General features: G+C 45.2%; 3 protein-coding genes across 3 annotated transcripts; 1 reads left to right on the top strand and 2 right to left on the bottom strand.

Moving 5' to 3' along the window:
* Positions 1 to 20,668: 20,668 nt before the first annotated feature.
* On the bottom strand, positions 20,669 to 21,628 carry LOC142302811 (vomeronasal type-2 receptor 26-like). Its single transcript, XM_075343922.1, has one exon. The coding sequence runs from the start codon at positions 21,626 to 21,628 to the stop codon at positions 20,669 to 20,671; it is 960 nt and encodes a 319-aa protein (XP_075200037.1).
* A 34,859-nt stretch (positions 21,629 to 56,487) lies between these two features.
* Positions 56,488 to 123,954, bottom strand: LOC142302810 (extracellular calcium-sensing receptor-like). The gene is given in 10 exon segments (XM_075343921.1): positions 56,488 to 56,630; positions 60,050 to 60,092; positions 60,198 to 60,942; positions 60,944 to 61,088; positions 64,023 to 64,146; positions 66,820 to 67,032; positions 72,936 to 73,757; positions 76,626 to 76,890; positions 76,999 to 77,220; positions 123,806 to 123,954. Coding segments are annotated over 10 exon segments (2,871 nt in total).
* A 385-nt stretch (positions 123,955 to 124,339) lies between these two features.
* LOC142302809 (uncharacterized) lies at positions 124,340 to 135,599 on the top strand. Its single transcript, XM_075343920.1, has 5 exons — positions 124,340 to 124,400; positions 127,853 to 128,245; positions 132,779 to 133,111; positions 135,025 to 135,411; positions 135,499 to 135,599. Exons 1-5 carry the CDS (start codon positions 124,340 to 124,342, stop codon positions 135,597 to 135,599), a joined length of 1,275 nt encoding a protein of 424 aa, XP_075200035.1.
* The last annotated feature ends 3,781 nt before the right edge of the window (positions 135,600 to 139,380 follow it).

Below are 139,380 nucleotides of genomic sequence, written 5' to 3'. Positions count from 1 at the left end.
ACACAAGGGGGCGCCGTCCAACGGGCGACCCCAAACAAATAATAGGTAACACATAAATAATAACTGTACACGTAACCCCATGTAGGCCCGGTCCAGAAACCACTTCCTCCACCAATATCCCTGGCCGCAACACTCCGACCCAGAGATGAGGTATTAATCACCCCGTGGATTAATACCCCCCAAACCTTGCAGAACCCCGTGCCTGCAATTTACCGGAACCCGGAGACACCATACCAAGACAGTGCCTCTCAGTCCAGCCACCAATCCCTTACAACCGCCTCTGGACCAGACCTACCCCCGCTGCTGCGACAGAACATACGACTCTTTGAAACCTGTATTCCTCCTTTTTTTTTTTTTTTTTTTTTTTTTAACTGCATCATTCCATTTTCTCATTTTGTTTTCATTTTTTTTTTTTTTTTTTAAAAAACAAAACATAGCCAAAACGAACTCGCAAAACACAAGGGCGGGTGGGCGGGAATCCATTTCTGTCCGGAGTCACAAGGAAGGTAAGACCCCTCCCCTATAGTTTATATACTAGCACCCTCCCCACCCTACAGTGACCCTATTCCACCAATCCCCTATAAGGGCCCATAATGCCCTTTTAATTCACTTTATTAACCCCCTCACTCCCTCCCTTCCCTCTGGTCATGTCGCCCCTCCCCCCTATGGGGTCCATGGCTTTCTATAAGAAGATAGAAAAGTGTTTTCAAGTTTCCCATTCCTGAGTTCAAAAGAAAGAAAGAACAGCACAGCCAATGGAAAGAGACAGATTGGTGTACGATATTGTGGTCGGATGAATCCAAGTTCAATCTGTTTGGGCAGCACTATAATACCATCCAATTGGAAAACATAATGCTGTAAGAAACCAAACACTTAGGGATACTTTGCATGTTGCGACATCGCACCTGTGATATTGTCGGATTCAAATCGAAAGTGACGCACATCCGGCACCGGTAACGATGTCGCAACATGTAAAGCCTAGATGCACCGATAATCAATCGCAAAAGAATTGTAAATTGGTGATCTGTGTAATGTCGGTCATTTTCATAATATCGCACCAATAGGTGATACGATGTTGTTCCTCATTCTTGCGGCAGCACACATCGCTGTGTGTGAAGCTGCAGGAGCAAGGAACATCTCCTTACCTGCCTCCACCGGCTATGCGAAAGAAAAGAGGTGGGCGGCATGTTTATGTCCCGCTCATCTCCGCCCCTCCGCTTCTATTGGACGCCTGCCGTGTGACGTCGCTGTGATGCTGTATGACCCGCCCCCTTAGGAAGGAGGCGGTTTGCCGGCCACAGCGATGTCGCAGGGCAGGTAAGTGCATGTGAAGCTGCCGTAGTGATAATCACAAGATATCGCATCTGCGACAAGGGCGGGTACTATCGCGCTCGGCATCACTAGCATCGGCTAGCGATGTCGCAGGTTTGGGGCTGCTTTTCTGCATCAGCCATTGAACCTTTGCATAGAATTGCTGGAAATATGAATGCTACCATGTACAAGGATATACAGGAGAATATAATGCTGCCACATGGTAAAATCAAAGTAGGCCGGGGCTAGAAATTCCAGACAGACAATGAACCTAAGTGCACATGCAATTTAGTAGAAAAATTGGTTAGCAAAGAAAAATATTCCCAGTTGTAATGGCCGAGCTGATCCCCTGATTTACACCCTATAGAGCATCTTTAGGATGAGTTAGGGCGAAGACTTTGGGCCTGTACCCAAAGCAAGAAAAAGGAATTGATGGCAGATTTGTAAATGGAATGAAGCAAGATCCTCAAGATGTCTTGAATACATGAGTAGCTTTAATGCCCCGATGGTGTGGTGCAGGAATCAAAGAAAGAGATTGTGCTACAAATACTAAAGCGCACTTTACACGCTGCGACATCGCTAGCAATTGCTAGCGATGTTGAACGCGATAGCACCTGCCCCTATCGTACGGCCGATATGTGGGGATCGCTGCCGTAGCGAACATTATCGCTACGGCAGCGTCACACGCACATACCTGCCCTGCAACGTCGCTGTGACCGGCAAACCGCCTCCTTTCTAAGGGGGCTGTTCGTTCAGCATCACAGCGACGTCACAGCAGCGTCACTGAACCACCGCCCAATAGAAAAGGAGGGGAGGAGATGGGTGGCCAAAACATGCCGCCCACCTCCTAAGTTCATCACCAGAAAAATGGCCTCACAATGACCAGACAAAAGAAATCACACGTTTAAAAAAATAGAAAATGCAAAAATTGTGGTTGTTACTGTGTATATATGTGTATATATATATATATATATATATATATATATGTACATGTATGTGTGTATATATGTATATATATATATATATATATATCTATATATATATATATATATATATGTACATGTATGTGTATATATGTGTGTGTGTGTGTGTGTGTATATATGTATCTATATATATATATATATATATATATATGTACATGTATGTGTATATGTGTATATATGTGTGTGTGTGTGTGTGTGTGTATATATGTATATATATATATATATATATATATATATATATCTATCTATATATATATATATATATCTATATATATATATATATATATATATATATATATATATGTACATGTATGTGTATATATGTGTATATATGTGTGTGTGTGTAGGGAAAACTTTGTTCCAGCACATACAGAGTATAAACTTCTTTTAGTAGAAAAATATAGTATAAAACACACATGGATGGTAGATGAAAAAGCAGCAATTAAGAAATAACGTCAAGAAATAACGTCTGGAACACCATTCTGACTCTGAACTGGGTGCAAAGCCCTAAAAAAACTTCACTATGTAGAGAGAAGGTATGCACACCAGTGACAGTGCAAGGGGAATATATGTAAGGCCTCTGCCACACTCACGTGAATTTCACGCACGTGCCGAGAGACACGTATTTTCCCTGCGTGTTGCGTGCAGGTAAGTACGTGTCTCTGGTACGTGCGTGACACGTGTGTTCTACGTGTGCTATCCGCGATAGCACACGTAGAATCAGTAATTATTATACTCACCTGGTCCTTCCTGATGTCCGCGCTGCTGTCCGTGGTGCTGATCCTCGGTCTCCAGCCCTCCCGTCTCCCCGCTGCTGCTGCTGCCAGGCAGTGAAGTGAATATTCTATGAGATTAATGAGCGGCGGTCGGCAGCAAGAGGCAGCAGCGGCAGAGACAGGAGGGCTGGAGAAGGTGAGTTAATGTTTTTTATTTTTTTCCCTGACATGTGTGTTTTCTCCGGCGCGTGTCACACGGGACCGCATCCACACTACACCCGTGTGGTACGGGTGCGGGCCGTGTAACACCCGTGCTGCGGGAGAAAACACTGACATGTCAGCGCTTTGAAAATCGCACACACGTACAAACGCACACGGACACACGTTCCGTGTGGTTTTACGTGTGTGTGCCTGCTACCATAGGGTAGCATTGCTGTACATTTCTCCGTGCCGCCGGTACGTGTAAAAAATGACAAACACGTGCCGGAGGCACGGATGTGTGGCGCAGGCCTAAAGCAGTGTGTGAACACTGGCCTGAAAAATACAATAGCTTTATGTGAAAATGTGACAATGGAATCTGCATTACTGCCATGAACATACAAATAAAGAGAAATTTAGCTACTGAATTGATCAAATTGATCTATTATATATATATATATATATATATATATATATATATATATATATATATATATATATATATATATATATATATTTATACAGGAAAACTTTGTTGCAGCACATATGGAGTATAGACTTCATTTATTGGAAAAATATAGTAAAAAACACACACGGATGGTAGCTGAAAAAACAGCAAACTGGCCCCAGAAAAACTTTGCTTTTTTTTCACCTGTTTTTTTTTAATACATTTTTCCAATAAAAAAAGCATATACTCTGTATGAGCTGGAACAAAGTTTGTCTTGCATTGTCTTGGACAGATGCCGTGCACTTGGAGGAAGCGGTGAGCATTATATATATGTGTGTGTATATATGGCGGGGTGGCTCAAGAAATTGCAATTTTTTTGCAAAAAAATCTCTAATTTATAATAGTACAGTTTGGACTTTTTACTGCTGCAGTGCACATCTTATAATACATGCCATTTTGAGTTTAGCTGGCTTTCTTGTTTTTATATATATATATATATATCTATATATATATATATATATATATATATATATATATATATATATGCACGGTGTGTATATATATATATATATATATATATATATAGTGAAATTGAATATATGCACGGTGTGTGTATATATATATATATATATATATCTAGTGAAATTGAAACTAATTAAAATTTCAACATACTTAAAAAATGACTGATAACTAATAACTAATAATAACAAAAGAAGACCACTTCCCTTTGTGAGAGCTGCAGATCTTTCCCTCTCCATATGGAATTCTGCAGTGATTTGTGCTCAGTGCATCTGAACTACAGGGACTCGTCACTATAATAATTCAGACACTGGATTTGTGTAGGTGACTCTATTGCTTTTAACAAAAATTGTATAATCCTTATTTTTAAAGTAAAAATATTACAGTAGATTCTAAAAAAATTAACAGTAAAAATACTTTTTCCTAATCGAAAATATTTCTGGGTTTGGAAAAAATTGTAAAAAAAAGTGAACGTTATACCAAAAATAATAAAGCATAAAAAAAGTATGAAAATTGTATTTTATTTATATATATACATATATATATATATATACATATATATATATATATATATATATATATATATATATACATATATATATATACATATATATATATATACATATATATATATGTATATATATATATATATATATATATATGTATATATAAATATATGTATATATATATACACATATATTTTGGAAAAATATTAAAAGACCAATGATATTGAAATAATAGTAATGTGCAATGCTCTGTACTCACGGTCTTAGAATTTTGTTCTCCTCTGGATAACGTGTGAGATTTCCTTTTTATATAGATGCCGCCGTGTAACACACACAATCAATTAACCCTCTATGTTCTGACCTCTTTGTCACAAACACCTTGTGGATGTCTTGATTTTTGTTTTTTTTAAAGGGTTAATGTAGAGATTCTCCAAAGACTAATTTCACGTGTGACCTGTGTTCCTTTATTTCCTGGGAGAGCCAGAGGTGCAGATGTTGAGTCCCACGTGCGGTACTGACATTCAATAATTACGTAGAAAGGAATATTCTAGTTGCCTATATCTCACGCTATAGAATGGTGTATATGGTTTTTTATATTTTTTTGCATTGTGTGTTATTATTGTAATTTCAGTGGCATACGGCCCAAAGCGTCCCACCTTAGTACAATGTACAACCCACATAAAACTATGTAGTCCATAATATACCCTCATAATGCCTTTTCCATTTTTGTTTTTTCCTCTCCTTCTTCCAAGAGCCATAACTTTTTTACTTTCAGTCCACACAGCCGTATGAGGTCTTGTTTTTTGAGACATGAGTTATAATATTGAATTAAGTCATTAGTTTTATCAACTGATCTGCTAATAAACAGGAAAACAATTTCAAGTTTGGTAAAATTACAAGAAAACTGCAATTACATAATTGCTTTTTGTTTTTTTTTACATGCCATGTAACTTTATAGTTAAAGTGACCTGGCAGTTTGATTCCCCAGGTCAGTACAAGTACGTAGATACCAAACATGTATTTATTTTTGTAGTCATCTTGATATGGCTACAAGGAGCGCCAATCCATGTCACAGTTTTGCAAGGATATGCACCAACAACATATGCCAAGAGGAGGACTGTGATCTATTCTACTTTCAAGTTCAACAAGATATCGAAAAGACACCAAAACAAGACTAATGCCGGCATCACACGTTACGATATATCGTGCAATATGTCGTCGGGGTCATTGAATTCATGACGCACATCCGGCATCGTTAGTGACGTCGTTGCGTGTAACAGATACGAGTGACTGTCAACGATCAAAAATACTCACCTTATCATTGCTCGTTAATAATAATAATAATAATAATAATAATAATAATAAGTTTTATTTCTATAGCGCCAACATATTCCGCAGCGCTTTACAATTAAGAGGGGACATGTCCAGACAATATGAGACAATACAAAATAACAAAATTAAGATACCCGGAGGAGTGAGGGCCCTGCTCGTAAGCTACAGTCTATGAGGGAATACGGGAGGCACAAAAGATGAATGGGGGGGGGGAAGCTTGTCATATATGGTCCAGCCATCTATTTAATAGGGGATTCAAAAGCAGCTGCATGAACCCGTCGGTGAGAATTTATAGAGGTACAGGGGACGAGAACTGGAAGTACATTTTTTGAAGGGCAGAATTGGACTAGATTAGATCAGGGCAGTGAGGTGATAGGCTAGTCTAAAGAAATGCGTTTTTAGGGCCCGCTTAAAGGTGTGGATGTTGGCAATTAATCGGATTGCTCTTGGTTGTGTGTTCCAGAGCATAGGCGCAGCTCGTGAGAAATCTTGAAGACAGGAGTGGGAGGTTCGAATTGTTGAGGATGTCAGTCTTAAGTCATTAGCAGAGCGTAAGGCACAGGTGGGGTGATAAACAGAGCTGAAGGAGGAGATGTAGGGTAGTGCAGAGCAGAGGGCACGGGTGGGGTGATAGACAGAGATGAGGGAGGAGATGTAGGGTGGTGCAGAGCAGAGGGCACGGGTGGGGTGATAGACAGAGATGAGGGAGGAGATGTAGGGTGGTGCAGAACTGTGGAGAGCTTTGTAAGTGATAGTGATAAGTTTATATTGGATTCTGTAATGGATAGGCAACCAGTGTAATGACTGGCAAAGAACAGAGGCATCAGTGAAGCGGTTGCAGAAGAAAATGATCCTGGCTGCGGAATTCAGAATGGATTGGAGAGGGGAGAGTTTAGTAATATGGAGACCAATTAGTAAAGAGTTACAATAATCCAGACGAGAATGAATGAGAGCGACAGTAAGAGTTGTTGCAGAGTCAACGGTAAGAAAAGGTCAAATTCTTGAGATGTTTTTGAGGTGGAAGTGACAAGAACGAGCAAGTGAACGAATGTGGGGAGTGAAGGAAAGATCGGAGTCAAATATAATCCCAAGACAGCGGGCATGCTGCTGGGGCGTAATGGTAGAGCCACACACAGAAATGGTAATATTGGGTTTCGGAAGGTTAGGAGAGGGAGGAAACAGGAGAAGTTCAGTTTTTGACAGGTTCAGTTTTAGCTAGAGGGAGGACATGATGTTGGAGACAGCGGACAGACAATCGGTAGTATTTTGTAATAGTGCAGGGGTGATGTCAGGAGAACATGTGTACAGTTGGGTGTCATCAGCATAGAGATGGTACTGGAAGCCAAATCTGCTGATTGTTTGTCCAATAGGGGCTGTGTATAGAGAGAACAGGAGGGGGCCTAGGACTGAAGCCTGAGGAACCCCGACCGTAAGGGGAAGAGGAGAAGAAGAGGAGCCGGCAAAGGATACAGTGAATGAGCGGTCAGAAAGGTAAAAGGAGAACCAGGAACGAACAGTGTCCTTGAGCCCGATAGAGCAGAGCATAGTGAGGAGGAGCTGATGATCCACAGTAACGAATGCAGCAGAGAGATCCAGGAGGATCAGCAGGGAGTAGTGACCATTAGATTTAGCTGTTAGTAGATCATTAGAGACTTTAGTAAGAGCAGTTTCAGTAAAATGTAAGGAGCGGAAACCAGATTGTAGAGGGTCGAGGAGAGAATTATCTGACAGATAGCGGATTAAACGGGAGTGGACCAGACGTTCCAGGAGTTTGGAGATGAAGGGGAGATTAGAGACAGATCTGTAGTTAGCGGCACAATTTTGGTCCAGGGATGGTTTTTTAAGTAATGGGTGTATGCTGGCATGTTTGAAGGAGGAGGGAAAGAGACCAGAGGGGAGAGAGAGATTGAATATTTTAGTTAGGCGAGTGGTGACAGCTGGGGTGACAGATTTAAGGAGATGTGGGGGAATAGGGTCACTGGTGCAGGTAGTAGGGCGAGAAGATGCGAGGAGCCTGGTAACTTCTTCTTCTGTGACTGGATCAAAGAGTGAAAGTGAGCTAGATGAAGTGTAGGAGGGCAAACAATGTGTGGTGTTATGAGGCTGGGAGGAAATTTCCTGGCGTATATGGTCAATTTTTTCTTTAAAATAATTGGCCAGGTCATCTGCACTGAGGTTGGTGGTTGGGGCCAGAACTCTTGGTCCGAGGAGGGAATGGAAAGTATCAAAGAGTCGTTTAGGATTGTTGGCTAGAGAGGTGATGAGGGTGTTAAAGTATGCTTGTTTGGAGAGATGAAGGGCAGCATTGTATGTTTTGAGCATACACTTATAATGGATGAAATCTTCGGCTAGATTGGATTTTCTACACAGACGTTCAGCGCACCTGGAACACCGCTGGAGAAAGCGTGTTTGCAACGTGTGCCAGGGCTGCTGCCATCTGCGCCAAGTTGTTCTGCGTGTAGCAGGTGCAGCTTCATCTAGGGCGCTCTTTAGGGTGTCATTATAATGTTTTACAGCAGAGTCAGGACATGAGAGGGAGGATATTGGGGCCAGTGATGACTGTAACTTCTTCAGAAATTCCTGGTTGTTAATGGCATGTATATTCCTATATGGGAGTTAAATGGGGGTGTCCTGAGTGGGTTGACAGCTCTTGACCAAGAATGAAAGAAGGTTGTGGTCAGAGAGTGGGAGAGGGGAGTTAGTGAAATCATGCGCTGAGCAGAGACGGGAGAAGACCAGGTCCAGCATATTCCCACCTTCATGTGTAGGAGAGTTAGTTAGTTGTGAAAGGCCAAGAGAGGAGGTTAGAGATAAAATATGAGTGGCAGCTGGAGAGAGAGGATCATCAATAGGGATGTTAAAGTCCCCCATGACAAGAGTGGGGAGGTCACAGGCTAGGAAATGTGGAAGCCAGGTGGCGAAATCCAAGAACTGACTGGTTGGGCCTGGAGGGTGATACACAACTGCTACTTGCAGGGAGAAGGGTCTGTAAAGCCTGACAGTGTGGACCTCAAAAGAAGGGAAGATAAGTGAGGGAACAGAAGGGATGACCTGAAAAGTACAGTTTGGGGAAAGCAACAGACCAACACCTCCACCTGATCTGTTGTCAAGTCTAGGCGTGTGTGAAAATTGTAGGTCACCATATGAGAGAGCAGCAGCTGCGGTGGTGTCTGACTGCTGAATACAGGTCTCAGTAAGAGCCAGGAGGTTGAGGGAATTGGAAAGGAAGAAGTCATGGATGAAGGAGAGTTTGTTACATGCTGAGCGTGAGTTCCAAAGGGCACAGTTAAAAGAGACAGAAGGTATGCAAGGAATATTAATGAGATTTAGGGGGTTTCTGAGAATGCCAGGGAAGGAATTGAGCTTACTATTATAAGAAGGTCCTGGATTAGGTGCAATATCTCCTGCTAAAAGGAGAAGGAGAATTGAGAGAGTGAGCATGTGACTGAGGGATTTATGAGAGTGTCTATTACGTTGCATGGTGGAAGCGAATGGATCCGGATGGTTTATAATTTTGAAAAGAGCATGAGAGCAGTACATAGGAAAGGAGAGGAGAGAAGGACTGATATAGATAGAGTGCACTGGGCGTGTGAAAGAGCGGTAGAAATGAGGGATTGAAGCAGCTAGCATATAAATTGTACAAATACATAGGGTGGAAATATGTTGCAATACACAAAAATTTGGAGCAAGTTTCTTTGTTAGTCTTACATGCCTTACCTGTCTTCTGCCCTGTACAACTGCCATGAATAACTGCAGTGCACTTATCAAAAATCAGCACTTATAAAATCTGCACAAATGCCCCCTACATAAATGCTTCCCCTTAGCTAGGCTTGCAAACAGGCTTGCATACTAACCAGATCATAAAACTCATGAGCAAATGAGATAAATTTTCAACATCTAAGAACAAGCTCAGTTAGAACTAATGATATATACCATGTTCATTTTCAAAATGTCGTTCCTCCGTCTGTGCTCCGGTTGTTCATCATTCCAGAGGCAGCACACATCGCTACGTGTGACACCCCGGGAACGATGAACATCAGCTTACCTGCGTCCCGCCGGCAATGCGGAAGGAAGGAGGTATGCGGGATGTTACATCCCGCTCATCGCCGCCCCTCCGCTTCTATTGGCCGGCGGCTGTGTTACGTTGCTGTGACGGTGAACGTCCCTCCCCCTTCAGGAAGATGATGTTCGCCACCCACAGCGTTGTTGTCCGGGAGGTAAGTACGTGTGACAGGGGGTTAACGACTTTGTGCGCCACGGGCAACTAATTGCCTGTGACGCACAAACGACGGGGGCGGGTACGATCGCTCGTGCGATCGCACGATAGATCGTACCGTGTGACGTCGGCACTACTCTTTATCATGGGAGATTTGAATGCCAAAGTAAGCTAATGCAAGCATGGAATCATTGTTGGAATGTCGCAAGGAGGCTTTTGGTACCCAGCCATGATAAAGCCTGACAGCTGTGGGCTGGTATTCTCAGGCTAAGGAGACCCAAACTTGTTGACCCTGCTAGCCTAAAAATAACAGCCTGTAGCCGCTCAGCATTGCCACATCAATTAGATGTAAAAATCTTGGAACCTAACTCAACTCTTCACAATTGCCCTGGTGCAGTGGCAATTGGGGTAATAAGGGGTTAATGACTCAGACATTCTCTGCCTGAAGTTACAGCATGCGGTCATGTCCTAAGGCAGCTTACTGTCACTTTAGATGTAGCAGAACCAGGATTGTCGTAGGACCTCCTATGACTTACATTTGAACCTACAAAATTTATTATTATTATTATTTTTCTCATTTTTTATCTCCCTAAGAATAAGTTGTACTATTAAATGGTTGGTTATAAAGTACTGTTTCTCTGTGCATATTAGAACACAAATATGTGTATTTTGCTAATAGATTATTTAAATTACGTTATCTGCATGAGCCATATCATATGCATGTGGGTAAATGTGGTTGTCCTGTTATGAACGTAATACATTACAATGCAAACATTAATGTCCCACTGAGGTACTATTTACCTTTGTCATTCACTAACAGGCTGAGTCACAGCCATTTCTGTGGAATGCCATACTTCTGGATATAGCGTTCTAGAGTGTAACGCACACATCCCTGGGATTCCTTCCTCCTACTAATTTTCAACTCTACGCATGCGTCATTACACACAATCATTCAGGCACACAGAGACCACCTATACTGATGCTGCTTCCTGTCCAGAGGCCGAACACATACACAGCGCGGTTTCGCGGCCGGAAGTAGCGTCAGACGCTGCACGGTCGTGCACAGTGCAATCTTTCGGCGCCAAATTCAAAATAAAACAGAACAACACACCACATACCACCATGTTTCCCTTGAGAAAGATGGCGAAACGCACGTCGGGGAGCTTTCCTAGACCTAATATGTTTAGTGTACTGCACCTTCACTGCTTTATTTTGTGTAACATATATATTATGGTATACAATTAGCAAACTAACTATAAGCCCAGTGCACTCTAAGTTTGCATTTATTATATATTTATTATCAAATTTTAGGATTTACACTAAACATATTACCTACCTCTTGACCATTTTAGTACCATTTAGTAAACAACTGTGTATGGAAATATTGTGTATGGAATTGTTTATGATTATTATCATATCTAATTTTTTTTTAGTATTTATTTATTTAATTAGCACTTGACACTTAACATACAGTACAGACCAAAAGTTTGGACACACCCCCTCATTCAAGAAGTTTTCTTTATTTTCATGACTCTAAAAATTGTAGATTCACATTGAAAGCATCAAAACTATGAATTAAAATATGTGGAATGAAATACTTAACAAAAAAGTGTGAAACAACTGAAAATATGTCTTATATTCTAGGTTCTTCAAAGTAGACACCTTTTGCTTTGATTACTGCTTTGCACACTCTTGGTATTCTCTTGATGAGCTTCAAGAGGTAGTCACCGGAAATGGTTTTCCAACAGTCTTGAAGGAGTTCCCAGAGATGCTTAGCACTTGTTGGCCCTTTTGCCATCACTCTGCGGTCCAGCTCACCCCAAACCATCTCGATTGCGTTCAGGTCTGGTGACTGTGGAGGCCAGGTCATCTGGCATAGTACCCCATCACTCTCCTTCTTAGTCAAATAGCCCTTATGTGATGCCCTGACAAAACCAGGTAGTCCCAGGGTTAATCCTCCTTGGTAATCTGATCCCACACTGGTACAGTTCTGCAGACAAACCCCTCCCCCCAGTGTAGGAGCTAAACTAAGCTGCAGTGGAGGGGCTGGAGTAGTGAATGAGAGGAGAGTGAACAGAGCAGATCGGGGGTGTGAAAGCTCCCAGCTGCTGTGGAGGAGGGAAGCGTGAGGAAGGGGCCTGAGGTGACCGGGGCAGGGTAGCGGCCCGCCGGTACCAAGAGAGGTTCCAGATCACTGCAGGAGAGTGGGCTCCCCGTTCCTGACTGAGGAGGATGAAAGAGAGTGGAGAACAGGGAAAGAGAAAGAGGTTTCTAGCTGCAGAGCAAGAAAAGGGGCCTGCTGTACCGTGTGTGGGATCCGAACACCCTCCGTACCAAAGGCTACAGACACCGGCAATTCCTGGTTAATTCCTGCCTCTGTGTGAGTTCCTTGCAAGGTGAACTGTGAGTAACAACATCCCCCGGTCCAACCCGCACGGCTCTCAGGCGGTCGCCATCTCCTCCCTGCACCAACCAACAACACCTCACCGGGGTCCCGGAACACCAGCACCCTACCCGTGGAGGGAAATCACCACCTGGCTGCCCACCACCATCCCCGGGATCCTTTAACCGGCAGTGGCGGTGTTCTGTTACCTCACCGCAAACTACGGGTGGCGTCACGGACAATCAGAACTTTATCTTTATCCAAAATCCAATCCCCATTTTCACTCGTGGATGAGGAGCCCTGGGTCCAGCCCCACTCGAGCCACCAAGGAGAAGGTACCAGACCCGAGCGTGATCCCCCGAGCAGTCCCCCGTGACGGAGGACTGGCCCCCGCCCGCGACGCTTACACATCCTGGAAGTGTGTTTGGGGTCATTGTCCTGTTGAAAAATAAATAATGGTCCAACTAAATCCAAACCGGTTGGAATAGCATGTCGCTGCAAGATGCTGTGGTAGCTATGCTGGTTCTGTATTTCTTCAATTTTGAATAATTTTCCAACAGTGTCACCAGCAAAGCACCCCCCCACCATCACAGCTCCTCCTCCATGCTTCACGATGGGAGCCAGACATGTAGAGTCCATCCGTTGACCTTTTCTACAAAGACACGGTGGTTGGATCCAAAGCTCGCAAATTTGGACTCATCAGACCAAAGCACAGATTTTCACTGGTCTAATGTCCATTCCTTTTGTTTTATAGCCCAAACAAGTCTCTTCTGCTTGTTGCCTGTCCTTAGCAGTGGTTTCCTAGCAGCTATTTTACATGAAGGCCTGCCGCACAAAGTCTCTCTTTAACAGTTGTTCTAGAGATGCGTCTGCTGCTAGAACTCTGTGTGGCATTGACCTGGTCTCTAATCTGAGCTGTTGTTAACCTGCGATTTCTGAGGCTGGTGACTCGGATAAACTTATCGTCTGCAGCAGAGGTGACTCTTGGTCTTCCTTTCCTGGGGCGGTCCTCATGTGAGCCAGTTTCTTTGTAGCGTTTGATGGTTTTTGCCACTGCACTTGGGGACACTTTCAAAGTTTTTCCAATTTTTCGGACTGACTGACCTTCATTTCTTAAAGTAATGATGGCCTCTTTTTTTTCTTTACTTAGCTGCTTTTTTCTTGCCATAATACAAATTCTAACAGTCTATTCAGTAGGACTATCAGCTGTGTATCCACCAGACTTCTTTACAACACAACTGATGGTCCCAACCCCATTTATAAGCCAAGAAATCCCACTTATTAAACCTGACAGGGCACACCTGTGAAGTGTAAACTATTTTCGGTGACTACCTCTTGAAGCTCATCAACAGAATGCCAAGAGTGTGCAAAGCAGTAATCAAAGCAAAAGGTGGCTACTTTGAAGAACTTAGAATATAAGATATATTTTCAGTTGTTTCACAATTTTTTGTTAAGTATTTCATTCCACATGTGTTAATTCATAGTTTTGATGCTTTCAATGTGAATCTACAATTTTCAGAGTCATTAAAATAAAAAAACTCTTTGAATGAGAAGGTGTGTCCAAACTTTTGGTCTGTACTATATGGGACATGCACTTTTAGGCTATGTGCGCACGTTGCGTAAAAACATGCAGTTACGCTGCGCTTTGTAGCGCAGCGTAACTGCATGCGTCCTGCGGCCCCTGCACAGTCTATGGAGATTGTGCAGGGGCCGTGCGCACGTGGCGTCTAAGAGCGCAGCGCTTCGGCTACTGCCGAAGCGCTGCGCAAAAAGAAGTGACATGTCACTTCTTTCCTGCGCTTTGCCGGCAGCTCCTGCTCTGTCTATGGCAGGAGCTGCAGGCAGAGCGCATGGAATCGGCGCTCACTACGGACATTTCTGCAGCGATCTAAAGCGCACATGTGCTCTTCAGATCGCTGCAGAAATATCTGCAGGGCTAGTACGCAACGTGCGCACATAGCCTCAATGTGTATGTGCAGCAGATTCTCTCTTCCTGTACATTCGCTGCTAAGTGAAACAAAAGTGAACAGTAGAAAAAAAAATAGCATGCTCACCTCTCTGCAGATTCCCGGGACATGTCCGATCGGCTCCAGGACCTCCCGGTAATCAGCTGATGCTGCCACCTGACAGTATCATCTGATCGTTTAAGTCCAGCGGTGAAATTCCGGCCAGCTTTTTACCACCCAGCTGGTTGAAATGATCAGATTATGCTGTCAGGTGACAGCATCAGCAGATTACCGACGGGTCCTGGAGCCAATCGGACATGTCCCGGGACTCTGCAGAGAGGTGAGTATAGTTTTTTTTTCTTCTACTGATGCATCAGATGATTGTTTAAATTGCTTTTAAACAATCAGCTGATGTGTCATCTGATTCAGGTCCTTGAACCTGACACATTATCTGATCAGTTTCCTTCCAGCAAACCGATCAGATGATATTGGATCCAGATTGGACATGGCGGGACCCTTGACCCAGAACTACGGTGGAGGGGGGGTTCTTTTGTAGAGATGAGCCACCACCCTAGTGTTCGAGTTCGGTTCGGTTTGTCGAACAGCGGGTGTGTTCGTCGAACGTTCGTTGAACACTTTCGAACACCTTCGAACACCATTGAAAACAATGGCAAGCAAACACAAACACATACAAACATGCACAAACCCGGACGCACACACACATATTATGCTGACGTCTGGTTACCTGATACACATCCTGTAGCGGCGAACTACGTGTATCGGGTAACCATCACGACAAGGGAAGAACTTCCTCTGTTAGATGCTACTCAAAGACAGCGCACTGGCCAATCAGAGGCAAGCAGCTCCTGCCTTTGACGTCAGCGCTCTGTCAGCGGACGTTTCGGCATCGGTCACAATGGTTACCCGATACACATCTTGTACTGGCGAACTGCAAGTCCCAGGAGGCCGGCGATGGAACGGAAGGTAAGGTGAGCATACTATGTGTGTGTGCGTGTATGTTTGTGTATGTTTGTGTGTGTTTGTGTGTGTGTTTGTGTGTGTTTCTGTGGGTGTGGCATGGCACAATAGGGGACCAGGATGGGACATTTAACAAGTGGAAGAAATTGTCTGCATTGCAATGATTTTCTATGGGAAATTTTGCTTTGCTGAACGAGTAACTTGGTTAACAAGCACACTCCCAGAATGGATTGTTCTCGTTAACCAAGGTACCCCTGTATTAACATTGAATGACAGTATTACTGTGAAAAGCCAGTTACGCTTTTGGTGATCGAACTGTTATCGAACATAACCTCAAACTGTTGAACTTGAAGCTAATTGTCCGCGTCCGTCGATTGACTCGAACATCGCCTAAAACAGGTCAAATTTGAGATTGGGGAACAGTTCGATTCGAAAACCGCTCATCTCTATTCTTTAGTTCAATAAAGATGGAGTCACTAGTTGTGTTGTTTTATTTCTAATAAAAATATTTGCTTGTGTTTTTTTTACCTTTACTAGAAATTCATGGTGACGATGGCGTAATATTGGCGTAATACCCAGTGAGCCACCCGGCATCAGGGCCGCTGAAAGAGTTGATACAGCGCAAAGATATTCCTCTTCTATAAACGTGCTTATTTCTGGGGCAGATGCAGACTGCAATTCGCAGTGGGGGGGGGGCAGAAAGCTTGGGCCACCCTGTACTGCGGATTCCAGTCCCCAGATACCTAGTTGTACCTGGTTGGACACAAAAGTTGGGCTTAGCCCATGTAGTTTTTTTTAATTATTTTATAAGATTCATGAAAGAATAAAAAAAAGGGTTTTCCTATATTTTTGGTTCCCAGTTGGGTACAAATAGCAGCTGGGGTTGGGGCAGCCCATACCTGCCTGCTGTACCTAGATGGCATACAAATATATGGCAAAGCCAATGTTGATTTTTTTTTTAAAAAATTCATTAAAATAAAAAAAATAAATAAAACCCCCAAACACATAACCCTAACGTTAGGATTAGGGGTAATAAAAAGCTTGGGCTCCTGCTGCATTTTCTATTGCTAGCTAAGGGTAACCCAAGCAGCTGCTGGCTGCTAACCCCCACTGCTTGGTGTTACTTTCACTGGCAATGGAAATTCCGGGGAAGCCCTTTTTTAAGTGTTTTCTAAAAAAAATGAAGTGAGCTTCGCCATATTTTTATGCTAGCCAAGTACAGCAGGCAGGTATGGTGTTGTGAATGCGTTTTCCAGTTTGGGGCTCCCTCTTGTGGTCAGTGCTGGTGGTGGAGTTGATGTGTGGAATGAAAGCCACACACCTGTGGAGGACTGGCAATCAGGGTCAGATTGGGCTATTTAACTGAGTAGTTTTCTCTGGTTACTTGCCGGTGGTCAATGTCTCCTGTGTGTGGAAAAGTTGTGTGACCTCGAGATTTTTCCATATCAGAAGTGCTGGTATAAATTAGGGTTTTTACAGCTGCAGACAGTTGCTCTTTCCTATCCTACCCTATAAAGATAGTTTGGTCCTCATCTTTGCAGAGTCTGTCTTTTTTGGCTTTGTATTGTGTTTGTCTATATCACCGTAGTCTTTATATGTGGGGGGCTATCTGTCTATCTTTGGGGACTGCTCTGAAGCAGATTAGACTTCTTATATTTCTATCTGTGAGATTATTTAGTTCTCCAGCTTTGTTGAGGCGCCCAGGTCATCGTAGGCACGTCCCACGGCTACTTTTAGTTATGTGTCAGGATTAGGTCTGCAGTCCATTAAGTTTCCAGCCACTCTGTTACCTTTTTGGGATTCTGTATTTTTTTTATCCTCCTCGGTCCCTGAATCATAACAGTACAGGCTGCCCCCAACTCTCAGCTGCCTATTTGTACCCAGCTGGGAACCAAAAATATAGGGAAGCCTTTTTTTAATTATTCCATTAAATTCATGAAATAATTTTAAAAAAATGACGTGGGCTTCGCCCAATTTTTGTGTCCAGCCAGGTACAACTTGGCAGTTGGGGACTGGAATCCACAGCACAGGGTGGCCCAAGCTTTTTTGCCGCCCCGCTGCGAAATGCAGTCCTCATCTGCACCAAAAATGGCGCTTTCATAGTAGCGCCTTCCTCTGGTGCTGTAACCAACTCTTCCAGCGGCCCTGGTGCCGGGTGTCATGCTGGGTAATAAGGGATTAGTACCAGCTTTGTTTTACTAGCTGGTATTAAGCCTGAGATTCTTACCGTCAGGCTAAGTTTGACCCAGCCATTAAGAATCTCCAATTAAGGGTTGACAGCACATGTGTTTCTCTAATTAAACTCACTCCTCCCATTGGTGAAGGTGAGTTTAAAAGCTTATGGATAATGTTTACTCACTTGACAAAGAACACAGGGAGAGTTTGAAATGCGTTGCCGCACCTGTGCTCTCTATCCTGTCCAATTTTGTTATGAAAAAAACTTTTTACAATTTTTCACAATAAAGTTTGCATGAGATTTTATTATATTCCGGAAGCTGGATTTTTTTCTTCTTCAATTGCATTCCTGCACCTTCAGAGTGTATCCTTGCATGCCGGATTTTGCCACAGCTGAGCTGGATCAACTTTCTACTCTTAACAAAAGACACTACGCAGAGAAAAAATACTTTATTAGAAATAAATATACAGACACTTAGGGATTCCATCTTTATCTCCCTCCACGATCGTGGTCTTCTGTCTTCTTCTTCGGCTCCTACATGAGCCGATGAATAGCGGTGTCGGTAAACAGGTGATCGGAGATCACTGTTGCTATAGTAACCGGCTCATTGGGCTACTGTGGCAACGGTGGCAGCGGTGACGTCTCCGCTTACCAACCCGCAGTCTCTGCTCACTCATTGAGTGATTAGACAGCAATGGGAGCAGAAGAGTTCTTCCTCCCCCTGTGCTTTCTGGCACACTAAATCTGTCTCTAGCTCAGCAGCACCTCTCCCTACACTAGCTGACTGTGGATCAGAGTGACGAGCACAGTGCCATCAGGTCTTATATAGACTTGATGACGCTGTGTGGCCAGCTAATCAGTGTAATTCCACAATTAACAGTACTGAGATGCTCAGGCGAGCACCGAGTACAGTGAGCATGCTCGTCCATCCCTAAAAATCATGGTTATTCCACAAAATAGTTGAAGCACCCACGGGGTCTCTGGGGTTACTCGTCACCGGGTTCGTCTTGGGGGTTTGGGATGTCACAGTGGCCTGGCCCGGTTTCGTGACCCCGGCAGTGTCAATAGAGATGAAGGGATGGGGTGGATGGGAGTTGTTATTGGTGACACCACCTGTGATATGCAGCCAATGGGGAAGCCGCCTCTACGGGAAGTCTCTCTTCTGGGGCAGATGGTAACGCAGCTCAAATGTTGCAGCTCTCCACAGGTAAAGCTGGGCCCGAGAGAGGATGATGGGCATTGTAGTAGCTAGAAGAGTCGGGAGCATGGGATGATGGCGCAGGAAGAAAGGGAGCAACACAGAGGCTGCATCACAGGTCTTTACTCACTGTAAGGTCATCACCCGTGGAGTGCAGGTCTCCGCTGTAATAGGCTCCAGCCGATCCTGGATAGATCAGAGGCCAAAACCGGTGTTGTGGACTGTGAGCCCTTCCTCCTTGCACTGTGTTTGGTGAGTCCCTGCTGCCTAAAGCTATGCAGGGGCACGTGTCTTTTAGCTTTCCCATGCCGTATAGCAGAAAGCGTGAGTCCATTGATGGGCCATCCTTTGGACATGACTCCTGGCTCAATGTGCTGCTGTACCCTGGGAGCTTTTGGTGGTTGAGGAGACTTGCAATCTCCCGTCCGATGGATTCTACTGGCGGGACATAAAGTTCCCACCAGCCTAGGGCTCCACACCCCATCTGTTGCACCGGTCCTGAGGGAGCTACCTCAGCGACCATGTGAACTCATGTGTCTCACATGTTTCACCGGTTGTCTCCAATTCTCTGTGTCTGAGTCTGTCACCTACTTCCCCCTAGGTGTTGCTCCTCCCTCTGGGGTCCCTGGACTATTGGGTGGGAGGCTCCATATGTTCTGGTGGCCATCCTAATGACTCTACCCTAACCCAGTCTCCAGTCTCCAGTGAAAAGGCAACTAACTGTGTGTTGTGGTGAATGGTGTGGTTACCAGCAATGACCTCCTTTGTACCCGGGATGAGTGCTGCACCTCTATTGAGGAGCAGTACCCTGAGTGCCTAAAGCCGCAGGAGCACCACATATTGATTTCTGAACTCTACCTGAGATAAAACATTATTCATATTGTTGTTTCTAAATGATTAGGAACTTGTTTTCTTTGCATTACTTGAGGTGTCTGAAAGCGCTGTGCATTCTGTGCATTCTGTGCAGTCTGTGCATTGTTCTGTTATTCTGACCATTTCTCAGTTTCAGAAAATAAATACAATATTTATTGCTTGGAAATTCTGAGACTGTGTCGGTAGTTTATAGAATAAAAGAACAATTTATATTTTACTCCAAAATATAAAGAGAAAATCAGAAAAACTGACAATTTTGCAGTGGCCTCTTAATTTTTGCCAGAGCTGTATATTCTCAGTGACTGTAATGTATGTACACAGTGACTGCACCAGCAGAATAGTGAGTGCAGCTCTGGAGTATAATACAGGAGGTAACTCAGGATCAGTAATGTAATGTATATACACAGTGACTGCACCAGCAGAATAGTGAGTGCAGCTCTGGAGTATAATACAGGAGGTAACTCAGGATCAGTGACTGTAATGTATGTACACAGTGACTGCACCAGCAGAATAGTGAGTGCAGCTCTGGAGTATAATACAGGAGGTAACTCAGGATCAGTAATGTAATGTATATACACAGTGACTGCACCAGCAGCATAGTGAGTGCAGCTCTTAAGTATAATCAATTATTATTACACTATTATTATTACAGATATTTATGAAATACATTTTTAAGCACATTTATTTAGCATACAATCTGAAATATAATGCATGCAGATGAACTATCGGGTAACTGGTATACATATGTACTCTCTCTATATATTATGTATATATAATTATATTTTGGATGATTTTGAATAAAGATATTCTATTGCTTTGATGCGTACAATACATTTTTACACTGCACATAACTCTATACCCACGGTTATCCAATAGGTTTTCAGTTCACATTCTGCTGTCCTTGACCACAGGATATCGGTGTCTGCTCATGACATAGTCTTTAGAGTTCCTATTAGGTCTGAACACTATAATAAAACATTTTGGGGCAAACATGCATATTATGATAGCCCAGCTAGAGGCAAGAATTGCAAATATTTCCATTGCTACAGTGTATTTTCCTTGGGCACTGAGGAAGGCAGGAATGAAGGACACCCACACGCAAAGAAAGGCCAACATGCTGAATGTAATAAACCGGGCCTCATTGAAGCTGTCGGGAAGTCTTCGAACCAGGAAGGCCACCAAGAAGCTTGTAGTAGCCAAGAGAAACAAATAGCCCAACATGATCCAGAAAGCGATGAGTGATTCTTCGTTACACTCAACAATAATGACTCCAGGGCTAATATGAAGGTTGTACTCCATGAAGGGTGGTCTAAGAGAAAGCCAACAAATGCACAACAGTGCCTGAAATATGGAGCCAGCTGCTATTATGACATAAGACACTCTTGTGTTGGTCCATTTCTTCTTGTTACTTCTTGGCTTTATGGCCATGAATGCAAATAATACCAATATAGTTTTGGCCAGAATGCAAGCTACACAGAAAACAAAGACCATGCCAAATGCGGCCTGTCTCAGGAGACATTTCTCAGGCTTGGGGTACCCAATGAAAAGCAGGGAGCAAAGGAAACACAACGACAGTGATACCAGAAGAAGACAACTTATAGAGTAGTTACTGGCCTTTACGAGGGCACTAGACTTATTCAATGTTAAAATCCATAAAATGATGTAAGGAACCAGTGAGGACACCACATTAATAATAGCCAAGGTAGCCCCTAAGGGATCTTCATAGGAAAGGTAATCTTCAGCTTTAGGGATGCATTTTGTTCTTTGATGATTCGGCCACTTGTCCCATGGACATTCAACACACTCAACAGCATCTGAAATGCAAAATACAATTGTACATAACATAATGGGCAGAACTCATTGAATCATACCCCACCTATGTCCATGACAAACCCAACAATTAATGGAAATTAATCTTGAAGTCATTGTCCTCTTTGGACAAACCCTACTTTTTTAAATGATCCGTGGACTATATGATTGGAAAATGTCTCTTTGTTGGAAGACCCAATTAAAACTTGTTATATAAGTTTGTGAAATGCATCTATTTTATATATCTATATATCTATGAGTGTATGTATGTGTGTATGACTGTATGTATGTGTGTGTGTGTGTCCACTAAAGGAATCCGCACCCTCACATTTAAAATCACAAAATTTTGCACAGATACCCCATGTGACTCAGGGAACGTCATAGACTTTGTTTGGATGGGGAAATTTAACCCTGCGCTTTACAGTTACTCTCCAAAAACCCTGCCTTCATTAAAGGCAATGGAGCTGTGAGCTATAGGTTATAAATAGCAGCTGTGAGTGGTTGCTATAGGAACAAAGGACATTCATAGTATAAGAAGCTTATGTGTGAGGTAATAAGATGTCAGTGGAAAGATGGATAGCGAGAGACAGAAAGAGACAGACAGAGATAGAGTAAGAGGCAGACAGGAAAAGGGGCACAGAGACAGACAGACAGAGACAGATAGGGAAAGAGACAGAGAGAGAGAGACAGTCAAAGAGACAGACAGAGGCAGACAGACAGAGGCAGACAGACAGGGAAAGAGGCAAAGAGACAGACAGACAGAGACAGACAGGGATAGAGACATACAGATAGAGAAAGAAAGAAACAGACAGACATGGAAAAACAAAACAATCACTGATCTCGGGGAGATCAGCGAGAGAAATCGCAGCCGGCAGCCAGCAAAGGCACTCAACACAGTGAAATCCTAGGTGCATTACACCCTGGGAAGTATGCACACTGATGAGGGGCATAAGTCCAAAACAGCTGTCTGTGCATGGATACCTGGCCTTGATATTTCCCTTATCATATCTTTAAACTCATCAGAGAGTTGGATATTGACTAAAAGGGCCACTTAATATGGTGGTTATGGTGGTTATGATGGTCCTTCCCGGAGGGATATCTGGCTATTTTCTGTATCGAGACTTCTAACAGAGGCTCCACGGACCTTTTTTGATTTGCTTACTTCCCAGGGGGCAATGCACCTAGGATTTCACTGTGTTGAGCGCCTTTGCTGGCTGCTAGTGTTTTCTCTGGCTGGTCTCCCCGAGCTAGTGATTGCTTTGTCTTCTTGGTCTACTAGGCAGAATCCTACTCCACACTGATGAGGGGCAATACCCCGAAACAGCTGTGTGTGGATGGACACCTGGCCTTGGTATTTCCCTTCTCATATCTTTAAACTCGTCAACGAGTTGGATATTGACTAAAAGGGCCACTTAATATGGTGGTCTCCTTAAAAAGAGCCACTCTTTAGCTAGGTCCTTCTCTCTCTCTCCTGGCATTTGGCAAATAGAAATAATTTTGGTTCCTAATTGACCTAAAATGGAAAAGCGCTGTGTAGAACATAAAAAACACTTTATAATACCCACCTAAACCGGTTGCTGCGGTGGGTGTGGCTCACAATGGCGTCTTCGTCCTCTAGTGTCGGCGCCTCCTCTTTTGGCCATCTTTGTACTCCATCTTCTGAAGACGCAGTGTATGACGCGTTCTTCGTCATACACACTCGCCGGCATTCAGGTCCTGAGCAGGGCAGATCAAAATATTGTAGTGTGCATGCGTGGGACCAGCGAGTGAGTATGATGTAGATGCATCATTCACACAAGCTTCAGGAGGACGAAGATGGCCGAAAGAGGAGGCGCCAACATCGGAAGTCAAAGACGCCCATTTGAGCCACATCCACAGAAGCGACTGGTTTAGTTGAGTATTATAAAGTGTTTTTACGTTCTACACAGCAATCTGGCTTTTATATACAGCATGTTAGAATGCTGGTGGTGGCCACAGCTTATAGGGCAAAAAACTGGTGACCGGTTCCCTTTAATTTAAACTCCTCTACTAGGACACATACAATTGGCAGACATCAGTTCCTAAGTTTTTTTTTTATTTTGGAGAACTCCTTTTAAATTGAAAAAGAAATGGGTAAATATTTTGGCCATAGTGAAGACGACCCAGGATTTTTAACTGGACCTCTCTATGGCCTGACTATAAAGATCTTCCCAGGAATTGCAGAATGGAAAACCTCTGTATGTAATGTGACGCCCTGGCAAAACCAGGTAGTCACAAATAGGCCCCCTGCACAACACCTTCCCCCATTAGGCAACATTTAGCCAACCTTTAAACCCTAGTCACCCCCTTAGGGACAGATAGACACACCAGTGGGTATGGCCAGACGGTTGGTGCACGCCCACCCAGGGCTTTAGACAGCCCAGGGCGGGGAAAGCAGTTCAGTTGAGAGTTGAGTTTTAGAGTTCAAGGAGAGCCGAGGTCAGGCCTGTGTGTCAGGCCTGAAGTAAACTGACAGGTACCAGGGTAGGAGCCCTGGTGCCACTGGCTAGGAGACAGACGGTGGTCTCCGTCAGCAGGAGACGGGAAGTCGGCTCGGGGGAGCCGAGGTGGACTGGGACAGGGTTGTGGCCCGCCAGTGTCAACGTGGGGAACAGACCCAGAAGCCGGAGTACAGAGGGGGGTAATCGGACCCTGAAGCCAGAAGCCAGAACCTACTGGAGCTGGTTAATTAGCCGATTGAGGCCAGGACTAGAGGTCCTGTCCCACCCAAAGTCCCTCATAGAAGACAGCAGCCCACAGATACGGGATAGGAGGTCACCGCCGGGGCCCATAGATTCCACGGGCCAGCGTCTGCGGGCACGGCTCCTTAGTCCACATTTAGCCGGGAGCGGACTCCTGAGTTGCATACATGGATAGTCCATCTACTGAAACAGTGCAGGAACAGGATAGAGACCACCAACCGAGTGGGAGACCCGAACACACCCGGCCGCAGCACCAGCCACCACCACCTTGGTTTACTAATAGTGATTTACTAATAGTGAGTACACCAGCACCCTGCGGTCGTCATCCCCTGCACTTCATCACCGGGTCCCGGGGCCACCATCCCTGCTCACAGAGGGGTTAACAACTTGCTGCACAACATCTCCCCCGGGAGCCCCGCAAAAGCAGGGGTGGTGTTCCACCTCACCACACACCGTGGGTGGCGTCACAAACTCATTACGGCCTAGCCCGTACACCTACGTCCATCCCATAATTACCAACCCCCCTTTTTATTCGGCGTATCCGCGAGACCCCTGGTTCTGGAGACCCTCGAGCCACCACCCCTGAAGGACCGGACCTGAGCAGCGCCGGCTGCTGGCACAGGGGCGGCACAGTAACTCTTTATGTTACATAATATTTCAATGTTTTCCGAACTTCTGAGACGGGTACATAGTGGTCCTCTAAGACCATTCTTATTGAGCCGTTGCCAGTGATTGATTTTTTTGTGTACATAGCTTAAAATAATAGAGTTATAAGAAGTCTATTATATGTTTCAGAATGCTTCTAAAAGCCGCTTTACACGCTGCGATATCATTACCGATATTGCTAGCGTGCGTACCCGCCCCCATCGGTTTTGCGACACGGGCAAATTGCTGCCCGTGGCGCACAACATCGCCCGGACCCGTCACACTACTTACCTGCCTAGCGACGTTGCTGTGACCGGCGATCCGCCTCCCTTCTAAGGAGGCGGTCCGTTCGTTGTCACCGCAACGTCACTAAGCGGGCGCTCAATAGAAGCGGAGGGGTGGAGATGAGCGGGACATAACATCCCGCCCACCTCCTTCATTCCGCAATGCGGGCGGCAGCAGGTAAGGAGATGTTCCTCGTTCCTGTGGTGTCACACGGAGTGATGTGTGCTGCCGCAGGAACCACAAACTACATCGTACACCGAGCAGCAACGATAATGGAGAATGGACCCCCATGTCTCCGATTAGTGATTTTGCATGTTTTTGCGATGATGCAAAATTGCTCATTGGTGTCACACACAACGGCATCGCTAAAGCGACCGGATGTGCGTCACAAATTCCGTGACCCCAACGAGATCGCTGTAGCGATGTCGTAGCGTGTAAAGCGGCCTTAAGTGTAGAACTGACGATTGAATGACATTTTATTCAGACATTTTTGCAGTTTTTTGTAGATTTCAGGATTAAGATGATTGTGATATGTTGTCAGTAATGATACTGTGGTCAAAATATGAGGATCCTTGAAATGGAAAGATTGTGGAGCGTAGATTGATGACTGACGTATTATAAAATAATGTTGATGGATCAGAATCGGTGTCTTGAGTGCCTGTCTTCTGTTTTATGTGAACTCAACAGAGGAAAACTTATAATAGTAAAAGTATTTTGTATTTTGGGTGTGTGCCCCTTTTGTTGCAACCACTATTTTTCCTTTGCCTGTTATTAGCAAAATACATTGTTTATTATCTCTTATTGGTGTTTACTTGGGACCAGTTTTCTTGTTTTTTTGCTCTTTGGTGTTTAGCAGTGTTAACTAGAGTTGTGCGCGGTTCACGGTTCTCCAGTTCGCGGTTCGAGTGATTTTGTGGGGTGTTCTAGATCGAACTAGAACTCGAGCTTTTTACTAAACTTCGATAGTTCTAGTTACGTTCGAGAACGGTTCTAGCAGCAAAAAGCAGGGCTTTTTACAGCTACAGTGAGCAGGAGCCATCGCTGGCAGCCTGCCAGAAGCTGGTAACCAAGATAAACATCGGGTATCCAAGCAAAGCGCTTTGGTTAGTAACCCGATATTTACCCTGGTTACGTGTGCAGGGAGCCGACACTTCCCCGCTCAGCTCACTCCGCCCCCTCCTGCACGCGGCATGTACACATACATACACACACACACACACACTTACACTCACCTGTCCCCAGCCATGCAGTGGACAACACTGACGTCCTCAGCGCCACATGACCCCGCTAGCTCCACCCACATTGCACTCCGCCGCCAGCACACATGGCCCCGCTAGGCTCCGCCCACCTGGCACTCTGCACACATTACCCACTAGGCTCCGCTCACCTGGCACTCTGCGCACATGGTCCCGCTAAGCTCCGCCCACCTGGCACTCCGCACACATTAACCCACTAGGCTCCACCCACCTGGCACTCTGCACACATTACCCCACTAGGCTCCACCCACCTGGCACTCTGCACACATTACCCCGCTAGGCTCCGCCCACCTGGCACTCTGCACACATTACCCCGCTAGGCTCCGCCCTCCTGGCACTCTGCACACATGGTCCCGCTAGGCTCCGCCCACTTGCCACTGTGCACACATGGTCCTGCTAGGCTCCGGCCACTTGGGACTCTGCACACATTACCCCGCTATGCTCTGCCCACCTGGCACTCTGCACACATTACCCCGCTAGGCTCCGCCCACCTGGCACTCTGCACACATGGTCCCGCTAGGCTCCGCCCACCTGGCACTCTGCACACATTACCCCGCTAGGCTCTGCCCACCTGCACTCTGCACACATGGTCCCGCTAGGCTCCGCCCACATGGCACTCTGCACACATGGTCCCGCTAGGCTCCGCCCACTTGGAACTCTGCACACATTACCCCGCTAGGCTCCGCCCACCTGGCACTCTGCACACATTACCCCGCTAGGCTTCACCCACCTGGCACTCTGCACACATGGTCCCGCTAGGCTCCGCCCACCTGGCACTCTGCACACATAGTCCCGCTAGGCTCCGCCCATCTGGCACTCTGCACACATTACCCCGCTAGGCTCCGCCCACTTGGCACTCTGCACACATGGTCACGCTCGGCTTACCTACGGTGATGAAGTCCCGCCATCCCGACCTCAGTGCTGTCACTGTCCTCCATGGCCGCCGCTTGTCACATCACCTTCTCCCGCTTCCGACCCGAGATTGACTAGCGGTGATGTCACGGGCCGCTCGCGATACTTGGCTGTGAAGGCGGAAGTCATTGAACTCAGTGACAGGTGCTGTCAGCAGTGCAGGAGATCAGCGCAGGTAATGTACCTCGCTGACAGCAGCACTTGTCATCTCCTGCAGTGACCTGGGCTGACCCATTGATGTTAGCTCAGGTCACTGCACTGCTCTCCCAGCCAATGGGGAACATCCTGCTCTTCATTGACTGGGACAGTGTGGATCGTCATGGGAACCCCTTGGATTACACCAGACCTGGATTTGTTTTTCTTTCTAATAAATTGGTTAAAGAGGGAATGTATTGGGGAGTGTTTTTTCAAATAAAAATGTGTTTGTCGTCTATTTTTTTTTATTACTGACTGGGTTGGTGATGTCGGGTATCTGATAGACGCCTGACCTCACCAACCCCCGGGGTTGGTGCCAGGTGACATTACACATCTGGTATTACCCCATATATTACCCCGTTTGCCACTGCACCAGGGCACGGGATGAGCTGGGTCGAAGCACCAGGATTGGCGCATCTAATGGATGCGCCACTTCTGGGGCGGCTGCGGCCTGCTATTTTTAGGCTTGTTTTTTTTTTAATTAGTTATTTAATTTAAAATAACAGCGTGGGGTGCCCTCAGTTTTGGATTACCAGCCAAGATGAGGCTGCCAGCTGTGGTCTGCAGGCTGCAGCCGTCTGCTTTACCCTAGCTGGCTACAAAAATAGGGGACCCCACGTCATTTTTTTTTTCATTTTTTTGGCTAAATACAAAGCTAAACACTAGTGATGAGCGAGTACTAAAAAGCTCGGGTGCTCGAGGCTCGGGCCCAGCATCCCAAGATACTCGTGTACTCGGCCCGAGCACCGAGTCCAATGTTATCCTATGGGAGACCCGAGTATTTTTATGAAATGACCCCCGACAGCATGTAGAAACCCTAAAAATGTCACAAAAGTCTCAGAAGAGTGCTCAAATGACATGGCAACAGCATGGGGAAGACCCCTTGAAGCATTTATCATTCAAAAGTCACAGCTGTGAACAATTTTGTCCGCGTTTTACGCCATTTTTACGGACTCACCAGAAAACCTACCAAAATGACACCAAAATGAATTTTCATGGCGGAAATGTTAAGGGCACATACCCAATAGTGAGATAGAGCTAATGTATGTTACTTTTTGAGATCAATACATGAAAGATTTTACGTAAAACATTGTGTGCCACTCCGATGTCCCTGAGAAGAGACGTACATAAAGGCCTCTGAGTCTAATGTGCCCATTTTGAGGAAGTGAGTCTTTGTAGTATTTTCCTTTGCCAGGGTAGTCCAAAATTGTGAGGTTCACCAATGCCCCTGCATACAGACGTGCATGATGGCCTGTAAACCTGAAGCGCCCATTGTAAGGAAGTGGGTCTATTGTAGTATAGCCCTTAGGCAGGGCAGCCAAAAATTGGGAGGCTCCACGTTGTCCCTGGATAGAGACGTGCATGAGGGCCTCAAAACATTAAGTGTCCATTGTCAGGAAGTGGGTGTATTATAGTATAGCCCTTTGGCAGGGCAGCCAAAAATTGGGAGGCTCCACGTTGTCCCTGGATAGAGACGTGCCTGAGGGCCTCAAAACATTAAGTGTCCATTGTCAGGAAGTGGGTGTATTATAGTATAGCCCTTTGGCAGGGCAGCCAAAAATTGGGAGGCTCCACGTTGTCCCTGGATAGAGACGTGCATGAGGGCCTCAAAACATTAAGTGTCCATTGTCAGGAAGTGGGTGTATTATAGTATAGCCCTTTGGCAGGGCAGCCAAAAATTGGGAGGCTCCACGTTGTCCCTGGATAGAGACGTGCATGAGGGCCTCAAAACATTGTTCCCATTGCAAAGGAGCGGGTCTCCTGTCGTTGTAATGTCCATTCTGCAAAGAATGGGCGAAAAAATTTACCACTGGGGGTATACCTGAAACAAAGGCCTAACTATTGTAACGGTCATCATGGTGGCGCATGAGGAGAAGGAGGAGCAGTCCAGCGATTATCCAAAGTCCAGAAGTGTCTACCCATGGGTGACTGGAGGTACATGGCAAATTCCCGTTACAAACTTTAAATTCCGCTCTCATTTGCTGGTGGTGTGGTGAAGTCTGGCCCAATCCAACCCTTGTTCATCTTGATCAGAGTCAGCCTGTCAGCATTTTCAGTTGACAGGCGGGTGCGTTTATCTGTAATGATTCCACCTGCGGCACTAAAAACACGCTCTGACAAAACGCTAGCGGCAGGGCAGGCCAGGACTTCCAAGGCGTAGAGAGCCAATTCATGCCACGTGTCCACCTTGGATACCCAATAATTGTAAGGCATAGAGGAATGTCGGAGTACAGTTGTTCGATCTGCAAGGTACTCCTTGAGCATCTGGGCAAACTTAGGATTTCTTGTGGCACTACCCTGCACCTCAGGGGCTGTGGTATGTGAGGGGCTGAGAAAACTGTCCCACATCTTAAAGACTGTTCCCCTACCTCTGGAGGAATGGACTTGTGCCTCTCTCGGCTGTACGCCTTGGTTGTCCACTGATTCCTGACCTATGCCGCTAGCGTTTTGTGAGGGGAATGCTTTGCCTACTTCCGTGACTATGGCCTTCCGGAACTGCTGCATTTTGGTTGACCTCTCCGCCTCGGGAATAAGAGACATAAAGTTCTCCTTGTAGCGTGGGTCTAACAGTGTTACCAACCAGTAATGATTGTCGGCCAAGATGTTCTTAACGCGAGGGTCACGAGACAGGCAGCTTACCATAAAGTCAGCCATGTGCGCCAGACTCTTAACAGCCAGGACTTCAGTAGCCTGACAAACACGATGACTGAACATGCTGTCCTCCTCCTCCTCCTCATCTACCATGTCCTCTGGCCAGCCACGCTGAACCGAGGATATGACTGGTGTGCATGTCATATCCTCAATTTGGCCGGAGAGTTGCTCCATGTCTTCATCCTCCTCCTCGTCATAGTCCTCCACTGCACGTTGTGATGAGACGAGGCTGGGCTGTGTGTTATCACCCACACCCACTACTGTTTCTTGCTGCAACTCATCGCGCTCCGCCTGCAATGCATCATGTTTGTTTTTGAGCAGAGACCGTTTTAGAAGGCAGAGTAGCGGTATGGTGACGCTAATAATGGCGTCATCACCACTCACCATCTTGGTGGAGTCCTCAAAGTTTTGGAGGATGGTACATAGGTCGGACATCCATCTCCACTCCTCAGGTGTTATGTGTGGAGTTTGACCCATTTCCCAACGGCTTAGGTGATGCAGGTACTCAACAACTGCCCTCTTCTGCTCACATATCCTGACCAACATATGCAGAGTTGAATTCCAACGCGTGGGGACATCAAACACCAGTCTGTGAGCCGGAAGATGCAAACGGCGCTGAAAGCCGGCAAGGCCGGCTGAAGCAGTAGGTGACTTTCGAAAATGTGCAGACAGGCGGCGAACTTTTACCAGCAGATCAGACAGCTCTGGGTATGACTTTAGAAACCGCTGAACCACGAGGTTGAGCACATGGGCCACGCATGAAACATGTGTCAGCTGGCCTCGCCTCAAAGCCGCCACCAGGTTCCGGCCATTGTCACACACGACCTTTTCTGGCTTTAGGTTCAGAGGTGTGAGCCAGTGATCTGCCTGCTGTTTCAGAGCTGTCCACACCTCTTCTGCATTGTGGGGTTTGTCACCTATGCAGATTAGCTTCAGCACAGCCTGTTGCCGCTTCGCCGAGGCAGTGCTGCAGTGCTTCCAGCTTGGGACTGGTGTGGAGGGTAAAGTGGATGAGGATGCGCAGGAGGAGGAGGAGGCTGAAGAGCATGACATTCCGGAGCTGTAGATTGTGGGTGAAACCCTGACTGAGTTAGGGCCTGCAAACCTTGGTGTGGGAAGGACGTGTTCCGTCCCTCGCTCAGACTGGGTCCCAGCTTCCACAATATTAACCCAGTGTGCCGTCAACGAGATGTAGCGGCCTTGCCCACAAGCACTTGTCCACGTGTCTGTGGTTAGTTGGACTTTGGGTGAAACAGCGTTGTTCAGGGCACGTGTGATGTTTTGTGACACGTGGTTATGCAACGCGGGGACGGCACACCGGGAGATATAGTGGTGGCTGGGGACCGAGTAACGTGGGACAGCTGCCGCCATCAGGTCGCGGAATGCTTTTTTCTCCACCAGCCTAAAAGGCAACATTTCCAGTGCAAGCAGTCGCGAAATGTTAGCATTTAGAACTGTGGCATGTGGGGCGTTGGCAGTATATTTGCGCCTGCGTTCAAAGGTTTGCTGAATGGATAACTGAACGCTGCGCTGGGACAAGGACGTGCTTGATGATGGTGTTATTTCTGCGTAGGCAACTGCAGGTGCAGGGCCGGAGGAGGCTTGTTCGCAGGCAGCATGGACAGGGGATTGGCTCGCATGCACAACAAGCGAAGACGTAGCAGTGACATCAGCAAGCACTGCTCCTCGACTCTGTTGTACTTCCCACAAAGTCGGGTGCTTGGCTGACATGTGCCTGATCATGCTGGTGGTGGTCAGGCTGCTAGTTTTGGTACCCCTGCTGATGCTGGCACGGCAGGTGTTGCAAATGGCCTTTTTAGAATCATCTGGAGCCAACTTAAAAAACTGCCAGACTCGGGAAGACCTAACATTTGTACAGGCACCTTGTGTCGTGTTGTTGTTCCGGGGAACGGTTGCCTGACGTCTGCCTGGAGCCACCACCCTGCTTCTTACTGCCTGTTGGGATGCTACGCCTCCCTCCCCCTGTGCACTGCTGTCCTCACTCTGCATATCCTCCTGCCAGGTTGGGTCAGTTACTGGATCATCCACCATGTCGTCTTCCTCTTCCGCACCCTGCTCCTCCTCCTGACTTCCTGACAATTGTGTCTCATCATCGTCCACCCCTTGTTGAGACACGTTGCCAACTTCGTGATAACGTGGCTGCTCAAATATTTGGGCATCTGTACATACGATCTCCTCATGACCCACTTCAACATGAGCTGGCGAGAGGCCAGAATGTGCGAATGGAAACGTGAACAGCTCTTCCGAGTGTCCAAGTGTGGGATCAGTAATGTCCGAGGACGTGTACTCAGCCTTGTGGTAGGAAGGAGGATCAGGTTCTGAAATGTGCGGTGCAGTATCACGGCTACTGACACTTGACCGTGTGGAAGACAGAGTGTTTGTGGTGGTGCCAATCTGACTGGAAGCATTATCCGCTATCCAACTAACAACCTGTTGACACTGGTCTTGGTTCAAGAGCGGTGTACTGCTGCGGTCCCCAAGAATTTGGGACAGGACCTGCGAGCGACTAGATGTGGCCCTTTGTTGTGGCGAAATTAGAGCTTGCCCACGACCTCGGCCTCTGCCTGCACCACCATCACGTCCACTTCCTTGTTGCTTGCCAACGCCCTTGCACATTTTGCAATGCTGTGCTGACGTGTATTCACTAGACTTGTGCGTTATATAATAGTTTGTGCAAATCGTGCACCTGTACGCTGCCACCGACAGGCACACACGTGCGGTTTTTAAATGCAAGCACGGACGCACTAAGAACCTAACAGGTTTTTAGGAGCGACAATTACTGAGAAGTCTGACACTATCAGGACTGTTTTAGACTGTGTACACCAACCCCAGATATGATGAAGGCTGGTATACGGTCACCACTAGGAATGGCTATATACCCTGCCTGCCTGCCTGCCTGTATACTGCTACAATAGTCCTGACAAGGACTCTTCTGGTCACTAGCCTGTATTCCGACCTGGCTATACCCTGCCTGTATATAGCAACAATAGTCCTGAGAAGGACTCTGCTACTGTACTCCGACCTGGCTATACCCTGCCTGCCTGTATACAACTATAATAGTCCTGAGAAGGACTTCTGGTCACACTGTTTGCAGCCCTGATACGGAAATAGCTATAAAGGGCCGCAAACCTTTCCCTGAAGCAGCAACACTCTCCCTGCACTCACTGTCTGGATGGCTGTGTGCAGAGCACAGCGCGCCCGCCGGTATAAAGGCTCGGTCACGCTGTGCGGGCCGGCCAATCACTGCAATTCCACAACTAACAGGGCTGTGGCATTGCAGTGGTCTGCCAGCCAATCCCTGCATGAGGGCTGGCTCTCAAAAGAGCGCCAACATGCAGGGATGAAGACCACGAGTACAGCACGAGTATCGCGAGATTACTCGGTCCCCGCCGAGTAGCCCGAGTACAGTGATACTCGTGCGAGTACCGAGTAGTAACAAGCATACTCGCTCATCACTACTAATTAACATAAGAGTAAGGTGCACTAACAACTGCTAAGTATTTCAGTTTTGGATTGAAGACTAATTACATCTTCAAGGGCATCTTTTTGTGTATTCCTTTAATTATTGCTAAAAATAATTTTTTGCAATTTTTTTTTTTATTTTAAATTTTCCATTCCTTGATTTCTGCAGTCTGTACCCATTCTCATACCCTGCAAGCGGCTCAATTTCTAAAATCCATGAGATGAGCTTTTAGTCAATTTGGTCTGTAATTCCTGTCTGTTCTCTCCTGAATACAGATTTACAGCACCTAGATGCAGTTACAGACAATTAAAGCAATGAAAATGAAAAGGTGTTTCAGCTCCATGACGTTCCAGAAGAACTGAAAGTGGGGCTACAAACCAAGTTGTTCCACTGAACAGGATTCAGCAGCCTGCAATGTATGAACATATGTGCAGGCTGCAGAAAATGACCCTTTGAAATTTTTAAATAAACCAATTAGATGTATTATGCATATACATATATATATATATATATATATATATATATATATATATATATATATACTGTATGTAGCCAAGATTACATGTATTTTAGAAAAAGAAGGACCCATGCATAGTGTTTGATGATAAATAGCAAATTTTAGAGGTGTTTCAATATTGTGCTATATATATATAGTGCCTTGCAAAAGTATTCACCCCTTCTGGCTTTTTGATTATTTTGCTACATTACAACCTGTGTTTAAATATTGTCATCCGGTTTGTGTGTTATGCATCAGCACCAAGTAGTCCTAAGTTGGGGAAAGGAAGTGAGAACATTATAGGCAAAAATTAGGTTTATGGAATAAACAAATACAAATTGCTAAGTGCATATGTATTCACATATGAAGATCCTATGCAATTACCTTTATAAGTCCCATGCTTAGTGAAATGAAGTCAACCTGTATGCAATCTAAGTGTCCGTGTTCTGTCATTATATACACACCTTTTTCGAAAGTCAACAGAGGCTGCAACTTATTTAAGCAAGAGGCTCCATTAATCAAACAACACCATGAAGATCAAGGAGATCTTTAAACATTACCATGTAGACCAAGAATATCTCCAAACTACACCATGAAGACCAAGGAGATCTCCAGACAACATCATAAAGACCAAGCTGTTCTCCAAACAACATCTTGAAGACCAAAGATACCTCCTCTTAAGAAAACCATGAAGACAAGGACAACGCCAGAGACATTTTTGAGACGTACAACTCAGTTTTTGATTCTAAAAAAAATCCTAATCTCTGATGATCCCCAGGTACACCATCAAAACCATCATCATCAAATAGAAAGAACATGGTACCATAACACACCTGCTAAGAGACGGCGGACCACCAAAATTCTCAACTTGGGGAAAGATTGCAGCACATAGACCAAAGGTATCCCTGAAGGGTCTGCAAAGTTCCCAAGCAGCTGCTGGAGTATCTGCCTATACAACCACAATAAGCTGTACACTCCATAGAGATGGTCTTAATAGAAAAGTGGAAGAAAAAAAGCCTTTACATACAGCCAGAAATTGGAAGGTTCATTTTGAGTTTCCCGAAAGACATGTGTGAGACTTCACTAATGTACGGAGGAAGGTGATGGGATCTGATCAGATAAAAATTTTAATTTTTGGCCACCAAGGTAAACACTATGTTTTGTGCCAAGCCAACACAGCTCATCACCCCAAGAACACTATTCCCTCAGTGAAGCATGGTGGGGTCAGCATCATTCTGGGGGGAGATTTTTGGCAGCAGGGAGCGGGAAATCAGTCCGGGTTGAGTGGAAGAGGAATCATGGAAAATAGAGAGATAATCTTGAGCAAAACCTTTTTCAGTCTTTGAGTTATTTGAGACTGCAAAGGAGGTTCACCTTCTAACAAGACAATGACCCAAAGTTAAAGCAACATTACAGTGGATTAAGTGGAATCATGTAAATGCTTTGAAGTGGCCTAGTCAAAACCCAGACCTTAATCCAACTGAGACTCTGTGATCAGACTTGAATAATTCTGGTTACCAGACGAAACCATCTAACTTGTAGAAGCCGGAGCAGTGTTGACTTGAGGAATGGGCAAAGATTCAACTGGCAAGATGTGGAAAACTCAAAGACTTATCCAAAGAGACGTACAGCTGTAATTGCTGCAAAAGGAGGAGGCTCCACAAAGTATTGACTTTACGAGGGTGAATAGTTTTGCACACTAAAGTTTACAATTATTTTGAACTATTTGTTGTTTATTCACAATAAAAAGAAAACCAAATGTGCACAGATGTAGACATGTTCTCTACATGACATGATGAAAACCCTCAATTCCAAGTTTTGAGGTAGCAAAACATGAAAAAATGCCAAGTGGGGTGAAAACTTTCTCAGGGCATTGTGATAACTAAATTGTATATCTGTTTTATATATTTTGCCTTTTTTAATTGTAAATTTAATTTTTTATGTGTTTTTATACGTTTATACTGTTTTTTATACATTTAATGCATAATGTATTTAATAATTAAGTTGTTTTTATACTTATGTATTAAAAGACAATAAAAAGATATAATGACATAACAGCAGTGTAAAATTAAAACATAATAATAATAATAATAATAATAATAATAATCATAAATTCAATACCTCATTGTACCGAGACTCACACCTGTGATTTCAGTGTGTCGGACAGCTACCATCTCATGTATAGAAGTATACTTATATATACATATTAAAAGGATTTACTCTATCCCAGGTGAACATAAAATCCGTTAATAAATTCCCCCTATAGGGACATGTTAATTATTCTTCTTTTAATAGAACACACAATGTACTATATGTTTTTTGTCTGGACATCTCTGTATTTATCTCCTGGGTCTCTTGGGTTGGATTGTAGGTCCTTCGAGAGGAAGATCTGAGATAAGATAATTTTTAAGGCAAATGATTAACATACTATATACATTAGATACAGTCATATGAAAAAGTTTTGTTTGGGCACCCCTATTAATGTTAACCTTTTTTCTTTATAACAATTTGGGTTTTTGCTATTTCAGTTTCCTATATCTAATAACTGATGGACTGAGTAATATTTCTGGATTGAAATGAGGTTTATTGTACTAACAGAAAATGTGCAATCCGCATTTAAACTAAATTTGACCGGTGCAAAAGTATGGGCACCCTTATCAATTTCTTGATTTGAACACTCCTAACTACTTTTACCTGACTTACTAAAGCACTAAATTGGTTTTGTAACCTCATTGAGCTTTGAACTTCATAGGCAGGTGTATCCAATCATGAGAAAAGGTATTTAAGGTGGCCACTTGCAAGTTGTTCTCCTATTTGAATCTCCTATGAAGAGGGGCATCATGGGCTCCTCAAAACAACTCTCAAATGATCTGAAAACAAAGATTATTCAACATAGTTGTTCAGGGGAAGGATACAAAAAATTGTCTCACAGATTTAAACTGTCAGTTTCCACTGTGACGAACATAGGAAGGAAATGGAAGAACACAGGTACAGGTCTTGTTAAGCCCAGACGTGGCAGGCCAAGAAAAATATCAGAAAGGCCGAGAAGGAGAATGGTGAGAACAGTCAAGGACAATCCACAGACCACCTCCAAAGACCTGCATGATCATCTTGCTGCAGATGGTGTCAATGTGAATCGGTCAACAATACAGCGCACATTGCACAAGAAGAAGCTGTATGGGAGAGTGATGCGAACGGAGCCGTTTCTGCAAGCACGCCACAAACAGAGTCGCCTGAGGTATGCAAAAGCACATTTCGACAAGCCAGTTACATTTTGGAAGAAGGTTCTGTGGACTGATGAAACAAAGATTGAGTTGTTTGGTCATACAAAAAGGCGTTATGCATGGAGGCAAAAAAAGATGGCATTCCAAGAAAAGCACTTGCTACCCAAAGTAAAATTTGGTGGAGGTTCCATCATGCTTTGGGGCTGTGTGGCCAATGCCAGCACCGGGATTCTTGTTAAAGTTGAGGGTCGCATGGATTCAACTCAGTATCAGCAGATTCTTGACAATAATGTGCAAGAATCAATGACGAACCTGAAGTTACGCAGGGGATGGATATTTCAGCAAGACAATGATCCAAAACACCGCTCCAAATCTACTCAGGCATTCATGCAGAGGAACAATTGCAATGTTCTGGAATGGTCATCCCAGTCCCCAGACCTGAATATCATTGAAAATCTGTGGGATGATTTGAAGCGGCTGTCCATGCTCGGCGACCATCAAACTTAACTGAACTGGAATTGTTTTGTAAACAGGAATGGTCAAATCTATCATAGAGGATCCAGGAACTCATTAAAAGATACAGGAAGCGACTAGAGGCTGTTATTTTTGCAAAAGGAGGATCTACAAAATATTAATGTCACTTTTATGTTGAGGTGCCCATACTTTTGCACCGGTCAAATTTTGTTTAAATGCAGATTGCACATTTTCTGTTAGTACAATAAACCTCATTTCAATCCAGAAATATTACTCAGTCCATCAGTTATTAGATATATGAAACTGAAATAGCTGCTGCAAAAACCCAAATTGTTATAAAGAAAAAAGGTTAACATTAATAGTGGTGCCCAAACTTTTTCATATGACTGTATAATGTATTGTGCAGATGAAAGCAGTATATATTTCTCCAATCTCTAAAAGCTGGGTTAAAGTGGCTGAGGCATTTTGATGATGCTTATCAGTTACATTTGATGCTGTTGCTATGCCGTGGGTTCATAGGGTTCTTCGATACTTTTGAATGGTCAGGCCAAAGAGTTAACACTTCATCTTGTACCCCATGATCATACCATCATGAAATTCCTATATGCTCTACAGTCAGAATATTTTCTTATTCACTCTTGAGATCTTTAACTTTTGAACCATCGTGTTTGATGTCCCCTTGCTATAGACGCCTTAGCCTCCTAAGTAACTCCACAAATTCCTTTGCTGGTAATCACCCATCCTTGGGTGGGTTATGAGGTATAAATAATAAGGCCAATCACCACGAACAAACAGTTGCTTTTGTACCCATTCATTCAACTAATAATAGTGGATATTGCTCTCTTTGCTACTAGCTTGCTCTTCAGCCTCAGGCTCTAATGCACTGGTTCTCCATGTCATGCAAGCCAAAAGTGTGGTGAAAGTGGTATGTATTGTTTTTGAGGCTTGGTCTGAGGTCAGAGTGACTTTAAAAATCTAATCTGGGTAGTGATGAGCGAGCATGCTTGTTACTACTCGGTACTCGCACGAGTATCACTGTACTCAGGCTACTCGGCGGGGACCGAGTAATCTCGCGATACTCGTGCTGTACTCGTCGTCTTCATCCCTGCATGTTGGCGCTCTTTTGAGAGCCAGCCCTCATGCAGGGATTGGCTGGCAGACCACTGCAATGCCACAGCCCTGTTAGTTCTGGAATTGCAGTGATTGGCCGGCCCGCACAGCGTGACCGAGCCTTTATACCGGCGGGCGCGCTGTGCTCTGCTCACAGCCATCCAGACAGTCAGTGCAGGGAGAGGGTTGCTGCTTCAGGGAAAGGTTTGCGGCCTTTATAGTTAGTTCCGGAGCAGGGCTGCAAACAGTGTGACCAGAAGTCCTTCTCAGGACATACAATAAGTTGTATACAGGCAGGAAGGGAATAGCCAGGTCGGAGTACAGTAGCAGAGTCCTCCTCAGGACTATTGTTGCTATATACAGGCAGGGTATAGCCAGGTCGGAATACAGGCTAGTGACCAGAAGAGTCCTTGTCAGGACTATTGTAGCAGTATACAGGCAGGCAGGCAGGCAGGGTAGTGGTGACCGTATACCAGCCTTCATCATATCTGGGGCTGGTGTACACAGTCTAAAACAGTCCAGATAGAGTCAGACATCTCAGTAATTGTCGCTCCTAAAAACCTGTTAGGTTCTTAGTGCGTCCGTGCTTGCATTTAAAAACCGCACGTGTGTGCCTGTCGGTGGCAGCGTACAGGTGCACGTTTTGCACAAACTATTATATAACGCACAAGTCTAGTGAATAATACACGTCAGTCAGCAGTGGCTGATAGTGTCAGACTTCTCAGTAATTGTCGCTCCTAAAAACCTGTTAGGTTCTTATTGCGTCCGTGCTTGCATTTAAAAACCGCACGTGTGTGCCTGTCGGTGGCAGCGTACAGGAGCACTTGTGTGCGTTTTTCACAAACTATTATATAACGCACAAGTCTAGTGAATAATACACGTCAGTCAGCAGTGTCTGATAGTGTCAGACTTCTCAGTAATTGTCGCTCCTAAAAACCTGTTAGGTTCTTATTGCGTCCGTGCTTGCATTTAAAAACCGCACGTGTGTGCCTGACGGTGGCAGCGTCAGGCTCCATATTGTCCCTGGATAGAGATGTGCATGTGGGCCTCAAAACATTGTTCCCATTGCAAAGGAGCGGGTCTCCTGTCGTTGTAATGCCCATTCTGAAAGAATGGGCGGAAAAATTTATCACTGGGGGTATACCTGAAACAACGGCCTAACTATTGTAACGGTCATCATGATGGCGCATGAGGAGAAGGAGGAGCAGTCCAGCGATTAGCCAAAGTCCAGAAGTGTGTTACCATGGGTGAGTGGAGGTACATGGCAAATTCCCGTTACAAACTTTAAATTCCGCTCTCATTTGCTGGTGGTGTGGTGAAGTCTGGCCCAATCCAACCCTTGTTCATCTTGATCAGAGTCAGCCTGTCAGCATTTACAGTTGACAGGCGGGTGCGTTTATCTGTAATGATTCCACCTGAGGCACTAAAAACACTCTCTGACAAAACGTTAGCGGCAGGGCAGTCCAGGACTTCCAAGGCGTAGAGAGCCAATTCATGCCACGTGTCCAGCTTGGATACCCATTAATTGTAAGGCACAGAGGAATGTCGGAGAACAGTTGTTTGATCTGCAAGGTACTCCTTGAGCATCTGGGCAAACTTAGGATTTCTTGTGGCACTACCCCGCACCTCAGGGGCTGTGGTATGTGAGGGGCTGAGAAAACTGTCCCACATCTTAAAGACTGGTCCCCTACCTCTGGCGGATTGGACTTGTGCCCCTCTCGGCTGTACGCCTTGGTTGTCCACTGATTCCTGACCTATGTCGCTAGCGTTTTGTGAATGGGAATTTTGGGAATGCTTTGCCTACTTCCGTGACTATGGCCTTCTGGAACTGCTGCATTTTGCCTGACCTCTCCGCCTCAGGAAAAAGAGACATAAAGTTCTCCTTTTAGCGTGGGTCTAACAGTGTTACCAACCAGTAATGATTGTCGGCCAAGATGTTCTTAACGCGAGGGTCACGAGACAGGCAGCTTACCATAAAGTCAGCCATGTGTGCCAGACTCTTAACAGCCATCACTTCAGTATCCTGACCAACACGATGACTGAACATGCTGTCCTCCTCCTCCTCCTCCTCCTCCTCCTCATCATCATCTACCCTGTCCTCTGGCCAGCCACGCTGAACCGAGGATATGACTGCATGTCATATCCTCAATTTGGCCAGAGAGTTGCTCCATGTCTTCATCCTCCTCCTCGTCATAGTCCTTAACTGCACGTTGTGATGAGACGAGGCTGGGCTGTGTGTTATCACCCACACACACTACTGTTTCTTGCTCAAACTCATCGCGCTCCGCCTGCAATGCATCATGGTTGTTTTTTGAGCAGAGACCATTTTAGAAGGCAGAGAAGCGGTATGGTGATGCTAATAATGTCGTCATCGCCGCTCACCATCTTGGTGGAGTCCTCAAAGTTTTGGCGGATGGTACATAGGTCGGACATCCATCTCCACTCCTCAGGTGTTATGTGTGGAGTTTGACCCATTTCCCGACGGTTTAGGTGATGCAGGTACTCAACAACTGCCCTCTTCTGCTCACATATCCTGACCAACATGTGCAGAGTTGAATTCCAACGCGTGGGGACATCACACACCAGTCTGTGAGCCGGAAGATGCAAATGGCGCTGAAAGCCGGCAAGGCCAGCTGAAGCAGTAGGTGACTTTCGAAAATGTGCAGACAGGCGGCGAACGTTTACCAGCAGATCAGACAGCTCTGGGTATGACTTTAGAATCCGCTGAACCACGAGGTTGAGCACATGGGCCACGCATGGAACATGTGTCAGCTGGCCTCGCCTCAAAGCCGCCACCAGGTTCCGGCCATTGTCACACACAACCTTTCCTGGCTTTAGGTTCAGAGGTGTGAGCCAGTGATCTGCCTGCTGTTTCAGAGCTGTCCACACCTCTTCTGCATTGTGGGGTTTGTCACCTATGCAGATTAGCTTCAGCACAGCCTGTTGCCGCTTCGCCGAGGCAGTGCTGCAGTGCTTCTGTGTCGCCCTGGACAAGCCAGGGGCCACAGAGCACAACACTTACACACCCCACACTCCCTGCAGGCATATCATAGTCAAAACACAAAATCCTTGTTGCCTTCCCCAGGCGCTGTTGTCCACACCAGGGGGTGGAGCCAGGCGGTTGGTCTCCACCCACCAAGGAGGAGGGAAAACACAGGCAGTGAGAGTTAAGCTAAGGAAGTGGAAGGAGGAAAGTAGTAGAGAGGAGAAAAGTGACAGCAAAGAGCCTGAAGTTGGTCCGGGTGTGTGGCCCGGACAGGACAGCAAGGTTGGCAGGATGTGGTGACCGTCTGCAGTGGAGGCCGATTGGAGTCTGCCGTAAGGACCGTGGACGGGTGGTGACCCGACCGTACCGGACCGGTATACAAAGAGAAGCCAGCACCATTGGCAGGGGCCTTTCGGATCCCGGCAAGGCTTGGTGTCGCCGTGAATTTGCCAAATCCGTTAGTGAAGGGGACCTCAGGGTTTCCAAACAGCCAAGTCCCAATAGAAGGCAACCGTCCAACCGTGAAGGGGAGACACCGCCACCGCCAAGGGCAACCGTCTCCCAGGGCCAGCGCCTGTGGGCAAAAGGGGCTCCTCCGGCCCATATCCAGGTCGGGGAGTGGGTTACCGGTGGGAAACCATCACTACCAACACTGAACTTAGGTGCAGGGAGAGACAGTCATCACTAACCTGCAGGGAGGAACAACCGCAGCCGTCCGAGGGACCCGTCCATCCAGCCACTTGTTTTACCGTGAACTGTGTCATCATCATTGGGCTGAGTGAGTACCTCCATGCCGTGCGGCACAGCGCTGCCCCTGCGACCCTGCACCTCATCAGGCCCCGCAACCCGCCTGTCATCCATCTCTACCCCATCACCGGGCCCCAGGACAACCAACCCCCCTACCCACGGAGGGGAGTAATAACAACAAAGCTGCTCCCTGTCACAGGCTCCCGGGATCCCCGTCCAGAGCAGCGGTGGTGTCCACACAATCACCACAACCGTGGGTGGCGTCACGGACAATATCCCCAAAACCCAAACCACCCCTTTTCACTCACGGGCGATGAGCGCCGCTCGAGTCCCCGGGATCCGGCCATCGCTCGAGCCACCGAGTAGCAGCAGCCGTAGAGCAGCGGCAGCCGGACCCGAGCAGTGGGAGAGCGCAGCGTCCCCTCCTCCGCCCGCGACACTTCCAGCTTGGGACTGGTGTGGAGGGTAAAGTGGATGAGGATGCGCAGGAGGAGGAGGAGGCTGAGGAGCATGACATTCCGGAGCTGTAGAGTGTGGGTGAAACCCTGACTGAGGCAGGGCCTGCAAAACTTGGTGTGTGAAGGACGTGTTCCGTCCTTCGCTCAGACTGGGTCCCAACTTCCACAATATTAACCCAGTGTGACGTCAACGAGATGTAGCGGCCTTGCCCACATGCACTTGTCCACGTGTCTGTGGTTAGGTGGACTTTGGCTGAAACAGCGTTGTTCAGGGCACGTGTGATGTTTTGTGACACGTGGTTATGCAATGCGGGGACGGCACACCGGGAGAAATAGTGGCGGCTGGGGACCGAGTAACGTGGGACAGCTGCCACCATCAGGTCGCGGAATGCTTCTCTCAACCAGCCTAAAAGGCAACATTTCCAGCACAAGCAGTCGTGAAATGTTAGCATTTAGAAGTGTGGCATGTGGGGCGTTGGCAGTGTATTTGCGCCTGCGTTCAAAGGTTTGCTGAATGGATAACTGAACGCTGCGCTGGGACAAGGACGTGCTTGATGATGGTGTTATTTCTGTGTGGGCAACTGCAGGTGCAGGGCCGGAGGAGGCTTGTTCGCGGGCAGCATGGACAGGGGATTGGCTCGCATGCACAACAAGCGAAGACGTAGCAGTGACATCAGCAAGCACTGCTCCTCGACTCTGTTGTACAGCCCACAAAGTCGGGTGCTTGGCTGACATGTGCCTGATCATGCTGGTGGTGGTCAGGCTGCTAGTTTTGGTACCCCTGCTGATGCTGGCACGGCAGGTGTTGCAAATGGCCTTTTTAGAATCATCTGGAGCCAACTTAAAAAACTGCCAGACTCGGGAAGACCTAACATTTGTACAGGCACCTTGTGTCGTGTTGTTCCGGGGAACAGTTGCCTGACGTCTGCCTGGGGCCACCACCCTGCTTCTTACTGCCTGTTGGGATGCTACGCCTCCCTCCCCCTGTGCACTGCTGTCCTCGCTCTGCATATCCTCCTGCCAGGTTGGGTCAGTTACTGGATCATCCACCACGTCGTCTTCCTCTTCCGCACCCTGCTCCTCCTGACTTCCTGACAATTGTGTCTCATCATCGTCCACCCCTTGTTGAGACACGTTGCCAACTTCGTGAGAACGTGGCTGCTCAAATATTTGGGCATCTGTACATACAATCTCGTCATGGCCCACTTCAACATGAGCTGGCGAGAGGCCAGAATGTGTGAATGGAAACGTGAACAGCTCTTCCGAGTGTCCAAGTGTGGGATCGGTAATGTCCGTGGACGTGTACTCGGCCTGGTGGTAGGAAGGAGGATCAGGTTCTGAAATGTGCGGTGCAGTATCACGGCTACTGACACTTGACCGTGTGGAAGACAGAGTGTTTGTGGTGGTGCCAATCTGACTGGAAGCATTATCCGCTATCCAACTAACAACCTGTTGACACTGGTCTTGGTTCAAGAGCGGTGTACTGCTGCGGTCCCCAAGAATTTGGGACAGGACGTGCGAGCGAGTAGATGTGGCCCTTTGTTGTGGCGAAATTAGAGCTTGCACACGACCTCGGTCTCTGCCTGCACCACCATCACGTCCACTTCCTTGTTCGTTGACAACGCTCTTGCGCATTTTGCAATGCTGTGCTGATGTGTATTCACTAGACTTGTGCGTTATATCCAAGTTTTTGCAAAACGCACACAAGTGCAGCGGAAAGCTGCCACCAACAGGCACACACGTGCGGTTTTTAAATGCAAGCACGGAGGCACTAAGAACCTAACAGGTCTCTATCCAGGGACAACATGGAGCCTCCCAATTTTTGGCTGCCCTGCCTAAGGGCTATACTACAATAGACCCACTTCCTTACAATGGGCACTTCAGGTTTACAGGCCCTCATGCACGTCTCTATCCAGGGACAACGTGGAGCCTCCCAATTTTTGGCTGCCCTGCCAAAGGGCTATACTACAATAGACCCACTTCCTTACAATGGGCACTTCAGGTTTACAGGCCCTCATGCACGTCTGTATACAGGGGCATTGGTGAACCTCACAATTTTGGACTGCCCTGGCAAAGGAAAATACTACAAAGACTCACTTCCTCAAAATGGGCACATTAGACTCAGAGGCCTTCATGTACGTCTCTTCTCAGGGACATCGGAGTGCCACACAATGTTTTACGTAAAATGTTTCATGTATTAATCTCAAAAAGTAACATACATTTGCTCTATCTCACTATTGGGTATGTGCCCTTAACATTTCCGCCATGAAAATTCATTTTGGTGTCATTTTTGAAGGTTTTCTGGTGAGTAATGGTGTAAAACGCGGACAAAATTGTTCACAGCTGTGACTTTTGAGTGATAAATGCTTCAAGGGGTCTTCCCCATGCTGTTGCCATGTCATTTGAGCACTCTTCTGAGACTTTTGTGACATTTTTAGGGTTTCTACATGCTGCCGGGGGTCATTTCATAAAAATACTCGGGTCTCCCATAGGATAACATTGGGCTCGGTGCTCGGGCCGAGTACACGAGTATCTTGGGATGCTCGGCCCGAGCCTCGAGCACCTGAGCTTTTTAGTACTCGCTCATCACTAAATCTGGGGTATAAAGTTATTTTGGGGTTTGATCCAAAGCCTCATTTATTTTCAGATTTAGCTAAATTTATTTTTTAGGGTCTGGTTTGAGATTTTGATTTACTATGAAGTCTGTTCCAGAGCTTGAATATATTAAAGGGAACCAATCACCAGGATTTTCCTATATAACCTAAAGCCAGTGCTATACTGGCACTATCAGGCTGATCCTCTACATACCTGTAGTGCTCAGCTCGGATGTTTAGGTTTTGAAAGCCAAGAAAGTAAAGTTTATAAAATCGTCAGCTTCTTTAATGACAGCAGCTGAGGATCAGATAATATCTGGGGGTATTCAGAGTTATCCCCTCCCCCTGTTAGAATTAGCATAAGTATTATACAAGCGATTCACTTTGTCTCTTGCAGGACCTGTGTGAGGTCAAACCCATGTGACCAGAAGGGGCGGGGCCTCAGCCAAAAGAAAAATGTTGCTTTGTAGTATCAGCTTTGTTGGCTGAGGCTTTTCCCCTTCTGATCACATGGGTATGACCTCACAAAGGTCCTGCAAGAGACAAAGTGAATCGTTCATATAATACTTATGCTAATTCTAACAGAGGGAGGGGATATCCATGAATACCCCCACCGATATTATCTGATTATCAGCTGCTGTCACTCAAAAAGCTGCCGGTTTTATAAACTTTACTTTCTTGGGTTTCAAAACCTAAACATCCGAGCTGATCACTACATGTCTGTATAGACTCAGCCTGATAGTGTCAGTATAGCACTGGCTTTAGGTTATATACGAAAATCCTGGTGATTGGTTCCCTTTAAAGGGCCTGATATGGTGTCTGAACTTATTTATTGTTCTGAGTCAGAATTTGAATTAATTTGTCAGGTCTGTAATCTAGATTATTTTTTTTTATTTGGTTTGTGTTTTTTATTTTACCTATGGATGTGCTCTGGAATCTGAAATATTATGTGAATTTGGATTAAGATTAGTGATGGGTGGACCCAGACTGTAAAATTCCAGATCTATGTGGTTTCAAAGGTACCCAGGAGCCAGACTTGGGTCTGGGATTCCGAGTATTGATCCAGATCTAGCACTGGGAAAAATTTTTAAAAAAAGGAAAAATAAAACAAATAAGAATGAAACAAGGCCTTCATACTTACCAAGGCTACAATGCAGCTGTATACTGCTCCAGCGGCCTCTCCTTCACATCCTGGGCTGCTAATTATTGCTTATCCATATTCACTGCTTACACCGACCACTGGCCATCCTGACTTCTGTGATTGATTGCAGTCAGATGTGCCACAGTCTGTGTGATAGCATCTGACTGCAACCAATCACAGGCGCATCTTTGGGTCAGTATTGTGGTATAAAAATAAGTAAATAGAACTTTTGGCATAAAGTTCCCCGTATTATGATACCCAGGCTACAGGTTGCAGCCTCCAGCCGTGCGCTTATCTTGGCTGTGTATCAAAATAATGGTAACCGCTTTGTTCATTAAAATATTTAATTAAATTAATTAATGGCGTGCGGTTCCAGCCCCAATTTTTATACCCAGTCAAGATAAAGCCCGACAGCTATGGGCTAGTATTCTAAGGTTGGGGAGGTCCAGCCTAAAAAATAGCAGCCTGCAGCCACCCGGGATTGTTGCATCCATTGGATGTGACAAGCCCGGTGCTTTACCCAGAACTTCCCGATTGCCCTAGCGTGGTTGCAATCGGGGTAATATAAGGGGTTACTAACAGCCGACAGCTGTCACTAAGTCCTAGATTAGTAATGGCAGTGTCTATGAGACCCCCATCACTAATCTGTAAGTGAAAGTAAACACAAACACCAAAAAAATCCTTTATTTGGAATAAAAGACAAAAAACATCCTCTTTCACCCATTTATTAGCCCCCAAAACACCCCTGCAGGTCCGACCTCAATAATCAATTGACCTTGTGTGGATTACGTTGGACTTGGAGGGGTGTTTTAGGGTTAATTAAGTGGTGAAAGAGGGTGCTTTTTGTCTTTTACTACAAATAAAGAATTTTTTTGGTATTTGTGTTTATTTACTTTCACTTACAGATTAGTAATGGGGGGGTCTCATAGACGCCGGCCATTACTAATCTTGATCTGAGTCTCAGCTATGGGCTGCCATTAACCTGTAATAGCACCCCAATTGCCACCGCATCAGGGAAATTGGGAAGAGCCAGATAAAGCACTGGGATTGTCGCAGCTAATAGATGCAACAATCCCAGGCAGCTGCAGGCTGCTATTTTTAGGCTGGGTCAACCAGCCTGAGAATACCAGCCCCCAGCTATTGGGCTTTATTTTGGCTGGGTATAGAAATTTGGAGGGGAACGCACACCATGTATTATTTTTTTAATTAACTAAAAAAAAAAATGACGCATGCAGTTCATCTTATTTTAATGCACAAGCAAGAAATGTGCAGAGCTGAAGGCTGCAGCTTGTAGCTGTATGCTTTATCTGTGCTGGTATCATATTATGGGGGACCCTACACCAAGTGTTTTATTTATCTTTATTCTACGATAGATGCACACAGCATCCGTGATTAGAAGCATCAGACACGTGGGGGAGTGTTTGACTGCAACCAATCACAAACGCCTGTGGGTGGGAAAAGCCATGCATATTCAATGAGCCTAATTCACAGTGGCAGAAGTAAATGGGCAGCCTTTGAGGAATGTACAGCCATGCTGCAGCCTTGGTAAGTACAGCGCCTGCTCCAACCCCCTTATCCCTTCTACCACCATTTTTAATCTTCAGATTCTGGTCCCCGTAGATTTATATGTGGACCAGAATCCTGCCCAGAACTGGATTTTAAAAACCGGATCAACCGGTCCCGGTTATTTGCAAGTCCGATCATCACTAGATATAACATATGAACATGTTAATGCTTTGCAGTGATCTAACAGTAGTCTAAATTAATCACTGCTTTTTTTTGGGCCCCATCAACTTATGAGTCTGATTCTTTGTCCAGACAACCTAGTCAGAAACAACTAAGTATATTATGGCCACAGGTCAAAGTGAATATATCAAGATTAATATGACATATTTCTGTGCCACCAGTCAAGAAATATGTAATAAGCCTGGTGTATGAGCTTCTGTATCACTGGTCAAACAACTAGTAAGATTTAAAGGAACATATCAAGAAATACCCCTGTTGAACCTCCAACTGCCAGAGAGTAAAGCCTGCTTTACACCTTTCAATTTTGCATACGGTATCGTATGCGATGTGACCCGCCCCCATCGTATGTGCGGCACGTTCAGTTTTTTGACCGTGCCACACAATCGATTAAAAGCTGTCACACGTACATACCCGTCCATACGACCTCGCTGTGGGCGGCGAACATCCACTTCCTGGAGTGGGAGGGATGTTCAGCGTCACAGCGACGTCACACGGCAGCCGGCCAATTGAAGCAGAGGGACGGAGATGAGCGGGACGTAAATGTCCCGCCCACCTCCTTCCTTCCGCATTGTCGACAGGAGCCGCGGATGAAGGTAAGCTGTCGTTCAATGTTCCCGGGGTGTCACACACTGCGATGTGTGCTGCCTCGGGAACATTGCAGAACCGCACGTTCAATCTTTGAGAAATGAACGACGTGTATGCGATGAACGGATTTTCGTTCAATCGCAATTGCATGGAAGTTTTACGCGCTACAATCATACTTACGATGCCGGATGTGCGTCACTTACGACGTGACCCCGCCGACACATCGTAAGATTTATTGTAGCGTGTAAAGTGCCCTTTAACGAGTCGGGTTGGCACATTCTCCCTAAACTGGAATACATGAGTAAGCTGAGTTTGTCTTGTATCCTTCTCTTTCCGTGTTGAAATACATCACAAAGACAACTGTGACAACCAGCATGGGCTGAACTGACTAAAACTGTGTAGAAAATATTACAAGAACAAATATGATAATTAGCACGGACAGAGCAGACTAAATGTACTATAGGACTCTAATTACAAGAGACAGCTTGACATCATAATCACCTAATAGTCACAGCTTTCGAGTAGGGGTTAATTTGACTTTATTTTATGATTGAGCAGTTTTGACAACTTTTTCCGCTAGGATATCACAGGAAGGTAATGCATTGTTACAACTAAAGGCCCCGTCACACTCAACGACGTATCTAACGATATATCGCTGGGGTCACGGATTCCGTGACGCAGATCCGGCATCGTTAGCAACGTCATTTCGTGTGACACCAACGAGCGACCGTTAATGATGGAAAATACTCACCAAATCGTCCATCGTTGACACGTCGTTCATTTTCAAAAAATCGTTGATTGTTGAGATCGCAGGTTGTACGTCGTTCCCGAGGCAGCACACATCGCTACGTGTGACACCCCAGGAACGACGAACTGCAGCTTACCTGCGACTGCCGGCAATGAGGAAGGAAAGAGGTGGGTGGGATGTTACGGCCGTTCATCTCAACCCCTCCGCTTCTATTGGGCGGCCGCTTAGTGACGCTGCTGTGACGCCGCACAAACCGCCCCCCTTAGACAGGAAGCAATTCGCCGGCCACAGGGACGTTGCTAGGCAGGTAAGTCCGTGTGACGGCTCCTAACGATATTGTGCGCCACGGGCAGCGATTTGCCCGTGACGCACAAACGATGGGGGCGGATACGCTCGCTAGCGATATCGCTAGCGATATCGCTGCATGTAAAGCCTCTTAAGGGTGAAGGGCCTTTTTAGTAAGCCTCACCACTGCATATTAGACTTTCCTAGTGTTCTGTAATGCACCTCTATAGTGCATGTTTTAAATCTATAGCAATAAAAATCAATTTTAAGAGTTTTTATGATTTCTTTCTGTGAATTGACATTTAAGCCAAATTAAGTCCATATCTATACACGGTGAATATTCTTAAGTGATAATAGCAGAGGTGATTGTCACTATACCCTAATAACCTAGGGTGAACTAGCACAGATGGAGTTGGCCACAGTAGAAGGAAGCCAAGCCTGGATTTGAAAACAAAAAAGGACAGTTATAACTTGATGAATGAGTATTTCTAGAATTCACTTAAATTGAATCTTCTGGGGAAATCTGAAAACTCAGCTTTTGGTTATTAGTAGAGTTGAGCAAGTAGGTAACTATTCGTATCCTCTATGCTGTTAGCGAGTACTGTCCACTACTCGCATATTCGTTACGAGTAGCGGGTGCAATGTGAGTCATGGGGAAATACTCGCTAAGTAGTGAGTAACCCAAAAGTCGTACTATTCACTACTCGCATAAAAAGTACGGCTTTTGGGTTACTCGTTAGTGAGTATTTCCCATTGACTTACATTGCGCCTGCTACTCGTAGTGAATATGCGAGCAGTGAACTGTACTCGCTAACAGCATAGCGAGAACGAATAGTCAACTACACGATCAACATTAGTTATTGGATTAAAATCAAGATCTCCTAAAGAGTTGGACTTTGAATGACACCATTAGACTGCAGTCACAGAAACTATAGATTCTCTCATGCAAGAGTATGGCAGTATGGGCTAGTTGGTAGGCAGTATAAGAAATAATCCAACAGACATCTGCAGTGGTTGTGGTTTACTGCTGTTTAAGAAACTTGCCAGTTTGCCAAGGTCAATTCAGGCTTCAGCTGCAAAGTAGTGAAAGAAAGCAGTAGATCTCTGAATGGTGCTGGTAAGATAAGTAACACTTTTTCGAGCTGTATTTGAAGCTAAAAATCATATTTGTAATTCAGTTTCATTAACCCCTAACCGCTGAAGCCTTTTTTTTCCCCATCTTGACCTCTACAAATTATTTTTTGTTGACAATTTTCACTTTATGGTAATAACTCTCGAGTGCTTCAATATATCCCAGTGATTGAGTAATCAACTCACGCGGGACAGATGGGTAAAACACTAAAAACTGCTACTGGCCCAGCTCGTTCCTTTACAGACTAGAGATTCAAAATTATCTGTGTTTATTTATGAAAATAAAAAAAAAATACAAACATTTTGCATTTTTAAGAAGGAAATTATAAAGGAAATGATATACCCGGACCTTCGTTAGTTTCACCCTGTGCCTCATAGTCTAGGATTACCTGTTCCTTATGAAGATTCAGAACATCAGGAGCAGGATTCTGACAAAGACCTTAATGTTATTTCCAACAAGAAACAGCTTTTTCACCACTCAAAATAAATGATTTAGCCAGGCACTTGGACCTTCCTAATCATTCTATAGAACTTTTAGACTCTAGATTAAAGGAGAAGAACCTGCTCAGTCCTACTACGTTTATTTCATTGTACAGAAGCAGAGAAAAGGAATTATTTCCATGCTTTTCTCAAGACAATGCTCTAGTATATTTCAATGATATTCCTGGACCGATGGAAAAATTTAACATGGAGTATAGTGTGAGCGAGTGGAGACTCTTAAGTGATTCATCCAATAAAAGTCTGAATGCTGCTACTGCCCAATGGTACAATATGAACCAAAATGAGGATCAAGGATGGTCAATATGTGGTGATCTGAAAGTTCTCTCTTAGGTCCTTGGAAAGCAAGGGCGGATATATAAAGTACACAATTTTTTGGGGGGAATAGGACAGCTGAGATAGTACTCATTACTGCAGCCAAAAAGTTGGCCAACGAGAATATCTTTAAAACCTTGACTTAAGAACATATTTGCTGAAAGTTGAGTTGATCCCACTTAAGCTCTCCTGCCACCACTCCACATTAAGCCTGGACTGATGAAGCAGTTTCTTAAAGATATAACAAAAAGAGGAGAGACTTTCAAGAACCTGTGAACCAAGTTTCAGGGACTTTCCAAAGCAAAACTGAAGGAAGACATATTTGTTTTTCGAAATATTCAGAAACTCATAAAGGACTATGTGTTTGAAGCAAAAATGAAAGCTTATAACAATAAGGTCTTGTGATTCTTTTAAAAAAGTGATGAACAAATTTCTAGGTAGCAATAAATTACTAAAATGTAAGTTTGTCGTGGAGAACATGCTGAAACGTTTTGAAGCCTTGGGTCGTCTGGTGAATTTGAAGTTATATGTTTTACATTCCCATTTAGACAACTTTCCTGAAAACCTTGGTGCTATTAACAAAGAGCAAGGAGAAAGATTTCATCAGGAAAATAACGAGATGTAACGACGATACCAAGGTAGATGGAACGTGAACAGGAAGTGGGATGACTGCTGGAGGCTTCACAGAGAAGATTCGCAGCCCTTCCGAAAGAGGAATGCGATCAAAAGAAAACTAAAAGGTGCAAGAATTGTCAATAAAATTGCAGATTGAATGTTCAGTGAATTGTTATTGTATATATCATTGTCTATATTTTTAGCTACAATAAAGATTTTTCTTGTTCATCTCGCTTTCATGTAATTTTATTCCCGTTGTGTTCAAACTCCATACATAATTAAAAATAGAAGTATGTTTTGAAATCGTACATAAGAAAACATAAGAATCAGTCATTGGGTTTAAAAAAAATTCATAAACCCGATTTTTTCAGACCTGTAATTCCCACTAAATTTCTGAATGTACCAATTATAAAGAGAGAAACAAGAGAAAGAACCAGCTCTTCTAAGAAGCCCAGCGAGGCATCGTGATTAGCAGAGAAAAGGAAAAGTGTCCAGCACTCCGATAGATGTGAAAAAGTATAAAACTATCATCTTTATTTTCTAGAACAGATTAAAAAATATATCCTATATTTGACTATGAGCTCACAACATGCTCGAAACGCGTACAATTATTCCTATATTCCATGTGTTGAACATAATTTCAAATCTGTTCTAGAAATTAAAGAAGGTATTTTTATTTTATTTCACATATACAGGAATGCTGTACTTTTTTCTTTTTTTATATCAATTACAATGTACAATGCGAATGTCAGTAAATACACTTACTGAGCGCCCGCAACGAACTGACACTGATGCTGTAGTATCAGTTAATAACTACAGTATATTTTTACTATATTTACTCAGATTCCGCTGTCCCTATAAATAACTTAATTAGCTAAATATTATTCTTTTTTACACTAAAAAACCTGACAAAAATTTAGCGCAGATACCGGTTACCGTATTTTTCAGACCATAAGACGCACTTTTTTTCCCCCAAATGTTGGGGGAAAGTGGGGGGTGCGTCTTATAGTCTGACTATAGGGCTGCGGCCGGGAATGAGGGTGCTGCGGTGGAGCGGGCCATCGGGGGCACGAGCAGGCTGCAGCAGCGCCTGCCATGACCACGTGGACCCGCTCATTACATATGCATGCCCATCCTCCCGCCCATCATCTCTCAGCGAAACCGGCGCTGACAGGTGGGCGGGATGATGGGCGGGAGGGTGCGCGCATAATTAACAGCCGGCCGTGATCACCCCTGGCAACTACAGCCTGGAGTGATCATGTGCGGCTGTATTCACTGCCCCCCGTGCATCATTATCAGTGCGGGGAGCAGTGAATCAGTACACTCACCCGTCACAGTGTGTGGAGCCGTCCCCCTGCAGCATCGCGCGATGTCTTCCTGTCTGTGCCGGTCAGCTGATCTGGACACTTGCGGCGCGCACAGCGATAACGTCATCGCTGTGCGCGCCGCTAGTGTCCACCAAATCAGCTGACCGGTCTCAGACAGGAAGACATCCATTTGAGATGCTGCAGACAACGGTGACGGCTCCACACACGGTGACGGCTCCACACAGCGGCGCTGCAACGGAGACAGAGATCGATGCTTCAGGAAGTGAGGAGAGGTAAGTATAAAAGTTAATTTTTTTTTCTGTGCCACAGGATATAGGCCATATACCAGGATAGATGTATATCATGAGCAGGATGGATGGGGGTATATTATGAGCAGGATGGATGGGGGGTATATTATGAGCAGGATCATATACAAGGCAGGATGATCCTTACCAGAATGGGGTACCTTAGTAGAGAATTTGGGGACATTACCCCCATAATAGTGTCAGCAGCAGATCCTCGCCCCATAACAGTGTGTCCTGACCATATTTTTTGGTTAAAATTTTATTTTTCTATTTTTCTCCTCTAAAACCAGGGTGCGTCTTATGGTCAGGTGCGTCTTATAGTCAGAAAAATACGGTAGTCATGTGCATCACTGATCAGCGCTCGGCGGTTGAAGGATGTACACACAGAAGTGTGGAAGAGTAAAAAGTAACAGAAAAATTAGACTTTCTGTCCAGAAATTCAACACGGGCATCGATCATCGAGGTATGTGACTGATTACTACTCAGCAGCACAAATGTACACACAGACGTGGTACAAGAGTAAGAGAAAAAAGTAACAGAAAAAAAATCTGTCCAAAAATTGAGCACAGGTGAAATATGTCTCTGATTGGTGCTCAGCGAAACAAAGCAGACACACAGAAGTGGGGCCAAATAAAAAAATACCCTTGCCCTGCCCTTTTGCTCAAAATTGGTGCTTAAATGCAGCAGGGGGTGGGAGCGTCAGGATTAGGAGAAGGGGAGGTGGACTTTGAGGGTTTAGGAAAAAATACTGGGGTGATCAAAAATGTGAATCTTACACAGCAGCAGCAGAACGCACTGAAGGAGCAGCAGAGGCGTTGGAGCACTACAAATCCCAGTGGGCAGATGAACAGATTTTCACAATTGTGCAAAGCGGTATCAATATTTTAAATGAACCATTTGGCTGTGAATGGACAGTATATGAAGATTGATCAATTGCATAAATTGCGATGGGTGGAACCACAGCCACATCACTAGTGGTCCTCATAGTGATTGGTGCTGTCACAGACATCACCAGTCACCACTTTCCCCACTAACCACCAATATTAGATGCATTTTAATTTGTTAATTATGAATGGCCAATCACATATTACCTCCCAATCGCAATGATTTTGGCAGGTGAACCATGTCCACGCCACTCGCGGTACTTATAATGGTTGGTGCTGTTCCTGACGGCACAAATCACCACCGGCCAACAATATTCGAATGCTAAACTGCTGCTATTGCTTGGTCAAATTAGATTAGGCAATTGAAGTGATTGCGACAGGTAGGACCACCACTACATATCTTAAGGTGGTGTCACACAGAGCGACAACGACAACGACGTCGCTGCTACTTCACCATTTTCTGTGATGTTGCAGCGACGTCCCGTCGCTGTGTGTGACATCCAGCAATGACCTGGCCCCTGCTGTGAGGTCGCCGCTCGTTGCTGAATGTCCAGCTTCATTTTTTGGTCGTCGTTCTACCGCTGTGACGCACAGATCGCTGTGTGTGACAGCGAGAGAGCGATGAAATGAAGCGAGCAGGGAGCAGGAGCTGGCATCTGGCAGCTGCGGTAAGCTGTAACCAAGGTAAACATCGGGTAACCAAGGTGGTTACCCGATATTTACCTTCGTTACCAGCCTCCGCTGCTCTCACGCTGCTCCTGCTCTCTGCACGTGTAGCTGCAGTACACATCGTGTAATTAACCCGATGTGTACTGTAGCTAGGAGAGCAAAGAGCCAGCACTAAGCAGTGTGCGCGGCTACCTGCTCTCTGCACATGTAGCACAGCGACGCGTGTCGTTATGATCGCTGCTGCGTCGCTGTGTTTGACAGCTAAGCAGCAATCATAACAGCGACTTACAAGGTCGCTGCTACGTCACAGAAAATGGTGACGTAACAGCGACGTCGTTGTCGCTGTCATTTAGTGTGACCCCAGCTTTAGGGTCCCCAAAGTGATTGGCTTTGTGACAGAAAGCACCAATGACCAATTACCACCAATGTTAAAAACATTCTAATCTGTTTAAAAAGCTTAATTGCTGTGATTGTTCTGTTGGATATTTTGCATCTCTTATCTGCATTTTTTGAGTTCCTCTCATCTGACTTATGACCACATCAAAGTTGAATGAGAAGGAAAGCAAATAACCTGTAAAGGCAAAATGGGGAAACATTTTAAATGAAACTCAATTGTAAAAATAATTTTTAGCCTCAAATACTGGCCCTTATCTAATAAAAAAGGACACCAGAGGTAGGGGTTGCTTGCATTACCAGATGCAATAACTTGAAAAGAGTGTGTCATGGTAACTTCAGGCTCTGTTCACATTGCAGAGTCTAGCAGGCAAACTGATGCTTCTTAGTTGCTCAGTCAGAGTTGGGCATCAACTATTTTGTGTTTTTTGGTCTTCGGTTTAGCAGAACTTAATTCCTGCTGGCTGGGATCACAGATTGCTACCGCCTCCATCATTTATAAGATGGTGGAACCTAGCCTCACATGCTGAAGATAGCTCTAGCTCTTTTTCTAATTGTATGAACGTATATCTTACCATCATATCAAAATAAACACCAGACAATAGACAATGATTGGAAAATATCAAAAGGATAAAAATCAAAGTCGAATATCAAGTTTTTCTATATATGCAATATCTGTTACGGTTGCTGGGGCACTGGAGACTATGTTCGGATTTCTTGCTACTGCACATGTGCGAGCACTGGAGACTATGTTGGAGCCATTGCACATGTGCGGGTGACATCATCGCTGACACAAGGTCACATGTCTCTGACACCTTCTAAGCTGATTGGCCGCTGGTCATGTGCTTATGACACGTGGTCACATGTCTCCGACACGTTCTATGCCGATTGGTCGCTGGTCATGTGCTTGTGATGCTTTGCTCGGTGATAGGCCAGCGTGATATCATTGCTGTCATTCTGGCAGCGGATTGGCTCTGGTGTCCTCCATCTTGGATGAGGCACAGAGTCTATATAAGACCCTGGCGCACGCCGCCCGGCGCTCAGTCCTCTTGGTTCATGCATGAGAGTAGACGCTCTCTGCACGTCCCTCTAGGCATCTCTCTGTCTATGCTAGGTGAGCGCTACCGGCAGGGTAGCGTTCTTGTACCTTACAGCTTTGGCTGCGGTCCGTATACTTACATCTTAGTGGAGCGGACATAGGCAGGTGCCTGAGGCACATGTTCCGGCTGGGCCTTGTGATTCTACTCATAGGTGGATGTTGCCGCTAGGGTAACGTTCCTTATACTGCGTCTGGCAGTTGTTCGTATCCTCGCACACTAGAGGAGCGAACATAGGTAGGATCTTTGTGCGGCTTGTGCTGCTGTCCGTCTCTTTTGCACCACTAGTGGAGCGGGGACTTAGGCAGGTGCCATATCTAGTGGTTTGTGTCCTCGCACACTAGTGGAGCGAACGCAGGTAGGAGCTTTGTGCGGCTTACGCTGCTGTCCATCTCCTGGCCCTACTAGAGGAACGGACATAGGTAGGTGCCATTTCACACTCACTGCTTTTGTCTCTGTGACCATTAACAGAGACCATACCACACACCCTCCGAGTAAGGGAGGAATTGCTTTATTTCCTAACTATATTCCTCTGTGAGTTTAACAGAGGTATTGCACTCTGCACTTGTGCTACTACTATTTACTGCGGCACACTTATATACTCTTCCTCACTCATTAACCTATCCCTTTTACGCTAATGCTAAATACGGTAGTCGCTGTGACTTTAACAGTACACGCCGTGATTGGCTCTAGTGTCACTGAGACGTATCAGTGTCAGTACTGCTTCCGTAGTACAAGATACCCCTTATCCTCTGCCATAGTCTGCAGCAGAGACTTTGCACGGTGGACCCTGACTGTCTGATATTTCTTTGGTTTTTATAATCAGACAGCCCCAACACACACAATAGCATTATCATTTCTAGTATAGAAATCATTCTTGTCACCATGGTAGGATCTCAAGGGTCACTCCTCAACAATGTGCTTGAGAGTTTGACGATCTGATCCACAGTCACAGGTCGGAGAGTCAAATTTTCCCCACTTATACATAGGATCTGCACAGATACCATTGTTTGTTCTTATACGATTTAGAGTAACCTGTGTTTTCCTTGGTAAATTGAAGCCTGGTGGAGGATTTTGTAAGTTAGGGAACGTTTGGAGCTCACCTTGCATGAACAAGACTTCAATTTAGAGGAAAAATGGCGAGAACTTTGGGTCAGTGTAGTAACACTGACCCAAAGTTCTCGCCATTTCTTCTCTAATTTGAAGTCTTGTTCATGCAAGGTTATTGCAGTTCGGATGGATGGGTGTCTTGATTTCAATCGTTGTATTGTAACATCTCTGATATTTTGATGTATTGGAAGTTTTTCATTATTCACTACTTTAGTTTATTCTTTAAATACAAGCTTTTGTCTAATCAGGTTTGCAGGTGCGATATGACTCAGGACAGGTAACCAGTGAAGAGGTGTAAGTCTAATAGCACCAGATAGTATACGCATAGAGTTGTTCAGCTGAGTGTCAATTAGGTTTACATGACAGCTATTTAACCATACTGGAGCACAGTATTCTGCAGCAGAGTACACCAGGGCAAGAGTAGATGTTCTCAAAACAGATGTTCCCGAGCCCCAGGAGGATCCACAGAGTTTCTGAATAATATTGTTACGTGCTTTCAGTTTCTGCACCACCTTATCCAAATGGGATTTAAAAGTTAGACTTCTATCGATTACACCTAAGTACTTAGGATAGAAATTGTATAGGATTGAAAGTTAATTAGAATAAGATAATAGGTTAGGTTAGATAATAGGTTAGATTAGGATAAGATAATAGGATTGACATTTTTTGGGGTGTAATGTTAGTCCGCCTCCACGTTGTGCACCCTGGGTAATGCCAAAGGACTAACAATCTTGATGACCAAACAATCAAATTATATCTAGATTTCCTGGTCAGTATATCTTACATCATATTTACATCATACTTGATAACCAACAGAGGAAGAAAGGAACCAATTTGATAATATCTACAAAATATAATGGTACTGTCACAAATGTCAATACTTAAATGAAAGATCTTGGACCCACTGTGAAAATCTGTTAAATTAATATTGAAGGTATCAGCTCTAGGCTCTAGTTCTGATCTAGCGTTATCAGTCTTTGTGCATGGTGACCCAGTTGTTGATGAACGGTTGTATGCTATTTTGTGTGCTGTGGAAATATATTTGTTTGTGTATTTCCTCCCTGTACTTTATTTCTCTCTGAGCACATATTGTCTTTTCCCCTGTTTGTGCTTGCAGTGAGTTTGAGTTTTGGTTTTCCCCTGTCTGTCAGTATTTATGAGATTCTTTACTCCTGCCCAGCCCTCCCCAAGGGAAAGAAGGGGTGTTAGACCAGGGCTGCTCAAAGGTTAGGGCCACGCTGGGGGTCCAGACCTGGCTACCATCAAGCTTACCTCTGGAATAAGGGACAGTTTAGGGCCCTTAGCCTTTAGGGCCAGTCAAGGTGCCCTTACTCTTGATTACCATGTTATACCCATGACAAATCGGCTCTATTTCTGAAAAAAAACTTACAAGAGTGGCTTGTCAAACTTTTTTCTGTTGAAAAATAAAATTTCTAAAATATACAAAAGATAAATGAAACCGTTTACAAATCGTGATTATTTTTTTATTAACACTGATGTATTGACAAAATTAGAGAAACTTTTTTTTTCATTTTAACTCTTCCAAAGGAGGTATTTTTTGAGTTCATATTAGGTTGAAACAAAATAACATAACATTTTGGCGCAAACATGCAGCATAGCATGGCCCAATTTGAGGAAAGGATTGCAAATATTTCCATGGCTACTGTATATTTTCCACTGGTGCTGAGGGAGGCCGGAATATAAGACACCCAGACACTTAGAAAAGCCAGCATGCTGAAGGTGATGAACCTAGATTCATTGTAGTTACCAGGAAGATGTCTAGTTAAGAAAGCCAGGAGAAAGCTAGCCAAGGCTAGTAAGCCTAAATAGCCTGTTGTACACCAATAGGCCGTAAGGGACCCTTCATTGCATTCAGCTATGATAACCCCAAATTTTGCATTCAAGTTATATTGTGAGAAAGGTGGGGCCATTAATAACCATGTGGCACTTATTAATAATTCTAGAAATGTTCCCAGGCCAATCACCAGATATGACATTTGAGGTCTGGCCCATTTCGTCAAACTACTATTTGGTTTTGTGGCTCTGAACGCAATCATGACCATAACAGTCTTGGCTAAAATACATGAGACACAAAGAGCAAAGGCCATCCCGAAAGTCACTTGGCGTAGAAGACACTTGACATGGTTTGGATATCCAATAAATGCCAGAGATGAGAGAAAACAGAGAGACATGGAAACCAAGAGAAGACAACTAACGGTATAATTGTTGGCTTTTACTATAGGAGTGGTCTTGTAATGGATCAAAAGGCCGAGGACACAAAGGAATTAATGAAGATGTGACGCTGGTGGACATCAAAATGACACCTAAGGTTTCGTCATAGGAGAGGTAATCTGTAAGTTTTGGTAAACATTTGTTTTTTTCTTGGTTTGGCCATTGGTCCCATGGACACTTAAGGCATTCATTCACATCTGAAAAAAAAAGATTGAGAAAAGAACATATCTTACATCTACAGAATGGTTCCCCAAACAATTTATCATGAAAGGGATTGTTTACTGTTATATTGGTGAACTATCCTTAACTCAAGTGAACAATATAGATCAGTGGTTATCTGACACCTTGCACCATGGCTATCAGCTGTTTTATTTTTTGAGTGCACAATTATTCTTACATGGATTTGGTCTATTCCATCCAATTCTGAAAAGAGCCCCAAACAATAATTTACTGTCCTTCTAGACCAGAATGCCACGGCAAAGGACATGGATAGGTAGTTTCCATGTGTAGAAACTAAAGCTGGTGTCACACATAACGACGACGACAACGACGTCGCTGCTACGTCACCATTTTCTGTGACGTTGCAGCGACGTCCCGTCGCTGTCGCTGTGTGTGACATCCAGCAACGACCTGGCCCCTGCTGTGAGGTCGCCGGTCGTTGCTGAATGTCCAGCTTCATTTTTTGGTCGTCACTCTCCCGCTGTGACACACACATCGCTGTGTGTGACAGCGAGAGAGCGACGAAATGAAGCGATCAGGAGCCGGCACTGGCAGCTGCGGTAAGCTGTAACCAGCGTAAACATCGGGTAACCAAGGGAAGACCTTTCCCTGGTTACCCGATGTTTACGCTGGTTACCAGCCTCCGCTCTTGCTGCCAGTGCCGGCTCCTGCACTGTGACATGTGGCTGCAGCACACATCGGGTTAATTAACCCGATGTGTGCTGCAGGAGAGCAAGGAGCCAGCGCTAAGCGCGGCTCCCTGCTCTCTGAACTGTGACATGTAGCTGCAGCACACATCGGGTTAATTAACCCGATGTGTGCTGCAGGAGAGCAAGGAGCCAGCGCTAAGCGCGGCTCCCTGCTCTCTGAACTGTGACATGTAGCTGCAGCACACATCGGGTTAATTAACCCGATGTGTGCTGCAGGAGAGCAAGGAGCCAGCGCTAAGCGCGGCTCCCTGCTCTCTGCACATGTAGCGACGTTATGATCGCTGCTTCTGCTGTGTTTGACAGCTAAGCAGCGATCATAACAGCGACTTACAAGGTCGCTGTTACGTCACCGAAAATGGTGACGTAACAGCGACGTCGTTGTCGCTGTCGTTTAGTGTGACACCAGCTTTAGGGAGAGCCTTCAACCTTGACTGCTCAGTTGAGGTCAACCCTCAAGCCACAGAAAGATAGCCAGGTACTTGAAGGGTGATCAGAACTTGATAACAACACAAAATATCAGGGATTGCCTGTCCGCTGTCTCTAACATCATGTTATCCCTGAATCTGAAATTGGATCTCCCCAAAACTGGACTTCTGGTGTTCCCCCCTCTACTAACCTACCTATACTGTGTACAGCAACTTCTTTAAGTTTTTCACTGATACATTCACAGCAGCATGCCCCTTGTTTTGAGGTCATATTTGACATAGAATTTTCCTTTGCTCCCTATATCCAATCATTCACTTGTTCATGTCACCTGTGTCTAAAAAACATTTCCAGAATCTGACCTTTACTCACCTTGAAACTGCAAATACTCTTAATGTAACTTGTATTCATTATCATATGGACTACTGATTGGTCCCCATTTTACTACACTTTATCCACTTTAATCTGTCCTGAATGCATCAGCCAGGATAATATATCAATCCAGCATCTACAACAGCTCCTCCACCTTGTGCCAGTCATTGCACTAGTTACCCATCCACCTCACAGTAACATTTAAACTCATTTCTCTCACTCAATTAGCTCTCTATAGTTCTGTACCACTCTTTATCTTCTCCCTCATCTCTGTCCATCACCCTACAGTGCCCTCAGCTCTTCAACTGATCTAAGACTAACATCCTTCATAACCAAACCTCCCACTTTCAATCAAGATTTCTCTCCTGCTGCACAAGGTTTCTGGATAGCATTAACCCAGATTATTCAATTGATTCCTGGCCCCCACATTTTTTAACCATACTTTAAAAACCTCTATAGACCGGCCTGCCATCTCACTTCATTAATCTCACTATCTACTGTTTTCCCTAATTTTTTTTCAGAATCTGGTCCTTCCTATTCATCTGTCTGCATAAACTCCATGCACCCAATAGCACTTGGTAACTAGCCTTAAATGAAAAACCATGTTTCCTATAATGATGGATGGATTCTATATGACAAACACATTCTACCAATTGTGACCCCGCCACCCCATTTCCTTACAGATTGTAAACTTTCTAGTAGGACCCTTAAGCGGGCTTTACACTCTGCGATATTGTTAATGATTTATCGTCGGGGTCACGTTGTTTGTGACGCACATCCGGCGTCATTAACGATATCGCAGCGTGTAACATTTATGTGCGACCTTAAACGATCGCAAAAGCGGCCAAAATCGTTTGCCGCGGAGAGGTCGTCCTAAAACAAAAAATTGTTTTCCTCTCATTAGCGATGTTGTTCCTCATTCCTGCGGCAGCAAACATCGCTGTGTGTGAGACTGCAGGAGCGAGGAACATCTCCTTACCTGCCTCCATCACCAATGCGGAAGGAAGGAGGTGGGTGGGATGTTTACGTCCCGCTCATCTCCGCCTCTCCTCTTCTATTGACCACCTGCCGTGTGACATAGCTGTGACACCACATGACCTGCCCCCTTAGGAAGGAGGCGGATCTTCAGCCACAGCGACGTCGCAGGACAGGTAAGTCCGTGTGGTGGGGGTAAGCGAGGTTGTGCGCGACGGGCAGCGATTTGCCCGTGTCGCACAACCGACGGGGGCCGGTACGATCACTTGTGATCTCGCTAGCCAGATCGCAGTGTGTAAAGCCCACTTTACTCCTCCTGTAACTGGTGAACTATGTCTTATTCTGTAATGTCTTTATTGTCTTATGCTCCATATCTTCACTGTCAGGATGAGGTTGAAGATATTATTTAAACAGCAAAAATATTTAACTTACCAGTGTTATTAGTGATTTCTCCATGAGCGCAGGGGATACACTGAAAGCAACATGTAGGTTTTCCACTAATATGTGCTTTTCTGAAACCTGGAGGACAAGTTTCACTGCAAACTGATATAGGAATCTGAAGATTGAAGTAATATAGTTTATTAGGAACCAGAGTCTTGAGGTTTTTAGCGAATGTCAATTTTAACCCCTTTATGACCAAGGGCATATATATTCCTCTTTGGCCATATCTGTATCTTAAATGCGGACTCACGCAGCGAGATGACATTATTTGCTGCACAGGTCTGCTGACATGATTAGCAGACATGTGCAGCTAACAGTTGGGGGTGGATTTTTGATCCAGCCATACCTGTTAACCACTTAGATTGCCCTATCAATCACTGACAGCGTCATCGAATGCACTCTGCTAGGGATCACACTTTTCCTGGCCTCCAACGGCCCCATGACACAATTATGGGACACCAATTGGTTGTCGATGGCAGTGCAGGGTTAGCAGATGATCCTTGTTACTGGTAAATAAACCGCCCAAAAAACAATGGTGGAATTGCACTTTTTTACAATTTCTCCATACTTGGAATTTTTTTTCCAGTTACCAGTACAATATGAAATAAAGTGAATGGTGTAATTCAAAAGTACAACTCATTGCACACAAAACAATTCCCACATGGCTATAGTAATGGAAAAATAAAAACTTTATGGATCTAGGAAGAAGAGTAGGAAGGAAATAAAACGAAAAACCGAAAAATTGCCCAGGCATGAAAGGGTTAAGCATGTGCACATTCCCTCTTCAAAATAAAGAAGACTCTGTATCTGTCACTATACATTAGATGTAGTAATCCTAAAAGTCAATATTGACCCTTAACGAGCTTTGCCACATGACTTTGGCCTAAGCCACACGGCATGAAAATCGTAGCGAGTGGAATGCGATAAAACATCGAATTCCACTCGGACCAATATTATCCTATGTGCAGCATCCATAAGCAATTATTTTCTAAGCCCTAAACGGACGAGAAAATAGTCACAGTATGCTGCGAGTGTAATGTGATCCTTTTTTATCTCGCACCCATTCAAGTCTATGTGGCAAGAGAAAAAAATCGCACTGCACTTGCGGTACATTGCTGTAATGCGAGTGCAGAGCGAGAATGGCAATAGCCGGCTACGAAGGAGAGAGGGAGATAAAGCCCTCCCCTCCGCATCACCGGCCCTCCCCTCCTCAGCACCGACCCTCCCCTCCTCAGTGCCGGCCCGTCCCCTGTAGCTGTGATCCGATCGCAGTAGTCCCCTGTGTGGCCTTAGAATAGGGAGCCAAATCAGAAACCTAATTTGCAGACACGTGTTTCAGGGTGTTTCCCCTCCTCTGTGCAAAGCAGGAGATCTGATTTGGCTATTTTTGAAGTGAGAATTTGCATATTTAAATTAAGAGAAGAGCATTGCATGGTGTATAAGTCTCCTTAGACTGGCCTGTAACTCTCTGCAAGGAGAAATGTTCCTCCTTAAGGCCCTAATTTTATGGATAGTAATTATGTTGCATTTTCTTATTTGTTTAGAAAATCTTCCCTGCTTATAGGAATACAAAAAAATATTCTTCATACCCGTATATGAGGGTTGCATAAAAAGTCATGCCCCAATGAGCTGCTCTCCTAATTCTCTCATAATGATGTATAGGAGATCGATTGGGTATATGCAGTGATATCCCCAGGGGAGAACCAATGTTAGTTATTTCATCTCTTTATTCTTTGTTCAGGTTATCGCATTTCAGAGAGCACTGTCTCCTTCTTCAGGACATCAAAGAACAGTATGGCACAAAAGAAAGAAAAACCTATATATACACATGTGCAGCTAAGAGGACCGTCTGCTGTTTTTCAAATTCCGGTGGGATAGTCAACTGTTAAAATACCGGCAGTGAAGTTTTTAAAGGAATACATTGAAAAATAATTTATAAAAGCCACAGTGGAATAGCATTTCAAATTTCATGAGACTTTTTTAAATAAAAATGAAAAAAAAAAATCAAAAGAAGTTTAAATTCAAAGTAATTATTTTACAAAAAGGTTCATGAAATTTAAAATGCTATACCCCTGTTATGAAGGAGACAGTGCTCTCTGAAACATGTTGATCTGAACAAAGAATAAAGAGATGAAATAATTAACATTGGTTCTCCCCCGGAGTTTGGGTCATGCCCACTATGAAGCTGGGTGTATGCCTCCTGGCTTCAAACTGAAGTAGTGCGCATGACCCAAACTCCGGGGTCATGCGCACTGAGCCGAAATCCCCGAGTGGAATCGATGGCAGCAGATAGGTGTGAGAGCATCCTGTGACCCTGCGTATTCATTAGCATGTTATCACACCCACAGGGACGTACTAACATGCTAATGGGGGTGACTGGAAAGGGAAGCTACACCCAGGGGGCTACTGCCCTCGCTCATTAGCATATGGTAATAGATCTTTAGAAATACTTTTTTCTAAAGATCTCTTTATCTAATGTATACAGGGACGATTAGGCAGAGATTAGCAATATGCACCCAGACTGCTCGTGGTCCTGGCTGCATATTGGACCCGACAGGTTCCCTTTAATAGTAGGTTTCTATAATTTTTAAGAATCTGCGGAATTTTGACTTTTATGAAAACTAATTTGATTTGTTAATTGGTTGCTGAGGATCGTAGATACTCAGAAATATTGAAAGAATTATATTTCATTATACTTGTTTTGTGTTTATAATTATTGTTGGTAAATGTAACATAAATCTTTTTATAATTTTAGATCATTATTCCTAACTCATGTATTATTCTGTACCTTGGTGTTACCCATATTCCATCTTAAGGAACTTGTGTTGATAATTAAGCTTGAAGAGTCATATTGCCCAACGTTCACTTGTACCAATCCACTATTGGAGCTCTGCTGCCAGTTAACTAAGTCGTATAGAGGTGGAGGATCTCCATTCACATCGAAAAACATGTCTCGTCCGCTGCTCAGCTTCACTCTAGTCATTTGGATATATTTGAGAATCTGTAGAGATATTATGAAGACATCTTAAGTCGCTTTCTTTTTTTCAAAAACCTTCATCGAATCTATAATTCCATTCTTCCAATTTTATCTTGAAGGGGTTGTCTGGCAAGGTTATATTGATGACGTTTATTTAGAGTAGGTAACCAATAGCTGATCATTGGGGTCAAAACCTGGTACTTCCCCTGTTAGCTGTTTTCCGCTCCAACACCAGCTGGATGTAATCAGTGAAGGGATTCCCTGCTCCACTTGCCCTGTAAGTGGCCATTGTTGAAAACTGAAGTTCATCACCAATTCAATTCAATATGAACTAAGCTACAGTACCTGAGAATTGACACTACACAGTGAATGAAGCTGAGTTTTCCTGATCCATTCACTATTTACATCAGACCGGCGCTGAAACAAAAAAAAAAATTGATCGGTAACTGATGTCAGACCCCCACTGATCTTATACTGATGACCTCTCCAAATGAAAGTTCACCAATACCACAAGACTACTGTAAAGTGTTTGTTCCATGTCTTTGAAGACAACTCATTCCACATTGTAATCTCCAGTTCCTGACATCCCGGCAAGCAATTAGTCTACATAGTGGAATATTCCTTCGGCCAGACATTTTTACTGTAGTGGAAACATTGTATTACATGATGGACATGTAATTAATAGGGATGATCGAATACCTCAATTATTCGGCTTCTCGAATATTCGATGAATAGGTTGTCGCTATGCGAATAGTTAATGAGCAATGTAAGTCTATGGGAAGCCCGAATAATTCCGAATAGTTGTTATTCGGGTTTCCCATAGACTTACAGTGCACATTGAATATTTGCGAATAGTCGAATTGCGGCGACATATTTGGAAAATATTCGCGAAGCCGAATAATTGAGGTATTCGATCATCCCTAGTAATAAACAAATGACTTAAGTCCACCAGAATATTCTATCGGGGAAATGTAGGTCTCAAAATGAAACCCTTCCCTCTACTATGATCATACATCATAATTTTACTATTTGGGCAGTCATTATGATAATTTAATGGGTTGTCCAGGTTTATAAGGAAAGTCTGCAGTCACAGTCACTCAATGGGACTGAAGACTTCTGAATACTCATAGTACACACACTGCACACTGTTAGGATTCTACAGTGACAGTGGCAAAAGGTGTGGGAATGTGACTAAAAGTATACAATTTGCATACTCCCAACCACATTCAGACTAGACGTGTACTGCCTCACTTAGTAAAAAAACAAAAAACTGACCGGCATCTCACAATAGAAGATAGCAAGTGTGGACAGGTGTTAGCTGCTATAATTACACAAAACACAAAATAATACAGCAGCCTCTGTAAGCGCTAATATATTCATGTTAACATAGAATATATGAAAATTAAAATGTAGGTATAGACAGCATTCTACTCTGACTGTGTTCTCCTCCCATCAGCCCCAGAGTGTTTTTAATAAGTGCTGTATTCTACCTGCCCATATATTTATACAATTTTATTCCAGGATAGGCATTAAATTAGGATTGAGTCCCATCAAAAATAGGTCACATTGCTGCTGTTCATGGGCTTACGTGAATTGGCCAATTTATGCTTGAAGTATCTTCATTTTTTAAAATATGTTCTATATAGCATTTGTGCCGCCCCCATGCCAGCAGCCGAGCTGCTTGGATCCGGGTTCTCAGTGGATCGAGGCTCTCCAGACCCGGGGGTCGTGCGGCCACTTAAATGAAAGGGGGTTATTTACAAGGGATATTATAGAGTTTGGGACGCCACCCGTGGTTTGTGGTGATTAGGAATACCACCGCTGCAGTTGGGAGTACCCGGGGGTGATGGAATGGGGCAGCCAAGTGTTAGACGCCTCCACGGGTAGGGGGGGAACACCCCGGTGATGGTAAAGGAATGGGGTACAAGGGGTCACTTTGGTACTCACTCAGTTCATTGAGCAGACACCGACAACTGGTAAACAAAGTCTCTGGACACCGCTGCCGCTGAGGGGAGCTAGTTCGTGTCCTGGTCCCAATGGTGCTGCCTGGTGATCCGTGACCTGCCTCCTGGCACTAAGTTTATTTCTTTGGTGGTCCCGGTAGTGTGAAACTTGCCGGGTCCTGCTCCCCACTATGACTAAATATGGGAGCTTGCTCTCAGGGCTCACGCTTGGGATTTTCTGGACCGTTTTGGATTTGGAAAGTCCTATCCCCCTCGTTGCGCTAATGCCCTAATTCTGGAGAGGGTGGGGAACGAACCTTGAAGGCTCCATTCTCCGCGGGTAAATTATCGGGTTGCCTGAAGCTACTCCCGACCTAGGGTCCACGACCGGTGATGGTGCAAGGCTGCCGGCTTTCCTCCTCGACAGATCCATGCCCCTTGCCACAATCCCATGTGACTTGGGGTCCAACTTCTCTAGGCCCAGACAACCGTCTGCTACCTAGATAGTTTCCCAGGAGCCCTGCTCCCGACATCCTCTCTCTTTCACTACTCAAACTACTCTCTCTTACACTTCTCACCTCCCCTTCTCCAACCCCCCAGTTGGGCGACTCTATTCCACTCAAGCCGTCCACTGGTATGTCTGGTGGGTGTGGTGCAGGGTGTCTCTAGGATTTGATTAGCTGATGGAGGCAACACCATATGGTTAGGGACCCAAAACCAAGAAGGAGGTGGATACTGCACGGGAGGGCAGATTGTCAAATACCTTGTGACGACCTGATAGTCCAGGGGTGTCACACATTAATGCAGTTTAAATTTCATATATTATAAATTTGCAGATATCTTAGCGCTTACAGAGTGCTGCTGTATTTGTTTCTGTTTCATGTACTCATTTAATTCAAGTGAATAGAGGGAATTTATGCATAACTAGTCAACATATATGCAAATCATACACATGCAGTCATCGGAGAATCCTGACAGCATCCAGTGCGCACACTGTGAGGTTCAAAAATCTACAGACACATAGCCTGACTGCAGGCTTTGATCTCAAACCATGTACGAGAAAGCCCCATTAGAACAGCAAAGTTGTTTCCATTAGTAAGTCAGTGTATTTACATTTTTTGCAATTACATCATGATAGAGAAGTTGTCAAGCCTCATAAGAAATAATTCAACATATGTAGTATGTAACTACTCACATTGACTCAAAGGTGCCCAAACACTTTCAACCAACTCATTCAACCAACTGCTATCCGACTGCCCCATATGTCTATGTATTTAATGTAATGAGGAGGGTAGAGTAAGGCGGGCTTTGCACGCTGCGACATCGGTAACAATGTGTTACTGATGCTGCAGCGATAGTCCCGCCCCCGTCGCACGTGCGATATCTAGTGAAAGCTGCCGTAGCGATTATTATCGCTACGGCAGCTTCACACGCACATACCTGCCGTGTGACGTCCCTCTGGCCGGCGACCCGCCTCCTTCCTAAGGGGGCGGGTCGTGTGGCGTCACAGCGACGTCACATGGCAGGCGGCCAATTGAAACGGAGGGGCGGAGATAAGCAGGATGTAAACATCCCGCCCACCTACGTCCTTCTCATTGCAGCCGGGAGGCAGGTAGGTGATGATCCTCGCTCCTGCGGCTTCACACACAGCGATGTGTGCTGCCGCAGGAGCGAGGAACAACATCACACCTGTCGCTGCACCGGCATTATGGAAATGTCGGAGGCTGCAGCGATGATATGATAACGACGCTTTTGCGCTCGTTCATCATATCAAAAAGGTTTTACACGTTGCGATATCGACTGCGACGCTGGATGTGCGTCACTTTCGATTTGACCCCATCGACATCGCACGTGCGATGTCGCAACGTGCAAAGCCGCCCTAAATCTAATGATTGACTTGACCATACAAGATCCTGTGTACTTGCGTTTGATTCACCCATTCTAAATTATTGGCTGACAGATTATCATGTGAGAGAATAAATTCAAGCTTAGTCTCAAGAGAAATGGTGTTGTACGAAAACATATAAAGTCAACCACAATAGCTTCCATTATGTTACTTTCACACTGTTCAATTCTTTCAAAATATTATGTAGCACCCAGGGATATGGGGTACTCAGTTCCGGGTAGTGTACGTCTTGGGGATGTCACGATGGTGACCGTTACCCGGTTCCGTATCCTGGGCCCTTTTTGTAATGGGGATATTTACAGGGGTTTGATGAATAAAGTTTATTCATGACACCACATGCAGTGTTGTGGCTATGTATAGGGGGCCACCGCTGCAAAATGTCTCTACTGGGGCTGATTGTATTAGCAGCTAGTATGGTAATACCTCCACAAGTAGGGTATTGCCCCAGTGGGTATATGGTGCGGTAGGCTTCGGAAGAACGAGTCCAGACAGGTATTCAGTTTACTCACTGCTGAGATGTTAACTGGTTGCCGAGGCCGGCTGGTTTCGCCTCCAGGTCGTCCCCTTCGTCCCTGTGCCAGTCTGGTTCTCCGGTACCTTCTTCCCCTGCACCTCTCTCTGGTAAGTGGGTCCCCGTGGTATGGAACACTGGGGGTCCCCGGTCTGTGGTTTGTCCACTTCTGTCCACATGACGGAAGCGTGAACCCTGTGGGGTTGGAGTCTCTGGTCCTATCCCCAGTTCTCCCTTTGCTACCGAGTCTTTGGATTCTTTAGGGTCAGCGAGGTCCTTGATGGTCCCCTTTCCTGTGCAGGTGTAAACAGGTTGGCTTGAAGCTCTTTCCTGTCCTAGGGTCCTGTACCCCGTTGGTGCGTAGTTCCAGGTGTACTCCACCGGCAACCACCTCTCCTGGGTACCAGGTCACCGTTAACCTGAGTCAGGGTGTCACTTATCTTCCACCTTCACACCTCTACAGTCACTGCTGTTCAGACTCAGACTTGACTCTGACTTAACTCTGACTTGACTGACTACTCTCTCCCTGTGTTGTCTCTCTCCATAGTCTGCTCCTCCCACCTGGTCAACTAGTGGACTGCAGTGGCTCCACCTCTAGGCTGCCATCCATTGGTCCAACCCTAGCTGGGTACCATTCTATGGGGGATTTGTTGGGGTAACTGGGATTACCTGGGTTTTTGTGTTACCGGCACTGGTGTTCTGGGTCCCTAAGTGGGTAGGCCCTGTATCCTGGTTGAGATGCAGAACCTTGTAGCACCGTGATGGTCTCAGGGGCGCTACAATTACACTACACTATAATTCTATTTAAAAAAAAATCAACATTTTATAAAGGGGATGTTTACAGTCTCTTTTTTATAAGAAGTTTATATGCTGTATCTTTCTGAGTTCCCATAAAGAGAGAAATGTAATCCATAGGGGAGTTTGTCAATGAATTCTCAATAAGGCTGCAAGGAAAATGGAAAAAAAGTATTACACTATTCTAATTCAAATTATATTGGGCTGCCCATGTAATAGCTGAAGGAGTCGGGTACCTAGAGATAAGGAGACAATCTATAATGCTATTGATAATCTCCCGAGCAGAACATTTTTACAATTAACTCATATTTACTTTAAGTGCATATATCATTTTAAAACAATTTTTATGTATTATTAGGGCTATATTGTCCTGCGGAACTGAGCTCCTTGACCCTCCCATCGATGACACAAAACACTGCTCTAATGGTTCTAATGTGCAGAGCTCCTGCATGGGCCAAGTGCATGGAGTGGTGAACCTGCTCAATGGATACTCTATGGGTCCATACTTAACTTTTGCAGTGTGGTACAAGGACCAATACACTTACAAACTTTGCATGCAGCTCATGCAGGATAGGTGTTTTGACCTATTGGAGGGGGTCTCCAATTGATGGGCAGTACTAGTCAACCCCTATAATATTTAGAAATGTTTTTAGAAATTATAGGTCAATTAAATGAATCCCTACAACATGACTAGTTTCTTGTTGTGTGGGTCAAGAACCATCTAAACACAATCACAGCAGAAACATCAAATCATCACCATATGAAACTTTACCTGCCATGGTTTTAAGTTCCAGAAATCTGAGCAGTTTCTACCAAAGAAAAGACTATTTCCTGGTCTGCATAAATACAGATCATGCAAGGCTTTGGCAATCACATAAATGGCGCTATAAAGACTGTATGACATGCGAATATTGGGCACATGCTTTAAAAATGTTTGGAAATGTTCAATTTTGTCTCTTTCTGTGCAGTTTCTTGATGGTCTCTGTTGGGGGAATGTAAAGTTTTCAAATTCTAAAAATGCACAACCAACATTTTCTTCCCAGAACATCCAGTTCCAAGGCTTTTCCGGTAGGTTGGCAGGGCTTACGTGGTCTAGGTATTCTTGGAATCCAGGAATATTTCCACTGTAGAATGCAAACCCCATGGTCCCCGCTAGAAGATTCGAATATTTTTCTGAAGAAAATAAAGAAGAAGTTGACCAACCTTCACTGGCTACCCATATCTTTCCTGTTACATTTTGTCTCAAAAGCTCATCAAGTAGGAGCAGAAAGTGGACATCAGTAGAGAAAATAACCACGGCTTGAGCTGTAGAAGCTTTGATAATCTGAGCAGTGTTACTGTTGGGTTTTCCGATCTGAATATACTCTGTGAACGCCACGCAAGCTCCAGATTTAAGGATCTCTTGTTTAATTACCTGAATACCATGTTGACCATAGTCATTAGCCAGAGCCACCAATCCTACCCATGTCCAGCCAAAATGTAGGATGAGCTGAGCCAGTCCTTTAGATTGGAAGGCGTCACTTGGCACAGTCCGTAAAAAAGAAGTGAACTGTTTTTTATCACTAAGAAAAGAACTCGTTGACAAGTGACTTATCTGTAAGTTAAAGAAGGAAATATTATAAGATTACCACAATATTTTTGCCCATATTTTCAATACTTTTCTGAAGCTACTTACAGTCCTGTTAGTAATGAGAAGTAGAGATGACAGACACAATCAATCAATCCATTAATGACCGGCTGATTTTTCGCTTTCCGTTCTTTTTTTGCCATTCTTCTTCAGAGAGACGTAACATTTTTATTTTTCAGTCAATATGGTCATGTGAGGGCTCATTTTTTGCAAAACGAGCTGTACTTTTAAATGAAATCATAAGTTTTACCATATAGTGTACTGAAAAACGGCAAAATAAATTCCAAATGCAGAAAAATTGCAAATAAAGTGCGATAGCACTTTTGTTTTTTAGATATTTTATTCACCATGTTCACTATATGGTAAAAATGATGTGTGGGTGTGATGCCTCAGGTCAGTGCAAGTTCGTAGACACCAAACATGTATAGGTTTACTGTTATCTATGGAATTAAAAAAAACGGAAGTTTGTCCGAAAAAAGTGGCGCACGTTTTACACCATATTTCGTGACCTGTAGCATTCTCATTTTTCAGGATCTATGGCTTAGTGATGGCTTATTTTTTGTGTCTCGAGCTGACGTTTATAACTGTAGCATTTATGCGCAGATGCTACGTTTTGATCGCCTGTTATTGCATTTTGTGCAAAAGTTGTGGAGACAAAAAAATGTCATTTTAGTGTCTGTATTTATTTTGCCGCTACGCCGTTTACTGATCAGATTAATTGATTTTATATTTTGATAGATCGGGCGTTTCTGAACACGGTGATACCAAATGTGTGTATATTTTTTATTTTTTTAACTTTTTAATTTTTAGTGGGGTGAAAGAAGGGTGATTTGAACTTTTAGGGTTTTTTTATTCTTTAAAACTTTTTTCTTTTTTTTTAATTTTACTAGTCTCCCTAGGGGGCTATAGCGATCAACAATCCGATCGCTCTGCACTATCTGCTGATCACAGCTATATAGCTGTAAACAGCAGATACGCTCACTTTCTTCTTCACTCGGCTGCGGGCCGAGTGAAACTGAAAGTAGTTCATGTGTAGTACAGGAGTCATCACATGACCCTGTGCTACTATGACAACCACCGGAAGACACGTGATCACATCACATGACATCTCTTATCGGGCGGTAAGTAAAGTTTACCCCCGATGCCGTTATAATGGCGCTGTCACATATTGACAGCGCCATTTAATGAGTTAAACGGCACGAGCAGATAACGATTCTGCTCGTGCTTGGCAGGCACACATCTCAGCTGTGAAAATCAGCTGAGATGTGTGCCGATCGCGGCATGCTGCCGCCGGCAGACCACGGGCAATAACATTATGACCGCTAGGACATAATATTACTGAATGCGGTCGTTAAGGGGTTAAAAGCAAATCAAATTCATTTTGATTTCACCCCCCCAAAAAAAATAAAACTTAGCAGCCTTTTAGCCACCATTTTAAATGATGATTTTAAAACATGGAAAAAAGTTAAAAAAAATCCAATATATTCACCTTCCCCTCATCGGTTCTGGCACTGCAGATCCCAGCTCATTCTTTTCTTGTTTTCTCCCTTCAGCTCCATTCCATTCACTCTCCAGCACTTAATGTGCCTCAAGAGAAATACTGATGTTACATGAGGCCTAGTGAGAACTAGAAATGCTGAAGAGTACAGATCTCTGAATATGGAATAGAAGACTGCATTGAGGGATTAAGTGATCCAGCGGAGGACCATTTGGAAAGCTGTAGAGTCATGACAGGTGAGTGAAGAGTAGAGATGAACGAACTCATTGGTTTGGCGGGAATTTATATGAAGTTTCGTTCTGGACCTGAACTTAACCGGAACCCCAACAGAAGTCACTGAATGGGCAGTTTGGGTCTCTGCCTTCTTACAGTCAGCCATAAAGAGAACACTTCCGGGTCAGGGTAGGGGGCTTTTTCTATATTTTTTTGGTGCATGCTACATCCAATCACGCTCTTCTAGTGTGAAAGATTAAAAGACTGCAAGTGGCTTGCAGTTGGCTGAGCACTGAGTATACCCAAGCACAGCGATGCTCAAGTGAGTGGTTAGCGTACGTAAAGCACCCAAACTCTGAATTCAAACACTAATTTTTTGTATGGTCCATGTTCAACATAAACACCGAACTTTTTCAGATTTGCTCATCTCTAGTAGAAAGTATAACTTTTTACATTTTATAACTCTTCCATTCATTATGTTTCTGGAGCCGGGAGAGAATCTAGAGCATAATATATGGCTTTCAATTTTCTTTCTCATTTCTGCTAATACATTATATTTCTCAAGATGGAAGGGTTTAGTCATTTGCCTGTGTCAAAACTTTGTCCAGACATATATTCTTGCTCACAGACTACCAACAATAAAGCTGGAGAATAAATGAAGCTCTACTTGAGGAAGCAGGATACGTTAGGTCCACTAACAGGCCTCAAATTCATGTTCCTCTACAAAATGAAAAGGTAGTAGGGTCAAGTTTTTAAGGGATGTAGAGAATATTCCAGTATATACTGGCAGGCATAGCTAGTATATTAGGAGAAGAGCTGTGGGAATTATATAGTTATGGATATGTTACATCAAGTACATAAGCCACATGGCTGCCCTAAAGTTATGGATATGTTACATCAAGTACATAGGCCACATGGCTGCCCTAAAGTTATGGATATGTTCAGCGTCGGACTGGCTACTGGAGGAATCTCCAGTAATCCCAGGCCTGGTTTCGGGTATCTGCATTGCCCTCCTGAGCTCCCACATGAGATCAACCTAAACATCTGCAAAATGTGTCCAACAAATGGAAAACTTTCAGCATAGAATAAATTTGTTAAAGCACAGAATTGGTCATTCTTCTTACTTGTGGATACCTGCTTAGGCCAAGAATGTGAGCCATGAGGATGGAGAAGGTAGATGTGGAATGGCCAACAATAGCAGCTAATTTCTCTCTTCTTTGGCACTTAAAGTTGGGGATAGCTTTTGTGTTCTCTGTCATCATCCATAATGTCCCCTCTATCTCCCTCTGGAGTACCGAGCAGGTATCATATATCTGATAGCCCAGGGTGATGTTTGGGAGAAGTTCTGGGTTACTGTTTATCTCCTTGGTGGCAAATTTAACCACCAAAAATCAACAAACAGCACTTAGTAATGATAAATACCGTTAACAATGACATTACCATCAAAGAGCTGTCTATGATGGGTAGAATTTGAGTACATTAGAGTTTGTGCCTTACTTGCTGCAAACAGCTTGTTTTGGTTTTTCAGTATATAAGAGCTTGGGGTATTCCTTCCTGATATGTAGAGGTAAAACTGCTCCGAATAAGATGTCTCCGCTAGCTGAGATTCCCAACAGGTCTGGAGTGTCAAGAGTGCAGTGTTGGCCAATGGAGTAAGATGTGGGAACCAAGTAATGTAGGATGAATTGCCACAAAATGTTGTAGATGAGCTCCACCAGCCTAAAGTGAGAGTCATAAGAAAATTAGAAAATCTATTAGTTTATATTTCCATAGATTTCACCCTATTCACAGGCTAAAACCAAGCACAACTAAAGTCTTCGAAAGAGACAGCATTCAAAATGTTAACACCAGTTATTAGAGATTTGAGAATCTGCTGAAATTCGATTTGACACATTTACTCAAATTTGGTAGTGTAATTTAATTTGAATAAATTCTATGAAAATAGAATTGTTGGTACAATAAAACAGTTTAATTATCTCTGGGGTGTTTTCAGACCCCAAAATATAATAAACAGAGGGGGGAAAGTAGTGTTATTCCCATTACTTGTTCAAGCGGTTTTATGCTGGGTCACTTTGTTTGGCACCAGTCTACTCTTGCATCTTCAGTCTGCTTCATTCCTTAACCCCCATAGCCCTCACAGGGCCTCATGTGATCAGCAAAGGAGGTGTCAAAAGTCAAGATGTAAAAGAAGAGTGGAGTTGGAAAAAGGAAGGGAGAGAACAATGCAACAGAAGCTGTGGTTCCAGAACAGAGAAGCCACAAGGTAAAAATATTAATATCATTTTTCGTTTTAATCCTTTTCTAATCCAAAAAAAAATGAAACTGTCATGCCTTGGATTCGATCTTACAGTCTCATATGCTGTGGACTGTTTCTCTCTCCAGTAAGTCACAGTCAAGTTTGGTCACTGTTCTGGTCCTGAACACTTTGTTTGTGTTTATTGCCTTTCTGCCAGCAGGTGTTTCTAATGCTGTAATTCAGCTTGCCTTATCATATGGCAGGTGTAACTATTTAATGCTTGCATGGGCTTGCATTCCCCGATGGTGATATTTCTGAAGTGTCTGGAATTACAGCCTTTCTGCCAAGTGCGTTTACTAACATATTGTTATTTTTGGATTCTTAAGGAGGTACATGCAAATTTCAGTGGCTGCTTAGGAAGTAAAGGTCCGAGTGGTTCCTCTTAGGCCCATTTCACACATCCATCATTTCGCCGGATTGCAGGATCCGGCACACTCCAGTACAGTGTTAATACTGTACAATGGCATCGATGTAAGCTCCAGTCACATGTGCCGGTCACATGACAACATGTGACTGGAAGTTTCCGCGATGGCATTGTACTGTATTACACTGTACTGGAGTGAGCCGGATCCAGCAATCTGGCGAAATTCCGGATGTGTGACACGGGTCTAAGATAAACCACTCGGACCTTTGCTTCCTACGCGGATACCAAAAAATGCATCTACCTCCTTAAGAATCCAAAAATAACAATGTCAGTAAACGCATTTGGCAGAAAGGCTGTAATTCCTGAAACTTCAGACATATTACCATCGGGAAATGCAAGCCCGTAGGAGCATTAAATATTTACAGCTGCCATATGATAGGGCAAGCTGAATTACAGCATTGGAAACACCTGCTGGCAGAAAGGCAGTGAACATAAACAAAGTGTTCAGAATTAAGAGTTAGTTAGTGTTGTTTCAGTCTGCACAGAGGCCTTTAGGGACTGAGCAGCTGGGACCAGTAGTCCGTGTAAGAACCAGGTGGATCAGTAGTTTTGAGTTAGACCTTAGTTTACTTTATTTTTCACATGTGCAATATAGTGCACATAACAAAAACAAGATGTGGGCAGAAAGCATTTTTCTTGATTTGAGTGAGTCAAATCACATAGCATTCGACTTCTGGTAATTCTGAATTTTTGAGTGAAATTCTAAATAAATTGAATTTTCCTCAAATGTATTCTGTCATCTGAATTCACTACACACACTGCAGAAGCATATTATTAATTGAAAAATTAAAAAAAAAATTGTATTTTCTTCTTTCTTCAAGACTGCCAATATTGTATACTCGTAAGTGCCTCTGTTTAGCTTGCTTACTCTGTTCTATACCTTTATATATTTTATGATTTGCATAATCCAAAACAAATGCTACCATACACTACATACAAATACTGCTGCTATAATGCCCAAAGAAAAAAAAAAGTAATTTACACTAGGCATGCAAATAAAAGCTGTCATTTTGAACATACTTTATTACTGTATCTGTAACCAATTACAAGAAGCAGTAGATATAGTACAACGCTCACATGCTACACATAACTAATGGCACTATACAATGTGCTTAACTGAGGGCCGTTTCACATTTGCGCTGTTTTGACGGAAACAGGTTCCGTTACACATACAGTACAGTTCATATATTTACAGTCGAAGCGCGACATCATGTGGACACATGCGGGTACTGCATGAAAGACACAACCCGCATGGTTTCACGCTTCAACTGTAAATAAATGAGCTGTACGGCATATGTGACGGATCCCGTATCCGTCAAAACAGCGCAAATGTGAAATGGCCCTAACACTGACAAAAAATGCATTATACAGTGCCCATGCAACATGTTTATATACTAGCACTACAGGTCCAACTCAACAGCAAAATTATAGCCAGTTGAGCACGCTCAATGATGAATTGTGCCGGCTGGGTGCCAACCGTAACGGTGTTGCCTAAGAATGACCCCATAGAGCACTGGTAGCAGAGTTCAGCTTTGTTATCTGTGGTGTTCTAGGGCAGTAAAGGGGTTAACACTTTGGTATTTTTTTTGGCTACTAATAGACTGACCTGACTATAGACCTGATCCATGCAGATGTAGGGATACAGAAAAACAACAAAGAGCCAGCACCAATGTGCACTAAGGCATCAAACATTCCAAACTGCATTATAAAAATTTTTTTTTTTGAGATTTTTGGCAAAAAATTGCAATTTCTTGAGCTGCTTCGCCACGTCACGGCAAATCTCATTTGAAGCAGTCCTACACTAAAATATTTTTATAAAATGTGCCATGCGGCCTCACATATAAATAGCAGAACTGCTCTCAGCAGCACTCACCTGGTCTATTGCAGTCCCGTACCCATGACTGAGTCATGGCTGTGGGCGGGACAGGTCCAAGCAAATGCTGCATGAAGTATATATATAGCCTGTGGACAAAGCCTGATGACCCAATGTGAACAGTCACCAAACGCCAAAATCTATACAGATGGAATACATCCCAAATTGGGGTGCATAGCAAGGTGGAGGTCAACCACCGACCAATTCAACAAAAAAAACAACAAAGAGCCAGCACCAATGTGCACTAAGGCATCAAACATTCCAAACTGCATTATAAAAATTTTTTTGAGATTTTTGGCAAAAAATTGCAATTTCTTGAGCTGCTTCGCCACGTCACGGCAAATCTCATTTGAAGCAGTCCTACACTAAAATATTTTTATAAAATGTGCCATGCGGCCTCACATATAAATAGCAGAACTGCTCTCAGCAGCACTCACCTGGTCTATTGCAGTCCCGTACCCATGACTGAGTCATGGCTGTGGGCGGGACAGGTCCAAGCAAATGCTGCATGAAGTATATATATAGCCTGTGGACAAAGCCTGATGACCCAATGTGAACAGTCACCAAACGCCAAAATCTATACAGATGGAATACATCCCAAATTGGGGTGCATAGCAAGGTGGAGGTCAACCACCGACCAATTCAACAAAAAAACAACAAAGAGCCAGCACCAATGTGCACTAAGGCATCAAACATTCCAAACTGCATTATAAAAATTTTTTTGAGATTTTTGGCAAAAAATTGCAATTTCTTGAGCTGCTTCGCCACGTCACGGCAAATCTCATTTGAAGCAGTCCTACACTAAAATATTTTTATAAAATGTGCCATGCGGCCTCACATATAAATAGCAGAACTGCTCTCAGCAGCACTCACCTGGTCTATTGCAGTCCCGTACCCATGACTGAGTCATGGCTGTGGGCGGGACAGGTCCAAGCAAATGCTGCATGAAGTATATATATAGCCTGTGGACAAAGCCTGATGACCCAATGTGAACAGTCACCAAACGCCAAAATCTATACAGATGGAATACATCCCAAATTGGGGTGCATAGCAAGGTGGAGGTCAACCACCGACCAATTCAACAAAAAAACAACAAAGAGCCAGCACCAATGTGCACTAAGGCATCAAACATTCCAAACTGCATTATAAAAATTTTTTTGAGATTTTTGGCAAAAAATTGCAATTTCTTGAGCTGCTTCGCCACGTCACGGCAAATCTCATTTGAAGCAGTCCTACACTAAAATATTTTTATAAAATGTGCCATGCGGCCTCACATATAAATAGCAGAACTGCTCTCAGCAGCACTCACCTGGTCTATTGCAGTCCCGTACCCATGACTGAGTCATGGCTGTGGGCGGGACAGGTCCAAGCAAATGCTGCATGAAGTATATATATAGCCTGTGGACAAAGCCTGATGACCCAATGTGAACAGTCACCAAACGCCAAAATCTATACAGATGGAATACATCCCAAATTGGGGTGCATAGCAAGGTGGAGGTCAACCACCGACCAATTCAACAAAAAAACAACAAAGAGCCAGCACCAATGTGCACTAAGGCATCAAACATTCCAAACTGCATTATAAAAATTTTTTTGAGATTTTTGGCAAAAAATTGCAATTTCTTGAGCTGCTTCGCCACGTCACGGCAAATCTCATTTGAAGCAGTCCTACACTAAAATATTTTTATAAAATGTGCCATGCGGCCTCACATATAAATAGCAGAACTGCTCTCAGCAGCACTCACCTGGTCTATTGCAGTCCCGTACCCATGACTGAGTCATGGCTGTGGGCGGGACAGGTCCAAGCAAATGCTGCATGAAGTATATATATAGCCTGTGGACAAAGCCTGATGACCCAATGTGAACAGTCACCAAACGCCAAAATCTATACAGATGGAATACATCCCAAATTGGGGTGCATAGCAAGGTGGAGGTCAACCACCGACCAATTCAACAAAAAAACAACAAAGAGCCAGCACCAATGTGCACTAAGGCATCAAACATTCCAAACTGCATTATAAAAATTTTTTTTTGAGATTTTTGGCAAAAAATTGCAATTTCTTGAGCTGCTTCGCCACGTCACGGCAAATCTCATTTGAAGCAGTCCTACACTAAAATATTTTTATAAAATGTGCCATGCGGCCTCACATATAAATAGCAGAACTGCTCTCAGCAGCACTCACCTGGTCTATTGCAGTCCCGTACCCATGACTGAGTCATGGCTGTGGGCTGGACAGGTCCAAGCAAATGCTGCATGAAGTATATATATAGCCTGTGGACAAAGCCTGATGACCCAATGTGAACAGTCACCAAACGCCAAAATCTATACAGATGGAATACATCCCAAATTGGGGTGCATAGCAAGGTGGAGGTCAACCACCGACCAATTCAACAAAAAAACAACAAAGAGCCAGCACCAATGTGCACTAAGGCATCAAACATTCCAAACTGCATTATAAAATTTTTTTTGAGATTTTTGGCAAAAAATTGCAATTTCTTGAGCTGCTTCGCCACGTCACGGCAAATCTCATTTGAAGCAGTCCTACACTAAAATATTTTTATAAAATGTGCCATGCGGCCTCACATATAAATAGCAGAACTGCTCTCAGCAGCACTCACCTGGTCTATTGCAGTCCCGTACCCATGACTGAGTCATGGCTGTGGGCGGGACAGGTCCAAGCAAATGCTGCATGAAGTATATATATAGCCTGTGGACAAAGCCTGATGACCCAATGTGAACAGTCACCAAACGCCAAAATCTATACAGATGGAATACATCCCAAATTGGGGTGCATAGCAAGGTGGAGGTCAACCACCGACCAATTCAACAAAAAAACAACAAAGAGCCAGCACCAATGTGCACTAAGGCATCAAACATTCCAAACTGCATTATAAAAATTTTTTTGAGATTTTTGGCAAAAAATTGCAATTTCTTGAGCTGCTTCGCCACGTCACGGCAAATCTCATTTGAAGCAGTCCTACACTAAAATATTTTTATAAAATGTGCCATGCGGCCTCACATATAAATAGCAGAACTGCTCTCAGCAGCACTCACCTGGTCTATTGCAGTCCCGTACCCATGACTGAGTCATGGCTGTGGGCGGGACAGGTCCAAGCAAATGCTGCATGAAGTATATATATAGCCTGTGGACAAAGCCTGATGACCCAATGTGAACAGTCACCAAACGCCAAAATCTATACAGATGGAATACATCCCAAATTGGGGTGCATAGCAAGGTGGAGGTCAACCACCGACCAATTCAACAAAAAAACAACAAAGAGCCAGCACCAATGTGCACTAAGGCATCAAACATTCCAAACTGCATTATAAAAATTTTTTTTTTGAGATTTTTGGCAAAAAATTGCAATTTCTTGAGCTGCTTCGCCACGTCACGGCAAATCTCATTTGAAGCAGTCCTACACTAAAATATTTTTATAAAATGTGCCATGCGGCCTCACATATAAATAGCAGAACTGCTCTCAGCAGCACTCACCTGGTCTATTGCAGTCCCGTACCCATGACTGAGTCATGGCTGTGGGCGGGACAGGTCCAAGCAAATGCTGCATGAAGTATATATATAGCCTGTGGACAAAGCCTGATGACCCAATGTGAACAGTCACCAAACGCCAAAATCTATACAGATGGAATACATCCCAAATTGGGGTGCATAGCAAGGTGGAGGTCAACCACCGACCAATTCAACAAAAAAACAACAAAGAGCCAGCACCAATGTGCACTAAGGCATCAAACATTCCAAACTGCATTATAAAAATTTTTTTGAGATTTTTGGCAAAAAATTGCAATTTCTTGAGCTGCTTCGCCACGTCACGGCAAATCTCATTTGAAGCAGTCCTACACTAAAATATTTTTATAAAATGTGCCATGCGGCCTCACATATAAATAGCAGAACTGCTCTCAGCAGCACTCACCTGGTCTATTGCAGTCCCGTACCCATGACTGAGTCATGGCTGTGGGCGGGACAGGTCCAAGCAAATGCTGCATGAAGTATATATATAGCCTGTGGACAAAGCCTGATGACCCAATGTGAACAGTCACCAAACGCCAAAATCTATACAGATGGAATACATCCCAAATTGGGGTGCATAGCAAGGTGGAGGTCAACCACCGACCAATTCAACAAAAAAACAACAAAGAGCCAGCACCAATGTGCACTAAGGCATCAAACATTCCAAACTGCATTATAAAAATTTTTTGTAGGGATACAGTACTGGGGTTTTGATAGGGACCAAAGTTGCCAACTTGACTTTTTATCATTTCTGGATAGCTTACCAAAAAATTGCAAACAGTCAATATTTTTTATGCACACATTGTAAAATCATAAAAAAATCATTATAATAATAAGCGATCCATTTCTACAGTATGTAATTCTGATATAAAGACATCAGCTCCATTCACTGTATGTTGTAAAAATCACGATAACTACAGTCAAAATAAGTTGTGTTTTCAACTTCAAAAAAATATTTTTTGTATGGATAGGGCAAAAGAGTGCCGGATTTTTATGGACTGTCCAGGAATTTCTGGTTGGCAGCCCAGATGGGGACATACGAGTGACTTACCTCATTGTACTCTATGGGTGACACATTGCATCCCTGCTATTATTGTTCCTCTCTATTTATAGTGTTTGCTTTTCTCAGTTCCCTTTAGGATGTGGTGGTGATTACCAGTGAATTTTACCATAGGGACACATTATAGAAGCAGAGGTAAGGCGTAAGGGGATTTACTTCTCCACCAAGTATCTGTCCCGTCCATGAACCTCGCGGGAGACGTAATCACTGATGACACAGAAGTGACTGATCACATCTGATTCCGACACATACTGTAGATTTAAGAATTATTTTTACTAAATCAAATTCCTCGATTCATTGTTAGAACTTTTAGTCTTCATGATAATCCTACACTTGTATAAAAATTGTTAATCAATTCAGAACCAGAAGGGCAGATCGTCAAAGGGTTAAGGACAAACATTCCGTGAAAAACTGTAGAGGAAGCTCATCTGTCATCGATGCCAAGTATTTTGCCATTGTTTAACCACAGAGGATTGAAATATTAGAGGGAGGAAGGAAGCATTTATTTTAGTTCTCTAGCAGGTGGCCATAGTCATCTAGTGATAGTACTGTCATTAGCTCCCGATTACTTTACACTGAAGTAACACGAAAAAATCATTAAAAGGAACTAATCACCAGGATTTTCGTATGTAAACTAAAGCCAGGGCTATAATGGCACTATCAGGCTGATTCTACAGTGTGTCCACCCATATACTGTCCACCGCCATTAATGTGAGAACGGCAGCAGCTATAGCCATAGAAGTGGTGTCTAGGTATAGTAAAGTAGCCATACGCTACGCAATTAAACCACCTATAGCGCCACCTGGTGGAAAACAACAAAGTTAGCATTTTTATCTTGAAAACGGAACGAGATGGAGAAAAAAAGTGAATTACAAAGTTGTAGGGCATCATCAATTCAATACAAATTGACACCTTGTATACAGAAATGCTGTGATTAGAACGTGTAACACTCACAAGGCTGCGGACGTGGAGCGATACCTCATGGAGACCTTCCTACAAGTCATTGGGTATGGTGGCTGTACGGAGTGGCCTCCACGTTCACCTGACCTGACCCCATTGGACTTCTTTCTGTAAGGTCTCATCAAACAGCAGGTGTATGCGACCCCTCCACCAACATTGCAGGACCTACGACGACGTATCACAGAGGCTTGTGCAAACGTGTCATCTACCATATTGCACAACGAGCAGCAAGATACAGTATGCTGTGCAGAGGCCAGATGTGCATTGCAGCTGACGGGGGGCCATATGCGTGACCAGCATTCAATGTTTTGGGTGGAGTCATGGGTTTCATATCATAGCATTTCTGTATGCAAGGTGTCGATCCGTATTGAATTGATGAAGCCCTACGAATTTTTAAATCACTTTTTTTCTCTATCTCGTTCTGCTTTCGAGATAAAAATGCTAACTCCGTTGTTTTCCACCAGGTGGCGCTATAGGTGGTTTCATTGTGTAGTGCATGTGTGTCGCCCTGGGCAAGCCAGGGGACACAGGTCACAACACCACCACACCCCACACTCCAGGTAGGCACATCTGCTAACCAGAAATCCTTGTTGCCTCCCTCCAGGAGTCTGTGATGCACACCAGGGGGTGGGCCAGGCGGTTGGCTCCGCCCACCAAGGAGCTCACAACTCTGGAGGCAGGAAGTAACCAGGCAGAAAGCTCAGGGAGGAGCAGGAGAACGGTCAGGGACATGAACGAGTGAAGGCAGATTAGCCCAGGCAGGGCTTGAGTAAAGAAGCAGTTTAGCTCAGGAGGAGCTTGAGTGAACAGCAGAGTAGCCCAGGCAGGGGCTAGAGGAAACAACCAGAAGTGAAAGTGAAGGAAAGGAAAGTGGAAAAGGAGGAAAGCAAGAAGTGGAGAGAGCGCAGAGAGTGCACAGAGCCTGAGAGCCCAGCTGTGTGTAGGGCTAGAACAGCAAGGTCAGCGACGGCGGTGACTGTCCGGAGGGGGACCGTTTGGAAGTTCCTGGAAGGACCCCGTTGGCTGTGTGCCCGGTGGTCTGGAGCAGTGTTCCGAAGGACAGTCAGCACCAGGGCAGGGGCCTCTCGGACCCCGGCAAGGCTAGGAGTCGCCCAATTTGCCGAATCCGTCAGTGAAGGGGACGCAGATCCCCCAGCAACAAAGTCCCGATTGACGGCAACAGCCCGACCATTACCGGGGAGACACCGCCACCGCCAAGGCACCAGTTTCCCCAGGGCCAGCGCCTGCGGGCAAAGTGTAGAGCTCCTCCGGCCCAGATTGCAGTCGGGGAGCGGGTAACCGGAGGGAATCCACCGCTACCATCAGTCAAACAGGTGCAAGGAAGAGAGAGACGTCACCGTCACCTACCGGGAGTGCAGGTGCAACCGTCTGTGGGACCGTCCTACCAGCCGTTGGTTTACCGTACAAACTGTGTCCGTGTCTCAGGCTGAGTGAGTACCACAGTGCCGCAAGGCATAGCGCTGCCCCCGCGCCCCTGCGCCCTCCAGGCCCTACACTTCACATCTCTTCACCGGGCCCCGGGATCACCAACCCCTACCCACGGAGGGGCAACACAACACCTGGCTGCTCCCATCACCATCCCCGGGACCCCCACACTGAGCAGCGGTGGTGCCATCACCACAACCGTGGGTGGCGTCACGAACTATAATCCCAACAAACACCCCCTTTTCACTCACGGGCGAGGAGTGTCGCTCGAGACACCCCGGGATCCGGCCCGCAGCTCGAGCCACCAGGAGCAACTGCCGGACCCGAGCAGAAGGGGTGAGCGCGGTGTGCTGACACCCTCCTCCCCGCCCGCGACAACTTGGCGTCACGAACAGGATCTTACCGCTCTGCCGTCAGGTAGAGGTGCGCCTTGTTACCGCCGGAGGTATCCGGCAGAAAATTTCAGAAGCCGCCATCTTTGGCGCGAAAAGTTCCCGCTCGAGCGTCTTCTCGAGCAGTAGAGGCGCGAAGGCCAAAACCCCGCCCCGAGAGAGGAGGGGCCGGAAAGAGCTAAGGGGGACGGAAACAAGATGTCTGCGCCCGACGAAGCCGCTGGAGGAGCGGTGGTCGCAGCCGCAGCGGCACCCGCGGATGGGAATGGGCCTGCCCAGGTCCCGGCCGTACTGGCGGGAGGTGCCGCGGCCCCCGCGCTTGCTCAGGTCATGCCGTTTTCCTTGCCCTATGCGCCCGGAGCTGCCTGGCTACCGCAGTATGACGGGAAACCGGATGCCTTGCAGGCCTTCCGGAAAAAGCTTAACCCGTTGCTAGAGCTGTATCCCCTGACTGATAAGCAACGTGCAGCGATAGTGCTAGGCCAGCTAACCGGTGCGGCGGAGCAGGAAGCGGAGACCTGGGCCGAGGGGGACCGGCTCTCTGTAGCCACCATCTTCGAGAAGCTACAGACTGCCTTCGAGACCCGGACTGAAGCTGAGCTGAGGATGCAGTTTTACCAGTGCCGGCAACGAGCTGGGGATAGCATTCGGGACTATGCTCTACGTCTGCAGGCCGCCCTCCGCACGCTAAAGCGGGTGAACGCTATTAATGAGGCGGATAGCAATAAGATGTTAGTGGAGCAATTTGCGCAGGGGATGAGGTCCCCTGAGGATCGTAAACAACTCCGGCTGTGGGCCCTGGAACACCCTGATGTGGACTTCGCTGTGTTAAAGGAGCGGGCTATCAAAGCACTACAGCCCCCAGCTGCTGAAGCTCTGGAACCCATCCTGTGGCCCGTCGAGACAGCTCCCGTTGTGGCGACCCCAGCCAAACCAACCTCCTTACTACCCGCAGCCTCGAGCAGCACAGTGGAAGAACTGGCAGCCCAGGTCCGTCGCCTGGACGGAGACCTTGCCAAAATCCTTGCTGCGCTTCAACCTCTGACCAGATCTCAGCCCCCAGCGCAGATACAGCTTGCTGACAGTCCCGAAGATGTTCCCTGGATGCAGCAGAGAAGCGCTAACAACCCGCGGAGCAGACCTCCAATCTGCTACAAGTGCCGTAAGCCGGGCCATGTTTACCGACAGTGCCCGTTAAACGAGCAACCCCTGGGGCCCCGGGCCAATCCTCAGGAGTAGAACACCGTGGCCCCCCGGACTGGCGAGACCGATACGTCGGGGCCCGCCCTATCATCCCTGTGGCTGTGGACGGCATACCCGTGATGGCTCTCTTGGACACTGGATCACAGGTAACGACCATACCGTACACATTGTATCAGCGATATTGGGCCACAGACGAGCTAGCGCCTCCAGACAATAGTATAAATTTGATTGCCGCTAATGGACTTCCATTGACCCAGATGGGGTATAAAGAGGTGGCTATGACAGTGGGGCAAGCTGAACTGCAACACCAGGGTATGATTGTGATCATGAATGAGCCTAGTGATCATAACCCGAAAATAGTGTTGGGAACCAATGTGATGGAACACTGCATGGCTGATGTGCTGAACCTTTTGCAGCAGCTAGCCGCCACGGCGGCGGGGAGCCGGCAGAGGGCTGTGCAGCGTGAGATCCGCGCCCTGATGTACCGCCAGCATGTAAGCTCAACCGGAGGGGAGATTGGTGGAGTGCGAGTGATGGATGTTGCTCCATTGACTGTGCCCCCTAGGAGTGAGATGATGATCTGGTGTAGGGCAGCAGTAGGGCCTCAGGGGCGTGACTACCCTGCGATGATGGAGCCCATGCCTTCCGAGCACTGGCCCACTGTAGTGGCCGCCCGAGGGGTGGTAGATGTGAAGAAAGGGAGAGTGCCTGTGAGAGTGTTGAACTGTGGGGAGGAAGAAGTCAGGCTCCCCCGGTATGCCACCATTGCCAAGCTGCTCACCCTGGACCCTCACACTATCCAGGAAGCCCGTCCACCCACACTCCCACCTACCACCCGCACTTCCCCACCCCAGGGGGACACCAAGGAGTGGCACCAACAGCTACATGTGGGCACTGATGATACCCCTACACATCACAGGGCAGGGGTACACAGGGTAGTGCAGGAGTACGAACAGGTTTTCAGTAAGCACCCCCTAGACTTTGGGCAGATCAAGGGGGTCCAACACCACATTCCCACGGGTGAACATCCCCCTATCAAAGAGAGGTACAGACCTATTCCCCCTGCACATTATCAGTGTGCCAAGGATATGTTGAAGAATATGAAGGAGGCAGGGGTTATTCGGGACAGTTGTAGTCCCTGGGCCGCTCCGTTGGTACTGGTCAAGAAGAAGGATGGTACCATGCGGATGTGTGTGGACTACCGGAAGATCAACCAGATAACCCATAAAGATGCCTATCCATTGCCTCGTATTGAAGAATCTTTGGCTGCACTGAGAACTGCAAACTATTTCTCGACCCTTGACCTCACCAGCGGATACTGGCAAGTGGCCGTGGCCCCCGAGGACCGGGAGAAGACCGCCTTCACCACCCCGATGGGGCTATGCGAATTCAATAGCATGCCGTTTGGGCTGTGCAATGCCCCCGGGACTTTCCAACGGTTGATGGAGTGCTGTCTGGGACATTTAAACTTCGAGACCGTCCTGCTGTATTTGGATGATGTGATTGTTTATTCCCAGACGTATGAGGCCCATCTGGAGCACCTGGCCGAGGTGTTCGCGTCCCTTGCTAAGTTCGGGATGAAGTTGAAGCCCTCGAAGTGCCATCTGCTGAAACCCAGGGTGCAGTATCTAGGACACGTGGTGAGTGCGGATGGTGTCGCCCCCGACCCTGAGAAGATCACTGCCATCCAGAGCTGGCCGAGACCAACCACAGTGAGGGAAGTAAGGCAGTTCCTGGGTCTGGTGGGGTACTATCGGCGCTTTATAAAGGGGTACACGAAGATGGCTGCCCCCATGCAAGATCTCCTCATGGGACAGACCAAAGGTGGTAGACCTATTGGAGCCCCACTGTTGTGGGAGGACAAGCATGAGGAGTCCTTTGGCCAGTTGAAGGCGGCCTTGACCGGAGAAGAGGTCTTGGCGTACCCTGATTATGGGCGCCCGTTCATCCTCCACACGGATGCCAGTAACGTGGGGCTAGGAGCGGTCTTGTCCCAGGTCCAGGATGGGAAGGAGAAGGTGATTGCCTACGCCAGCCGAAAACTCCGGCCGACCGAAAGGAACCCTGAGAACTATAGCTCCTTCAAGCTCGAGATATTGGCGTTGGTGTGGGCTATCACAGAGCGGTTCCGCCACTACCTGGCGGCGGCGAAATTCACCGCGTTTACGGACAACAATCCTCTAACTCACCTGGACACGGCCAAGTTGGGCGCGCTGGAGCAGCGGTGGGTAGCCCGGTTAGCCAACTATGATTTCACCATAAAGTACCGAGCTGGACGTGTCAACATCAATGCAGATGCACTCTCCCGGATGCCCCATTTGTCAGAAGAGGGGTGTGAGGATGACGACCTCGAGGAGATTGAGTTGCCTGCGTTTCACCAGCCGCCTACTGAGAGGGTACAAGTATGTCAGCAACGGGCGGACCTGGACCCGCGGCCCAGTCAAGAGTGGCAGGACGCCCAGGACCAAGCACCGGCTGTCCGCCTTGTCAAGACCCTGGTGGAACAAGGTGCTATGGGAATAGACCCTGCCGCTCCAGCCGAAGCCCAACGCTTGTGGAAAGAACGAAAACGGCTCTACCTCCACCAAGGGAGGCTGTACCGTGAGCTGATCAACCCAAAGACCCATGAGAAAATATGCCAGTTGATCGTTCCTCAAGCTGAGGTTGCTACCGTCCTGCGGGCATACCATGATGGTGCTGGCCACTTCGGGTGGAAGAAGCTGGAGATGCTGTTGCGGGAGCGGTTCTATTGGAGTGGGATGCGTGAATCGGTGGAAGCCTGGTGCCGAGAGTGCGGTCCTTGTACACTGAGGAGAAAGGACGAGACTAGCCAGAGGGCACCGTTACATCCCATTGTCACCCATCAGCCGCTGGAGCTGGTCGCCCTGGACCATGTCAAACTCACCCCTAGCCGAAGTGGGTACACCTACGCGTTGACCATGGTAGACCACTACTCAAGATTCATGGTGGTAGTCCCCGTTAAGGACTTGACTGGTCGAACCGCTGCCCGAGCGTTCCAGGCCTATTTTTGCCGACCCCATGGGTACCCCGAGAAGGTGCTGACTGACCAAGGCCCGGCTTTTGAAGCAGAAGTGTTTCACGAATTCTGCCAGTTGTACGGCTGCAAGAAGATCCGGACCACTCCGTACCACGCCCAAACCAACGGCATGTGCGAGAAAATGAATCACTTGGTCCTGGGGCTCCTCAAGACGCTACCGCTGGAAGAACGGAACATGTGGCCGGAAAAGTTACCCGACTTGGTCGACACGTACAATAATATCCCATCCAGCTCGACGAAGTGTACCCCAGCGTATCTGATGAGGGCCCGGCCTGGCCGCCTGCCGGTGGATCTGGAGATGGGGTTGGAGGCTCCGGAAGCACTCCCTTCAACGGCAGAGTGGGAAAGTCGGAGGAGGGCCCAGTACCGGCAAATCCAAGAGTATGTGGAGAAAAACCTCAGTCGAAGTCGAGAACAGCAAGAGCACCGGTTCAACCAGAAGGCGCCTGCAGGTCCTTTCCAGCCAGGAGATGTGGTGCTGAAACGGAAGAGAAAAGCCCACAAACTGGATGACCAGTGGGAGCAAGTCCCTTACGTCATACAACCCACCGAGTGGGACAATGGGAAGACCTACCAGATCAGTCGTGACCAAGGGGGCACCCTGGCCACAGTTTCTCGGGACCATCTAAAGAAATGCCCCCCAGCGTTAAAAGCAGAGGCTGAAGTACCGGTTCCTCCACCAGTGGAAAAGGCAGCAGAGGTGATCCACACTGTCATGGGTGACTTCCCAGCAAACTGGCCTACACAGAACGGCGCGGTGATACTTCCAGTGATACTGTTCCCACAACCCGTGGATGAAGAAGTAGTGGAAGCGGTTAACCGTGAGCCAGAACCAGTGCCAGTGCCCAGGGATGAACCTGTACCCAGCCCCCCTGCACCTCCGCCTGCCCCACACTATAGCAGGGAGGAGGAACCGATTGTTCCCTCTACCCCACTGTCTAGCACCACGGACACCGGGCCCCGAAGGTCCACCCGTTCCAACCTAGGTAGACCCCCACTTAGGTACAGGGAGACCGTTCTATGAGTAAGAGGGGCCCGCAAATGTAAAAGAGTGTTGTGTGCTTGTTTGAAAAAGTTGAAAAGTTTTTGAAAGTTTTGAAATGATAAGTGAAATTACCGAAGAAGTCACCTGATTTGTTGTTGATTTGCAACCGGCAGGAGCCGGCACCGTTGTCCCCGTGGGGACCGTTAAAAGTTTAAAAATGCATGGGAACTAGCCATGGACAAGCCCGTGAACTCTGCAGGGCAACCACAAACGTTAGTGGCTTGTAAATATGTTGGGTACCGTTACCGTTTCCGCAATGCCGCCTCCGGAGAGGCAGGTTGGAGGGAGGGCCCTGAGCAGAGCAGGCCAGGGCCCAGCCACCAAAGGGACCGGTGGCTACCCTCTGGAGGGAAGGACAGATCCCGCTCGGGTGACTTGTGCTGGACTGTGGGTCAAGGGGTGCTGCCTGGGTTTTAGGGGCAGCATCAGGGCCAGGTTACTTGGGTGGGAGAGAGCGGAAATCGTAACCGTACACCGTTGAAACGTTAAAAGAAAATGTGCCTCCCGTCTTGGGAAGAGTTTATTAAAAATGTATTGATGTTATGTTTAACCCTGTTATCCCCTTTACAGAAAAATAAAACCGGTGTAGGACGGCATCCCGCGGACGGTCTGCGTTTTGCTAAGGGGGAATGTGTTGCCCTGGGCAAGCCAGGGGACACAGGTCACAACACCACCACACCCCACACTCCAGGTAGGCACATCTGCTAACCAGAAATCCTTGTTGCCTCCCTCCAGGAGTCTGTGATGCACACCAGGGGGTGGGCCAGGCGGTTGGCTCCGCCCACCAAGGAGCTCACAACTCTGGAGGCAGGAAGTAACCAGGCAGAAAGCTCAGGGAGGAGCAGGAGAACGGTCAGGGACATGAACGAGTGAAGGCAGATTAGCCCAGGCAGGGCTTGAGTAAAGAAGCAGTTTAGCTCAGGAGGAGCTTGAGTGAACAGCAGAGTAGCCCAGGCAGGGGCTAGAGGAAACAACCAGAAGTGAAAGTGAAGGAAAGGAAAGTGGAAAAGGAGGAAAGCAAGAAGTGGAGAGAGCGCAGAGAGTGCACAGAGCCTGAGAGCCCAGCTGTGTGTAGGGCTAGAACAGCAAGGTCAGCGACGGCGGTGACTGTCCGGAGGGGGACCGTTTGGAAGTTCCTGGAAGGACCCCGTTGGCTGTGTGCCCGGTGGTCTGGAGCAGTGTTCCGAAGGACAGTCAGCACCAGGGCAGGGGCCTCTCGGACCCCGGCAAGGCTAGGAGTCGCCCAATTTGCCGAATCCGTCAGTGAAGGGGACGCAGATCCCCCAGCAACAAAGTCCCGATTGACGGCAACAGCCCGACCATTACCGGGGAGACACCGCCACCGCCAAGGCACCAGTTTCCCCAGGGCCAGCGCCTGCGGGCAAAGTGTAGAGCTCCTCCGGCCCAGATTGCAGTCGGGGAGCGGGTAACCGGAGGGAATCCACCGCTACCATCAGTCAAACAGGTGCAAGGAAGAGAGAGACGTCACCGTCACCTACCGGGAGTGCAGGTGCAACCGTCTGTGGGACCGTCCTACCAGCCGTTGGTTTACCGTACAAACTGTGTCCGTGTCTCAGGCTGAGTGAGTACCACAGTGCCGCAAGGCATAGCGCCCCTATATGCCCCCGCGCCCCTGCGCCCTCCAGGCCCTACACTTCACATCTCTTCACCGGGCCCCGGGATCACCAACCCCTACCCACGGAGGGGCAACACAACACCCGGCTGCTCCCATCACCATCCCCGGGACCCCCCACACTGAGCAGCGGTGGTGCCATCACCACAACCGTGGGTGGCGTCACGAACTATAATCCCAACAAACACCCCCTTTTCACTCACGGGCGAGGAGTGTCGCTCGAGACACCCCGGGATCCGGCCCGCAGCTCGAGCCACCAGGAGCAACTGCCGGACCCGAGCAGAAGGGGTGAGCGCGGTGTGCTGACACCCTCCTCCCCGCCCGCGACACATGGCTACTTTACTATACCTAGACACCACTTCTATGCCTATAGCTGCCGCCATTCTCAAGTTAATGGCAATGGAAAGGATATGGGTGGACACACTGTATACATACCTGTAGTGGTCAGCTCGGATGTTTAGGTTTTGAAATCCAAGAAAGTAAAGTTTATAAGATCATCAGCTTCTTGAGTGACAGCAGCTGAGGATCAGATATCTGGGGGGGGGGTATTGCTACTTATCCCCTTGCTCTGTTAGAATTAGCATAAGCATTATACAATCGACCTTTTAGGACCTGTAGTGAGGTCATACTCATGTGACCAGAAGGAGCAGGGCCTCAGTCAACAAAGCTGATACCAGAAAGCAATATTTTTCTGTTGGCCCCTTCTGGTCACATGGGTATGACCTCAGCACAGGTCCTGCTAGGTCAATTGTATAATACTTATGCTAATTCTAACAGGGGGAGGGTATAACTCTGAATACCCCCCAGATATTATCTGTTCCTCAGCTGCTGTCACTCAAGAAGCTGCTAATTTTATAAACTTTACTTTCTTGGATTTCAAAACCTAAATATCCGAGCTGAACACTACAAGTATGTATAGAATCAGCCTGATAATGCCAGTATAGCACTGGCTTTAGCTTATATACAAAAATCTTGGTGATTGGTTCCCTTTTAGGCTGATATTAATTTAGCTCATCTTTAACTGCATCACCACAGGAACTGTCCTCCAGGCTGGCACACTTTTCTGTTATAGTTCATGCTACTTTTTTGATAAAAATTAGGATGAACTTGTTGGATGCCCTTAACCTCCCACCAAACATCTCAGACTTCTAACTTAAGTAAGCAAAGATGGCCAAGACAGTAAATGTGGCAGTTTTTGTGCATTTTGCCCCAACAATTCACATCATTTTGAAAAATGTATCCAGAAAATCCACATTGTTTTTCATGCAGCAGGTTTTTGGTTCTTTTTCTGAAAAAAAATTGTTTGTGAAATCTACTCCAATCTTCAGAGAATCAGAGAATCATAGAATATTAGAGTTGGAAGGGACCTCCTGGGTCATCTAGTCCTACCCCCTGCTCAAAGCAGGATTCACTAAATCATCCCAGACAGACGTCCGTCCAACCTCTTTTTAAATCTTGACAAAGTTATTTAAAGCATTGAGAAAACATTCATACCCCATGAGCTTTTCAACATATTTACACTTTTTTATGTGATATACTAACACAAAATGGCAGGTATTTGGGAAGTGTAAAGGAACTGATACATGATTTTCTAAATATTTTAAAAATATAAATCTGAAAATTGTTACTTGCATTTGTATCCAGTCCCCCTGTAGTCTGATCCCCCAAATAAAATCCTTAGTGACCAATTGCCTCCAGTACATTGCGTCCAACTGTATGTAATTTCTTCTCAGAATAACTACAGCTGTTTTGTGAAGGCTCAGAGGTTTGTTTGAACACATGATGGATCAAACAACATCAGAAAAAAATCGAGGAACACACCGGACAGGTCAGGGATAAAGTTGTGGAGAAGAGTGAAGCAGGGTTAGGTTATAATAAAATAGCCCAAGCACTGAACATCTCACGGAGCACTGTTTAATTCATCATCCAAAAATGAAAGATGTGCACCAGAACTGAAAACCTATCAAGACAAAGTGTACACCAAAACTGACATCCCAAGAAGGAGAGCATTAATTAGAGAAGAAGCCAAGAGGCTCATAAGGCTCAAAAGGTTTTTTTTCCACTCAGTCTGTGTTTTAGATGTTGGCAAAAAGACTCCGTGTGCATATCCTTTACTACTGCCTCAAAAACACATTAGATCTTAAAACCACATCACGAAAACACTCAGGATTTCTCATGAAAATCAAATCAAAATTTTTAAACTAAAAAAAAACCAAAAACTTCTGTATAGAAACAGTGTCCAACAAAAAAAGTCCATTTCGTGGCTTCATAAAGATTTCTTAAAACAGGCCTTTTACAATTTGTGTTTCTTTTTTGGTAGACTGAGTACATCTTCCATTTATTTTGGAAGTTTTTGTTTTTATTCTGTGCCCCTCAATTCCAAAGTTATACTCTGGAAAATGCGAATGCTCACTCCAAACAATTGGATGCTTCATAGACGTTCTGTCGTAAATGCCAAGTGTGGTGTAGCTAAAAATTTCCATCTAAATTACCAGGGGGCATAACTTTGGAACAGAGGGTCATGAAATAAAAACAAAAAATACTGTTCCAGAATCAGTAATTAAAGGTAGTACTCAATTTATGAGTAACAAAAAAGTCCTTAGTATGTTCAGATAGGCTTTTTTGCAGTTTGGTTTTCAAGAACTATACAAATAACGAATCAATATTTTTTACAAAGTTTTTACACTTCTAAATATAATGATTGGCCATTACTGGCTCAGTGGTAGTGAAAATCCCCCAAACTGTAACAGAAAATACCCATAAATGACTAAAATGTTGGCCACTATACAAAGTGGAGATTTATGCTGACACTACTATAAAGTTCCTGACACTACACATAAAGGAACCTTGAAACCAAACTGGGGCTTTTGGCTTTCAAAAGAAACAAGCACTAATCTTTAGACAGCTGTTTCGGGGTTTTTGCCCCTCCTCAGTGCAGGCATTGAGCTGGTTGGCTGTGTGAGAACTATTTGACCAAGCTGGTACTACAGATTGTACATTGTTCTTTAACAAAACTATCTATCATCAGTTAGGTGTCTTAAAACACCATTCCAGCATTTTTTTAGGAGGGGATACAGAGGTAACATATAGTGGAAGAAAAATAAAGTGAATATCAGAACTAGGAAGCCTCTCGTATAATAGCAATACCATAGAATTGCCGTGTTGGTTTTGTATAAAAAGAATACCTCTGTATAATGCAGAATAAATATACTGGAAGTATTGTACCTGCTATCATCTGCTGAAGTTTTATTTAAAGAAATCCAGTAAAGATGTTTAATTCTTTTTACATTGGATTCTGGTCTCTCTGATTTGTTGCATGCTAGCAAGGTCCCCATATCGTCAAACCACCAGTGGCACTAGTTGTGGTGGACATTTAGTCCCCAGATGACATACATACACCGAGGGGAACCTGTCATGCCGGGGCGGGAGAAAGCCTGGCATGTGGCGCAACACAGAGGGAAAGCCAGTAAGATGTAAAGGAAGGCCCTGGCAATAGGGAGAGGGAAATTGGGTCACCACCTCACGCTCACTTGTGACTGATCACTGAGTTTCTAATAAATAGGTCCTTCCCTCAGCGTGCCATCATTTGCCTAGGCCCTTGCTGACCCGGAACCTACCCTGATTAGGGCCGTTTCAGATCAGCGGCACTCCAAGGTCTGGAATAAGGGCATTACAGTACTTTACAGTTCACTGGCAAGCTCCGGGCAAATAGGGTCATGTGACCAGAGCATGTGAAAGCATGTGACCGCGGTTTTATGCACTGTCTGTGAACTGTAAAGTACTGTAATGCCCTTATGCCGGATCTGCGAGTGCGGCAGAATACCGCTGATCTGAAACGGCCCTTAGGGTGTTGGCCAGTGGAACATTTTAGTTCCGCTGCTACAATAAAAAACACAAGGAACTTAAGATAAACAGGTGGGGAAAGACACTAAAACAAGCACTCCTGAGCAACCTTCACAGCTGTAACTGAAATAACACCACAGGTGTGCAGAGACGAGCTCCTTCAGCATGGTAAATATAGAGAATCTATCACTGGCATGGAGTAAAGTCAGGAGTGGGTAAATATAGTGGAAGGTCATGGTGACAGGATACCATAACTGTGATTCAGCATAAAAATAAAGTAAATTCACTCTAATACAAGATGTAACCTGCAGACGTGACTCACGCATTACAGTACCGAAACTGGGTGTTTGGGACCGCAAAGAAAAGCTCCCCATGCATAGTTCTTTATAGTGTCATGATCCAGGTTGGCTTTTATCTGCTGCTGGTTACACCCAGCTCAGGCCTGGTCATGTCATGGGTTAACTTCCCTTGCCTCGTACTGGATCCCAGGACACTATATATTGCCTCTCTATCTATGGTTTAGTGCCAGTGATATTTCTGCCTTGCAGCTTGTATACTGGCTCTGATGAGTGTTCCCGATCTGTTCTGCCTCCCTGCTACTATGTCCTGACTTTGACCCTCCCCCGTTTGTCTGCCTGTCCCAGTCCCTGACTTACCGCTCCTTTCTGTTGTTTGTGTTTCCCTCTCCATACCTCATCTCCAGGCTTCCGACTCGGTTCTGCTTTCTGACTTTGATCTTGAACCCTCCCTTTGCAGTGACTAGACTTTCCTGGCTAGACCCTGACTGTTTGACTACTCTTTTGCTCCCTGATGGTTCACTTGTTAAGATTGCTGAAGCTACTCTGCTGTACTTCAGCTGGCTTTCCATTACAGTGTTTCTTTGACTCTCCTTCACTACTCTGCTGCCACCTGGTGGGGATTACGCTGTACTGCATCTTACTAGCCTTTGTACAGCGTGACATATAGTATGAATCCCACTAATTTCTGTCTTATGTTGATTTTCAGTTTCATTATTGATTGGCCATGTTCACACACATAGTTTTTATTCAAGGAGTTTTTGAAGCGAAATCTGAGAGGAAATTCTTCAAACCCTTCTAAAAATGCAACAGTTAAAAAAAATTGAAGGTTCTGCTCAGTTTTCTCTAAAAAAAAAAATAAAATGAGCAAAAAGACTCCATGTGCACAAAGCTGTTTTCACATAAGAAACATAAATTGCACAACGTATATAACCCATTGTAATGTTAAAAACGGACAGCACGCGGCTCGCAATGTCTGATGTCAGTGATTTCTCTAACTTGCCATTGACTTCTCCATTATTTTTTGTAGACACCTGGCCAACAGAAACATGGACACGGGAAGTGCCCTATAGACTAAAATGGGAAATTTTTCCAATGGATAAAATACATATGTGATTCACAGATTTCTGAATGAGGCTTCAGGATATGTTCCAACAGTGAATTTTGCAGCGTTTTTGGTAAATGACAAAAATGCTGGAAAAAATCCTATGTGAACTTACCCAAAGGCCTCAATCAGATACCTGTGGACTGCATATGTTCCATCCGTTAGAACATTACGCAACTATTTGATATATTTTTCAAATTTTTTTATGTCTTCTTATGCATTGAATTAAGATTGTCAAATAGTTTTCAATAACTGAAATAATTCACCCTGTAAATCAGATTTTGGTTTTCTGTTATTGCTGTTTCAGCATAAAAAAAATGCAGGAAAAACAAGGTGTGAACAAGCCCTTATGTTATAAGAACATTGGTACATAGGACGATATATCGAGCGATCGCACCCGCACCTGTCGTTTGTGCGTCACGGGCAATTAGTTGCCCATGGCGCACAAAGTTGTTAACCCCCCGTCACACGCACTTACCTCTCGGACGACCTCGCTGTGGGCGGCGAACATCCTCTTCCTGAAAGGTGAGGGACGTTCGGTGTCACAGCGACGTCACACAGCCGCCGGCCAATAGACGTGGAGGGGCGGAGGCGGAGATGAGCGGGACGTAACATCCCGCCCACCTCCTTCCTTTCTCATTGCCGGTGCTACCGGAGCACAGGAGGAGGACCGACATTTTGAAAATGAACAACGTGTGAACGAGCAACGATTAGGTGAGTATTTTTGCTCGTTCACAGTCGTTCGGAGGTGTCACACGGTACGATATCTCTGACGACGTGACCCCAACAGCATATCGCCCGATATATCGTACCGTTTGACGCCCGCAATACACTTGCTTGAATCCGACATCTTGTTCTAGAGTTCAACAAAATCATTTATAGGGTTTTTATTTCATAGAGAATATGCAAAAAAGAGGAAGAGTTAATGTCTTATAGATCACTGTCCATTATTAGCGTCTCGTTATTTCCTCTTTCTTCCGGTCCCTTTCACGGTCGTCCTGTGCTCGCTATGTCCCGTGCGCTGCTTCTAGGATTGATATGGGGTAGGTGAATACTCTATGTAGTCACTCTGTCCCTATTCTTCTACACTTTCTGGCTGGGTAAGGCTAGAGTATTAAGGGTGTCCACCATCTGGGCACATCCAGGAGACATTACTGTATATATGGGTAGTGTAAATTATTAACAATGCTGTTTTTCCACTGTAAAAGTAAGATATTTATACGTTTTCTTTTCCCTAATACTATCAAATATTTTATTTTGTGGCTCCACACAGTCAAATCACCACTCCAGCAATTTATTTTCACTGTTTTTGTGCTGCTTTAAATGTAAGCCCCCCGGCCCCTGTCAAATCACAAATAGGACAGTTGCACTCTATAATGCTAAACCATGCAACCAAGAATGTAACAATATAGACATGCGTTACTGCTTAACCCCTTCAGCCCCCGGGTGTTTTTCATTTTTCTGTTTGTTTGTTTTTTTGCTGCCCTTCTTCTGAGAGCCGTAACTTTTTTATTTTTCTGTCAATCTTGCCATATGAGGGCTTGTTTTTTGCAGGACAAGTTGTACTTTTAAAAGAAATTATAAGTTTTGCCATATAGTGTACTGGAAAACAGCAAAAAAATTCCAACTGTGGAAAAACTGCAAAAAAAGTGTAATCACACAATAGTTTTTGGGATATTTTATTCACCACGTTCACTATATGGTAAATCTGATGTGTCGGTGTAATGCCTCAGGTCGGTGCGAGTTTGCAGACACCAAACATGTATAGGTTTACTTGTATCTAAGGGGTTAAAAAAATTCACAAGCTTGTAAAAAAAATGGAACACATTTTGCGCCATTTTCTAAAACCCGTAGCATTCTCATTTTTCTGGATCTATGGCTCAGTGATGGCTTAATTTTTGCATCTCGAGCTGATGTTTTTAATGGAACTATTTTTGTGCAGATGCTACATTTTGATCGCCTGTTATTGCATTTTGCGCAAAACTTGTGGCGACAAAAAACGTAATTTTGGCGTTTGGAATTCTTTTGCTGCTACGTAGTTTACCAATAAGATTAATTGATTTTATATATTGATCGGACATTTTTGAACGCAGCGATACCAAATATGTGTGTATTTTTTTTATTTTTTTAAGCCTTTAATTTTCAATTGGGCGAAAGGGGGGTGATTTGAACTTTTATGGTTTTTTTATATTTTTTAAAACTTGTTTTAAACTTTTTTTTTATTTTATTTTACTAGTCCCCCTAGGGGGCTATATAGATCAACAATCCGATCGCTCTGCCCTATCTGTAGATCTCAGCTACAGAGCTGAGATCTGCAGATACGCTGCTTTACTCTCTGTGCTGGTACTATGCCGGCACTGAGAGAAAGTAGTTAAACCAATCCCAAGCACACAATCAATTGCAACAGGGTAATGCAAAAAGTGATTTTTATTATAATTATGCAAGCAGAAAGAGAATGCCACTACCGAAAAAGCAAAGACAAAGCCAAGCCAACGTTTCGGCCTTCACAAGGCCTTTGTCAAGGACTTGCCTATAAAAGAATAATAAAGATTATATACACACCAATGAGTGAGCAAAATATACATATTTACAAGGAGTATATATACACACATACGTGTATCAAGGAATGACGGGTATAGACGGATTAGACGTCAAATGGGTGAACCACTGGTAGGGCGTTTTGCTTTCAAAGAAAAACTTGCTGGATGGAGAGAGGGATACAACAATAAGCACCATGGGAAAAATAGCAAGCAAATCGCACAGTAACATCAAGCACGCGCTGGTACATTAACTGATCAAATGGTAGTGCCGGCGGGCAATGAAATCATAAAATGATCCCTGAACGTTCAGAACCATCAGAGATGGGTAACATGGTGGACAATGCAGGACATACTGCATTAGTAATACAGATATATATAGAGAACTTATTACCGGACAGGCAGAACCAGGAGGAGGCAGCAGATTAAACAGTGTAACTGCTATCTTAATGGTCAGGCGCCTGAGATTTAAGCTAAATATAGCATGTGTAAAAAACACTAGCAATGGTATACAGGTAAACAGTACATAAGCACAGTAGACAGTATGAGGTTATAAACATACCCAGAATCAAGGAGGCATGAGAGGTGAATGGGTAGATGGAGGAAGTGCCTATGGAGAGACAGGATACATTAATACAAATTGCTATGCATGTGGAGACCAAGCAAGTAGAGGTACGGAGTATAGACAGTGCAATTACCTTACAGGGCACAGGGGCAGGGGGACAGGGTCCCAGAGGTGCAGGCAGGAGGCATGTGGCAATGGGGTCTGTGGAGAGGCGGCTATCATAGGACTTTTTGTCTATACCAGCTCCATCGTCCCACCTAATTTAACCTAGCCCCCCTCTACTGTCACACACAATCTCCCCCTTTACATCCTTGATGCTGACTCCTCATCTGCATACCACACATACATGTTACACACAGTCACTCATAACATGCTTCCCCATTTCACTTATCCCGGTTCCATGAATGCAATGCGCAGGTGCACACCGGCGTCCATAACCACATACAGGGACTTGTACCTCCTAACTACATTCGGCCCCCTAGATGACGTTACGCTCTGACGAGCACACATACCCCCGTTCACAGACTGATACTCCCCTTACCCCGCCCCCTCTGTCAGTTTCATCTCTTACCGATGCTGCTCCGCTCCCAAGGAGCCATCTTGTGACTGTAACTTCGGACTGTCCAGAAGTCAGGAGTTACATCACAAGCTCTTAATACAAGTTTATAAGAATCAAATCATTGCTCTCATAGACTTGTGTTGAGTTGTAACCTCCATAAAACACTGAGGTGCACCAGCAGGTCATAAATTGCTGATGACCATCCAGAGGTGCGGCAATAGAAGATGAAGCCCCCGGATGGTGAGTATAAGAAAGGGACAGGGGACTTAAGGCTCCATTTCATGCAACGACATATCTAACGATATGACGTCGGGGTCACGGAATTCATGACGTACATTCGGCATCATTAGCGACGTCGTTGCGTGTAACAGTTCCGAGCGAGTGTTAACGATCAAAAATACTCATCTTTACATTGATCGTTGACACGTCATTCATTTTCAAAATCTCGTTGCTCGTTGTGGACGTAGGTTGTTCGTGGCTCCTGAGGCAGCACACCTCGTTAAGTGTGACAAACCGGGAACGACGAACAACTGCTTACCTGCGTCCTCCGGCAACGAGATGGGCATGTCGATAATGCGGCTGGTCTCCGCCCCTCGGCTTCTATTGGTCGGCCGCTGTGTGATGTCGCTGTGACGACGCACGAACCTCCCCTTTAATGAAGAGGTGGTTTGCTGCCCACAGCGACGTCGCTATGCAGGTAAGTCCGTGTGACGGGTGTTAGCGATATTGTGCGCCACGGGCAGCAATTTGCCCGTGACGCACAAACGACGGGGGCGGGTGCTTTCACAAGCGACATCGCTAGCGATGTCGCTGCGTGTAAAGCCCCCTTCAGACTTACAGCATTATATGCAATAAAATACACATTGGATTGGTGCTTAAAATTGGTGGATTGTGAAGTCTAGGATAGAAGGGTTTGTTGTTTATTTACACCTTTTATGGGTTTTTTTAAACATTTTTGATCACGTCTCATAGCTATTCCTTTTTCCTACTAATCCAACATTTTATAACATTCTTATTAAGATTTGAAGGAGCCAATATGCCCAACATTCATTTTTTCAAGTTTAATTTTATTATGTGCTTTAGTACGGTATTCATATTACTCGATATAGTGCGAGTTTTTGTGTACTAGCTTTGCGATTTTTATATATTGTTCCAAGCAGGTTTGGCGCCTGATTTTCAGCTTACTGGGCAACATGTTGTGCTTCTTAACCAATCACAGTAATGCTGTAGCCATCTTCATTGTAGCAATACTATGACTGGCTGGCCGCACAGCGTCATAGCTGTGTTTCAGAGGATGAGATTGGCTGGCCGTGCAGCATGATTGGGTTCTGGAGGACAAGATTGGCTGGCCGTGGAGAGAGAGAAAGAGAGAGAGATTCTCCAGGCTCTCCTCATTCAGTTTCATCACTTTCCCATCCATTTCAGCCTTTTCCTCAGGCCCCCAGAGCTCTTTGTTGGTACCAGCAGAAAATGACTCCCATTTCCCATTGATTTACACTGTACTCGCTATTCGGAAGGAATACACGAATATTACAAAGTACTCGTTACGAGTATATGTTAGGACCAGGAGGACGGGTAGGCCCAGGAGGTGGATCCACTGGACTGAGCACCCCACTAAGGGCAAGGTGCCCGGTAGCCGGAGCACTAGGGGTAGCAGGACAGTCCGTTCAGAGGACCGGAGTGAAGAAGTCCCTGGGACCACAGAGTCTCTGCAGGTAGTCCGGGTGACGGAGCACAGGTTCGGAGGCCGGGATGATGTCAGGCAGTGTCCGGAACCAGCTGAGCGAGGAGGTCAGTCACCACACGGATCCAGGGATCGGAGATGGTAGGGACTGACGAGATGGCGGACAGTCACCGTTCGGGGTTCTGGAACCGTCAGGACCGGTTGGCGAGACAGGAGCGGCTCTACAAGAGAGATAGGTGAATACGGGACAAGGCACAGGGGGACCTGACTCCTAGCTTACTAAACATGAAGAACAGGCCCCGCCCACTTGGAAAGGAACCCCCTATATACCCTGTACCTGAATCTTCAATATCCTGTTGGAGGACGCTGGCCCTTTAAGAGAGGGTCAATGACCGCACGCGCGCCCTAATGCGCATGCGCGAGGCCCGGGTGCCAGAAGCCAGAGCAGGAAGCGGTGCACAGGAGGCAGGAGTGCCGGCCTGGCTCAGCATCGCAGACGGGCGCCGGGAGCAGGACCAAGTTGCCTGGAGGACGCAGGTGAGGGAGCATGGAGGCTGTGGAGCGGGGGACCGGGGAGTGTGGCACGGGAGCGGGGTAGCATGGCAGGGGATCCGGGGAGCGTGGCAGGGGAGCCGGGGAGCGTGGCAAAGGAGCCGGGGAGCGTGGCAGGGGAGCTGGGGAGCGTGGCAGTATAGCATTTACAAATATTATGGTACTCGCTCATCTCTTACTCAAACCAATAATGCTCCCGAGGTAGTGAAGATCTATGATTTTCTTCACTTACCAATTCTATGTTTGAAAAAATCTCAACATTCACTGGTTTTCTTTCAAGAATTCCCCTATAAGTGTATAAAAAAATGGACCTCACTCAGTTGACACCCGAGTTCCATCCGATTTTCACAGACGGACCAAAAGGAGAAGATGGAGAAACCTTTTTTCTCCACCTCCGAGAAAATGTGATCGCACTCTCATCAGAGTCTAAAGCGGGCTTTACACGCTGCGACATCGCTAGCATTGGCTAGAGATGTCGAGCGCGAAAGCACCCGACCCCGTCGTACGTGCGATATTGTGTGATCGCTGCCGTAGCGAACATTATCGCTACAGCAGTGTCACACGCCCATACCTGGTCGGCAACGTCACTGTGACCGCCAAACAATCTCTCCCTCAAGGGGGAGGTGCGTTCGGCGTCATAGCGACGTCACTACGGCATCACTAAGCGGCCGGCCAATAGAAGCGGAGGGGCGGAGATGAGCGGGATGTAACATCCCGCCCACCTCCTTCCTTCCGCATTGCCGGTTGACAGAGGTAAGGAGATGTTCCTCGCTCCTGCGGTGTCACACACAGCGATGTGTGATGCCGCAGGAATGAGGAACAACATCGCTAATAAGCAGGCAACGATTTTTGGTTTTAGGACGACCTCTCCAAAACCAACAATTTTTGCCTGTTTTGCAATCGTATAAGGTCGCTCGTACGTGTCACATACTGTGATATCACTAACGGTGCCGGATGTGCGTCACTAACTACCCTTAGGGCGGCTTTGCACGTTGCGACATCACACGTGCGATGTCGGTTGGGTCAAATCGAAAGTGACGCACATCCGGCGTCACTTTCGACATCGTACTGTGTAAATGCTAGATGATACGATGAACGAGCGCAAAAGCGTCGTTATCGTATCATCGGTGCATTCTCCGACATTTCCATAATGCCGGTGCCGCGACAGGTACGATGCAGTTCCTCGTTCCTGTGGCAGCACACATTGCTATGTATGAAGCCGCAGGAGCGAGGAACATCACCTTACCTGCCGCCGGCGGCTATACGGAAGGAAGGAGGTGAGCGGGATGTTTACATCCTGCTCATCTCCGCCCCTCCGCCGCTATTGGCCGCCTGCCGTGTGATGTCACTATGACGCCACACGACCCGCCCCCTTAGGAAGGAGGCGGGTTGCCGGCCAGAGCGACGGTCGCAGGGCAGGTGAGTGCATGTGAAGCTGGCGTAGCGATAATTGTCGCTACGCCAGCTTTCACAAGATATTGTACCTGCGACGGGGGCGGGGACTATCGCGTGCGACATCGCAGCATCGGCTTGCGATGACGCAACATGCAAAGCCCGCCTTAGGATTTTTCTCAATGGTTCAATATCATGTGAACACAATTATAGAAGAACTGTACAGAAAAAAAAGATGGCTTCTGACTTGTCTAGATCTTGCTTTATATATTTTTGATTTGTAAAACCTTCCATTGAGAACCTATAGAATATGATGGGAAATCTGGGACCTGACATTAGAACTAAGGAATGTTAAATCCTCCTGAGAAAAGAATTGTAATATTGCTACAAAGAAGAATTAAAAGCAGAACATGACGTAATACTAGGAGGGAAGTATTTGTGGTTTCTGCCACGTTCAGCAGTCTTGTCCACCTTCCTAGTGGTTTTTTGACTTGGCTATTGCTAAACCTTTATTACTTAAGGAACAGCATTTTTGCACTTTTCTTCACTGTATCCCATTATTCACCTCGGCTGGAGCCATGAGATAGAAATCCAATGCAAACGGACTCAAATTTAGCACAATTTTGAATTCAGGCCCATGAATTATTTTCCAAACAAGTCTACTTTTACTTGGTTTGTGCCAGAAAATGATGAATGCAGGTCTTATTGTCTCTTTGACTGATCCGGTAAATTACCTAGATGAGGACATTATTATTTTCTTGTCTGACCCCATAAATGATCTAGATTCAGATAGTATTTAGTCCTTTTCTGACTCTTGTAATTAATCTAGTTATACAGAGTCTCGTATCTCAGCCTGACTTTGAAAATTATTGAGATGCAGATACAGTAGTATTTGCTCCTTTCTGTCCCCATATGTGGAGAAAGTATCTTATTGGAGTCTGTAAATGATCCAGATGCAGAACATATTTTCTCCCTGTCTGACCCTTTAATTGATCTAAACCCTCAATTCCAAAAAAGTTGGGATGCAAAATGTAAATAAAGGAAGAAGACATTGAGTTGGAAATTTCTTATTCCTGTAAGGAGGTGGAAAAGCTTTTGCATTCCCCCTGAAGACATTAATCTTATATTGCAATGTATTTCTGCAATTTGTTTCCTATGGTAACAAGTGTTAATTTCCCTGTTGGCTGCAGTATCAATCACCGGCCACAAGAGGTCACTATTTCCCTTTTTACTCTTATATAGATTCTAGTTTGGAAAGGACGGAGTTAATACCTAGTCAGCCAAGATTATGGAGCAGTCTAAAGGCCGCATTACACGGTGCGACATCGGTAGCGATGTCGCTAGCGATCGCACCTGCCCCCGTCGTTTGCGCGTCACGGGCAAATCGCTGCCCGTGGCGAACAACATCACTAGTACGTGTCACACACACATATAATCCTAACGATGTTGCTGTGGTCGGCGAACAAACTCTTTTTTAAGAGGGAGGTTCGTGCGGCGTTACAGCGACGTTACACAGTGGGCCACCAATAGAAGCGGAGGGGCGGAGAGCAGCCTCATTAACGTCACTCCCACGTTGTTGCCGGAGGATGCAGGAACGCTGTTGTTCATCATTCCCGTTCATCATTCCATCGTCAGACGTAGTGATGTCTGTTGCCTCAGGAACGACGAACAACCTACATCCAAAATAAGCAACGATATTTGGGAAAGGAATGACATGTCAACAATCAACGATTTTTGCCTTTTTTCGAATCCTTAGCGGTCGCTCGTAACTGTCACGCGCAACAACGCCGCTAAGGATGCCGGATGTGCGTCACGAATTCCGTGACCCCAGCGGTATCTCGTTAGCAATGTCGTTGCATGTAACAGAGCCTATAGAGACCAGTGTGAGTCTGTTCCTTGCTCAAAGTCTGTAAGTAGACAGCTTTAGAAAAAAGACAAGTGTTGAGTGTGTGTGGCAAAGAAAAGGGAGAAAGTCCATCAAGTAACCTTTACCAGCAACAGAGATCTTCCATACAGGCAATAGGGTAATACCCACTTGAGAGAGACTGTTAGGACTAAATCCAATGTTGGCCAGTCGTTGGGGACCTTAAGAAAGAAAAAGGAGCTGCCCTGCTGAGGACACGTGAAGAGGGAAGCCGCTCTAAGAGCGGCCATTGTAAGGGATCAAAGCAGGTAGTCTGGGTACAGGGTTCACAGCCTAACACATTGACCCATGTGGCCATATGTCATGAAGATGGAGGTTCACCGTAACTGTTCTACCTGTGTAATGTACACAAGTAAAGTGACATTGCCCGAAACTACTATATACAGTATGTGCCTCTGTATTATGCAGAAGAGAACTGCAAGTGCACTACCTGCTACTTATTGTACCAACGATTATCCTTAAGTAATGAGAACTTTGTTTTTATCAATGTGTCTGGCTACCTCATCCTAACGACAAGGGGTCTGATGTCGTACCAAGTGTGACGGGCTTGAATATGACTGTGTCCACAGTAGATACAGTACCACCACACACACACACACACAGAATCCCAAATTTTCTGTAGCAAGCTTGGGTGCTGTAGATGAAGAACTCGCCCATGGCTACTGCCCTATGGTATGTTACATAGCGGTAATTTATTCCCAACAGAACACAAAACAGATCAATAGTTGACTGTTGGCCATTTTTCCATTTCATCTGAAATAAATTAACCAATTTAGAAATTGATTGCAGCAACACACCTCCAAAAATTTGGGACAGGGTCATACCAAAACACTAGAAAAATTAGTGATACAAAGCACAACAGTTTGAGTGTCAAATTTCAACTAACTCACATGACTATGTATAAAAAGAGCATGTTAGAGAGGCAGAGTCTCCCAAAGCAAAGATGATTCAGAGGTCAACAATTAGCAAACTACTAAAAATTGAGGAACAATTGCAGACAAATTTACCTCAATGTAAAATTGCAATGACTCTAAATATGTCACCATTAGTGTTGAGCGAGTATGCTTGTCACTACTCGGTACTCGCACGAGTATCACTGTACTCGGGCTACTCGGTGGGGACCGAGTAATCTCGCCATACTCGTGCTGTACTCGTGGTCTTCATCCCTGCATGTTGGCGCTCTTTTGAGAGCCAGCCGTCATGCAGGGATTGGCTGGCAGACCACTGCAATGCCACAGCCCTGTTAGTTGTGGAATTGCAGTGATTGGCCGGCCTACACAGCGTGACCGAGCCTTTATACCGGCGGGCGCGCTGTGCTCTGCTCACAGCCATCCAGACAGTCAGTGCAGGGAGAGTGTTGCTGCTTCAGGAAAAGGTTTGCGGCCCTTTATAGCTATTTCCGTAGCAGGGCTGCAAACAGTGTGACCAGAAGTCCTTCTCAGGACTATTGTAGTTGTATACAGGCAGGCAGGGTACAGCCAGGTAGGAGTACAGGAGCAGAGTCCTTCTCAGGACTATTGTTGCTGTATACAGGCAGGGCAGGCAGGGTATAGCCAGGTCGGAATACAGGCTAGTGACCAGAAGAGTCCTTCTCAGGACTATTGTAGCTGTATACAGGCAGGCAGGCAGGGTATATAGCCATTCCTAGTGGTGACCGTATACCAGCCTTCATCATATCTGGGGCTGGTGTACACAGTCTAAAACAGTCCTGATAGTGTCAGACTTCTCAGTAATTGTCGCTCCTAAAAAGCAGTTAGGTTCTTAGTGCGTCCGTGCTTGCATTTAAAAACCGCACGTGTGTGCCTGTCGGTGGCAGCATACAGGTACACGTTTTGCACAAACTAGTATATAACGCACAAGTGTAGTGAATATAATACACGTCAGTCAGCAGTGTCTGATAGTGTCAAACTTCTCAGTAATTGTAGCTCCTAAAAACCTGTTAGGTTCTTAGTGCGTCCGTGCTTGCATTTAAAAACCGCACGTGTGTGCCTGTCGGTGGCAGCGTACAGGTGCACTTGTGTGCGTTTTGCACAAACTAGTATATAATGCACAAGTCTAGTGAATAATACACGTCAGTCAGCAGTGTCTGATAGTGTCAAACTTCTCAGTAATTGTCGCTCCTAAAAACCTGTTACGTTCTTAGTGCGTCCGTGCTTGCATTTAAAAACCGCACGTGTGTGCCTCTCGGTGGCAGCGTACAGGTGCACTTGTGTGCGTTTTGCACAAACTTGGATATAACGCACAAGTCTAGTGAATACACGTCAGCACAGCATTGCAAAATGCGCAAGGGCATTGGCAACGAACAAGGAAATGGACGTGATGGTGGTGCAGGTAGAGGCCGAGGTCGTGGGCAAGCTCTAATTTCGCCACAACAAAGGGCCACATCTACTCGCTCGCAAGTCCTGTCCCAAATTCTTGGGGACCGCAGCAGTACACCGCTCTTGAACCAAGACCAGTGTCAACAGGTTGTTAGTTGGATAGCGGATAATGCTTCCAGTCAGATTGGCACCACCACAAACACTCTGTCTTCCACACGGTCAAGTGTCAGTAGCCGTGATACTGCACCGCACATTTCAGAACCTGATCCTCCTTCCTACCACAAGGCTGAGTACACGTCCTCGGACATTAATGATCCCACACTTGGACACTCGGAAGAGCTGTTCACGTTTCCATTCGCACATTCTGGCCTCTCGCCAGCTCATGTTGAAGTGGGTCATGAGGAGATCGTATGTACAGATGCCCAAATATTTGAGCAGCCACGTTCTCACGAAGTTGGCAATGTGTCTCAACAAGGGGTGGACGATGATGAGACACAATTGTCAGGAAGTCAAGAGGAGGAGCAGGGTGCGGAAGAGGAAGACGACGTGGTGGATGATCCAGTAACTGACCCAACCTGGCAGGAGGATATGCAGAGCGAGGACAGCAGTGCACAGGGGGAGGGAGACGTAGCATCCCAACAGGCAGTAAGAAGCAGGGTGGTGGCCCCAGGCAGAAGTCAGGCAACCATTCCCCGGAACAACAACACGACACAAGGTGCCTGTACAAATGTTAGGTCTTCCCGAGTCTGGCAGTTTTTTAAGTTGGCTCCAGATGATTCTAAAAAGGCCATTTGCAACACCTGCCGTGCCAGCATCAGCAGGGGTACCAAAACTAGCAGCCTGACCACCACCAGCATGATCAGGCACATGTCAGCCAAGCACCCGACTTTGTGGGAGGTCCAACAGAGTCGAGGAGCAGTGCTTGCTGATGTCACTGCTACGTCTTCACTTGTTGTGCATGCGAGCCAATCCCCTGTCCATGCTGCCTGCGAACAAGCCTCCTCCGGCCCTGCACCTGCAGTTGCCTACGCAGAAATAACACCATCATCAAGCACGTCCTTGTCCCAGAGCAGCGTTCAGTTATCCATTCAGCAAACCTTTGAACGCAGGCGCAAATACACTGCCAACGCCCCACATGCCACAGTTCTAAATGCTAACATTTCGCGACTGCTTGCGCTGGAAATGTTGCCTTTTAGGCTCGTGGAGACAGAAGCATTCCGGGACCTGATGGCGGCAGCGGTCCGTGGGTTCCTCGGTCCCCAGCCGCCACTATTTCTCCCGGTGTGCCGTCCCCGCATTGCATAACCACGTGTCACAAAACATCACACGTGCCCTGAACAATGCTGTTTCACCCAAAGTCCACCTAACCACAGACACGTGGACAAGTTCTTGTGGGCAAGGCCGCTACATCTCGTTGACGGCACACTGGGTTAATATTGTGGAAGCTGGGACCCAGTCTGAGCAAGGGACGGAACACGTCCTTCCCACACCAAGGTTTGCAGGCCCTACCTCAGTCAGGGTTTCACCCACACTCTACAGCTCCGGAATGTCATGCTCCTCAGCCTCATCCTCCTCCTGCGCATCCTCATCCACTTTACCCTCTACACCAGTCCCAAGCTGGAAGCACTGCAGCACTGCCTCGGCGAAGCGGCAACAGGCTGTGCTGAAGCTAATCTGCATAGGTGACAAACCCCACAATGCACAAGAGGTGTGGACAGCTCTGAAACAGCAGGCAGATCACTGGCTCACACCTCTGAACCTAAAGCCAGGAAAGGTCGTGTGTGACAATGGCCGGAACCTGGTGGCGGCTTTGAGGCGAGGCCAGCTGACACATGTTCCACGCGTGACCCATGTGCTCAACCTCGTGGTTCAGCGGTTTCTAAAGTCATACCTAGAGCTGTCTGATCTGCTGGTAAAAGTTCGCCACCTGTCTGCACATTTTCGAAAGTCACCTACTGCTTCAGCCGGCCTTGCCGGCTTTCAGCGCCGTTGCATCTTCCGGCTCACAGACTGGTGTGTGATGTCCCCACGCATTGGAATTCAACTCTGCACATGTTGGTCAGGATATGTGAGCAGAAGAGGGCAGTTGTTGAGTACCTGCATCACCTAAGCCGTCGGGAAATGGGTCAAACTCCACACATAACACCTGAGGAGTGGAGATGGATGTCCGACCTATGTACCATCCTCCAAAACTTTGAGGACTCCACCAAGATGGTGAGTGGGGATGACGCCATTATTAGCGTCACCATACCGCTTCTCTGCCTTCTAAAACGGTCTCTGCTCAAAAACAAACATGATGCATTGCAGGCGGAGCGCGATGAGTTGGAGCAAGAAACAGTAGTGGGTGTGGGTGATAACACACAGCCCAGCCTCGTCTCATCACAACTTGCAGTGGAGGACTATGACGAGGAGGAGGATGAAGACATGGAGCAACTCTCCGGCCAAATTGAGGATATGACATGCACACGAGTCATATCCTCGGTTCAGCGTGGCTGGCCAGAGGACAAGGTAGATGAGGAGGAGGAGGAGGAGGAGGAGGACAGCATGTTCAGTCATCGTGTTGGTCAGGATACTGAAGTACTGGCTGTTAAGAGTCTGGCACACATGACTGACTTTATGGTAAGCTGCCTGTCTCGTGACCCTCGCGTTAAGAACATCTTGGCTGACAATCATTACTGGTTGGTAACACTGTTAGACCCACACTACAAGGAGAACTTTATGTCTCTTATTCCCGAGGCGGAGAGGTCAGCCAAAATGCAGCAGTTCCGGAAGGCCTTAGTCACGGAAGTAGGCAAAGCATTCCCCTCACAAAACGCTAGCGGCATAGGTCAGGAATCAGTGGACAACCAAGGCGTACAGCCGAGAGGGGCACAAGTCCAATCCGCCAGAGGTAGGGGAACAGTCTTTAAGATGTGGGACAGTTTTCTCAGCCCCTCACGTACCACAGCCCCTGAGGTGCGGGGTAGTGCCACAAGAAATCCTAAGTTTGCCCAGATGCTCAAGGAGTACCTTGCAGATCGAACAACTGTACTCTGACATTCCTCTGTGCCTTACAATTATTGGGTATCCAAGCTGGACACGTGGCATGAATTGGCTCTCTACGCCTTGGAAGTCCTGGCCTGCCCTGCTGCTAGTGATTTGTCAGAGTGTGTTTTTAGTGCCGCAGGTGGAATCATTACAGATAAACGCACCCGCCTGTCAACTGAAAATGCTGACAGGCTGACTCTGATCAAGATGAACAAGGGTTGGATTGGGCCAGACTTCACCACACCACCAGCAAATGACAGCGGAATTTAAAGTTTGTAACGGGAATTTGCCATGTACCTCCACTCACCCATGGGTACACACTTCTGGACTTTGGATAATCACTGGACTGCTCCTCCTTCTCCTCATGCACCACCATGATGACCGTTACAATAGTTAGGCCGTTGTTTCAGGTATACCCCCAGTGGTAAATTTTTTCGCCCATTCTTTCAGAATGGACATTACAACGACAGGAGACCCACTCCTTTGCAATGGGAACAATGTTTTGAGGCCCTCATGCACATCTCTATCCAGGGACAATGTGGAGCCTCCCAATTTTTGGCTGTCCTGCCAAAGGGCTATACTACAATAGACCCACTTCCTTACAATGGGCACTTCAGGTTTACAGGCCATCATGCACGTCTGTATGCAGGGGCATTGGTGAACCTCACAATTTTGGACTTCCCTGGCAAAGGAAAATACTACAAAGATTCACTTCCTCAAAATGGGCACATTAGACTCAAGAGGCCTTCATGTACGTCTCTTCTCAGGGACATCGGAGTGCTACACAATGTTTTCACGTAAAATCTTTCATGTAATCTCCAAAACTAACATACACCAGCTCTATCTCACTATTGGGTATGTGCCCTTAACATTTCCGCCATGAAAATTCATTTTGGTGTCATTTTTGAAGGTTTTCTGGTGAGTCCGTAAAAATGGCGTAAAACGCGGACAAAATTGTTCACAGCTGTGACTTTTGACTGATAAATGCTTCAAGGGGTCTTCCCCATTCTGTTGCCATGTCATTTGAGCACTCTTCTGAGACTTTTGTGACATTTTTAGGGTTTCTACATGCTGCCGGGGGTCATTTCATAAAAATACTCGGGTCTCCCATAGGATAACATTGGGCTCGGTGCTCGGGCCGAGTACACGAGTATCTTGGGATGCTCGGCCCGAGCCTCGAGCACCCGAGCTTTTTAGTACTCGCTCATCACTACCATGTGTGGTAAATAAGAATGCTCAAAAGATTCAGAGACTCTAGAGTAATCTACTGTATATGTACAAGATACAAGGCCAATATGGGCAGCTCACATATCTTGAAATATACTATCAATGCACAGCATTATAAAAAGGTGCTTGAACAAAATATGCTCAATCCAGACAATGTTTATTTCAGGGAAGAACTTGCATTTTTCAGCAATGCAACACTAAACCACATAAAGTATCCATCACAACAGATAGTAACAGATAGCACTGTTGTCCTGCCTGACCCTGTAATTTATCTAGAAGCAGATTCTTTGCCTGACTCTCAGAACAATTAAAATTCAGGTGATATTGTCTTACTGTCAGATCCTGAAAATCTATCCTTATGGTATTGTCTGCTTGCCTGACCCTAGATCTCTACATGCAAATATTACTGTTTTCCTGTCTGACCCTATAGATGATTTAGATGCATAGAGTTGTAAGATCAATGTCGTTACCTGCTTAGTCTATTCCTGGTTGCAAATGATGAAGGACAACAACCCTACTGTTTTATTATATTCTCTGGAACGTGTGATGCTAGGGATTAATTCTTAACTTGCTTCATGAATTCTGGACGGAGCTGCCCTCTTTAGAATTTAGAATCTCTGCATCCAGTAAAACGTTCTCTTTATCTAGTCCACTTCTATTCTTTCCTTCTGAATTTTTAGTGGTCATTATTGTTTCAATCCATGGCCTGTTTACTGGCTTTTCTTTTATCTGACAATTTAGTTCCTTTTCTCTATATTTTGCTTTTGACCCGGTGACCTGACGTTCTCGCCAGACTGCTTCATCAGTCAGCAGCCACACCAAGGACTCAGCACAGGGTCCATGTGTATGTTCACATTCTTGTACAGGAATAAAAGGTTAAAGACAATGGCTCTGCTGTAACCTCATAGTCAGAGTAGCTAAAGCAAAACCTGTCCATGGAAGCCATCGTACTATACAATATTACTAGCCCAAAAAACATGGATCACCTCCATTGGAGTGGTGCTGAAAATCTAAAGACCGCTTTACACGATGAGATCTCGTTAGCAAGATCGCTAGCATGCGTACCCGCCCCCATCGGTTGGGCGTCACGGGCAAATCGTTGCCTGTGGAGCACAACATCGCTTGGACCCGTCACACTACTTACCTGCCTTGCGACGTCGCTGTGACCGGCAATCCGCCTCCTTTCTAAGGGGGCGGTTCGTTCGGCATCACAGCGACGTCACCAAGCGGCCGCCCAATCGAAGTGGAAGGGCGGAGATGAGTGGGAAGAACATCCCGCCCACCTCCTTCCTTCCTCCTTGCTGGCGGTCGCAGGTAAGGTGAGGTTCCTCATTCCTGCAGTGTCACACATAGCGATGTGTGCTGCCGCAGGAACGACGAACAACATCATACCTGCAGCAGCAACAGTAATTAGGAACTGGACAGCGTGTCAACGAGCAACGATAAGGTGAGTATTTTTGCTCTTTAGCGGTCGCTCGTACGTGTCACACGCAACGACGTCGCTAACGAGGCCGGATGTGTGTCACGAGTTCTGTGACCTGAACGACATCTCATTAGCGATGTCGTTGCATGTAAAGCGGCCTTAAGTCACCTAGAGTCTGTCTTATACTCACTTTCTGACAGCATCAAATTTTTTCAGCATAACTTTGGGTAATCTCCTGCGATTTGTGACCTGCCGACAGTTTCAGTGCTTGCTGGGGCACACTAGAGGTCAAAATTTGATACATCTCAATGAGAGCCATGTTCTTGCCTTATTTTGGCTTCTATAGAGATGTTTTGGAGCATTTTCCGTAACTTCTGACTTACGGCCATTCAGAAATCACAATCACAAGATGGCGACCGAGGACTGGAGGGACGTAGGTAAAAGTTGAAGCTTCTGGAACGTGAGAATATGAAAGGGGGCCGGGGGGCTTAAATTTAAAGCACCACTCAAGCACTGGATACAACAAAACAATGGACTGTTGCTTTAATAAGCTAAATGAAACATACACATGTTCCTTGACATACGACTTCCTCTTCATGACTATTTGTGGCTTTGTGTAATTTCCCCTAATTTCCTCATTTTTCAATTATCTCTATAGTATGTTGTTAATTTCGTCTTACAGCAGCCAGAGCTCCGACTTTCTGATACTAATTTCGAAATCTGTTGTATTTAGTTGCATGCCCGATTCATCACTGCCTTTTAGCCTGTTTATTTATCTAGTTGTATGTATTTTGGACCTTTATTGTTTGCACCCAATTCACTATTCTATTTGTGCCTTTTTTAGGTTTATTTTATATGTGCTTACCTGTTTTATTTGTTTTTATCTGAGTGATTCCAAATCTTTTCACCCAATTTATCAATTCTGACTATTTCAAATGTTCCAAAATTTTGAAGTAAATTCCTCTCTAGTCCCCCCTGGTGTAGTTTTCATTCTCGGCTCTTCCCTATTTCCCTGGTAAGTTAGCAATCAGAGTAATTGGTTAATGGGGTTGATGTCAGCTGTGAAATAATAGCTACTATCAAGTCCAGGGGTTAGTAATAATGTTGGGGGAGACCACTAAGGGGTCTTCGGGGTCACAGAGATGGATTCCAAATCAAATCTGCGCAGATATAAATGAATCAGACAATGAGACATATTCACTTTTGAGCAAAAGCTAGCTTCTGGCTTATGTATTGAAAATCATGATTATACAATACAACATTTGACCTTGGAGCAAGAACAAGGAGTTAACATCCCACATCCCACATCCCACATCCTAGCTGGTATGTACCAACAGATTATACATTCTCTCAGTATGTTATGAATACTTCTTTGTTCATTGTTCATTTTGACTTGATTATCTAGTTAACAACACATTCCTGATCACACATCTTAGAATCATATTATGAAGCTTCTATGCGATTGTCATATAGACACACAGATAATTATGCAAAAACATTTATAATTTAATTATTTACACACAGATCGTCTTATTACATCTGGACAAACAGCCTAAAGCCCAGGCCTACCCTCACAGTAAGACACCCACATTACCAACCCAGTAAATATAAAGTTAACAAGCATACCCAAAGGGAAAAATAGTTTGCTTGAATAAAGACCCCAGCACACTATCCAGCAAGCACAAATTTATTTAATTTTTTTTAAAAAAAACATGAAAATCAGACTCAATTCATTGTGTAGTGGTTCTACGACATCCCTTGAACCCATACGCCAACCTTTGGACTATAGGTCCCTCCTGGTCGACACCAGACCCGGAATTTGTCACGCACGGTAACGCATCTTTCCCTGCCCATGTTGGCTGATCTGATCAGCTGACATGTGCCTCCAACGCTGATGCACTGCTCTGTACAGCACAAGTAATTGGAAGATTGCATCTTCAAGTCCAGAAAGGGAACTAGTGAAAACAATACAAAAAGTGGCAAAAAGTTTTACAAATTTGAAAAAAACAGCACAGGAGTTCAAATCAACCCTCTTTTGGCCAATTTAAAATAAAAAGATAACAAAAAATACACATTTTTAGTATTGCCGAATTCAGAAATGTATGATCTATCAAAAAATAAAATAAATAAATCTGGCTCTGTAAACGGCATAACGAGAAAAATATTAAAACCTCTAGAATTACTTTTTTTGGGCCACAGTTACATTACAATGAAATTCAATATAAAGGCTGCTATACACGCAGCGACATCGCTAGCGATGTCGCTCGAGAAAGCACCCGCCCCCGTCGTTTGTGCATCACGGGCAAATTGCTGTCCATGGCACACAATATCGTTAGTCCTCGTTGCACAGAGGACGCAGGTAAGGTGTTGTTCGTCATTCCTGGGGTGTCACACGTAGCGATGTGTGCTGCCTCAGGAACAACGAACAACCTGCATCCAGCACCATCAACAATATTTGGGATTGGAACAACGTGTCAACGATCAACGATAAGGTGAGTATTTTTGATCATTAGCGGTCATTCGTATGTGTCACACGCAACAACATCGCTAACGAGGCTGGATGTGCGTCACGAATTCCGTGACCCCAACGACATCTCGTTAGCAATGTTGTTGCATCTAAAGCCCCCTTAAGGCAATCAAAACATTACATCTACCCCCAAAATTATTTTTTTATTTAATAAATTGGGAAACGAGGGAGTGTGGGGGAGTCTTAATTAAAATAAACTATTTTTTCCAGTGTGTGTTTTTTTACTTATTATTGTCTATAGATTGCTGCGAGTTTGAGTCTTTCTTTTTTCCAGTCTATTTGAGTGGGCATAATCTCTCCTGTCCTGACCCTCTCCTTAGTGGAGGAAGGGAGGCTAGTAGACCAGGGTTGTTCAGGAGCTAGGACAAGGAAGGTAGCCAAAATATCATCACTGTTACAGGGGAACCGGCAGATTAGGACCAGGGGTATATAACCCAATCGCCAGTCGGGGCCCACCGTGCTCCAGATTGTAATGGAGCTGCTGGCACCCTGTGGGTTAGGCGGAGACTATAGAGCTGGATGGCTCTGAGATAACTCAAGGAACCGGTCCCGTGTGTAGGGACACGTCAGACCGGACGACAACCCAGTTAGCATTTTGGTGGAGCGGACGCTACTCCGACCACGTGTGTAACAACACGTCAGGCCAGATGGTAACCAGTTAGCGTTGACCGAGAAGACCGCTGCGACAGCGCCCTGTCGGCCACGTGTGTAAGACACGTCAGGCCGAGCGGTCCGCCGATTAGCATTTCTGGCCACCACTCGACTGGCCACGTGTGTAAAGGACACGTCAGACCAGGTAGTCACACCAGTAGCATTTGACTGGGAAGCCGAGGAGGACAATAGGGTTCACACACCCAATCCAGAAACACCCTGTTAACTTCACAGGGGTTCTGGGGTGCGCTGTCCGTGCGCATAGAGGGCACAACCGGACAGGTGGCGCAGCAGGTACACTGTCCGTGTGCGTAGAGGGCACTCTCGAACAGGTGACGCAACAGGTATTCTGTCCGTGTGCGTAGGAGGCACAACTGAACAGGTGACGCAGCAGCCGCAGCCCAGTTAACGCCACTGGACTGCTCTAGCACAACAGGAACGGTAGCAAGGAAGCACGGCGCCTGACCCTCATGTGCTGAGCCACGAATCTTGGCGTGACAGGCACCGTTCGCCTAGCCCTACCTACCGCTTCCAACAAGGCTTATGCCACCAAGAACTCTAAATGAAGACTGCGCACCTCCATGTTGTCTCCAGCCCCTTTTATAACCTGGGTCCGTCCCAAACCCAGGGTGGAACCACCAAGGTCCAATAGCAGAGTGCCATGTCATCAGTGACGTCACAAGCGACCTATCCGGAACCGCCACGTCATTGATGACCTCATGGCAGCCATGCCCCAAACACTTCACCAGTCATCGTCTGACGACCAATGGTGAGGTGCCAGATCATAGGGGCGGGCCTCTGCGAGCCAGTCCGGAGTTGCCACGTCATCAGGACACCTGACACCCTCTGCCCTATCAGGGCCTGCCACCTCACGGACATGCTCAGTGAGGTCCTTACCGGACCTAGCCTTTGATGCACTAAGTGCCTGAGCATGCTCAGTAGCCTGAGCAACAGGCTTAGAAAGCAGACTATCAGTTTGAGCATGCTCAGTAGGCACATCCCAGAACCTAGACACAGCACGAAGTCCAAGTACCTGTGCAAAGAGGCTGTTAGGGTTAATTGTGGGAGCATGCTCAGTAGCCTGAACTGAGGACTTAGTCTCAGACATAACACAAACAGGCTTAGCATGCTCACTAGGCAAAACACCGGGCTTAGACTCTGGCTGGGGTAAATCTGCGCACGCATGCGCACTAGCCGCCTCTCCACACTTAGACGTGGTGGAAGGAACAGCCAACTGGACGACCCGAGGCATGGCCAAGAACGGCAGCCGGCGCCTGGGCGCAACAGGAACCGCAGCAGACTGCTTGCGGCTATGGCGGCGCCGGTTCGTAACAATCACCTTCAGATCTATTATCAGGGTCCGCCATGATTCCTCTAGCCTGAGGGACAGTTTAGGCTCCACTATTCCTAGTGATCCCGTATCACTCCATGACACCTGAATCCAATAAAAAAATTTATGGAAGGAACTAAATTTCAGACATAGATTAGTCTGGGACCTGCAGGATGTAAAGAGTGTTTGGAAGAATGGACCAGAATCCGACTTCAGCAATACAGGTGACTAGTGTCTCCATAGAGGAGGTGTCTTGAAGCTTCATCGACAAAAAAGGCTTTTATATTAAGTATTAAATACATTTCAGTAAGCATATTCAATTCTTTTTCCCTGAGTTAGTTCTCATTATTATTAATGATGAACAAATATACTCAACATTATTCGTTATTCGCACAAATATTAGGGCATTCGTGACATCTGTTACTCGTCAAGTATTTTACTCTTTGTCTCGTGTGTTTGACCCCTCCCAGCATGATTGACAGCTGATTTTCAGTAACTAAATATGTTGGGATTTTTTGTTAATCAGAATCAGAGAATGCCATAGCCATCTTGCAACTGGCATTACTATGATTGGAAGGCACGCTAAAAAAAGAAGGTTTCCAGTCATTACAGCAAGAGAATATACTTGCCAAGTTTCCCAGTCACACTACTTCCTAGTCCGCTAATTATACCTTATCTAATATATAAAGCTGAATGTGTGTATGTATGCGTGTGTGTGTGTGTGTGTGTGTGTGTGTAAGTGTCCGGGATTGGCATCTGCACCGTCGGAGCTACAGCCACAAAATTTTGCACACTCACACTTCTGGACCCCGAGAGCGTCATAGGCTATGTTTTGACGGGAAATTTTAACCCCGCGCTTTACAGTTATTCACCAAAAAACCTGCCTCAATTAAAGCGAATGGAGCTGTGAACCACAGTGCAGCCAGAACGTCAGAAGAATGTGCAGCCACGACTTTAAATGGAATGTTGGAGTGTCACAATGCAGCCAGGGAAAGAGACAGACAGGGAAAGAGGCAGACACAGACAGTGTAAGAAACAGGCATAGACAGGGTAAGAGACAGACACAAAGAGAGAGACACAGACAAAGAGACAGACTGACAGGGAAAGAGACAGACAGGGAAAGAGAGGGAAAGAGAGAGACAGGTTAAGAGACAGACACAGACAGGTAAAGAGACAGAGACAGACACAGGGAAACAGACATACAGGGAAAGAGAGGGAAAGAGACAGACAGGGTAAGAGACAGAAAAAGAGACAGACACAGGGAAAGAGGGAAAGAGACAGACAGGGAAAGAGAGAGAAAGAGACAGACAGGGAAAGAGAGGGAAAGAGACAGACAGGGAAAGAGACAGACAGGGAAAGTGGCAGAGATAGATAGACAGACAGGGAAAGAGATAGATAGACAGACAGGGAAAGAGATTGAGACAGACGGAGAAAGAGACAGACAGGCAGAGACAGACAGGGAAGAGACAGACAGACAAAGAGATAGAGAGAGATAGAGAGATATATACAGAGGGGGAGACAGGCAGAGAATGGTAGAGAAACAGAGAGACAGTTACTATCCCGGGCGTTAATACATTCTATTTATACATTCTATCCTGGGAATGTTAATACATTCTATTTTGTTAACAAAAGTTATTAACCCGGACGAAGCCGGGTAGTACAGCTAGTCCTTTATAAATATGAACTGCTTCCCCCACTCATCCTCTCTCATAGTGTCTGTGATTGGTGGAGTGTAAAAATAAAAAATAATTGGAAAAAATAATGTAGGGTCTCCCATAGTGTGATAGCCAACATAGATATAGCTACAGGCTGCAGCACAGAGCTGTAAGCACTATCTTAGCTGTGTATGAAAATACAAGAAACCCCATATGGCTTTTTTAACTAGTTAAATAAATAATTTTTAAAATTGTCATGCAGTCTGACCAAATTTGATATCCAGCCAAGATAAAGCAGATAGCTTGGGGCTGGTATTCTCAGGCTGGGGAGACCCATGGTTATTAGAACCTCCCCGGCCTAAAAATAGCAACTTGCAACCGCCCCACAATTGTTGCATCCATTTGAATCAACAATTTTGGTGTTTTATCCGGCTCATTCCTATTTTCCTGGTGCAAAATCAAGGTAATTTAAGAAGTTAATGACAGCTACAATATGTCAAAAATCACACCTGTCATTAAGCGTGTGGTAAGCCTGTGGTTAGTAATGGAGAAAGGTCTATGAGATCTCCCAATTACTAACACTGTAAGTCAAAAGAAATAGGCACAAAACACACAATTATTCTTTATATGAAATTAGAAAAGCACCCTCTTTCACCAATTTATTAACCCCTTAAACACCCACTCACGTCCAACTTAATTCACTTAAAGTCCAACAATGATCCTGGCTTTGCTAGATCCAGAAGCTGAGGTGATAGAAAATGTGAACACTCACTGCTGCTCCTGGGATATACTGAGGGCAGCAATGATGAGAACGATGACCTCAATCAGGTCCCTGGAGGTCACAGCTGGGTTCCCATAGTACCAAGTATGACCACCGGTGAATCCACTTCCAGATTGCTGGACAGTCCCATTGTGAGACATGGCAGCATAGCAGTCCAGCAGTCAGTCATTCAGAACTCCCCTCTTCCCTCAGTAAAAGTGCAACGGCTACTGGATTACTGTGTGTCCGTGTCTCGTAATCCAACTTTCCGGCCTCGTGTTCCTCTTTCACTGTGAGCAGCTGGTTCAACTTCCATTGAGGGAAGCAGGGAGCCCCCAGTGTGACTTTTAGTGACCTGTGTGCCAGAGTGTAAGATTGTGGGACACACCAACACAGTAGACTTGCAATCCGGCAGTAGGGTCACCGGAGTTCACACTCAAGGCTTCCCAGTGTCCTAAGTGAAGGTTGAATTCGCTGCTCTCAATGAAAGTGGAACCCGCTACCAGATCGCAGGACTGTTGGATTGCAGGACATAGCCACACGGCAATGCAGCAGTGGGTTCCACTTTCACCAACAGTAGTGGGTTCAACTTTCATTGAGGGCAGCAGTGAGCCCTGAGGGTGAACTCTGATGACTTGCCTGCCAGATCAGGTTATGTGGACATGTTGAGTATTTGGTTGCAGACATTTCTGCACCAAATCTACATATCCTGGCAAAAAACATAAATTTCAATACTTTTTTTTGCGTTTTGGTGCATTTTTTGCCGAGATACAGATTTGGGGCAGATATGTCTGCAACAAAATACTATGTGTGAGCACATTAGGTAATACAGCATTGAGTTCAATAACGCCACCTGAGGAGAAGTCACTGAGTTCAATGAATTCCCCTCAGGAGAATTTATCTGAGATCACAGCTGGGGTACTGTGGATTAGGCAAATATGAATCTCCTGACAAAAACTCACATAAACCGCATCATTAACGAATGCGGATTTTTGGGGGTTTATTCTGGGAAATGCAGATTTGGTGCAGAAATGATTGCAACAAAATGATTAATGTGCACACATTTCCTAATCTGGCAATGACTTCACCTGAGTTGAGGTAACTGAGATCAATGAGTTGATCTCAGGTCAGTTCTCTTGTGGTCACAGCAGGGGTACCTTGGGAACCCCAGCTGTGACATCAGGTGAACTCAGTGATGTCACTGCTCATAGCTGTTGCTCAGTCAGTGTGTCCCTGATGCTGCAGTGAGCAGTCATGTTTTTTTAATGTGACCATGTATTGCAACCTCAGAAGTGGCATAGCCGGTTTCGTTGTGGAACATCATGTGGATTACGTCGGACCTGCAGGTGTTTTTTGAAGGTTAATAAATTGGTCAAAGAGGTTATTTTTTTTTTAATTCATAATGAAGGATTTATGTGTTTATTTTATTTTTACTTTCAGGGTTTGTAATGAGGGGATCTCATATACCTCCCCTCTTTACTAACCTCGAGCTTGATAACAGCTGTCCTTTTTTTGACATATCACAGCATTCATTAACCCCTTATATTACCCTAATTGCCACCGCTACAGGGCAATCAGGATGAGTTGGGTAAAGCGCCATAATTGTCGCATCTAATGGGTGCGAGATCTCGGGGTGACTGCAGGTGGCTATTTTTAGGCTGAGGAGGGCCCAATAACCATGGGTTTCCCCAGCCTAAGAATACCAGCCCCCAGCTGTTTGCTTTATCTTGACTGGGTATCAAAATTGTTTTTTTAAATTATTTATTCAAATAATTAAAAAAAAAAACACGTGGGGTGCCTCGTATTTTGATACACAGCCAAGATAATGTGCACAGCTGTGGGCTGCAGCCTTTAGCTGTCTGCTTTATCTGCACTGGGTATCAATATAGAGGGGATTCTGCACTAGTTTTTCCAATTATTTATTTATTTTAACATTCTATGTTCTGCACCAGATAGCTACTTTCAGGGCAACCAATCACAGATGTCGGCATACTGGCATTCTGACTGCAGCCAATCAAAGATGCTGTCACTGAAGGTGGGTGGGGGAAGCAGTGAATATGCATGAGTTCTAATGATCAGACCAGGAAACAATGAGAAATCTGGAATCTAAGTGTAATATACCTCCTTTAATCCCGGTAATACTTTGACAACATTATTATTCCCAGAAACCAAATGTGATTCAGAAATGCATCCAGGCATCTTATGCTGTTCCCATTCAGTTTCTACACTTTTCCATCCATTGGAGCATTTTTACAGCCCTCACAGACCTACTTCCAACGTCCTCCTGATCATTTTCGAGTTTGCCATTGACTTGAATTAGGTTATTTGTTCGGCATGAATATACAAATATTAGAAATGATTTAGTTTGAATAATCTCAACCAGAATGTCTGATTATTCACCCATCTATAATTATTACACATCTCTAAATTTATGGACATTTATGATTTGATTTCTTTGTCTGTGTGGATTGGATGGATTGCTACTATGATTTGTGAGCATTCTCACCACTGCTTGGTACTCGATCGAGCCTCAGAGTTCTTGGGTAGTCATGGTGTTCGCATGAGTATCTCGGATGCTCATGTGTCATTCATAAAACATTGAACAGAAAGCACAGGCTTCGTTACTGAATTATGGGACCTGGGACCCCAGTGAGAACCACTTGCAGTCTCTGAATGGCTCTCACTGAGGTTGACACAACAAAAGAATAAAAAAATACCCTCCCAACCTTCCCCAGAAATGCCTGATTTGCTCTATTGTTGGTTGTATGTGGGGAGAGAGCTGAACTGCCCAGTCATTGACTTTCATTATACTCGTTACTCGAGTTGAGCCCATCCAAGCATCTGACAAACTCAACTCAAGTAATGCGCACCCGAGCATCAAAGCAATCATTCATCATTTTGAGTGCCAAGCACCAAGCATTGTACTGCTTGCCTATTAATTGTTACTAATATCCGGTGAGAAACTGCTGCATGATGTTGTAACGATTGATTCACTAAAAAAGTGCAAGATGGTACTGAATGCCTTTCCTGATAAATATATTACAGATTATAGGCACTCAGTGATGGGGTGTAGATCAAGGGAACTAGTCTGGTTGCTGTATGTGATGTCAGGAAGAATTTTTTTCCCCTAATGGGGAGCTTAATGTCTGCTCCATGGGGGTTTTGCCTTCCACTGGATCAACATATTGGGCTATAAATTGAACTCGATGAACTGAAGTCTATCTTCAAGCTTAAATACTATGAAACTATGCTCTCTACTAAGGCACTTGAAAATTTATGACGATGTTCTCCAACTCTTGAAAATAAGGGTTGTCCATGTAATTCATGGTCATTCTTTTTTTCAAATGTCCGGTACTTAAATCTACATTATATTCTACTTTGCTAAATTTTCCCAGCATTTCAAAACAATGTGGTTACAGACTGGATCATCCATTTTGATCCTGGGTTTACCAAACTTGTTTCACATTCAATTTGTTGTTGTCCCTTATTTCTAATGAACATGATTAATGAGATCATTTTTGGTTTTCAGAACTTCATATACCTAATTTTGTTCTTCTATTTTATTATTATTATTATTTATTATTATGGCGCCATTTATTCCATGGCGCTTTACAAGTGAAAAGGGGTATACATAAAATCAAGTGCAACAATCATTAACAGTACAAAACAGACTGGTATAGGAGGAGAGGACCCTGCCCGTGAGGGCTCACAGTCTACAGGAGAAGAGAGGACCCTGCCCGCGAGGGCTCACAGTCTACAGGAGGAAAGAGGACCCTGTCCGTGCGGGCTCAGTCTACAGGCAATGGGTGATGGTACAATAGGTGAGGACAGAGCTGGTTGCGCAGCAGTGTACTGGACTGAGGGTTATTGTAGGTTTTGTAGGCTTGTCAGAAGAAGTGGGTCATCAGGTTCCTCTTGAAGCTTTTCACGGTAGGAGAGAGTCTGCTATGCTGAGGTAGAGCGTTCCAGAGTATGGGAGAGGCACGGGAGAAATCTTGTATGCGATTGTTGTATATCTTTTGGTCATTGACTTTTCTTTTTTTATTATTCTTTCTTAAGGTCTTTTCCAATCATCTACGGCCCAATACTGTGTAGATCAGTTAATCAGAAAGGAGTCATTCACTGGAGAGTCCATCACAATTCCTTGCAGTTTCACTTATCCAGAGCCGAAAAACCTCATCGCAGTGAGTTTGGCAGTGAAAGCATCCAAAAGAAAATTTTGTGGAGACGACACTGATATAATCTACAACTCTTCAAAAACTACTAAATTTACACAACATGCAGAAAGACTTTCTGTCCAGTATAAACTTGGAGCCAAAACATCTTCACTGACCATAAAAGACTTAATGAAGGCGGATGAGCAGATCTACTGCTGTCGTCTTAGAGTCCAATTCTCCAACGGTAATTCTATTCCATGGCAAAACCTAATTGGCACCACGGTGGTAGTGAAAGGTAAGATCTGACAATAGACATCAAATTACCTATTATTTTTTTAAACAGACAATTTCTAGCGATTGACTACAACAAATCAGATATCGAAAGTAAAATTGGGAAGACTCGATGTATTGGTGACCCAAGTTATTGGGTCAGACACCTAAAAAGTGTCTTCAGTTTGAACAATGATCTTTGAATATTTATGTGTTGTGTTTTCCAATTGGCTTTTTGACCCTTTTGACCTTGTGGCGCCAATTTACCACCAAATAAATGCATTTAACCTGGGAACTATAGAGAGCCCATTATGAACCTGAAGAAGCTCCATGTTCTGGATTTGAAGCGCATTAGTTCTCATCCTCACTTTTTGTGTTTAGCCACCTTATTTTATTATAATTTCACATTACCTTTAACCCCTTGCTGTCATGGCCATTTTCCTTTTTTTTCACTTAGTTTTTTCCTCCTCTTCTTCCAAGAGCCATAACTTTTATGTTTTTCCATCAATATCTATATGAAGGCTTGTTTTTTGCAACACGAGTTGTACTTTTGAATGCCACCATTCATTTTGCCAGACAGTGTACTGAAAAATGGGGAAAAAAAATTCCACATGGGGTGAAATTGCAAAAAAAAAGTTCAATTCTACAATGATTTTTTTATTAACCATGTATACTATATAGTAAAAATGACTTGGTAATGTGATTCTCCTGGTAAGAATACGGGTCCACTTGCACTTTGCATTCAATGTGAGAGCATTGGAAGCAATATGTTAATAACCCTCTACTGTGAGTGTCAGCCAAGGGTCACGTGACTGTGATGCAATTTTGCGCTCAGATCACAGTTGCAGGGAAGAGGGAGGGAGCACTTTCTCCCCATCTCCTCCGCTGCCTGTCTCTGCGTATATATATGGTATTGCAGTCAGATGACATGCGATTGCTGAGCGATGTTTCACACTCTCCCATAGACATGTATGGGGGTGCATGAGCTGAGACTTGCTGCTAAACGCTGCATACTGCGATTCATTCCGCTATGGCATGATAAATCAATCACAGATGGACACTGCCCCATAGTTATGCACTGGTGCGAGTGAAAACTGATGTTTTATCTGATTGCACTCATCCGTGCAAATCACAAGTGGAACCGTACTCTAAGTGTCAGTTCATTGCTACAAAAAATGTATAGTTTTTTTTATTTAGGTGATGAAAAAAATCTGAAAAATATAAAAAAAATGTTTTTTTGGAGCTGTTTATTAAGACCCCTAATATTCTCATTTTTCAGGATCTGGGGCTGGGAGAGGGCTTATTTTTTGTGCTATGAGCTGATGTTTTTAATTATATTATTTTTTGGGTAGATGCTATGTTTTGATTGCCTTTTATTGTAATGTTGCGGTGAACAAAAGACCTAATTCTATCCTTTTGATATTTCTCATTAATATATCTCATTACACTATTTAGCAATCTGACTCATGTATTTTATATTTTGATAGATCGGGCATTCAGTGCTACCAAATATGTGTATTTTTTCTTTTTTTATTTTTCTTTTTAATAGGCAAAAGGCAGTGATTTGAACGTAGTTTCATATTTTAAAAACTAATTTCCCACTTTTTATTGTTTTTACTAATTCTTTTAGGGGACTAGTAGTGATTGCTTGTGCTATGCAAAGCAGTGACTCACCTAAGCATCACTCTATACAGCAGAAATGATGGCTTCCTATGAATGTTGGCACTCAGCTGGCGTTCACTGGAACTTTGTCATGATGGACATAATGGTCGTCTGCTGACCCCGGGTCATGATCGAAAGTGCTGACATCTTTGAAATGGTTCCAGAAAATGAAGTATATCTCACAGAAAATATTTGCAATTTTGTTACACACATTTATTTCCTTTGTTTTTACTGGGAGAAGACAGAAAAGAAAGAGAAATGCATATTTTCCCACAACATTCCAGAAATGGGCCAGACAAAATTGTGGTTAAACAACTTAGTTTTAAACATGAGATGCTCGTTGAAACTCACCTATGGCAAATAACAGGCAAGGGCAATATGAAAATCACACCTGAAACCAGATAAAAAGGGGTGAAGTTGACTCAATCTTTGCATTATATGTCTGTGTGTGCCACACTAAGCATGGAGAACAAATAAAGGAGACAAGAACTGTCTATGGACTTGATAATCATAATTTTTGAAAAATATCAACAATCTAAAGTTTAAAAGTGCATCTCCAGAGATCTTGATGGTCCTTTGTCCACAGTGTGCAACATATTCAACATGATTACAACTCATCTGTCATGTCCTTACCGGAGTCCGCTCCTATGACTTCTGCTTTGGTCACCAGGAGCCACCGTATTCCCACCATGGACTGTGAAGGTGATAGGAGAGGGGTTAGTGCCAGTGGCTCTGGTAGGCACAGGCTCTGCTCATCCACTAAGCTGTGTTTCCCTGGGACCTGCAGTACCACTGGCTGACTGTAGGAGGCATGTGTCTTCCAGCTGAAGTTACCAACATTCAGGTACAGCCAATGGGAAGACACTACACCCTTCAAATTCCCTTTCTTTTCTTCTGGTCCCTGCTAGAATAGTTTTTTATTCCTGCTTGTGTCTGGTTCCCCCTTTTTTCTGACTATCGATTCCCGTGTTTTGACCCCTGCCTGCTCTCTGACCACTCTCCTGCCTGCCATTTTTGTACCTCACTGCCATTTCAGGTTTTGACCTCTGCCTGAATTCCTGACTACGCCCTTGTCTGCCAATTTTGTCCCTTTCTGTATCTCATAGTTTTGACCCTGCCTGACGATTACTCTCCTATGGACTGCAGCCTTTCACAGGTAGCAATCTCTGGGGCACTGTAGTAATTCCAAATCCTTGTATAGGGGTTAAAGGGTTTCGGGGTTCTCGGGATCCTGCTTAGTGAATGGATTTCCTGCCATCCAGAGACTGTGGTTCCAGGCAGGCGTTACATTATCTCTCTGGATGTGTATGGCAGAGAAGAATTGCAACGCAGGAGAGTTTAGATTGTGTGTAAATCAACCCTATCAAGTTCCAAAAAAATTTAAGTGGTCCGGCGGGCTAAGGAGGCATCAGTTAGCATGAACAATCCATCCACATCTGATGGAAATGCTATGGAGGAGACACAAGAGGACCCCACTGCTGACACAGAGATATAAAAAAGCTACATTGCAGTTTGACAAAATGTACATGACTAACCAAAATCCTTCTGGAAAAAATGTTGTGGACAGATGAGACAAAGGTGGAACTTTTTGGTAAAGCACATCATTCTATTATATACTTACGTCAAAAAGCCTCCAGAAATGGATGGAAACCAAGTGCTGGAGAGTTCTGAAGCAGCATGAATCCGGATCTAAATCCGATTGACACCTATGGAGATCCTAAAATTGTTGCTGGGAGAAGGCGCCTTCAAATATGAGAGACTTGGAGCAATTTGCAGAAGAAGAGTTCAACACTTCAGGTGAGAAGAGAAGGAATCTTGTGGATGGATATAGGAATCGATTGATTGCAGTTATTTATTTCAAAGCGGGTGCAGACAATTATTAGGTTGAGGGTGTCAACAATCTTGTGTGGCTTACCGTATTTTTCTGATTATAAGACGCATTTTTACTCCCAGAAATTTAGGAGGAAAATGCTTGGTGCGTTCTAAAATCCAAATGTAACTTATAGAGAGTGGTGGAGAGGGGGTCACAGGAGGTAGGGCAATGCTGTGTGCTGTGTTGCGGGAGATGCTTTCTGCGTCGGGCAGCGCTGCTCTGTGCGGCTCTGTGCAGTGAGCAGTAAGCGAGGCATGGGCCATTCTGAAGATGTTGGTGGTAAGGTTTCAAATAATGGCGCCCAGAGACGGCACGTGCGTATATGGAGCTCTTGGCTCAAGCTCTCATCTGCACACGCATTGACTCCGCACACCATTTCTTTGAAATCCTAACCACCGAAATCTTCAGAATGGCCAGTGCCTCATCGCCCACAGCGAGCAGAGCAGCAGCACAGCACAGAGAAGTGTCGGCTGCCCCAGCATAGAGCAGTGCCGGCTGCCCCAGCATAGAGCAGTGCTGGCTGCCCCAGCATAGAGCAGTGCCCGCTGTCCCAGCACAGCAAGGCAGCCCGCAGTTAGCATGTGGACTTCTGCACCGCTTGCAGCATCGCCATACTCCAGCTCTGCCCCTACTTTTTGTGACCACCGGTCCACCTCAGCTGCCCTTACCTCCCCGGTAAGACACCACTGGATTATAAGATAGACCCCATTTTTTTTCATCTAAATTTGAGGTGCGTCTTTTAATCCGGTGCGTCTTATAAAATGAAAAATCTGCTATTTTGGGGGTTTGTGTGAAATTATGTGCAATTTGCCTTTTTTCGCAGTTTTTTGTGTTATTCAAATATACTCAAAGGAAATAAACAGGTGTATAACAAAACAAGTGTAATCACAATTTTTTTTTTGAGAGAAATACTTCATTTTCTGTTCCAAATTCAAGGGTGCCAACACTTTCGGCCATGACTGTATATAACCATTTTCATGTTTTGTACCTCTACATACTGTCCATCTTTACTTTATTTACCAGGAGAAAAGGAGATGGTTCTGGAGCAGGAGAACTTTATCTTTGCTCTCCCGGGAGACACTGTGACCATCATTGCTCGATTCACATTTAAGAACCAAACCACGAATGCAAATGTAACTAAATGCAATGTGTTTATGAGCACAGAGGACAACGGTTGTGAAGATGAGATCTATCGCATCACATGTGCTCAGAGGACCAATGAAAATATAGTATTTTTTAAAATCAAAAATTCCGATTACTCCCATAATGGCTTCTACTGCTATTCCATTGAGGTTTCCTTAGGAGAATACAACTATGTTGGACGTAACAGTCTCCGAAGCCAACTCCTCGTTCTAAGTAAGTCCATCCATGAAATATCAGCAATTTTTAACAAGGCTCATTTTCTCATTTCAGATATAATTATTAGGGATGATCGAATACCTCAAATATTCGGCAATGCCCATACTCGCCGAATAGGTCGCTGCTATTCGACTATTTGTGAATATTCGATGCGCAATGTAAGTCTATGGGAAACCCGAATAGTTGCCGAATAGCTACGATATTGCTAAAGCAGTCTCGTTGGGGTCATGGAATTTGTGACGCACATCCGGCCGCTTTAGCGATGTCGTTGTGTGTGACACCTATGAGTGATTTTGAATCGCTCTTCGGTGACATCACCCCCTCTTCCAAATTATCGTTGCTGCTGCTTCTACGATGTACTTCATCGTTCCTGCGGCAGCATACATCGCTATGTGTGACACTGCAGGAACGAGGAACCTCACCTTACCTGCGGCCGCCAGCAATGAGGAAGGAAAGAGGTGGGCGGGATGTTACGCCCCACTCATCTCCGCCCCTCTGCTTTGATTGGGCGGCCGCTTAGTGATGTCGCTGTGACACCGAACGAACCGTCCCCTTAGAAAGGAGGCGGTTCGCCGGTCACAGCGACATCGCTAGGCAGGTAAGTCGTGTGACAGGTCCGCGCGATTTTGTGCGCCACGGGCAGCGATTTGCCTGTGTCGCACAAACGATGGGGGTGGGTACGCTCGCTAGCGATATCGGTAACGATATCGCAGCGTGTAAAGCGGGCCTTACATTGCGCATCGAATATTCGCATAGCGGCGACCTATTCGTCGGATATTCGCGAAGCCGAATATTGCCGAATATTTGTGATATTCGATCATCCGTAATAATTATTACTTATAATACTAGATCTAACCACAGGGGGGGGCTGTTAAAATCGGCCACACAAAGTATAAAGCACTGACAGTGAGGGCAAATCAAGACGCATTGTCCAAATTCACCATTAACTAAACTGTTATCCCATGATGGAAGCAATCAAAGACATTTAAAATTACCGTGGGTAGCAGGAAGTAGTTGACAGTGTCCTACTGCTCACCTTCAATAGGCATATGGCCAAAAGTGTTGCATTTCAGAGCATACTGTGACCTCATCTGCATCATTATAGTCATTATTATAATCAAAAAATATTCAAAGGTCTGTGTCTATATGAATAAAGAAGCCAAGAAATGTGAACCAATAGACTCAGTTTCAAAAAATTGTTTTAAAATTAATATTTTTTTATTCATTAGATTTAAAAACATAACATAAAAAAGGACAATGCCACCAGTGTGGGAGTAAACAAATAAAGCCAGAGTACATCATCGATTATCACTAGTTATGCATATAATCATGTGCACATGAACATCTGATTATAAATGTATGCATAATCCTATCCAATTCTTAAAGCCTTATAGCAATATTGACAATTCTAAATAAATAATAATGATAAATACTCAGAATTGTTATATAAAGTGCCTACTAAAATTGCGTATTCAAAAATTATCAATTCAAGAATCCCTCCTGCTATTTTATATTCAAATTGCAACTATAAATGGCTCTAACAAAGCCTAAAAGCCTAATAATAAATTCACTGTCAAATAGCAGCTTCCCAAGGCATATGACCAGTCTAATTGTTGTAAACACTATATTTATTGCACCTATACACTAGACAATACTGTTCACTTACTTATTAAAATGTCTACTGGCCCATGTGTCTCCCTCCTGACTCCGACGCGCGTTTCGACACCTTCTTCAGCTGAATGTAATGTAATGTAATTGTAATAAATATTTTATGACAAAAATGTTTTTCAAAGATCTACCTTATTAAATGCATTATATTTATCTTTCAAAAAAATCTTAAGCTATACCAGTGTATACATTTGACCAAATATTAGTTTTTACTTTATAATATTCCATATTTTTTTTTGAAGAGCCAATTGGTGTTTCCATCATCAACCAAACAACTGAAGTGGAGTTCAGTGGACCCATCATAATCAACTGCAACTTCTCCGTCCAAGATATAATAAGTGCACATTCTGCAGGAGATGGGGGCACTCTGTCCACTCAGGTCTACTGGATGGTTGGGGAACCAAGAGAGCACTTCGTTTACCACCCTAATGAAGACTACATACTCCCAGAATACCGGGGAAAAACCAAGCTGGTTGGTCAATCTGATCTCCTGCTTGAGGACTTTCCTGGTCCAGATAACATCACACTCTATTGTCGTGTAGCAATAAGATTTTGCTCAAGACCGCCACCACCAAATTTTATTGACTCAATCCTTGAGGAAGGTCCTGGCACACTAATTAGAGTCCAAGGTAAGCTATTACAGATACATATATTTTGTCATATCCTATAGCATGAGTGATTGAACGCACTTCTGTCACGTCGGCCATGTTTTCTAGATGGCACAGTGTTAAGGTCTCAGTTTCGACTGGGCAGTTCTAGCGTTACCCAGCTAAAACTTAGGGCTGCTGAGACCTGTTTCCTTTCAGCCTTCCTGTGATTGTGTTCTAGCAGTTCATTGGTTAATTTTAATTTGTTCTTTGCTGGAGCCAGGGGTGGGATTCTTTCAAATGGCAACCCCCATCAGTCAGGAAATGGCTGCCCCTTATAATTTTGTTTCTGGTTCTGTGGTGTCTTCAGTATTCTAAGTTTAGATTTTGTTTGCATTTACTAGTTTTGATGTGGCTATCTTAAAGGGGGCTTTACATACAACGAGATGTCGTTGGTGTCACGGAATTCGTGACGCACATCCGGCCTACTTAGCGACATCATTGCATGTGAAATGTATGAGTGACCGCTAACGATCAAAAATACTCACCTAATCGTTGATCATTGACACGTCGTTCTAATCCCAAATATCGTTGCTGCTTTTGGACGCAGGTTGTTCGTCGTTCTTGAGGCAGCACACATCGCTACGTGTGACACCCCAGGAACATCAAACAGCACCGTACCTGCGTCCTCCTGCCATGATGTGGGCGTGTCTTTCCTGTGGCTGCTCTCCGCCCCTCCGCTTCTATTGGACGCCTGCCGTGTGATGTTGCTGTGACGAGCACAAACCACCCCCTTAAAAAAGAGGCTGTTCGCAGGGAAGGTAAGTCCGTGTGACGGGGCCTAGCAAATTTGTGCGCCACAGGCAGCAATCTGCCCATGACGCACAAACGACGTGGGCGGGTGCTATAACAGTGGCTTGGCTGTTAACACTGTTACTTTGCTGTGCTGGGGTCCTGGCTTCAAATCCCACCACAGACAACATCTACAAGGGTTTCGTATGTTCTCCCTGTGTTTGAATAGGCTTTCACCGGGTGCTCAGTTTTCCTCCCTCATTCCAAAGACATACAGATAGGGAATGTAAATTGTGAGCCCCAAAGGGAACTGTGAAGATGAGGTTTCTTAAGGAATTGATGAAACTTTATAAGTGAGTGTATATAAATAAATCTTACCTGCCAGACCTCTTGGCCGGCAATCCAGCACTACCGCCAGTGACATTCGCTTCAGTGTGGACACAGCAAAATGTCGGCTGCTGGCGGCCATTTTCCTGAACCAAACTCAGCCATTAAAAGGTTAAAAAAATTAAACTCCATTTACACTTTCATGTCCTACCCATCTAATACACCCCTCCACCTGTCTGGTCCTGGCGGCGTCTTCTGATCCCTCACTACTCGCGATCGAATACTTTTGCCAGTCACATTGTGCTGTCAGTGAAAAGAGGAGAAACTGGAGAGGTGATCAATGGGAGAGTATAAGTAGTATTTTTATAGTTTACATAATACGTGTATTAAGGCTACTTTACACATTGCGATTTATCGTGCAATCGCATGAGCGATCGCATCCGCCCCCATCGTTTGTGCAACACGGGCAATTTGTTGCCCGTGTCGCACAAAATCGGTAACCCCCGTCACACGTACTTACCTTGCGAACGACCTTGCTGTGGGCGGCGAACATCCACTTCCTCAAGGGGGAGGGACGTTTGGGGTCACAGCGAGGTCACAAAGCGGCCACCTAATATAAGCGGAGGGGTGGAGATGACCGGGACGTAACATCCCACCCACCTCCTTCTTTCCGCATTGCCGGCGGGACGCAGGTAAGCTGTAGTTCATCGTTCCCGGGGTGTCACACGGAGCGATGTGTGCTGCCTCGAGAACAATGCACAACCGCCACACAGAAGAACATTCGTTTTTTTGAAAATGAGCGACGTGTCAACAAGCAACGAGAAGGTGAGTATTTCTGCTCGTTCACAGTCTCTCGTAGCTGACACACGCAATGACATCTCTAACGATGCCGGATGTGCGTCACTTATGACGTGACCCCGACGACATATCGTTAGATATATCGTAGTGTGTAACGGGCCCTTTAGACTCTGCAATCTAAAAAGACCCCAGAACATAATAAGGAGTGTGAAACGCACTGCAAATAATTTCCTTGCAAATCAAATTAGAAAATCGGTGGGAAAAAAGAAAATTATGTTTTTTTTTAAAAAAAAATATCAAAAAGCAAGACAAAATTGGGAAAAGAGCAGACAGACCTAAAGAACAACAATAATAATAAACAAGGATAAAAATAAGTATTTAATTAATCATTTACTATATATAAATATCGATATCGCAGCATGTAAAGCGGCCTTTACTTGGGAGATTATTCAGTCTGGCTGAGAAGGAAAAGAGAGAAGCAGAGAGATTTATCCTCTGTAGGAGAAGCTGAGGCTCCCCAGAGAGACCTGGACATTTATCACTTAATGAAATGTATCCGTGTTCCTGGACTATTTTAAACTTGTTTTGGTTGATTATTTTATGGACCTTCTGGATTGTATGGAAGAAATGTTCTTTGGATTGTTCAATCATCTCTTGCTCTGTTGTTTACGTGATATCAGAGAAGGACCCCATGACAATTGCCATTAAGCTATGTGCCCACAGGCGCTCATACCTGCAGATGTATCCGCAGGTAAGAGCGCATGCTTCCCGCAGCTGCCCGCCGGCATCCGCAGCTATTTTTAGCTGCGGGATTCCAGTGGTATTGCTGCGGTAAACCTGCGGACTTTCATGCGAATTACCTGCGGACGTCCCGGCCTCTATCTCCATAGAAGAGGGCCGGGATTTCCGCAGGTAATTCCGCAGGAATAATTGACATGCAGTTACGTGCGGCTGCGGGACATCCGCACCATGTTCCGCAGCCGCACTTTTCCGCAGCGTGGACACAGACACTCCCCATGTCCCATAGGATAACATGGGGAGTGTCTGTACATGCTAAAACCTGCGGATTTATCTGGAAAATCCAGAAAAATCTGCAGGTTTTCTGTGGCAAGATCCGCAGAAACAAGATCCCGTGGGCACATAGCCTTAGGGTAGAGTCACACTGGCGCATGACTCACACGAGTGCGATGCCAGATAATCAGACAATATACACGTAAGACAATGCTACAGCTCAAATCTGAGAGTTTTTCCTTATCCCTAATCAGACTGAGAAAAAAAAGCAATAAGCAGTGATAGTCTGTGAGTCTCTCATCACTCGCACCCATACAAGTCTAAAGCTGTGATTGAAACATCAATCTGCACTCACATGACATCCAAGTGTAGTGCGATGTACGTACAGGTTGACAATGGAGGAGATGAAGATATTACTCTCTCCCTCTCCTCTGCAGCTGTGATTCGATCACATAAGGACAGTATTATAGTAGTTCTATCATTCTATATAGGGCAGTATTATAGTAGTTATATTCTTTTACGTAGGGGCAGTATTATAGTGGTTAAATTCTTGTACATAGGGGCAGTATTATAGTAGTTATATTCTTGTACATAGGGGCAGTATTATAGTAGTTATATTCTTGTACATAGCAGCAGTATTATAGTAGTTATATTCTTGTACATAGGGGGCAGTATTATAGTAGTTATATTCTTGTACATAGGGGCAGTATTATAGTAGTTATATTCTTGTACATAGGGGGCAGTATTATAGTAGTTATATTCTTGTACATAGGGGCAGTATTATAGTAGTTATATTCTTGTATATAGGGGGCAGTATTATAGTAGTTATATTCTTGTACATAGGAGCAGTATTATGGTAGTTATATTCTTGTACATAGGGGCAGTATTATAGTAGTTATATTCTTGTACATAGGGGCAGTATTATAGTAGTTATATTCTTGTACATAGGGGCAGTATTATAGTAGTTATATTCTTGTACATAGGAGCAGTATTATGGTAGTTATATTCTTGTACATAGGGGCAGTATTATAGTAGTTATATTCTTGTACATAGGAGCAGTATTATGGTAGTTATATTCTTGTA

Source organism: Anomaloglossus baeobatrachus, chromosome 4 (assembly GCF_048569485.1).
Source record: "Anomaloglossus baeobatrachus isolate aAnoBae1 chromosome 4, aAnoBae1.hap1, whole genome shotgun sequence".
Taxonomy (NCBI): domain Eukaryota; kingdom Metazoa; phylum Chordata; class Amphibia; order Anura; family Aromobatidae; genus Anomaloglossus; species Anomaloglossus baeobatrachus.
Note: the sequence above shows the minus strand (reverse complement) of the source record. Positions and strands in the feature narration are given on the sequence as shown.

Excerpts from the sequence above, each read along its gene's own strand:
- LOC142302809 (XM_075343920.1), top strand. The coding sequence starts at position 124,340 with ATGCAGCAGTGGGTTCCACTTTCACCAACAGTAGTGGGTTCAACTTTC. Across the intron at positions 128,246-132,778 it reads CACCACGGTGGTAGTGAAAG|GAGAAAAGGAGATGGTTCTG; the intron begins GTAAGATCTGAC and ends TTTATTTACCAG. Across the intron at positions 133,112-135,024 it reads AAGCCAACTCCTCGTTCTAA|AGCCAATTGGTGTTTCCATC; the intron begins GTAAGTCCATCC and ends TTTTTTTTGAAG.
- LOC142302811 (XM_075343922.1), bottom strand. The coding sequence starts at position 21,628 with ATGTTATGTACAATTGTATTTTGCATTTCAGATGCTGTTGAGTGTGTT.